This window comes from Pleurodeles waltl, chromosome 5 (genome assembly GCF_031143425.1).
Source record: "Pleurodeles waltl isolate 20211129_DDA chromosome 5, aPleWal1.hap1.20221129, whole genome shotgun sequence".
Taxonomy (NCBI): domain Eukaryota; kingdom Metazoa; phylum Chordata; class Amphibia; order Caudata; family Salamandridae; genus Pleurodeles; species Pleurodeles waltl.
In genome coordinates this window covers 1,704,677,142-1,704,821,320 of record NC_090444.1, presented here as the reverse complement: position 1 = coordinate 1,704,821,320, position 144,179 = coordinate 1,704,677,142, and positions in this window count along the sequence as shown.

The window sequence follows — 144,179 nt, the reverse complement described above, 5'->3', positions numbered from 1 at the left end:
CACGGCGGAAACAGAACACAGAAGGAAAACCACTCACCTCTCGACACTCAACGAAGAACCAAGACGCCATGGAGCCAGAGTTACAGGTCCTGCCCAGGCTGGTCTACCTCCTCATCTACCAGGAATACGAAAGGCGGCAGCGATCACGGGGAGTACTGCACCTAGTACACAGGGGAGGGTGGAGGAAAAAGAGAGTGACACACACACGCAACACCCCCACCCTCACCCCCAACACCATACACACAAACACATGCAACAACATTACATTTACACCCCATAACACCCTGGAAGAACACAAGGACAAAAGGAATTGAGTTAAATCAGTGATATATTAGAAATAGGCAGATATACGTAATGAATAGAAAACCAGTATTTACAAAAATATACAATATGTACATAAGGCCGTACATTGTTCCTTTCAAGTGTCTGTGGGACACTGGGCCAAAAATCATGGGCCAAGCCCACACTTGACTCCTGCCTCAATATGGAGAGAACACTGCAGGGGCATCAGGTCAAAAACACACAGGCACCTCAGGGGGACAGGGAAGGGGGGGGCACCTCAGCCGGAAAATGGAATAATGCCACAGCTCCTCGAGGGGGCTCCATGCCCATTGCTTGGTCCGGGGAAGTGCAGGGCCACAGTCTCTCAAGTGCGTGGTTTACCCACTGCTTGGTCCTGGGGAGTGCAAAGCCACAGTCTCTCAAGTGGGTGGTTTGCCCACTGCTTGGTCCTGGGGAGTGAAAAGCCACAGTCTCTCTAGTGGGTGGTCTGCCCACTGCTTGGTCCTTGGGAGTGCAAAGCCACAGTCTCTCTAGTGGGTGGTCTGCCCACTGCTTGGTCCTGGGGAGTGCAAAGCCACAGTCTCTCTAGTGGGTGGTCTGCCCACTGCTTGGTCTTGGGGAGTGCAAAGCCACAATCTCTCAAGTGTATGTTTTCTTCCACTGGTTCTGGAGGGGGCTTTGTTCCCAGTGTTCTTCATCCTGCCAATGATAGGGTGAGTGGATGCCTTTCTCCACTGGTTCTGGAGGGGGCTTTGTGCCCAGTCAGCTTCATCCTGCCAAGGATAGGGTGAGTGGAAGCCTTTCTCCACTGGTTCTGGAGGGGACTTTATGCCCAGTGTGCTTCATCCGGCCAAGGATCGGGTGAGTGGATGCCTTTCTCCACTGGCCTTGTGCCCAGTGAATCAACACGTGGGGTGTGGCAGTTCACAATTCCCTCACCTGGGTGTCTGAGGCACGACTTGCAGGAAACAGGTTGCATGATAGTCAATGGAGGCAGGGCTAGACTCCATCCTGCGGCGGCTAAGGCTGCAAACTGGTGGTAGTGCCAGTGCTTGTGGGGGTGCTGCCGGTATTGGTGGGAGGCTCCAGCCCTCCTACTGCAGCCTCGGACAGCTGCCCACTGGGGATGCTGCTGCTGGTAGTGGTCCTACTGTCAGCGGTGCAGGTGGCGGTGTTTGCGGCGGGCCTGCGGCGGTGCTAGCGGCGGTGCAGGTGGCGGTGCTGGTTGTGGTGCAGGTGCCGGTGCTGCCAGTGATAGAGGGAGGCTCCAGCCCTTCGCCTCGGGTGGCTACCCACTGGGGCTGCTGCTGCTGACAGTAGTGGTGCTAGCGGCAGTGCAGGTGGGGATGCTTGCCGCTGGGCTGCTGCCGGTGCTGGCGGTTGTGCTGGTGGGCACCAGGCCTTCACCTGCAGCCTCCGACGGCTGAAGTGCCTTGCCTGGTGTTTTCTGCCCCTTCCTCACCTTGGCAGATGGTGGTGTGACCTTGGGTCTGGCTGCTGGAGTTTTTGAGGAGGCCTTGCTGGGTGGTGTGTGCTCCTTGGCCTTGCTGCATGCTGTCCCCTTCTTCACCTTGGCAGGTGGCAGAATGTTTTTTTCCTTTGCGGGGGTTGCTGGCACACTGGCTGGCCTGACGGCAGCCCCCCTTGAGCCTCTGTGAGTTGCAGGTACCACAGCAGATGTCGACTTGGGGGCTGAGGTGCTGGCCTGGGTTCTGGACACCCTGGCCCGAGGGGAAGGACGGGGGCGAGGGGTAGGGAAGAGGTCAATGTTTGCCAGGAAAAGCTTCTTAGACACACTGGGGCGGAAAGAGGGAGAGGGGTTGGGAGTGGAGGAAGAGGGAGTGGTTGTAGGAGGTGTCTGTCTGCTGACTTTGGTGCAGGTGCATGAGCTGGATGCTGTTGTGAGGTGGATGGCTGTTGGGTGGGTGGGTGCTTGCGTTTGTGAACTTTGGGAGGAGGGGTCACAGACACACAGGGAGAGGACACAGGGGACGTGGGAATGGATGTGGGGGTGGTGACTGCTCGTGAGGGGTGTGTTGTGATGGGCGTGCTGGTGATGGAGGTAGTGGATGAGGATGTAGTGCATGAAGGTGTGAGTGGAGACGCTACTGGGAGGGGGGTGGACGAGGAGGAGGAGGGGGACACAGTGAAGGCAGTTGATGTTGGTGTGTCTGCATGGGGATGGTGCTTGTGTGAGTGCCTGTGGGATAAAGTGTGGTGCTTGTGTTTGCCTGAGCCACTTTTGGGTGTTGATTTGGGTGAATGCTGGTCTGAAGGTGTGCTTGGTATCGGCTGGGGTTGAGGGGATTGGATCTGGGTAGAATAAGTTGGAGGGGGGAGGCTTCAGACAGGTAAAAGGGCTGCCATCAGTGTTGAGGCCAGAGCCTGAAATGCTTTCTGTTGGGCCACCACGCTAGAGTGAATGTCCTCCAGGTATGCATTTCTTTGTTGCAAATGCCTCTCGACACCCTGGATGGTATTCAGTATGGTTGACTGCCCAACAGTGAGGGATCTCAGAAGGTCAAAAGCCTCCTCACTGAGGGCAGCAGGGCTGACTGGGGCAGGGCCTGAGGTGCCAGGGGCAAAGGAGATGCCCACCCTCCTGGGAGAGCGGGCACGGTAAACACGCTGAGGGGCTGCTGGGAGGGCGGTGCTTGTATGGGGGGTGGCAACTGCACCTGTTGTTAGGGTGGGCACATAGGTGTCCGCCACCACCAGGGAGCTTCCATTGGAGGAGTCGCTGTCTGTGGTCTCCCCTCCTGTCCCCGTCATTGTGCTCCCCTTGCCCTCCGTCCCACTGGTGCCCTCACAGTCAGTGGACTCGGCCTCCAGGCCCATGTGAGATGCAGCTCCCTCTGTCGCCGGTGCCTCTGCTCCTCCGACAGATGATGCTAATGCACACAAGGACAGGGTGACAAAACAAAAAGGGGGGGAGAGAAAGAGGATGCACTTGGTCAATGCCAGCAACAACACTACCATTGGCGTACACAGCCCACAGGGAGCAGCCCTATGCACTAGGCCATGCCCAACCATTTACTAAGATAGTCACCAGCCCATGGGATACAATGCCTACCTCCATTAGCTGCACACCTGAAACCCACAGGACCCTGCCCAGTAGTAGATGCCCACTAACACTATTGGGGTAGGAGTGCTTCAGAGCCTTCCCAAAAAGGGACCTACCCTTCCATATTTGCCCTGGCCTAGGGGCACCCTTATCCCACATCCCCCACCCAGGTAACTCGTAATGCGCACAAAGTCATGATTCGGAATCTGTGCTCACCCACTTGTGGCTGCTGTGATTCCTTCAAGCGCCCATCTAACTCCGGATAGGCCATCGCCAGGATGCGGAACATCAGGGTGGTCATGGTGCGACGGGCACCCCTTCCTGGTTGTGAGGCCAGCCCCAGCTGGGCCTCCGCCGTCTTCTTTTCCCAGTGGAGCAGATCCTCCCACCTTTTGAGGCAGTGGGTGCTCTGCCTGTCAAAGACCCCGGGGTTCGCACCTCCTTGGTGATGGCACACCAAATATCCTTTTTCTGGTGAGCGCTGACCTGCATGGAAAAGACAGTAGAAAAGTGAATTAGTCAACTGTCCGGACCGTCATAATCATGGCCCACCAGATCCCTCCCAACCCCTGATGCACATACACTGACCACCTTAGATGCAGCACTCTGGCCAGGACGCTTCTGCCCCCCCTACATGTGGCTTACACACACAGCACTCCATACATTCATGGCCCACTCATCATGCTCACAGTGTACTCACCTGACTGTCTAGAGGACCATAGAGTAACGTTTACTGGGGTAGGACACCATCCACCAGTTTCTCCAACTCCTCCACAGTGAAGGCAGGGGCCCTCTCCCCAGACACATGAGCCATTGTCGCTTCCAGACACAGCAGCACTTGCAGTATAGCTCCTCTCCTGTTGAAGGTCAGGTAGCAAGTGAGTGAACAGATAGAAAATGGCGGTCACGTCCGCGGCGGTGCGTACCGTCACCGGCGGCGTACATCGCCATTGGCTCCTGGAACCCATAAGGCCCAATGATAACCAATGCGAAGTTGCGCAGCGGTCTTGGGCCGCCTACCGCGACGGCGCACAACGCGAGCGGAATTACCTCATTCCCACTTGTCCCTCCTCACAGGTCAGGCAGCCACCATTTCAGAGGGGCACAGGGCATGGCACCTAACTGCGTCACAGCAGACATTGGCACAGCAACAGATTGTCATATTCACATACTGGTTCTGTAAAGCAAAATCATCATCATTAGTGCAATAGTGTGTGAATACGACCCTCTGCTCACCGTTGTCTTCCATAGGCTTTAACCGCTGAGGCTGAATATGAGATGGCGCATCCTCCGGTGTACAGACCTGTGGTGGACCTTGCAACAATGGAGGACAGACACATTTTCATAACCTACAGACTTGATCGTGCCACAATCCAAGAACTGTGTGCCCAATTGGAGCCAGACCTGATGTCAGCTATCCGCCAGCCACGGGTATCCCCCCCTCTCATGCAGGTCCTGTCAGTGCTCCATTTCCTGGCAAGTGGTTCCTTCCAGACAACAGTGGCCATGGCATCAGGGATGTCTCAGCCAATGTTTTCCAACGTGTTGACCAGAGTGTTGTCAGCCCTGCTGAAACACATGCGCAGCTACATCGTATTCCCCCATGTGGAGGATTTGGCCACAGCGAAAGCTGACTTTTATGCCCTAGGACATATCCCCAACATCATTGGTGCCATTGATGGTACACATGTGGCATTTGTCCTCCCCCCAGAGAAATTAACAAGTTTACAGGAATAGAAAAAGCTATCACTCTATGAATGTGCAGATGGTGTGTTTGGCGGACCAGTACATCTCCCATGTGAATGCCAAATATCCTGGCTCTGTGCATGACACCTTTATCTTGAGGAATAGCAGCATCCTGTATGTGATGGGCCAACTCCAGAGGCATCGGGTGTGGCTAATGGGTGAGCCCAAGGTCCCCACACAGTATGAGTAGGTGCCTGGGTATGGGGTTGTCCCTAAGAGTTAGTGTGTGCCTAACACACTCCCTCGATATTTGCAGGTGACTCTGGTTACCCCAACCTCTCATGGCTACTGACCCCAGTGAGGAATGCCAGGACAAGGGCAGAGGAACGTTACAATGAGGCACATGGGTGTACAAGGAGGATTATTGAAAGGACCTCAGCCTCCTGAAGGCCAGGTTCCGGTGCCTCCATCTGACAGGTGGATCCCTGTACTACTCACCCAAGAAGGTGTGTCAGATCATCGTTGCATGTTGCATGTTACACAACCTGGCCTTGAGACGCCAGGTGCCTTTTCTGCAGGAGGATGTGCCTGGAGATGGTCTTGTGGCAGTGGTGGAGCCTGTGGACAGTGAGGAAGAAGAGGCAGAGGAAGATGTTGACAACAGAAGCAATATAATTCAGCAGTACTTCCAGTGACACACAGGTAAGACACTGTAACTTCACTTTACTTTTCAGTTTTCTGTTGGACTTTGTACATGGCAGCCTGTTTGCCTAGGGTTATGGCCACTGACTGTACCCTTTCCACTCTGGCTCCTGTTATGTGTACTGCTGCCCACCAAAGGTCATTCCAAAGTATATTTCACTGTACATTTGACGTGCAATGCTTTAATAATGTTGAACTAATACATATTTGAATAATTTGACAGACTCCAGATTAGTATTTGTTCCAAGGGTTTTTATTTACGTGCTCATAAGTAGAGGGGGATGTGCAATGGGCTGGGCTGATGGTGGATGAAAGTCCAGGGTAGAGTCCAGTCTCTTGGTATCACAGGTGCTGTGCTGGTGTTTCCTGAGGGGGGAGGCTCTGTGGTGAGTTAGGGATGTGGCAGGGGATCCGACTGTCCAGAGATCCCGGATGGGCCAGGTTGGTCATCCTGATCCAGGTGTGCAGAGCTGCTGTCGTCACTGTGGGCCTCTTCGGGGGGGGACTGGATGTAGCTGGCACCTCCTCTCCGGTGACATTGAGTATGGGTCCTGTGGGATGTAAATGTAGTGTTAGTGTATCTACGTGTGCCATCTTGTGCATGGGTGTGTTTCCCTGTATGATTGTGATTTCCCTGTCAGCTTGGCCTTGTGTGAGTGTTGATTTTGTGGGCTGGGTGAGTCTCTCTACTGGGCATGCTGTGGTGATGGCTGTCCATGCAGGTCTGTGTTGGGGGCCATGCATTGGTGTTACATGCAGGGCTTAGTAGTGGGATGGGTGGGTTGTGGTGTTGGGGTATGGGTGAGGTGGTAGAGTGATGGGGTGAGGGTAGGGGTAGGAGTTTGTGATGGCATGCAGGTAAGGTGGGGGGGATAAAGTAGTAAAGATTTGACTTCCAAGAGTCCAGTCCTCCTGCTACTCCTACGAGGCCCTCGGGATGCATTATTGCCAAGACTTGCTCCTCCCATGTTGTTAGTTGTGGGGGATGATGTGGGGGTCCACCGCCAGTCCTCTGTACGGCTACCTGGTGTCTTGCAACCACGGAACGCACCTTCCCCCGTAGGTCATTCCACCTCTTCCTGAGTTCATCCCTTGTTCTTGGATGCTGTCCCACGGCGTTGACCCTGTCCACGATCCTCCGCCATAGCTCCATCTTCCTTGCAATGGACGTCTGCTGCACCTGTGATCCGAATAGCTGTGGCTCTACCCAGATGATTTCCTCCACCATGACCCTTTGCTCCTCTGAGAACCTGGGGTGTCTTTGGGGTGCAATGGATGTGGTGTGAGTGATATGTGTGAGGAGGTGTGGGGTGATGTGTGAGGTGATGTATTGGGGTGTATGCTGTGAGGTGCTTGGATGGTGTATGGGTGATGGTGTTCTGTGGCTCAGATTGAGTGGGTGCTCCTGGCTTCTGTCTCTCTCTGTTGGCGATCTTCTTTTTCGTTGAAAGGGTCGTGGGTAATGTGGGTGTGTGTTTTATAGTGGTGTGAGTGTGTGGGTGTGGTGTGTGTGTATGTATCAGGTGTGTCTTCTTTGAATTGTCCAATGTGGTGGTGTTTTGTAAATGTGTGTGTATTTTGAGCGGGCGGTGTGTACCGCCAATGGTTCACCATGGTTGAAAGACCGCCGCAGTGATTCGTGGGTCGTGATACTGTGGGCGTATTCCTGTTGGCGTAACGGTGTGGGTTTTGGTACCGCCAATTTATCTCTGACCTTTGGTCTGGGGGACTTGTGTGGGTGTCTGTATAGTGGCGGTTTTCTCAGTGTGGGTCATAATACCCATAGCGGAATACCGCCACGGTCACGGTATGTTGGTGGCCGTCAGCACGGCGGTAGGCGGCATTTACTGCCAGGGTTGTAATGAGGGCCTTAGTGTCCTTAAGCTTTGTATTTCTGCTCACTTTTCATGTTCATGACTGACTCATTCTGGGCACCTCCAGACTTCATATCAGCAGCTTGTCAATCAGCATGTTTCTCAGCTCTGGCAGCTATGAGAACTCGCTCCAGACTGAGAGCTTTTCACAGCATTCATTAGCTGAATGAATCTGACAGACATCCATCAATAATTCAGAGACATATGACTTCTTCATCATTGAATTCATTGAACCTCCAGTATGTGATAAGCGTATAAAGTCTCTCAACAAATTTATCAATTGTTTCAGAAAATTTCTGTTGTTCCTGACTGAAAATATGTCTTTTGTAATCAACGTTCGGCATTGGATTGAACTTTGGATTTAACATTTCTTTGATTTGACTGTATGTAGTTTCTTCAATTTGCGGCAGTTTATTTATTACCTCTTTTACTCCTTCACCAGCAAGATTTTTAAGGTATTTGGCAATTTTTCGGTTGTATGTTTCTTCCAGTGCATCAATGAAATCGTCAAACATTTCTATCTAGGCAGACCATCGGTCATTAATATTTTGCTTTTTGGAGGTATTGAAGGGAGGCAGTGGCTTTACGAATGTGGCAGCATCATAACTTGTGGAACTTTCTGCTGTTGAGAGCAGAACTTGCTCCGGCAGTGCGTACTGCTCACTCGTGCTGATACCTTTGTCAAGCACTAGGCACGTGCTACCACCTGAGTCGTCACTCCTGCTGTCTGTCTGTGAGGTGGTGTCACCTTCTTAACAGTGAGTAACAGCTTTGTGTCTTGCATTGTTCTTCACCCTTCTCGCTGCATATTATTTGTTTCCACTCACAGCATTCTCTTGCATCTGGCTTTCGCTGCTCATTGTATTTTCTATACCTAGTTGTTAGTGCCATTAGCGTTTCTCTGTTCCTGGTTGTTGCTGCCTTTAGTGTTTTTCTGTACTTGGTTGTCACTACCTTTAGTGTTGTCGTACTGTATGATTTATAGCACAGTGTTGTGTAGCGTCGCAGTACCTCTTTCAGTGCCTTTCTAGCAAGTTTCTGGCCAATGATTCGTGAACTTCTGAAAGAGGCTTTCGTTATCTTCAACAGCTCAAAACTGGCTGGAGTGGCTCTTTCTCCACTATATTCTTTTAAGATGAGAGCATCTGAGTGACCAGTGTCAGCAGGTGACATCAGAGCATTCCCCTGAAAGCTGCTTACGTGTTGAGGTGACCAATCCCCCTTTCAGGGCTATTTAGGGTCTCTCTCTTGGGTGGTTCTTGAGATTCAGATTGCAGGCTCCGGCAGGAATCTTCTGCATCCTTTACTTCACCTTCTCACCGAAGAAACTGCAACAAAAAAGCAAAGACGACTTCTGCAACATAGTATCTTCAGCTTCTGACAGCAATTGCAACTGTTTTCCAGTCGTTCATCCTCAGAGGACAGCCTGTCTTCAGCCTGCACCAGAAGAACAAAGGAATCTCCCTTGGAGTGAAGGAGTCACTCCCCTGCTTCAGCAGGCACCTCTCTTTATCGACAACCGGCTGCGTGGGTCCCCTCTCCTGACGAGTTCTGTGGATCCTTCATCACAGGTGGTAGACTGAAGTGGTCCTGATGTCCTACTGTCCAGCTTTGGTAGAGGTAAGAGCTTGCCTCCCCACACAAGACAGTACCCCTGTGCACCATGTGTTTTGCAGTTGCCAAGGCATGTTGGCATCCTTCCACAAAGTTCTTCATGCAACGTTCAGCTCCAGCCCCCAGAACTATATCCTGCGACACACATCTTCCTGAGTGGTTCTCTGGCGGCGTGGGATCTTTTGTTTTAGTGCTGCATGGGCCGCCTTTTGCAGCTTCTTTGTACCCTTGCTGTGGGACTCCTGTGTGTGTGCTGCCTGGCCTTCTCCCTGGACTCTTCTGTGCTTCTTGGACTTGGTCCCCTTCTTCCACAGGTCTTCAGGACCAGGAATCCACTGTTGGTGTCTTGTAGTCTCTTCTGGTTCTTGCATAATCTTCTTTCTCGTGTTCTTGTGTGTTCTAGGAAAGTTACTGTGATTTACTCCTGTTTTCCTGGGCTCTTGGGGATGGGGTTCTATTACTTGCCTTTGGTGTTTTCTAATACTCCAAGCGTCCCTCTACACACTACAATAGCCTAGGTGGGAAACTGACATTTGCATTCCACTTTTTTAGTATATGGTTTGTGCCCCCCCCAGGCCCATTTCTAATATATTGTGATTTTCACTATTTGCACTGTTTTCTAACCGTTGTTACACCTGATTTTGCAAACTAGTGTATATCATTTGTGTATTACTTACCTCCTAAGGGAGTATAGTCTCTATGATATTTTCTGGCATTTGTGTCACCAAAATAGAGTATTTTCTTTTATGTGTGTGAGTACTGTGTGACTATGGGTATTGCATGAGCTTTCCATGTCTCCTAGATAAGCCTTGGCTGCTCAGCTACAGCTACCCCTAGAGATCCTGGCTTCTAGACACTGCCTACATTTCACTAATAAGGGATAACTGGATCTGGTATAAGGTGTCAGTACCATAGGTACCCACTACAAACCAGGCCAGCCTCCTACAATACCTGTACCTGGTATAAGGGGATAACACCAGAGGTGCTCCCCACACACCAGGCCAGCTTCCTACACTTGTGGGCTCTCACTGGCCAAAACATGGGAGAGGCCACAGCATTACACTCTTGGTGTCTCCACCATTCATCTGGGTGTATGTGCTGAAGTCCTTGGGATAAAGCGTTTTAAATAAATGAGACTAGACTTGATTTAGCAATCTAGGTGACCAACCAGGTGCGCCTGCTCCAGAAAAGGGTGGATAGCACTTAAGAGTAGCTTGCTGTCAGGGGTAGCCGGGGCAGGGAGGGAGTGACACTGTGGGAAGGGATTGTCTAAGGTGACACTGGGGGGTGGGCAGGACCAAGGGCAGCAACACTAAATACAGAGAGAAAGCAAAGGATTCTGGTAAGACTAAACTACAGCAGTGAAGATTATTGTGTGGCTTGTGCTCCTGTCACTGATGCTTTTGCGTTGAGAAAACTCATGTTTCTAAATATCGCTCTCTACAATAAGACTCTCAGAGGCGTTCCCTCACAAAATCTCATAAGTATATTTAAGCTTCTTCTGTTGGGGTGTCCAGAAACAATAGTCTGCATTTTTACCAGCTCCTCCTTGCCCCAGTCTCCAGTGGCAAATTCTAGCAATACCACCTCACGTACGTAGAGGTAAAACGAACTAAGATTCCACAGAGACAGAGCAAAATCCTGAAGATTAATGCGCAGATTCCTTGCTTTCGAGGATCCCTTTGCAAGAATAAAGTTTTTAAGAAAATTCAAAGAAGGCTCTGCAATTAGAGGCTCCAAGCTCTTCCCTCATGAAAACTATATATACAATATTAACATCTGATTACAGATTCTGTAATTTGATTAATATCATTTCCACGTGCGACGGAGTAAATCTAAATCAGATAATTCAAAATCTCTGTGCTTCATGAAAGACTAAATTATACCTCTCCCTGGGCTGTGTTGCTTAGGATGAATATTTACCCAGTACTCTGAACTTTCAGAGAGACGACCAGGCCTGTAAGATACATCATGGCGCAAACAGGCTCACATTTTGGAATATATTTGTGGAGTGGCCCACTGCTTTCCAGTCGAACATTTTATCGATAGGCCTCGAAACTTAGGGCCTCATTACGACCCTGGCGGTCATCGACCGCCAGGTTGGAGGCCGGAGGTAGCACCGCCAACAGGCTGGCTGGCGGTGCTACATCAGGTATTCCGACCGCGGCTGTGAAGCCGCGGTCGCCCAGCCGGGTCCGGCGGTTTCCCACCGGATTTCCCCCGGCTGGGGGAATCCTCCATGGCGGCGCTGCATGCAGCGCCGCCATGGGGATTCCGACCCCCTTCCCGCCAGCCTGTTCCTGGATGCTGGCGGGAACGGGTGTCGTGGGGCCCCTGGGGGCCCCTGCACTGCCCATGCCACTGGCATGGGCAGTGCAGGGGCCCCCTAACAGGGCCCCATTAAGATTTTCAGTGTCTGAAAATCGCGACGGTGCAACTGCACCCGTCGCACCCCAGCAAATCCGCCGGCTCCATTCTGAGCCGGCTTCATCTTTGCTGGGGCTTTCCCGCTGGGCCGGCGGGCGATCTTTTGAAGATCACCCGCCGGCCCAGCGGGAAAGTTAGAATGGTCCCCGCTGTCATTTGACCGCGGGGTGGTGTTTGGGCGGTTTCCGCCCGGCGGGCGGCGCCCGCCGCCAGCCGGGGTCGGAATGACCCCCTTAGTTTGGCACCAGTGTATAATCTTTAACTCAAAAGAATGCCCCCCTCCAAAAATATTAAAAATACCAAGGGTCTCATTGTGAGTCCCTCAGTAGTCTTGATTCAGGCATGCATGTGAGTATGTACCCAATCCGAGAGTACAAATATGTGGTAATGCCACATTTTTTCCTCCAATTTAAATTTGCTACGTAAAACGGAGTTGAATTTTTCCAGGGACACTACCGGACATTCTGAGACTTGCAGCTCGAAATCAGGGATAAGTGTGAAATATTGCCACAATATCTCCCTGTTTGAAGTGCAAAAAGGGCAGGTTATACTGTGCCGAGTGAATATCATTCCCCGCCTTATTGAGTGCAGCATTACCACCCAAAATACTGGTCACTCAGTATGAAGGAAGCCATAGGTGTAGGCTTAGTTTTAGTTCCTTTCAGATCAAGCACATAGATTGATCTGTAGGCACATTGGATCTCGAATGTCAAGGGCCTGATTTTTTTGGGGGTATTGCAATTTTTTAAGGAGGAGCTAGGATTCGCCTTTAAATCCGCCCTATCAACACTTACCTGTAGGCCAGGCAAGGTATGGTTCAATCTGCTAGGCTGATTCTGTATGTCTTCATTTTCTGCGTTTGAAGATTCGAATAGTTTTGATCAGATAGCAGAAAGTTTGGATAACGTCGCAAAATTCTCTCAGTTCCCACAACCCTCTTCACATATTCCCTATACCGTTCCCCCTTCCGAATCTGGTGAGTCAGGAAGTCCTGTAAAGCAATCAAACAAGCAAACGGAAATAGACACGTAGGCAGACACAGATGAACATGGATGGATGGATGAGTGGGTGGGTGGATGGGGAGGCATAGAGAGATTCATAGCCGCACACACACGTACCGAGAGAAAAGACACAGGCAAACACACCGTAGACACACGTAGAAGCAGGTCGGCTTCTGGACAGAAAGACATAGATGGAAACACAGCCCGCAAGCCAGCCAGCCTGCAATGCGAATGTGCTGGAAAAGGTCACCTCGGAGGCGTCTAGCAGAAAGTTGTGTAACAGTTTTATATAACCACATAAATAAAATTTAATGGTTACGTTAGTTCGTAAATGTCAATATCGTGAACGAATATTTGTACCTTCGGGGTCTGTCAGGTTAAGGGGTGTCAGACGCCCTTTAGTCTCACAGGTCCCTAGGGTGCTAAAGAGTGGCTGATATTGGAGCCATATGTCAGCAGATCTTTAAAGCCTGTCATAAAGAAGTGAAAGGCTATGTTATGTCATGTTGAGTTATGTGTTCATCAAACACTTATTCAGCTGTAGCAGTAAAATCCCGCGGCAATAAAGGCTCGTGTGTACGAAGAGGGCAGTGTCAGCACAGAAATGAGAAAAATGACAATAGAAGGCAAGTGACATCTGTTACACCTTTAGAACATAGCAGTTTTATATGCATTGATGGGCATTCGAAATCAAATCAGTCACAATAGCATGCAAACAGCTAGAAAATATGTCGTGCAATATAATGTAATCTCAAAAACTGGCATGCAGCAGGAAATAACCTTATTGAGGAGGAGGAGGGAGAATTCTGTTTGGAGGGTCTGGAAACTGTTCATGTGGTCACCCTCCTAAACATCACCCAGCCGGGAGATGCCAATGTTGTCCCAGCCTCAAGGCATGCCACTCAGCCCAACCATCTGCCAAACTATAGTGAGGTCTCCAGCTTCATCCATCGCAGCGCTGCCCTCCAAGCCAGGAAGACAGATTTGGTGACCTCTGGAAGAGAATGAGTGACTGGGGCTCCATACAGCATACCTATGAGATTATCAAGGCGAATTATTGATAGTTCCATCCTAAAGGCTGGGTCTGCTCACCCGTCATTCAGCCAGTTGTTTATTACTAGGATGTGTTCCGACTGGTAGAACAAGCAGATGTTGGCCTTAGCTAGGCTTTCGTCGTAGGTGAAGCTTACGCATCTATCATAGGACATCTGTGGGGGTTTGTCGGCCCAAAGGAGTTTTCATGCCTGGAAGGCTAAAGCAGCAAACTAGAGGCTGGTGAAGGGGAACGGAAAGTTCTGTAGCACATACAGGAGTCATGGGAGGATCCTCATTTTATAGAGGGCCACACTGCCCAGTATATTGGGGTGAGTTTAGCCCACCTACTGAGATCAGCCTGAATTGTACTGGTGAGGGGTCAGAGGTTGAGACTTCACGCTATGTCCGACTCCCAGGTCATATGGGTTCCCTGGTACTGAAAGATAAGGCATTGTATTAGTAGGACAGGGTCCCGGTGCCTCCCCATACACATCAAGGATGGAGACGAGGTGGGGTCCAGTTTTGGCCATGCGGGCCATGAAGAGGAGGACTATGCCTGGGTGGAGTTCTTGGAGTTCCGCTCTGCGGAACTCCGCGAAGTGACCAAAAAACTCCACCGTGCTACGTGGACTTCTGCGAGCAGCTGAGTATGTTAGGTTGTGCCGTTCACGCTGATTTTTAGCACCGGGTGTTTGTCCCGTGCTGATAAAAATCAGCACAAATGGCACCATGTACAATGCAAGAGGGCGCTGCTTCTTTTCTACCGCTTGAGTAGATTTTCAGCTCGATCAGCAGCTTCCTCAACGTAAACGGAAGGTTTCTGAATGCGAGTGGTAGCGACCATCCGTGACCGCCCACGTAAAGAAATCTTGCTGGGAGTTGGTCTGGAGTAAGATTTTCCTCACTCGCTCTCGCCAACTTAATGTCGGTGAGCGCAAGCAAGAAAAAAAACTACGCTCCGCTCCACTACGCGGAGTTTTTTTAGAAACTCCGTGCTCTAAGCTGAGCGCGGAGTGGGAAAAACTCTGCGAGCAGAGCGGAGTTCACCACCCACCCCTAAGGAGGTCATCATCTGCATAAAGGGCTATCCTGTCTTCCAATTCCATCCTAAAGACGAATCCCCACACCTGAGCATCACAACATATCTAGACCACTAGGGACTCTATAGCCAAAGTGAAGAGGAGAGGGGACACCCCTGTCTGGTTCCCCCGATAAATGAGTCACCTGTACCTACGTCTTTTGCTCAGCGTAGAACGCTTGGGCATAGGTGCAGAACCTAGGCCCCATGCCCATCCTGGTCAGTACCTCATGCAGGATGTCCCAGTCCAGGGAATTGAAGGCCTTCTAGAGGTCGAGAAGTATCAATGTGGTAGTGCATTGCAACTTTTTGAATTGGGACAGGGCCAGGTGGACTCTGTGGATACAGTGCCTAGTTTTGTGTGGAGGGGGGATAAAGCCACACTGGTCCGGGTGTACCAGGCTGCCAAGGATGTGAAGGAGGCTCCAGAGCCATCAGTTTAGCATAAAGTTTAACCTCAATATTACTGAGGGAAATAGGCCAATACAAAGCACACTGGTTTGAGGGCTTGCTGGGTTTGAGCAAGACCACTTTGGTGGCCAAGTCTATTGTTGGTGGGGAAACTGCCTCGGTCAACCATCTCAAGGATCATGTTAAGGACAAGAGGCAGGATAAGATGTCACAGTTTACAGTAGTATTCCATGGGAAATCTGTCAGGACTGGGAGTTCTCCCAAGGTGGAGCTTTGCAATGGTGTCACCAAGCTCCTCCAGAGTCAGGGGTTGGTCAAGAACCTTCCGCTCTGTGAGGTCAGTGTGGGCATTGGGATACCCATGATCAGTGGATGATGGTCTTCTGTGAGGGTAAGGACTTCGTGGCATTTAGGGATTTGTAGTAGGCTGTGAATGCATTGGCCAAGGCAGGCCAGGTTGCGACTCGCGTGCCGTCTGGGCCAATGATATTGGGTTCGATCCTTAATGCCAATTCCCTTGTGTCAAGCCAGGAGGGAGCTTGCCTGACTTGTCCCCCCATTCACATGGTCTGCTGGCAGAGGCCTCCCAAAAACCTGTGAACCTCCCCTAAACATAGCTGTCGCAAGCCTGCTGTGTACTCAGCCAGACGGTGGCTCGGGAGTTCCGTCAGATTGCCCCTACCCTTCATTTTGAGTTGGGGATTTAAGTTTGCAGCTGTGCAATCTCGTTTATGTCTCACAGGTCTGTCCCCTTAGATGCAGGAGCGGGAATTACCATGCATGACAGCCTTACTGGCCCCCCCAGAGCACTTCTGGTGAATCAATCGTTACCTAGTTGGCATCGAGGAAGACCTCCAGGTCTGTTTCAAGGGCCCAGACAGTCTGCTCGTCACTGAGAAACCAGGTGTTGAGACTCCATGCTTGTCTCTTCCACTCCCCTCCGGTTCTTCCCATCTGAAAGACAACTTTGCATGGTCGGAGAGACCATGGACTAAGATGTGAGACCCCAGTGTGTGAAGGAGGTCTGTATCCGGTAGCAAAATGAGGTCTATATGGAAGAGGGAGCGTGCTCAGCCAAGGCATGTGTATAGTCACATGTAGTGGGATTCCAGACCTCCAGGCATCGCAGAGCCCGAGATCCAAGACCCAGCCAGCCAGGGTCCTACCATTCCTGGGCTCTGTCCTGGAAGACCTAAGGGAGTCTAGGGGACCCAAGATATTGTTCATATCACCCCCATCATGAGCCTACCGGCTGGGAGGACCAGATCAAGTCCCTAAGTGATGTCAGCCTGGAGTAGGAGAGCTGTGGGAGATCATGCATACTTAAGAGGTTGTGTAAGGAACCCTCTAGTAAGCCCTCCACCAACACAAATCTGCCTGAGGCATTGCAGGCCACACAATGTACTGCCAGTGGCAGGGGTTTATGGAGAACAATTGCCAGCCCCCTAGAGCCTCAGTGAAATACTGAGTGGAAAACTTTAGAAAACTGTATTTGGCTAGGAAGGAGCCATTGGCTCCCATTAGGTGTGCTTCCTGAAGCAATACCACCTGGGGTCCATTTCTACAGAGGAATTGCAGGACACCTACAGCCCCTGCTTAATACGATCCAACAGCCTGTTGATGTTCCATGTCATACCTGCAAATGCCGTCATGGCTGGTCGGGAGGGGTCAATGTATAATGAGTGTGCGGTACAGCGGGACTGTATCAGGGATGAGGTATCCCATTGCCTCTCACCATACAACGTGAACCCCAGTGGTTCTGTGGGGCATATAGTGCTGGGAAGTGCAGCTGCTGTGTGTAGTGCCAGTGGAAGTAACTATGAACAAAACATCACAGCAAGAAAACCAAAACCTGTTCCCCCAACTCCATCCTACCCTATTCTTTCCCCCAACAAAAGCATCTGTTGCCTAAACATTTCCCCATCACCTTTGTAGGTTGAGAAGGAAACTGTATTTCAAGTCTCCCTCCTGAGGTATGCTGCCTCTAAAAGTATGAAAAGGATAAATTGGTGCTGGTGTGCCTATGGAAAGCAATAACAGTAGGAGTCCACATATACCGAATACCTAGGTCAGTCATGGGCATCATCCGATAGGGATGAGGACAGTTTAGCAGGAGCATTCTCCAGTACAGGTGAGGCAGTGGTCCCCTCCCTGGCTGAAGTAGCAGATGCATCATGGCTATCGACTATAAAACATTTTGACAGATGGCCTGGTTTGATCCAGGATATGAGCTACCTTTCTGGGAAGGCCTTGAGGAACCAAATGAAGCAGAGGTTGCTCCTGCAGCTCCTATTTTCAGTGCCTCTGCCCTGGCGGTAAAGGCTGTGGATGCTGTGCTCAGATGGGTCACCTCTTTTTTTAGCTCAAGGACAGCGTTCTCCAGACTTGAGATGCTCCCCTCCACCTTAGAAACCCTCGCTGTCGTATTGTGAAGATTTTTGCGAAGGAGAGCCACATCCACCCGAACCTCCCCTATCTTAGACTTGTGTGCCATGCAAGAGTCCTGGACTCCCTGGAGGATGACCCTAGTGTCTACCCCACGCTGTGTTTGGGCAGTTTGGGCTCCTCCATTCCTAACTTTGTGTCTGCCCTTGGGGGCCGTGAATTCGACAATTTTCAATTAGGCTGCAGTCACTGGGGGTTTATCTTTCTTATGATGATGCTTAGGGCTCCAATATGTCAGACAGATGGCTCTCAGGCAGCCCCGGGGGCCCGAGCAACGTGGCGGAGGTCACACATCTGCCTTCCAGCCCCACACTAGGCAAGGTATGGGTGGCACGAGCAGCCAGGGTCCACAATGGCAGGTTCTACGGTGCAGTCTAGGGCCAATTGCACCATCTCCACTGTGCACTCCAGGACCTTCTTACCATAGCTACAAGCGGGCCCACAGTGCGCACTTTGTGTACTTTCAGTCGGGGCTCCAGCCGAACAGCACCACGTCAGCTGCTGCTTCCATACCCTGTCAGTGGCCCACCTTGGGGGGTCTTAAGCACCTGTTGGCCCTTGCAGTGATATTGAGCTGAAGTTGAGGAAGGGAGGGCCCACTTTGAGGCCATTGCCGTTACCCTCACAGCTACAGACAGCGTAAAAAAGGGGCCTTTATGCCCAATTCCAATGGAAGGGCACCCTGTTTAGGTCATTGTTCAGGACCAGGGAAGTGCTGTTGTACAGTGCTGCCTCCTTATGGCCTCCCTGCACATACTAGCTCCAGTGACAGTACAAAGGGTCGGAGTGGAGTGGGTGTGGAACGTGGATGAGGCTGCAGGGCTCTCCCAGCTGTTCCCCTCATGGCTGCTGTCAATTCAGAGGGGGAATCCCACCTCAGTACTGGGGCCTCAATAGGTATGTCATCTCTCAGGCAGTGAAAGCCGCCATGGTACAGGGCTGTCCTCCCACACATGGCCCCTCAGCCTGCAGGGGCTGCATAGTCAGGCCACGTGCTCACTTCTAGGGTAGCCACCCCATCCTCAACGTGTCATTGTCGCTGCAGGTTGCCTCTGCTACCCCGGCTTTAGGATGACCCCTGGAGCTCGGCTGGGGCAAGAATGACACAACAGCATCAGCAACAATAGTTGTAGGCCGGGCCTGAGAGGGAGTTCAAGGATGAGCGACCACCATCTTGGACATCCCAGCTTTGCCCCGGTATTAGTAATTTTTAATGTATATTTAATTATTAATTTTGTGCACATCTCTAAATTAGACAGACAATACCACCATGTTTCAGACTGTCATAAGTGCCAGTGTTGACAAGTGCTAGTGCTGAGCACTGGAAACCATTAACTCAAACTAAGCACTGCTTTTTAGAAGAACAATTAAAGCAAAATACGTTTGGCAACATTTAAGATGGTAGAAGCACAGTAAAACCTCCCTACTTTCTACCCTTATGATCAAATCCAATTTCCCCTAAGGATCTATGTTTGCTCATGTCACAACTTACTTACTGAGATACTTGCCATGAGGCACAGTGAAATGCAGGGTTTGTAAAACCCAATAGTTCTAGCTGTTTATTGATTGGTGAGCTTTTGTGGATTTGTGTGGGTGAATATGAAAGTGATTTAAGAGTTCAAAGGATGAGTGAATGGAAGCATAAGTGAAATTGATGGGCCAGGGTGGATGGAGGAATGGATGAATGGGTTAGCGTATGACTGGATGACTGATGAATAAGTGGATGGGACGAATGAATGCCGACAGACTGCTCTAACAAGCTGAAACCTCTCACATGATAAAGGATAATGTTAGAAAAATACCAAGAATTACCAATATAATGTCAGGGCACATGGTCTAATAATTGTGGGCACCACCATTCAAACAAAAGGCAACAATATATAAAGAATTGCCACCAGTTTGCGAATGCAAGCATTAAACCAGAAGTGGAAGCAATCATGCTAAGAGTGCCCAAAACAACCACCATCAAACCAGTGCATGATTAATGCAGGAGTGGGCACCATTGTGGCAAGAGCTGTCTTCTTTTTCCACATAGAAAGGAAAACTCACAGTTGGAATTGTCTACCAAAACAGAGTCCTTGAATATCAGCCCACCCAGAAGCCCATCAGCGATGAAAAAACTGGCAATCAGCAGCTGCCACTTCCCACACTTTTACTGTTGTAACCATTTCTACCAGAGATATGCCCTATTTGATCCTAAGTTCATCTCTTAGTGTTGCCTGCCCCCAGAGCATTGGGTGGCATCTTGCGTTGCTATGGCAGAAAGGTTAATGCTTGTAGCTCAAAGCTGATAGTCACATGGCTATGACACACGATTAGTTAACCTGGCCAACGCTGCATGATAGCCCTGTGCTAACTTTCTGGTCATGTGTGACTGGAGCAGACTTCCATCCTGAATCCACAACAATGACATTTTAAGACTGAGACATCAAGTTATCTTTATTCTTTAGCTGTTTCATAGAAACTATGAACTCTGAAGTTCTTTCAATGTAGTACACTTTCTGATTATCTTTTCTGAATACCTCAACAAAACAGGGATCTTGAATAGCTACATAATTGTCATGGTGTTCAATTCATGTGCTGTTCATATCCCCAAAAGAATAACTAGGTGCAAGGTTGCAAAGGTAAAGTGACCCCTTAAAATTTTTCCAGGCTTCCTTCATTTTCAAAGCATTGCCCTGTGTACTTATGTGAATATTCATAATGTTTGTCAAGTTGCACCACTGTGCCTTTATATATTTAAGTTCACTACTGTTAAAAATAAATATTGTAAAAGTGGCACATGTTGAAAAGAGCCACCATTCCATTCTTGCCGTTCTTCTGGTGCTACACCTGTATTAAAGGCGTGCCATCTCCAGGTGCACGTTTAGAATCTGCCCCTCCCTCTTCGTGCCATAGCAAACCTGTAGGCCATCTATATAAATCAAAGAGTGACGCCTCATGTTTGCTTGGCTTCAACTCCTTACCTTGGTATTTAGTTCCCCGATTCCAGCAGCGTCCTCTCCTGGGCTCCATCGTGACACAATCACCACTCCGGTCCAGTACAGTGTAAAAGGCCAGTTATTAGGACAGGGCTGCAAATAATTTCAAACAACTTTAACATTTAGCTAGCAGCTTCTCAGTTCTGCACCACCCCTTTTGTATCCCTGCCTTTAATTTTCCCTCCCCACCTTTAGCTCAGTTCACCCAGTTTCTACCTTCAATTCACCTATTGCCCATGCTCTCCTTCCATAACCCACCTCATTCGGGCATCCCACACCCTGTCATCATTCATCTGCGCTTCTTTCCCCCCGGAGGGGTGGACTGGCCCACATCTGACTCTCCACCCCCCTACAGCTAATGCCACCTCTCGCGCAACCTGACCTAAACTGGCAAACCATCACCCCCACGCACCATTCACAAATGAATGTTTCAAACTCCTGCAGTGCGAGAAGTGATCTGCCATAAGGAAGAAGCTGACCTTTCCCCTCTTCAATCATTTATACTCCCCACCCTAGACCCTCCTCTACCTCTCCCCATCTAACCTGTCCTTCTGATGCTTTCCGCGTCATAAAGAGTCCTGTGGAGAGACTAGGCTGTGCCTGTTGCTCTCCAGGGGGCCCTTCATCATGACATAATCACCACTTCAGTCCAGACAGTGTAAAAGCCCATTTATTAGGACAGGATTGCAAATAACTTTCAACATCTGAACAATTCTAACATTTAGCTTGCAGCTTCTCAATTCTGCCCCACACCTTTTGTATCCCCGCTTTTCACTTTTGTTCCCCAATTTTACCTCAGTTCACCCACTTTCCACCTTCCATTCACCTATTATCCATGCTTTCCTTCCATACCTTACCTCATTCAGGCATCCCACACTCTGTCATCCTTTACCTAAGGTTCTTCCCCCCGGGTGGACAGGTCCGCATCTGACTTGCCCTCCCCCATAGCTAATGTCACCCAATGAAACCCTGGAGGGCGTTTCACTGCCCCATCAGCGAACCCACTGCAACACTGCATCCTTCAGTAATTGCCCCTGTACCATACTTTCTCACCCCACAGCTCCCCCAGCATGTCTCACAATTCCACAATGTAATACGCATTTCCCATGTCGAAAGATGTACCACATCATCATGAAAGCGTACCACTTCCTCCTCAGTTATCCCCTCATGTGACAACACCTTGACATCTTGAGCCCAGCAAAATACCCTCATTGCCTGGTTCGGCTTCCTTCTAGCTCTGTCAATTGCCCCACACTTCATTGCTCCCTCCATTTGCTACGAGATACAAATTCAGTCCATACCAAACAAGTCCCCAACATTTTCTGCCAAATTAACACAAGATCCCATTGCAGGTGTTGCAGTAGGGTGAGCACCGATAGGTGTACCAGATCATTCTCCCCAGGTGAAGAACCATAGCATCAGGACATCCCCAATTCAGTATCACATACATTAACAAAGGCATCAAGTTTCCTCATCTCCTCCCACTTTTTCCCCACCACAGAACCCCATGGTGACTGCCAGGCAATCCAAACGAGTGCCCATAAATCTGCTTCTCTGCATACTTCGCTGCCCAATGGATAAAGGAGTGTCCCACCAGCCTTGTGACCACCTTGGACCTCTCAGGGCCACTCACACAGCCTGTGAAAAGAGACATAAATCAGTAGTGCACAGCAGCAGCCCTTACACTCCCCAAAGACCACCTGGCGAAACCCTTCATAACTCTTTTTCATTTGCGCACATATTTCTCACAGCACCTTCATCGCCACCTACAATCTGCTGAATGTGAGCAAAGTCCCAGCCCAAACGAGCAGCCTCAGTTCCTGCCCCAATCCTGAAAGAGTGGGCCGCGAAGTTGTCTGCCTTCCTCCCAGTTCTTCGCACTGCCATCCTCAAAACTGTCAACACCAGGGCAGTGCGCGCTCTATTGACGACTAGAATGCAAAAACCCAGCACTCTCAAAACAACGTAATTTATGCATTGTGCTGATATGTTGTTGTTTAACCTTTTGCATTGCAGAGTTTAATCCTGAAGACTTATTTTTAATGTGTTTACAAATACTGTTCATTTGCAATGTATTGCTGCAGGCTTTCAGAGTGTGTTAGGGTGTGGTCCCTTTCCAGGGCCTTCCAGAGACTTTCCCTGCAGCATGCCTGGGTGTGGTTGTGGGCTGGGCCAAGACTCTATAAAAGGGAGCCAGCCCAGCTCCAAGTGCTCACTATTCAGAGGCCCCGGTGCAGAGCAGCAGCTACTTCCTGAGCTCCTGTCCCGGTGGCCTATTTGATCTTCCAGACATCTGACTTTCATTCTTCATTTGGAGATCCTTGTTCTGGGCGGTAAGACGGTGGTTGGGCTGGCCTCCCGACGCCGTTATCGAGAACTCTCATGTTCTTGGGCCTAATTCTTTTATGATTTGACGGAGTACTTTGCACGTGTGAAATATGCGCTTGAGTGTTTGTGACATTTGCAGGGTGACTTGCGAATCGGCAAGACACGCGATTCGTTTCATGATAATTTAATCTTGTTATTCATTGCACGCTACCATTTCTTGACAGTTGCATGGTAGATGAAGAATCGGCAAGACGAGTGATTCGTTTTATGGTGTTTTAACTTTGTTATTCATTGCGCGCTACCATTTCTTGACATTTACATGGTGGCTTAAGAATCGGCAAAAGACGCGCGATTCGTTTAATTGTACTTTGATCTAGTTATTCATTGTGAGCTGTTATTTCTTGGCATTTACATCGTGGTTTACGAATCGGCAAGACGCGCGATTCGTTTAATGATGATTTGACTTTGATATTCATTGCGTACTACCATTTCTTGGCTTTTTACATGGTGACACTCGAATCGGCAAGACGCACGATTCTCTCCTCGAGTTTAATTCATGTTGTTTATTGTATGCCACTATTCTAAGATATTTATCATGTAATATTCAAGTTGACAAGTTATGTGATTTGTTTTTCCTGAATCCATATTGTGTTATTCATGGTGCACAATCCTTTTATGGTGTTTACTATATATATATATATATATAAATCTACAATATGCGCAATTTGTGTTGAAACATTTTAAGAGTACACAGAAGATCAGAGTTTCTAGATGCATTATTGTATGGTCCTAGTATGCATTCTCAAAAAAGGATTTATATGACTGGTTTAAAATTTAGTCAGAATGTTTTTCTGATTCTCATGTAAAGGAAAGTACTTGAATAAGAAAGTTTTCATTTAATCCATCTTGATTCCCTTACAGGTATTCGGCCATCTTGAAACTTAGTCATTTTAAACTTAATTCTTAGATTGTTCATGTTTTCAGAATGACTATGCTTAGAATCATAGTCTAGTATTGATTTCAGGAGATATAATTTTCATATTGTGTGTTCTAACCTTTTTCTTACTACAGGTCTCCTTCCCAGCTGCTTCCCTTCCTAATCCCCTCTTCCCCTCTTCCCCTCTTGAACTCTCTTAGCCTCTGTGATTTATCTATCAGAGTCTTGGAGCTGTTCAGTGGTGGACGTGTTGGGAACGTGCGCAGACCCTGAGGATCTGGTGACTCTGACAGAATAGTGAGCCCACAAATTATTATCCTCCTGGTTTGTGTATGTTCTCAGCATGGCCACGCTGGACGAGTTAGTCAAGGCTATCACCCAGCTCCAGGCAGAGGTGGTATCATCCAAAGAATTGACAACTAGCTTAGCTGAGAGAGTGAGTCAGTTGCAAGATAAGGTAGAGAAGAAGGAACAAAGTCCCACAGGTGTGTCCTGGCCAGGTACTTCTTCTCAGGCTTCTGGAAGGAATCCAACAAACATTTCCCTAAATGTTCCTTCCGCAATTCCTTTAGCTCCCCCAGAACGTTTCTCAGGTGACCCTTTGAAAGCGCAATCTTTCCTGGTTCAAGTGGGACTACACTTCACCTGCAGACCACATACTTTCCCCGATGCCCAGTCCAAAGTAGCTTTCTTGTTATCATATTTGGCTGGGGATGCAGCTACTTGGGCAATTCCTCTTGTGCGTAAAAATAGTCCCTTGTTGTACAACTGGAGAAATTTTGTTCGTGAGTTTGAGAGAGTTTTTGATCGTAGAACTGTAACACAGTCAGCAGATCATGAATTATTAGATTTACACCAAGGGAATCAAGACCTATTGTTGTATTTAGCCAATTTTAACCGGCTGGTTGCCGAGGCATCCTGGCCTGAAGAAAAACACCCAGGCTTGTTTTTCAAGGGACTCAAAGAGGAACTAAAAGATATCTTAGCGCAAATCGACCCACATCCTACAAACTGTCAAGAATTAATAAACCTTGTCTTGAGGCTTGATCATCGTTTAGCAGAACGTAAAGGAACGCGCAACAAGATTGAAAAATATTCATGGCGTGTTCATGATAACAGAGACTCAAGAACTCCGAAAGAGAGAACGCCGGAACCAATGGAAATTGGAACCATCAGAAGACCTTTGACCAAAGATGAAAAGGACCTACGCAGAAAAAATTGACAATGTCTTTATAGTGGGCGGAAGGGTTATTTTGCCAAAGATTGTCCAATCAAACCAAAGAACAAGCAAGGTCCAGTTCAGAAGGTAGCAGCCAATGCACCAGTCGAGTTGGAAAACTAAAACACCCAAGATGCAGAGAAGGGTTGCTCTTGGGTGTCACCGTGGAACCTTCACAATCTAGACATCTTAAACTGGAAATAAGAGTTCAGGTCAAGAAAAAGATCTATTTAAAAAAAGCTCCAGTCGATTCTGGGGCTACTGGGAACTTTGTTGATGTCCAATTGGTTCGTGCATGGGGGATCCCAAGTATTGAAAAGAAGACCCCAGGAATCATCCAGGCAGTCGATGGAAAACTCTTGACTGGAGGTCCAGTAACTCTTCAGACTATCCCCTTGTCGATGATTTGTGAAGATAAGGATCAAAGAAAGAAACATAAAGAGAAAATCATTCTTGATGTGATCCATGCTCCCCAATATGGGATAATCCTCGGCTTGCCATGGTTAACTCATCACAATCCAGAGATCAATTGGGCAGAACGAAAAATCGTGTTCTCATCTGCGCTATGTAACGAACAATGTCTCCAAAAGATTCAAGTACCAAAAGTTTGTAACTCTTACATAGCTACTGCTGCGGAGCAAGAAATTCAGCTGCCCAAACAGTATTCATCTTACAAAGATGTATTTGATGAGAAAGGAGCAGAGACTCTACCTCCTCATAGATCTTATGACTGTCAAATTGATCTAGCCCCAGGTGCGCTACTTCCCAACTGTCGTGTATATGCCCTGTCAGAACATGAAAATCAACATTTACGAAAATACCTAGATCAATTTTTGGAGAATGGCTTCATTCGCCCCTCTAAGTCTCCTGCAGCTTCGCCTTTGTTTTTTGTTCCAAAAGCTAATGGAGAACTTCTAACTTGCATCGACTATAGGGGTTTGAACAAAGTCACCATCAAGAATAAATATCCTTTACCCCTAATTCTGGTATTATTGGAACAAGTAAAGAGAGCAAAATCTACACAAAGCTTGACCTTCGAGGTGCTTATCATTTGGTCAGAATGAGAGAGGGTGACGAATGGAAAACAGCGTTCAAGACAAGATATGGCCTTTTTGAATACACTGTCATGCCTTTTGGTCTGTGTAATGCTCCAGCAGCATTTCAATTTTTCTTGAATGACGTTCTTAGAGAGTATCTCAACATATTTGCCATAGTCTACATCGATGACATTTTGATCTACTCTGACAATGAAAATGAACATGTCCAACATGTCAAGAAAATTCTTGCAGCCCTTCGAAAGCACCATTTATATTGCAAACTAACCAAGTGTGAGTTTCATGTTACCACAGTTGAGTTTTTAGGGGTTATTCTTACCCCTCAAGGTATGGTGATGGCAGAAAAGAAAGTAAAAGCCGTATCTGATTGGCCCACCCCAAAGACTGTTCGTGATGTGCAATGTTTCCTGGGGTTTGCAAATTTTTACCGGAGATTCATAAATCATTTCTCCCAGACAGTGGCTCCAATCACTAAGCTACTAAGAAAGAAAGAAAAGTTTGTATGGTCCCCAGAAGCTGATCAAGCCTTCTCGACTTTGAAGAAAGCTTTCTCCACTGCCCCAGTCTTGACTCATCCTGATGCGAATCGACCTTTCATAGTGGAAGCTGATGCTTCAGATGTAGCAATAGGAGCCGTCTTATCACAATGAAATAAAGACACTGGTCAACTTCATCCTGTAGCTTATATGTCTCGGAAGTTGAACGAAGCCGAACAGAACTATGTCATTGCTGAAAAAGAGCTTCTGGCGATTCGTGACGCCTTTAAAGAATGGAGACATCATTTGTTGGGTGCCAAATACACTGTCACAGTATATACTGATCATCGTAATCTTCATTTCATGAGTTCCGCCAGACTTTTGACCCCTCGGCAATTACGCTGGATGCTGTTTTTTGCCGAATTTGATTTTGTAGTAACCTTCCGGCCTGGTAAAGATAATCGCAAAGCTGACGCCTTGTCCCGTCAACAGTCTACCACGTTGCCTGCATTTCAAGCCTCCAGAGCTATCATTGCTCCTGACAAGGTTCTATGTATCATAAAAACTGAAGATTTCTTTGAAGAAATTCACAACTCTTTCACTGTTGAAAAATGGCAAACATGGGCCCAAGCAGATCCCAAAAGGTCAATCAAGCAAGGACTACCCTTTCATAATGCTCGTTTGTTCGTACCCACTACCAAACTTCGTAAGATAGTGTTTCATTGGTTGCATGTTATACCAACGGCAGGTCACCCAGGTACTCCTAAAACTCTTGAACTGATCCAACGCTATTTTTGGTGGCCTACCCTAACAAAAGATGTAAAAGCAATGGTAAACAACTGTGAAGTTTGTGCTCGCATTAAAACAAGTCATTCAAAACCAAAAGGGTTGTTACATCCACTTCCAACCCCAAGTCGTCCATGGGAGCACATTTCTTTAGACTTTATTACCGGTCTGCCAGTGGTTCAACAGCATTCAGTAATTCTGGTGGTAGTAGATAGTCTCACGAAATATGGACATTTCATTGCCTGTAAAAAATTGCCCACTTCTAGTGAACTGGCAACTATTTTACTGAACAGAGTGGTTCATTATCATGGACTGCCAAAAGTTATCCTCTCCGATCGGGGGTCGCAATTTGCCTCCAATTTCTGGAAGACATGGTGTAAAACACTCCAAGTGACATCTACGCTATCTACTAGTCAATATCCTCAAACAGATGGTCAAACGGAGAGACTAAATCAGACTTTGAAACAATACCTACGTACCTACGCTGAAAAGGCGCTTCATTCTTGGACATCTATGCTCTGGTTAGCTGAGTTAGCTTACAATAACTCATTCCACACTTCTATTGGCGTTACACCCTTTTTTGGTTTATTTGGCTATCACCCTGACACCTTGCCCATCACAATTCCTCAAGAAAATTCTCTTACTTCAGCTGTGTCAGAAACCATTCAGCATTTGCATCAAACCCAGAAACTGATTCAACAGCATTTAGAAAAAGCCAAGCAAAAATACAAAAGGCATTATGACAAGAAACATTGTGAGGGACCGCAATATCAACCAGGTGACAAAGTGTGGCTTTCCACAAAACATATAGATTTCAAGAAGAAGCACATGTTTAACCCCCAATTCATAGGTCCTTACACTGTCGTCCAGCAAATCAATCCGGTGACCTATAAACTACAATTGCCCAGATCCTTACGGATTCATCCAGTGTTCCACACTTCCCTCTTGAAGAAGGCAGTCCAAAAGGTCCACCCTCATCCAGCTCCTGTTCTAGTACAAGGGGAAGAAGAATACGAAGTTAAGAAAGTGTTGGATTCTAAACTGAGAGGGCATAATCTATGGTACTTAATCTCATGAAGGGTTATGGTCCTGTAAGTGACTCATGGGTTTTCGCATCTGATGTTCATGCTCCAGTACGTGTGAGACGCTTTCATTGTCTTAATCCAGGCAAACCAGGCCCTAGAGTGCGTCTGTCAACACCAGGGCAGTGCGCGCTCTATTGACAACTAGAATGCAAAAACCCAGTACTCTCAAAACAACATAATTTCTGCATTGTGCTAGTATTTTGTTGTTTAACCTTTAGCATTACAGAGTTTAATCCTGAAGACTTATTTTAATGTGTTTACAAATACTGTTCATTTGCAATGTATTGCTGCAGGCTTTCAGAGTGTGTTAGGGTGTGGTCGCTTTCCAGGGCCTTCCAGAGACTTTCCCTGCAGCATGCCTGGGTGTGGTTGTGGGCTGGGCCAAGACTCTATGAAAGGGAGCCAGCCCAGCTCCAAGTGCTCACTATTCAGATGTCCCGTTGCAGAGCAGCAGCTACTTCCTGAGCTCCTGTCCTGGTGGCCTATTTGATCTTCCAGACATCTGATTTTCATTCTTCATTTGGAGATCCTTGTTCTGGGCGGTAAGACAGTGGTTGGGCTGGCCTCCCGACGCCGTTATCGAGAACTCTCATGTTCTTGGGCCTAATTCTTTTATGATTTGACAGAGTACTTTGCGCATGTGAAATATGCGCTTGAGTGTTTGTGACATTTGCAGGGTGACTTGCGAATCGGCAAGACGCGCAATCCGTTTCATGATAATTTAATCTTGTTATTCATTGCACGCTACCATTTCTTGACAGTTGCATGGTGGCTTAAGAATCGGCAAGACGCGCAATTCGTTTTATGGTGTTTTAACTTTGTTATTCATTGCGCGCTACCATTTCTTGACATTTACATGGTGGCTTAAGAATCGGCAAAAGACGTGCGATTCGTTTCATTGTACTTTGATCTTGTTATTCATTGTGAGCTGTTATTTCTTGGCATTTACATCGTGGTTTACGAATCGCAAGACGCGCGATTCGTTTAATGATGATTTGACTTTGATATTCATTGCGGACTACCATTTCTTGGCTTTTTACATGGTGACACTCGAATCGGCAAGACGCACGATTCTCTCCTCGAGTTTAATTCATGTTGTTTATTGTATGCCACTATTCTAAGATATTTATCATGTAATATTCGAGTTGACAAGTTATGTGATTTGCTTTTCCTGAATCCATATTGTGTTATTCATGGTGCACAATCCTTTTATGGTGTTTACTATATATATATATTTATATATATAAATCTACAATATGCGCAATTTGTGTTGAAACATTTTAAGAGTACACAGAAGATCAGAGTTTCTAGATGCAATATTGTATGGTCCTAGTATGCATTCTCAAAAAAGGATTTATATGACTGGTTTAAAATTTAGTCAGAATGTTTTTCTGATTCTCATGTAAAGGAAAGTACTTGAATAAGAAAGTTTTCATTTAATCCATCTTGATTCCCTTACAGGTATTCGGCCATCTTGAATCTTAGTCATTTTAAACTTAATTCTTAGATTGTTCATGTTTTCAGAATGACTATGCTTAGAATCATAGTCTAGTATTGATTTCAGGAGATATAATTTTCATATTGTGTGTTCTAACCTTTTTCTTACTACAGGTCTCCTTCCCAGCTGCTTCCCTTCCTAATCCCCTCTTCCCCTCTTGAGCTCTCTTAGCCTCTGTGATTTATCTATCAGAGTCTTGGAGCTGTTCAGTGGTGGACGTGTTGGGAACGTGCGCAGACCCCGAGGATCTGGTGACTCTGACAAAAACTACCAACAACTGAAAGGTGATAAGCTTGTCCCCATAAGTGTTACAAAAAATTGCTTTGTTCGTGCCCAAAACCCTTTTTCTGAAGCTGCCCCACTCATGCACTGGGCATGCTTCTCCTGTCCCCCTTCATCAACCATACCCATTTCCCCTCCCCAGCTGGTCTGTCTTGGATCTCCTCAACCAGATGCCCAATTTCTCAGTTTCCAGTCCTGTATCCCCATACCTCACACCGACAGCCTTGCCCATTCCCAACAATTCAGGCACTCTAAACACCCCCAAATAACATCAATATCATACAAAGCCTGAAAAGCACCACCTCATAGTCATCCCTGCAACAGGCAGGCAGCACATGCAACCATTCTAATAGTAACTCACAGGTGATAGCTTCTCTCAAAACCCTATCGAATGATAAACCTGTTAACTTACTCGCTATTGTCGCAGATGACAAACCTTTGTGAATCAAAAACAGTACAAAATGAATCACTCTTGCCTTTATCACTCATTGATCCTCACTCCTCCAATCCTCCTTGTTCCCCTCAAAGGACTGAAATTCCAACCAGGCCAGACGATCACTCATCCGAGTGGAATCAGCTAAGGACTTCTCGACCGACCTAACAACAGTCATGCCCCCACTCCCAAATCTCTGCTGGAACAGCTGTCCTGTGTTTGTCTGCACCTGCAGAAATGCTGCCACTGTGAATGAGGCAGCGCATCGCTAAAGAATTGTTGACCCCTGGGATGCGTGTTGCCTTAAAAACGACATTCAGTCTGAGACTGATGAGCATGAAACATCGAAGCAGCCGCAGTGCCCTTAAATCCCTGTCCTTTTGCCTGTTCACCAGTTTGACCACTGTCATGGTATCCACATGTATCATTACCATCTGATTGGCCACTTCATTCCCCCAAACTGCAAGCACCACAAGCAATGAAAAAAACTCGAAGAAGACTATGCTTCGCCCATGCTCAACCATAGCTTAGTCCACACTTCCGCACACCACCTGCGATCCTGAAACAAACCAAAACCAGAAGCCCCCACCGCATCAGAAAAGATCTGTACACTGTGGTGATCATTATTAACATGGCAGGAAACACTGCACCGCCGGCAGAGGCGGTAACTACCGCCAACAGGCTGGCAGTCCAGACTGCCAAATAATGAAGCACATGAGAAACAGCCAGCGTGAAAACCACTCACCGCCAGCATAGGAGTGCCGACATCGACGGAAGAGGCCGCCGACAGGCCGACTGAAAAGGCCCCACCCGCCCAACAAATAAGGAAGCACAAGACCGTTGTCAGTTTCGGGACGGGAACCACCGCCCCGCAGTGCCTGGCGGAAACGAACCAAATAAAAGGAAACACTCACCGTAGACACACACAACACGTCGAAGCAGACATGGAGAGAGAATTGGAAATCATGCCAGTGCTGCTCCTTGCCATATACCTCCACAACCGTGACTGCTGACTAAGACGACGATGGTAAGTACCGCAACCTACAAACAAGGGAAGAAAGGGCACAGTTACACACCCTGCAACGCACTCCCAACCCCTCACACCATCACAAACCATACACACCAGAACAAGAGGTACTTACCCGACACAAGGCCAATACAACCTGCCCAAAGCACAAACATGTGCACACCCCCCCCCCCAATGAAACGATGAATCATGTCTCCAGAGTGTGCCAACAGCAACACTGGGCACAAAAACTTTAATGACGAAAAGAAAAATGCATTGTCCAAATAAGGCCATTGGCCAGTCCAACAGTAACAGGCTGAAGGGCCCAAATGGCCCGAACTTGACTCCCACATGTGCACATGGTACTCCACCATAATGGGACATCAATGGGGCAGCCAGGCACCTTAGGGAACAGGGGCAGGGGGTGGCGGGGGTGGAGACTTACGTCTGGGAGGGGGGTGCTTGGGCTTACGTTTGGGAGGTGGAGGGGGCTTGGGTTTGCTCTTGGATGGTGAGGGAGAGGGCTTGGACCTGGGGGTGGCAGATGGACCTGGGCCAGCACGGGGCTTCTTGCTCACTGGGGAAGGAGCACGGAAATGGGAAGGATGGACTGGGGTGGACTTCGACATGGAATGAGTGGACAGGGCAAGGAGGTGGGCACGTTTAGGGATTAGACGGGGCGGGCCAGTGGGTTCGAAAAGGTCAACACAGGACAGGAAAAGTTTTTTAGGGGCAGTTGGGTTGGACATGGAGGAAGGTGTGGGAGTGGAGGTAGAGGGAGTGCTAGTAACTGGTGTAGGTGTGCTGGACGTGAATGCAGGTGCTGTAAAGTATGCTGAGGTGTTGTGGATGTGTTTTGGGAGGAGGGGGGGTGGACACAGTGGGACAAGACAGGCTGGCAGTGTAAATGGATGTTTTCTGCAGGTCTTGTGAGTGTGCTGCATGTGTCAGTCAATGTCGTTGTGGTGAGTGCAGGTGTGGTGTCTGCGGTGCATGTCTGGATGTCTGATGTGGTGACTGCATGAATGGGGCCAGCAGCAGTGACTGAGGGTGCAGTGCTTGTGGGTGTGCATGTTGAGGTGAGAGGGAGGCGGGAGAGGTGGACACACTGGGTAAAGTGGATGTTGTCGTGTGCGTTTTTGTATGTTGGCTGTGTGTATGCCTGTGGTGGTAAGTGTGGTGCTAGTGTTTCTGTGTGTGCTTCTTGTGTGTTGAGGTGTGTGCATGGCTGTCTGAGTGTGTGCTTGGGATGGGTGAAGGGACTGGGGTGCTGGAAGGGGCAGAGGTGGTTGGAGGGGGGACGTAAAGACCAGGGACAGTGGCTGCCATCAAAGAGGAGGCCTGAGCCTGAAGAGATCTCTGTAGGCCAGACATGGCACCGTTATGCCTTCCAGGTATGCATTGCATTGCTGCGTCTGGGATGCTAGCCTCAGGATGCATCCACGATGGTTCTCTGCCCTACAGAGATAGTCCTCAGGAGTCAATAGCCTCCTCCGTGAGGGCAGCATGACTGACTGGGACAGGGGATGAGGTGCCTGGGGCGAAGGAGACGCCCACCCTTCTAGGTGAACAGGCAGGGGCAACTGGATGGGGAGCAACTGGGAGGCCGGTGATGGTATGGGGGTGGTGGAAGATGACACAGATTGGGTGGGCCCACTAGGGTCCGCCACCACCAGGGAGCTCCCATCGGAGGAGGTATCAGAGTCACTACCTCGAGTGGTAGTAGCCTCTCAGTGGTACTCCCCTCGCCCTTCAACCCATTGGTCCCCTTGGCGTCGGTAGACTCTGCCTCCTTGGAACCGTGGGCCGTTGCATCCCCACTTGCTGGTGCCACTGGTCCCTCACCAGATGATGCTGATGTACACTGACAACACAAGAGTACAGGGGTGGGGAGACAAAACATGAGAGATATCTGTAAATACCTGCATGGATGTACAAACTTGGTGCACACTCACTCCCACCCAGCTTACACACCTACACGCAGCACCTACAACTATAGTCATGCCTATGCCCCTGACTAGAGGCCACAACCCTAGCATATAACTCTTCTCCCACATGACACAAGGACCTGATGAACTGCAGGCCTGCCCCTAATCATCTCAGTGCCCATGGGGGCAGAACTGCTGGTAGACACCTGTCAGAGTTCCTGGCACTAGACAGCATACATACTATAGCACCCTCAGACATCCATCAAAGATGCATGAATAGTGGTGGTACTTACCCCCTTGTGGCTGCTGTGCAGCCTTCAAACGTCCATCCAATTCTGGATATGCCACTGCCAGAATGCAGCACATTAGGGGGGTCTCAGGGCCCGACGGGCACCCCTTCCTCATTGGGAGGACTTCCCTAGCTGGGCCTCGCAGGTCTTCCTGTCCCAGCGCTGCAGGTCCTCCCGGCCCAGCGCTGCAGGTCCTCCCACCGCTTCCTGCAGTGGTTGCTCCACTGGTTGTAGACCCCCAGGGTCCGCACCTCCCTGGCGATGGCCTGCCAGAGTGCCCTCTTCTGATGGACACTGACCTGTATGTGACACCCACAAAAGAAAAACAGAGTTCAGGATATGGCCATGTGATACCGCTGACTATACGTCCCCTATGGGACGGACGCTTCACAAGATCATTTCACCACCTCACTCATGGTACTTGCCACACAATCTACGCCTGTGCAGGTACATACCGACCACTCATGCATACAGGCAACCTCCACCATCACACACATCCATGCATGTCATCCGCCTACTCACCTGCACCTCTGGTCGCCCATATAACTTGGCATTCAGGGGTAGGACCCCGTCCACCAGCTTCTCCAGCTCCTCCGTGGTGAAGGCCGGGGCCCTTTCCCCTGTGACTGGTACCATTTGAGTAACCAGAGTCTTCCATGCAGGGGATCCGGGAGTCAAGAGAACTTACGGTGACACATGGTATACGCTCCGTGGCGGTGTGCACCGTCACTGCCAGCGGCGATCATGATAGGCCCAGGTTCCCCACTGACAACCATGTTAACCAATGAATGGGTGCACGGCGGTGGACACCGCCTTACGCCATAACAACAACTGCCAGCAGAATGAGGTCACTTCCACTCCTACATATCTGGATGGCAGGAGGCTGCCATTTTGCTAGCACGACGCACATATTTCATGGTCATGGGCCTCATTCAGGGCCGATGGACCCCAGCCCTTAGTTGCATGCCCACATGAGTGTTTGTTCCCCACAACAGTCCAGACGTATCACTTCATACATGTCCCTACAGTTGTACATCATACATCACTTTTGTGTGTAACCTACATATTGTACAGCAGTTATTCATACACAACATGTTTTGCATGTGTGTCCCTCACATGTGTTATCTCCTCCCCCTAGGTACAGACCCATGTGGCGAGGGAGGGCCCCATCTGTGTACAGACCTCTTGTTGATTTGGAAACCATGGTGGAACGTCACATCATTGTCACCTACAGACTCAATCTTACAACAATCCATGAGCTATGTGCATTACTGGTTCCTGTACTGAGACGGGGTAATCGGAATTAGCATGCCATCCCTACTGAAGTGCAAGTGCTCCCTGTCGAAATTCCTGGATGCATTTGTAGTACACCTGTAAAGTTTCCCCAAAGGGCTGAACTCCCTGCCATCATGTCTGACTTTTATGCCTTTGTTATCATTCCCCATGTGATAGGTGCCATTGATGGCACCCAAATAGCTCTCATCCCCCCAAGACTCAATGAACAGGTGTACGGAAACAGGAAGAAGCTCCACTCAATGAACATACAATTGGTATGTACTGCAGACCAGTACATATCACATGTGAATGCCATGTTTCCAGGATCAGTCCATGATTCATTTGTCCTGAGAAACAGCAGTGTACCACACATGATGGATCAACTACAAGGGGACAGAGGATGGCTCATAGGTGAGTATGTATGACACTGGATCAGTACATAGCTGACAACCAGGCTGTCTGCAAGTAATGGCAGTTTGTTACAATCCTGTTTCAAACACTTTTGCAGGTGATTCTGGCTACCCCAACATGCAGTGGCTCCTGACACCTGTGAGGAATCCCAGGACAGATGCAGAGAGGAATTACTATGAGGCCCATGGACGAACTAGGAGGGTGATTGAGCGCACTATAGGTCTCCTGAAGGTTAGATTCCGTTGCCTTCATCTCTCTGGGGGTTCCCTGTGCTATGGCCCTGAGAAGGTGTGTAGAATAGTGGTAGCCTGCTGCATACTGCACAGCGTGGCTGTGAGGAACGCTATCCCCCTACTAGAGAAAGAGGGTGCTGTATATCCAGACCTGCTTCCTCTGAGAGGGGAGGAGAGTGATGATGAGGATGATGAGGGTGAAGATGTCCACTCCAGGAACCTGCTGATCCAACTATACTTCCAGTGACTATAAGGTACTGTTCACTGATGATGTTGTTTGCACTACATAAAGTATGACTGACTTATTCACTATGGGGATGTGGGGTCTGTAGTCATTGACACCGTTACCTAAAGAATAAGGTGGCATGTGCCATGGAAACAAACACAGTGTACATTTATGTTTACTCCACACAATTTTGTGCATGGGGTGCCATTCCTGCAATGAAGGTCTGATTATGGAATTGACTGGCAAATGCATTCACATTTACAATTGATTCATCATTATGTCAGGGGACATACACATTGATGTACATGTGTTTTATTTGGTGCCATAAATTCATCGGTGCGCTTTACAGAAATAGGGAGTGGGCTATTGGTGGATGTCCATACTAGGTACATGGCCTCAGCGATTGGTGGCAGTGGGTATAGGTCCATCTGTCCCTTGCAAGTTGTTATGTTGCTATTGGCGGGTGAGGATGGTGGCACAGTGGCACACTTGGGAGACAGTCCATGTGAGAGTCACTTCTTAGTGGGGGCCTTGGTCTTGGCAGGTGTTCCTGTGCCATATCTGGGTCCGAGGGACCGTTTGAGTGTCTGGTGCTGAACTGCACGGGGAGGGGTGCTGGCCTCCTGTCTGTCATTTGCCAGTGCCACCAGTCCAATTTCTGTTGCTGATGGCTGGTCTGTGTCCTGGGCAGTGGTAGGGGCTCCCAGGTTTGTTGGGGTCTCAGGCTGAGTTAAGTAGTTGTGCTGCAGCACCCCTGCAATAGTAGCCATGGTTGCATTCAGTTGTTTCCACTGCTCCATGTTCTCTTGATGTTGGGCTATCTGCAGCCTTTGACTCTGTTCCCGGGTGGCCAGGATCTGGCCCATCCTGTCTTGTGTATGGTGGTATGCTCCCGGGACCTCAGAGATCACCTCCTGGGCTGCAGCATCCATCCTTTGGCCTCCCCCCTGGGCCACTGATACCCTCCCACTGGGCCTAGCCCCCTGTACATGTGTACCCCGCACAGGTCTGGCAGTACTACTCGCACTGGGGCCATCGTCATCCTGCCTGTTAGTAGGTGTAGACTTTGACCTCTGGACTTGTGTTCCACCATTCTGTGGCCTGGAGACACTGGTGTGGGGTCGTTTGGCCAGAGCTGTTGTTGGTGGCTGGGTGGTAGGGGTGTCAGTGTTGTCCTTGGTGGGGCTGCTGGAGGGTTACAGTCCAGGACTGTGTGACGGGCCAGGGTATTCCTCACTGTCCACACTTCCCTTTCCAGTGTCCTGAGTGGGGCCTCTGTCTCCATGTGGGGCGCTGGCACTCCTTGGCCTTTCTGTCAGGGTGGCATGGGTGGTGGTTCCTGTGGGGGGGAATGGACATGTATGTTACATGTACTAATTCGATTAAGAATGCACAGCTCTGCCCTATTTTGTGCTGTTTATTCTCCTGGTGGGCCATGCAGGGACCTATTGTGGGGTTCCCATTGCATTTTGCATGGGATGTGGCAGTGCCTTGTGGGTGGTGTAGTGCCATTGTGATTCCTTGCAGGAGTAGGGGGCTGTGCACAGAGGGAGGGATGTGGGCCTATTGGTGGGTTTGTGGGCATGCAGGTTGACTGTAGTGATTATGGCCTGGGTGGGGTAGTGGTCCTGGTGGTAGTTGGAGGGATCGGGTGGTGCATGCATTGCAGGTGTGGTGGATATGGGGTAATTGTAGATGACTTACCCGAGTCCATTCCTCCAGTGAGTCCAGTGAGGCCCTCAGGGTGCGGGATGGCCAGTACCTTTTCCTCCCAGTCGGTGTAGTCGGGGGGTGTAGGTGTGGGTCCTCCACCAGTCTTCTGGACCGCAATGTTATGCCTGGATGCCATCAACCTCACCTTCCCACGCAGGTCGTTCCACCTCTTGCGGATGTCATTTCTCGTGCGTGGATGGTTCCCACTGCGTTGACCTTGTTGACAATCGTCTGCCATAACTCCATCTTCCTGGCGATGGGTGTCTACTGGACCTGTGCCCCAAAGATTTGTGGCTCGACCTTGAGTATTTCGTCCACCATTGTTCTTAGCTCCCTTTCTGTGAAGTGTGGGTGCTTAGGGGTGCCATGGTGTGTGTTGTGGGTGGTGTGTTGTGTGGATATTGGTGAGAGTGCTGTTGTGTGGTTGGGTGTGTGACTTGTGTGATGTTGCGTTCTGTTTATGCATGTTGTGTTGTCAGTCTCAGTTGTCGTATTGGCAATGCAAAGGATTGTGGGGTGTGTACGTGAGTGTTTTATAGTATTGTGGATGTGTGTCCGGTGTGTGGGTTTCAAGCTTGCCAATGTGTGCATTTCTTGCTGTTGGGTCCACTTGCTGGCTGTGGCGGTCCGTACCGTCAATGGTTGTTCACCATCCACTATCCGCCGCGGCGATTTGTGCATCATTATTTGGAGGCCGGGGGATTAGTCTTCTTGGCGGTGGCCGGGTGAGGTGTGCAGCCTTTCTGCCATCAGGGGCCCTGGCGGTGGCTGGAGGTAGCAGATTCTTTGGAGGTTTCTGTTTTTGGCATCATTATATGGCGGGTTTCTGTTCACAGCGGGCAACAGTGCTTACTGCCATGTTCATAATGAGGACCTGTGTGTTCTTCACAGAAAACCATGGAGAACCTGTGGAAATTTGCAAGGAAAGCCTCCCAAATGTCCTGCCTCATGCCCATGGAAACACGTATGTGGTAACAATGCACCCGACATGGCTAGGCCCATTCTCCTGCAAAAAGTCCTTCCCTCTGCACCAGTCTGCATGCAAAATTCAGAAAGCTGTGTAGTTGTTGCAACTCTTTCGACTCAACCTTGTGGAAAACCAGCATTTGTCACATAAAAACCACAATCGCACCCACCTTGTCTACAGGCAGTCACACCACAAGAGCCACAGGGTCCAATTCGATGCCCAGGTATGTCACTACCCTGCTAGGACCCTCCGTCTTTTCAGAAGTCAAAGGAATTCCCAGCTCACCAGCCAGTTTCACAAAACATCTCAATGCCCTGCTGCATGCCCCAGAACCAGCCTTGCCCACAAACAGGAAATCAGCCACCTAATGAGACACTGTACGATGTTCACTCACCTTTGTGAAAACCCACTGCAGAAAGGTACTGAATACTTACAACAATGCAGTGGAGATGTCACAACCTATAGGAAGGACCTTGCCTACATATATGGCCCCATCCATTTGCAGGTCCATTAAGGAAAAGTCAGCTGGGTGAATCGGCAGTAACTGGAAAGTCACCTTGATGTCACACTTTGCCAGTTCCGATCCCCTACCACACCTACAAATTAGGTGCACGGCATCGTCCACTCAGGCACAAACCACCCGTGTGTCCTCAGGAGCAATTAAATCATTCACTGATGCCCCTCCAGCCAAGACAAGTAGTGTATGAGGCGAAACATCTCTTTCCTCTTCTTAGGCACAACACCCAGAGGTGAGATCATCAAATCATCCATAGAAAGGGCCCACAATCCTTCCTTCAATGACCTCCTTGCGCAACTTTTCTGTCACCTGGTGATTCCTTGTCTGACAGTAAATTGTCGACCCACTGCCTTACTCTTAGCCCTTGATATTCCACCCTGAACCCTTCTCTGAAACCCCACTCCAATCTCAATGCCATCTCTCTGTCAAGATATAGACTCAGCCAGATCAGCAACTTGTCAGGCTTAATTGGTTTAGGTGCCCTTTGGCCCAGCAGCGCTTTGAGCCCCTCGATCTGTAGATGCCCTCCATTGTTCTGCTGGACTAGCACTTTGGGCACTCGCTCTTAAATTTACAGGGGTGTCGCAAGCAGCAGCACTTATTAACTTTCCAGCAGGCTCCTGCTTTAGACACTAGGGGTTGCTGTGTGCTATCTGCCCCCGTCTGGGCGACGACGACATCCAGTGCATCCACAATACGGAATCTGCATCCTCCCAAGGTTTATCAGGATTCACAGTCACCCAGGCCCGGAACTCCTTGTCATAACTAAGCCATGCATAACCCCCAAAATGAATAAATGTATTTGTGCCTTCCGGGTGATGTCCATGGACTTGAACAGAGCGATAGCTCTATTCGGTATTTATCACAATAAATACTTGCATATATTAGGAACACAGATGTCCAATTCTTCATTGTGATGGGGACTAGGGACCTACACACTAGCTCCCACTCTTCCTCCTTGGACCCTTACTTAGCCTGTATGTCCTGGTGTAACAACTTAAACAGATCCACAAATTCATATTCTGGCTTTTGTTTTTTCAGAGACATGGGACCCGATCGGCATAGCCAGCCCCATGTAGAGGAGCCTTTTCTTGTACCCCCCCTTCTTTGTCCTCGACCTCCCTGCCCCCTTCAATTTTCTTTTCTACTGCTTGGGCATCTGCCCCCACATCCACCTTAGTCGTCTTGACCACCTGGCCTTGTCCCAGCACCTCTCTGGCACACTTTTGTGGCTCTACCTCCTCATTTATTGTCCCATCCCCCACTCCAACAGATTTGTACTGTACTTATCTCGTGTCATGCTGGGGGGGCTTCCCACACTGACCACCACTCCCTCTTACCTTTTGGCCCCTAGTCCGGTTCATCAGCCAACGTGCGGCCATGTCCACAATCTTCTTTGCGTTTTCCTGCTGTAGCTCCTTTGTCCTCACTGGATGTCAGCAAAAGATCAACTGAAGAGGGTGTTGGCCGCTGCTGTGCCCCTTGCCTCCTTTAACCATCTTGCTCACCTCTGCATCATGCACCTCCCCCTCTTCTCAATTATTGCTGCCATTGTCATAATCTAACACCACTTCATCATCTTCCTCCATCTTATGCATCACCTTTGCATTCTCATCAGCCAACTCGCCATGCTGTGTCTCCCTTCCATCCCCCATGACACCTGCCATTTGGTGCTCATGAGCACTCCCTCACCGTAGAGAAGGCTGCCGTTAGCCCCCCTAATTTTTTGGAACAACATCTCAGGGCCATCTTGCACTCCATTGGCTTCACCACATGTCCACCAATCTCACCTATTGGCTTTGATGCTCCTTTTGCCACCTGGCCTCCTGCTCCTCTCTGCCACACCCCTGCGGCACCCAATCAATCAATCAATCACATTTATAAAGCGCGCTACTCACCCGTAAGGGTCTCAAGGCGCTGGGGGGGGGGGAGTCAGTGCTCGAAGAGCCAGGTCTTGAGCTGCCTTCTGAAGTGGAGGTGGTCTTGTATGGCGCGAAGGTGGCTGGGAAGAGAGTTCCAGGTCTTCGCTGCTAGGTAAGAGAAGGACCTGCCTCCGGTGGTGGCTTTGCGAATGCGAGGTACGGCTGCCAGGGCTTGTCCGGTCGAGCGTAGGGTGCGAGGAGGAGTGTAGAAGGAGATGCGGTGGTTGATGAGTTTTGGTCCGAGGTTGTGCAGGGCTTTGTGTGCGTGGGTGAGGAGTCTGAAGGTGATCCTCTTGTTGACTGGGAGCCAGTGGAGTTTCTTCAGGTGTCCGGAGATGTGGTGGTGGCGGGGTATGTTCAGGATGAGTCGTGCGGCAGCGTTCTGGATTCGTTGAAGTTTCCTCTGCAGCTTGATGGTGATGCCGGCATACAGAGCGTTCCCATAGTCCAAGCGACTGGTGACGAGGGCGTGGGTGACGGTCTTCCTGGTGTCGGTGGGGATCCAGCGGAAGATCTTGCGGAGCATGCGGAGGGTGTTGAAGCATGCTGAGGTCACCGAGTTGACCTGTCTGGTCATGGAGAGGGAAGAGTCCAGGATGAAACCGAGGTTGCGTGCGTGGTCGGTGGGTTGGGGAGTGCTGCCTAGGGCGGGAGGCCACCAGGAGTCGTCCCAGACGGTAGGTGTAGGGCCGAGGATGAGGACCTCCGTCTTCTCTGTATTCAGTTTAAGCCGGCTGTCTGTCATCCAGTTCGCTACTTCCTTCATGCCTTCGTGTAGTCTGGTTCTTGCTGAGGTGGGGTTGTTGGTGAGGGATAGGATGAGCTGGGTTTCGTCTGCGTAGGATATGAGGTCGAGTCCGTGTTTGCGTGCGATGTTCGCCAGGGGGGTCATGTAGCTGTTGAAGAGGGTGGGGCTGAGGGAGGATCCCTGGGGGACGCCGCAGATGATCTCCGTAGCTGTGGATCTGAAGGGGGGGAGGCGGACTCTCTGAGTTCTTCCGGAGAGGAAGGAGGTGATCCATTCCAGGGCCTTGCCTCTGATGCCGGCGTTACTGAGGCGACGTATCAGGGTACGGTGGCAGACCGTGTCGAATGCTGCAGAGAGGTCCAGGAGTATGAGGGCCACGGTTTCTCCTTTGTCGGTCAGGGATCTGATGTCGTCCGTGGCTGCGATGAGGGCGGTCTCGGTGCTGTGGTTAGCTCTGAAGCCGAACTGTGAAGGGTCGAGTGAGTCGTTGGTTTCCAGGGCGGTGGTGAGTTGAGCGTTGACGATTTTCTCAATCACTTTGGCGGGGAACGGTAGGAGCGAGATGGGCCAGAAGTTTTTGAGTTCGGTGGGGTCTGCTGTTGGTTTCTTTAGGAGGGCGTTCAGTTCGGCTTGCTTCCAGTTCTCCGGGAAGGTGGCGGTGGAAAAAGATGTGTTGATGACGTCTCGGAGGTGGGGTGCGATGATGTTGTCGGCTTTGTTGAAGATGTGGTGCGGGCAGGGGTCGGATGGTGATCCTGAGTGGATGGAGTTCATGACGCGGGTGGTTTCCTCAGTGGAGGTTGGGTTCCAGGTGTGGATGGTGGTGTTGTCGGTGGCAGGTTCTGGTGGAGGGCTCGTGTTGGTTGTGGTGAAGCTGTTGTAGATGTCGGTGATCTTGTGGTGGAAGAAGGCTGCGAGGGAGTCGCAGAGGTCCTGTGAGGGAGGGATGGAGTTGTTTTCGGTGTCGGGGTTGGAGAGCTCTTTGACAATGCCAAATAGTTCCTTGCTGTTGTGGGTGTTGCTGTCTAGTCTGTTCTGGAAGGCTGATTTTCGTGCTGCGCGGAGGAGTTGGTGGTGTTTGCGGGTGGCGTTTTTGAGGGCAGACATGTTCTCGTCGGTCTGGTTGAGGCGCCAAGTCTTCTCGAGAGTGCGGCATTCTTTTTTGGAGTCCTTGAGGTCGGGGGTAAACCAGGAATTTTTCTTGTGGCTGTTTCTGTTTGCTTGGGTCTTCAGGGGGGCCAGGAGGTTGGCGCAGTCTGAGATCCAGCTCGTGAGGTTGTTGGCGGCTTCGTTGGGGTCTGTAGTGCTGGTGGGTGGGTTCTGAGAGAGGGTCGATGCGAGTTGTTCCGAGGAGATTCGGTTCCACTGTCTTCTTGGTGGTTGTTGGGCGTGGTGGTGTACGTTGGTCTTCTTGAAACTGAAGTGGACACAGCTGTGGTCTGTCCAGGGGAGTACGGTGGTGTGGCTGAAAGAGATGTGTTTGCTGGAGGAGAAGATGGGGTCGAGCGTGTGTCCGGCGTAGTGGGTGGGGGTGTTGACTAGTTGTTTCAGTCCCAGGTTGGCGAGGTTGTCCAATAAGGCGGTGGTGTTGTTGTCGGTGTGATTCTCCAGGTGGAAGTTGAGGTCCCCTAGGAGGATGTAATTGGTGGACGGGAGTGCGTGTGGCCTGATGAAGTCTGCGATGTCTTCGCTGAACTTTGTGCGTGGTCCTGGTGGTCTGTATATAAGGGTGCCTCTGAGGGTGGTCTTGGGGTCGCTGTTGATTGAGAAGTGGAGGTGCTCGGCGTCGGGCAGTGAGTTGTCGGTGTAGGTTGCGATGCGGATGGAGCTCTTGTGGGCGATGGCGATGCCTCCTCCGGTGCAGTTGGTGCGGTCTTTCCTGATGATTTTGTAGCCGTTGGGGATGGCTATGGCGATGTCGGGTGCCGAGGAGGGGTTCATCCAGGTCTCGGTGAGGAAGGCGATGTCCGGGTTTGTAGAGTCAATGAGGTTCCACAGTTCGATGGTGTGCCTGTGGACGGATCTGGTGTTGACCAGGATGCAGTCGAGGTTGTTTCCGGGCGAGTCGTTCCTGTTGGGTGTGGTGTGAGTTCGTAGGCAGGTGAAATGGCAGTTGTGGCAGGTGAAGGGTCCGTGGGTCCGCTTTGGGGTGGCGCGGCAGCAGCCCGGCGTGCGGCTGGGGTTGAGAGCGGTGAGGACGGTGGAGTTGTGGGTCAGGCGGGGGAGGTGGGGGTCGCGGGGGCCAGGGGTTGTGGCGCTAGGCGCGGTCCAGGCGCGGACGGGCGCAGACGGGCTTGCCTTAGGCGCGCCCGCCATTTAAGGGTAGACGGGGAGGAGGGTCAGCTGGGAGGCGGGAGGTGGGCGGGCGGGGGAAACTAGAGGCGGGAAAAGGAGCGGCGAGGAGGCCTGGAGGCCTGGGGAAAAGAAAAGGCGGCAAAAAATGGTGGCAAAAGAACGGCGAGAAGGCCTAGTAAAACTCTGAAAGGGAGGGGCTGAGAGTGAGGAAGAACGGCGGGAGGGGGCACACGGCACTCAGGGGCACTCAGGGGCACACGCACAGGATACACGGGAAAAAAGAGGATTCCAGTCAGTCTGTCAACACAAGCACTCGGGGTACACGGGTAAAGAAGGAGCACACTCACACACACTCACAGGAGGAGAGACGGTGAGGAGGGCAGTCGGGGACTGGTGGCGCTGCGTGAGCAGGGGAGCGACCTACCCGAGGGTCAGTGGTCGCTACCTCTGCCTCGCAGCGGCCGCCATTTAAGGGTAGCCGGGGAGGAGAGGTCAGCTGGGAGGCGGGAGGCGGGCGGGCGGGGGAAACTGGAGGCGGGAAAAGGAGCGGCGAGGAGGCCTGGAGGCCTGGGGAAAAGAAAAGGCGGCAAAAAAAGGCGGCAAAAGAACGGCGAGAAGGCCTAGTAAAACTCTAAAAGGGAGGGGCTGAGAGTGAGGAAGAACGGCGGGAGGGGGCACACGGCACTCAGGGGCACTCAGGGGCACTCAGGAGCACACGCACGGGATACACGGGAAAAAACAGGATTCCAGTCAGTCCGTCAACACAAGCACTCGGGGTACACGGGTAAAGAAGGAGCACACTCACACACACTCACAGGAGGAGAGACGGTGAGGAGGGCAGTCGGGGACTGGTGGCGCTGCGTGAGCAGGGGAGCGACCTACCCGAGGGTCAGTGGTCGCTACCTCTGCCTCGCAGCGGCCGCCATTTAAGGGTAGCCGGGGAGGAGGGGTCAGCTGGGAGGCAGGAGGCAGGCGGGCGGGGGAAACTGGAGGCGGGAAAAGGAGCGGCGAGGAGGCCTGGAGGCCTGGGGAAAAGAAAAGGCGGCAAAAAAAGGCGGCAAAAGAACGGCGAGAAGGCCTAGTAAAACTCTAAAAGGGAGGGGCTGAGAGTGAGGAAGAACGGCGGGAGGGGGCACACGGCACTCAGGGGCACTCAGGGGCACTCAGGGGCACACGCACGGGATACACGGGAAAAAAGAGGATTCCAGTCAGTCCGTCAACACAAGCACTCGGGGTACACGGGTAAAGAAGGAGCACACTCACACACACTCACAGGAGGAGAGACGGTGAGGAGGGCAGTCGGGGACTGGTGGCGCTGCGTGAGCAGGGGAGCGACCTACCCGAGGGTCAGTGGTCGCTACCTCTGCCTCGCAGCGGCCGCCATTTAAGGGTAGCCGGGGAGGAGGGGTCAGCTGGGAGGCGGGAGGCAGGCGGGCGGGGGAAACTGGAGGCGGGAAAAGGAGTGGCGAGGAGGCCTGGAGGCCTGGAGAAAAGAAAAGGCGGCAAAAAAAGGCGGCAAAAGAACGGCGAGAAGGCCTAGTAAAACTCTAAAAGGGAGGGGCTGAGAGTGAGGAAGAACGGCGGGAGGGGGCACACGGCACTCAGGGGCACTCAGGGGCACACGCACGGGATACACAGGAAAAAAGAGGATTCCAGTCAGTCCGTCAACACAAGCACTCGGGGTACACGGGTAAAGAAGGAGCACACTCACACACACTCACAGGAGGTGAGATCCAACAACCCCCTTCACCTGACTGTCCCACGGGTCCCCCCGCACGGGCCCTCCACACTATTCTTCCTCTTCATTTGCCTCTTGCAGCCTGAGGCACCTTCCCTTTCCTCACAACCAGTCCTCTGTTTCTGCGACCATCCTGCGTTGTTCCCGTATTCTGGCCTCAATATCCACTGTGGACCAATCGGTGCACATGACAAGCATCATACTGACAGTCACACTTTATAACTGTTACAGCATTGCGGGGGCAGATCATGGTGAACACTGTCAGCACCAGCAGGCCTCCATGTTTGCTTGTGCAGTTCATCCAGTCTCAGTGTTTTATTTGCAATCTGAGACTTGTTGTCCCTTTTAACCCATTATATCAGGACTACCAGTATCAGAATTTAAAGCTATGCTCTGGACTGGGTTAAAACCCGAAAGCTAACCTCTGGGAAACTTGAAAGCTTTATGCTATCATCCTTTATGAAGTACATGTTCTTCTATGAGAGCGTTCACTGTACTCCCCTTAAGTCCACAAATTGTAAGAAATAAGGAACCCCCAAACCCACATAATAATAATATTGCAAGCCACTTTAATGTTCTGTGCCTGTTTAAAGGCATTCAGACTGCTGCCTGGTGTCTATTTATGTTCATGGAACACCTCAGTGTCTTGCAATATACTTATAATGTACAATTGGGGGTAGTTTATTTCATAAAATGTTTTAGTAAATATAAGAAACTAACTGTAGCTAATGCTGCTGTTGGAGTGCAAACAATATTAAGAAAAATTGTGTTACTAAAGCGTAATGATATAACATGTGTTGAAACATTATACTGAAAACTTGTTTTTTGGAAAACATGACCACTTTGGTGCCAGCCATAATTTAGTTCGACAATAATAATAAATACCTGCCTAATGAAAATATATTTTGTTTATTCATAATTAAATGTACTGAAAACCAAATATTAATATGGACTGAAAGGATTAATAGTTTATGAAATATTTTATTCTTCAAGATTTAGCATTGGGTTTAAAAATGCTTTTAGAAATTTCTAGAGGCACTGTTTAAAATGTTGATGTTGCAAATAACGTTTCTCTAAGCATCCTGTGCCTGACTTGCTCACTGTGCGAAAGTTATGTTCTTATGTTGTAACAATTGTTTGTCTTCCTGGCTGAGATAGTGTGTACCCAGGAATAATAGTCTTCAGTGCTCATGTAGAACCTGCAACAATTGTATTCTACTGCAGAAACTGGTGACTACAGTGAGAGAAGATGAGCCAATCGTGAATGCAGAAAATGAAGAAAAGATACTTCTGAGAACGTGGAGTAAATGTAATTGGCTATGACCTAAACCACCCCCTGGACTAACCAATAGAGGCTTAGCTAGTTGCTTTCTAGGACTTTAATATAACACAATTAGGTAATGTAAGTTTAGTTATTCTTTTGTTATGCTAGAGAAATGGTGTGTTCCTGTTTTTAGCTCTTTGCTTATGATTCTGTCAATTCAGATGCATTAAGGCCAAACTTTACTGAACTGTTTCCCCATTCATAAAACTCATGCTGTACAATGAAGACCATGTGCTCAACTGATGAAGAGATCACTGCTTGCTGATCCATCTAGGAGAGGTATAACTAAATGTGCATTTGTCTTTCTTGCTGATTTTTATGTTTTCTCTTCTAGAAAACCCAACCGATATTTTTTGGTTAGTGCCATAGTCTAATGTTTTTCAAATTCATGTTTGTCTTCTTTTCTTTTTGCATGAAGCCCAAACATGCTTATCGAATTAAAGTAATACTAAGTATGTCACAATCTAAATTAAACTGTTTCATATAAATTATTGCAAACAATTCATCTGCGATAACTAAATGTATATTGTGTCTATCATTCATCTTGAACGTTTAATGATAAATATTATGTTTAGATTAAGATTCTTTCGAAGATTTGGTCAGCCTGTGTTATTCCTGTATGTTTATGAATTGGTCTTAGTTTTGATTTACATTGATCCTAGCATTGTTAATCTAAAGGGTAATAAGTGTTTGAACTTTACTAAACTGGTGTGGTGACTCATGGCCACATAGGTCATGGTGTGTTTAAATTACTGACTGCAATATTGAAGTCATGTTTATTGATTTGATCTTATTGATGTTGATTTTAGGATGGTATCTCACTCCTATCTGAGTCCAAAGATTTATGTCGACCTCTACGTGTCACCTTATAAATAAATTATCAAAAGAAATGTGAGGCTGGACATGCCCACACTGCCAGCGTAGATTTAGACTGACAAATCCTTATAGAAAGCAAGACATACAGGTCCATATTTATACTTTTTGATGCAAAACTGCGCTAACGCAGTTTTGCGTCAAAAAAATTAGCGCCGGCTAACGCCATTCTGAAGCGCCATGCGGGCGCCGTATTTATTCAATGACGTTAGCCGGCGTTAGCCGCCGGCGCTGCCTGGTGTGCGTGAAAAAAAACGACGTACACCAGGCAGCGCCGGCGTAGGGGGATATGGAGCTTGGGCGCCAAAAAATGGGGCAAGTCAGGCTGAGGCAAATTTTTCGCCTCAACCCGATTTGCGCCATTTTTTTTTACTCCCAACCCCCATTGAAATGACTCCTGTCTTAGCAAAGACAGGAGTCATGCCCCCTTGCCCAATGGCCATGCCCAGGGGACTTCTGTCCCCTGGGCATGGTCATTGGGCATAGTGGCATGTAGGGGGGCACAAATCAGGCCCCCCTATGCCACAAAAAAAAAAAAAAAAAAAACTTACCTGAACTTACCTTAATGTCCCTGGGATGGGTCCCTCCAGCCTTGGGTGGGCAAGGGTGGCAGGGGGTGTCCCTGGGGGCTTGGGAGGACACCTCTGGGCTCCTTCCGAGCCCACAGGTCCCTTAACGCCTGCCCTGACCAGGCGCTAAAAAACGGCGCAAAAGTGGGCGTACATCATTTTTTTTGACCCGCCCACTCCCGGGCGTGAATTTTGCCCGGGAGTGTAAATACGGCGCAAATGCCTCGGAGTCATTTTTTTAGACAGGAACGCCTACCTTGCATATCATTAACGCAAAGTAGGTGTCCACGCTAAAAAATGACGCAAACTCCATGGACTTTGGCGCTAGACGCGTCTAACGCCAAAGTATAAATATGGAGTTAGTTTTGCGTCGGAATTGCGTCAAAAAAAACGACTCAATTCCGGCGCAAACAGAGTATAAATATGCCCCACAGTTCATCACTGGTACTCACAAGTTCAACCTGTTTCTGCGAAGAGCCAATTAAAAAAGCAGGGGTGCCAATGAGGTCAAGCCAGAAAATATATAAGTTGCAGATAAATACTGGAAAAAATTTGACTTACACTCAAGGTTATTTTTAATCCTGTAGATGAACATTTGTGCAATAATTTACAATAACAATGTCAATCATACTGCAGGAAACAGTCACAATAATTAAAACAAAAAATATTTGGTAGATAACGTATCATTCCATGAGGAATAAAAGCTTGTCTGTAAAACATATTTACTAACAGTATAACTGATTACATTGTCTGCTTTTGGCGTTAAATTGATGAGGTTCTATTTGACTTACAAGTTTTAATTCTAGAATAATGTGCATCAAATACATTCCTCTTACATTCACTGATAAGACATGAAAGAAAGAGGTGGACCTATTTATTTGTGGTGTATTCAAAGACTAACATGAAGTGGAAATTTACAAGGTTTCTATGCTAGGAAATTAGTATCCAGTCATTCACAAGCTCATGGTGCACATGCACAAAATGTGAACGAGTCTCAAAGTATGAAGATGAAGGACAGGCCTAGTTAAATTACACTGACATGCATAAATTGCACATGGCTGCAAGAATGTAGATATAAAATTAACAAGTGATCCTTCGCTTGACAATCATTCTGATTTCTTAGGCCTGAAGAACCTTTTTTTCTGAGATGTGAAAAGACATACATCAAATTTTCAATCTAAATTTGAGTGCAACCCATTTGGCCATACATTCAATCTTAGAGGCAAATTCAAATATTAAAATGTTTTATAACAGGCTCAAAGTCAAACTTACATATATGATTCTCAAAAACATGCCATAAATGTAAAGGATCACCAAATGAGAATTAAAGCGACGCACAACATTGAGCTGGACTAACATATGGAAGACCAATATTTCAATAGCAACCGTACAGAAAATAAGGAAATGCGTAGGATGCTTTGAATTCAGGCCTAACCCTTTCACTGCCAGGCCTTTCCCCCCTCCTGTGCCAAACCTTTTTTTGGATATTTGGGGTAGTTCGCTCTTAGACCCTCATAACTTTTTGTCCACCGAAGCTATCCACTCCAAATTTGCTTCCTTTTTTCCAACATGCTGGGTATTCTAAAGGTACCCAGAGTTTGTGGATTCCCTTGGAGGAGACCAAGAAATTAGCCAAAATACAGCACAAAATTTGGTTTTTTGGGGGGAAAATGGGAAAAAAGTGCTGCAGAAGAAAGCATCTGTTTTTTTCCCTGCAAATGTCATTAACAAAGGGTTTGCAGTGCTGAAATCACCATCTTCCCAGCTTTCAGGAACAGGCAGACCTGAATCAGAAAACCACATTTTTCAACACAGTTTTGGTGTTTTACTGGGATACACCCGATTTTTACTATTTTTTGTGCTTTCAGCCTCCTTCCAGTTAGTGACAGAAATTGGTGTGACACCAATGATGGATCGCGGACAGCTAAACATTTCTGAAAAGTAGACAAAATTCTGAATTCAACAAGGGGTCATTTGTGTAGATCCTTTAGGGTTTTCCTATGGAAAGTAATAGTTGAAATTAAAAAATTTCTGTCTACGTTTTCATCTGTAACTTTTATCAGCTCTGGCAGATCTTTGAAAGTAATATACTGTTATATTGGGCCCTTTTGGTTGCGGGTTATATTGGGCCTGTAGGTTCATCAAGAACCCAAGGTACTCAGAGCCAATAAATGAGCTGCACCTTGCAATTTGTTTTCATTGTGCACCGGGTATACAGCAATTCCTTTGGTAAAATATAAAGAGTGAAAAATAGGTATCAAGGAAACCTATGTAGTTCAAAAATGGGCACAAGATAAGGAGTTTAGAAGCAGTAGTTATTTGCACATCTCTGAATTCGGGGGTCCCGATACTAGCATGTGAATTACAGGACATTTATCAAAATGATTTCTTTCTCACACACTGTCTTACATTTGGAAGGCAAAAATATTGAGAAAGACAATTGGCAATAACACTTGTTCTTCTATTCTGTGTTTCCCGATGTCTCCAGATAAAAATGGTACCTCACATGGGTGGGTCAGCCTAGTGCCCACAACAGGGAACGCCCCAAAACACAACATGGACACATCACATGTTTCCATTGAAAACTGAAATGTTTTTTGCATGCCTAGCTGTGTATAGCTATGAATTTTGGGGTGTAGCTCCACCAGCACTTAGGGAAATCTACCAAACCTGTACATTTTTGAAAACTAGACACCTAGAGAAAACTAGGATTGGGTGACTTGTGGGACTTTCACCAGGTTCTGTTACCTAGAATCCTTCATAAACCTCAGAATGTTTAAAAAAAATACTTTTTCCTCACATTTCGGTGATGGAAAGTCCTGGAATCTGAGGGGAGCCACAAACTTCCATCCACCCAGCATTTTCCTAAGTCTCCCGCTAAAAATGGTACCTCACTTGTGTGAGTAGGCCTAGCACCTGCGACAGGAAATGCCCCAAAACACAACGTGGACACATCACATTTGTCTAATGAAAACGGACGCGTTCTTTGCAAAGTGCCTAGCTGTGGATTTCGGCCTTTGCTCATCCGGCACCTAGGGAAACTTTGAAAACCTATACATTTCTGGAAACTAGACACCTAAAGAAATCCAGGATGGGGTGACTTGTAGGGCACTCACTTGGTTCTGTCACCCAGAATCCTTTGCAAACCTTCCTCACATTTTGGTAATGCAAAGTTCTGAAATCTGAGGGGAGCCACAAAATTCCTTCTACCCAGCATTTTCCCAAGCCTCCCAATAAAAATGGTAACTCACTTGTGAGAGTAGGCCTAGTGCCAGCGGCAGAGAAGAGCCCAAAACACAATATGGACACATCAAAAGTATCTATTACAAAACGACCTGTTTTTGCATGGGGGCACCTGCGTTTTTAGTCCTAGTCTCAGCGGCCATTAAGGGAAACCTACCAAACCTAGACATTTCTGAAAACTAGACACCCGAGGGAGTCTAGCAAGGTGTGACTTGCATGGATCCCTCAGCGTTTTCTTACCCAGAATTCCATGCAAACCTCAGATTTAGCTTAAAAAAATCAAATTTTCCTCACATTTCTGTGTGCACAGCCACAATTTTCCTACCACCCAGCGTTCCCCTCGGGTTCCAGGTGAAAGTGATATCTCACTTGTATAGGTGGGTCAAATGCCTGTGAAAGGGAAGGGCCAAAAACATGTCGAAATTGAGGGGGAACCAAAGTGGGTCCAAAAGAGCAGGTTTTTTCAAATGCTTTTAGGCTGGCAAGAGGGGCAGAAATTGTATCGGTATAGATGCTACATGGCTGGGTGGTGGGAATTTTGTGAATTCCTGCTGATTCCAGAAGGTTCCATCACAAAATGTAGGAACATTTCAAGCAATTTTGGAGGGCATTGTGGATAAGAAAATGGTGTGGGATGCATGTGAAGCACACCACCCTGGACTCACCCAGATGTTTAGATTTCAGATGTGTCTAGGTCTGGCAGGTTTTTCTAGGTACCAAAGTCTAAAAAGTGCAGCAACTTACCATTCAAAGTGGACAATATTGGGAGTTAGCCAAGCTCTCTTGGCCCATATGTAAAATCAAAACTCAAAATAGTCAAATGTCCTCTTGCTTGCCATTGGGATGAGATGCTTTAGTTTGCAGGGGGAGGGGGGGTGCTTAAAGACAGTTAACCCCTTCAGTTGGGGTGAGGAGCATAACCATGCCCATAGTGATTGGCAGCCCCCAACCCTTTTTTTTTAAATTCCCTGGCCTCTAGTGGGGTTTCCTCCCCGCCCTCGGGGCTGATTGGGGGTAATTACCCCATCTGCCTCCAGTGGGCAGAACAACCTTGTCCCTATTTATTTGGGGTTGGGGTATGGCCATACCCCCAACCTCTATTTAAAAAAAAAAAATCTTCCCTGGTGTTTAGTGGGCTTTCTGCCCCCTTAGGGGGAGATGGGTGTTATGAAAAAGAATTGGCTGATCTGCCCCCAAGGGGCTCAGATATGGCTAAACTGAATGACCCCCCCCCCCCAAAGGGAGCAGCCCCTGCTAATCAGTTTCTCCTTGGGATACTTCCAGCGCTTTGGGGCGACCACTGATGACTTCAGTGCGCAGGGCGCACTGATGTCATCAGATGTCACCTGAGGGGAGTCGTGGGTGGCAGCAGATGCTCTTCCGCTGCCAACTCTGCCCTACGGCCCACAGGGGGAGCACTAGTGCTCCACCCGCAAGTCACAGCTGGGACGTAATGTTTATGTCCGTGTCACAGCAGCGCTGTGCCATTGGATGTAACTGTTACATCCACGGCGCCAAAGGGGTTAAACTCTCCTGCCTAACAATTTAATCTAAATTGCTGTGTATTCTAATGTCTAAAAGAATTTCAGAGAAAAATGTCAGCCATACAGAAACCTCTGTAAAAGTTTTTAGAAGAGAGATGTGAGCAGCATAAAGCCATTTAATCTAATAAACGAAGAGAGGTAAATCCTCTAGATACACTCTAGTCCAGGGACAAAAGAATATGAGCCTGAAACAGACTGAACAACACTTTCAGTTTCGAATCTTGAAGGGGCTGACATCACAGTCAAAACTTTCCACTAGTACAACAGTGTTTCTAGATTGCACAATTGATTAGCATTTCATCCTATCAAGTTGCATCTGTACGACCTTGGTCTCACCGGTGTTCAGGAATTCAGAGAGGAGTTCAGTTGCCGTCATAGCACTACACCTTCTGTCCTTGGCAATATGTCTTCTCCCCCCTTAGGGGGAGATGGGTGTTATGAAAAAGAATTGGCTGATCTGCCCCCAAGGGGCTCAGATATGGCTAAACTGAATGACCCCCCCCCCCCCAAAGGGAGCAGCCCCTGCTAATCAGTTTCTCCTTGGGATACTTCCAGCGCTTTGGGGCGACCACTGATGACTTCAGTGCGCAGGGCGCACTGATGTCATCAGATGTCACCTGAGGGGAGTCGTGGGTGGCACGACTTTTTTTTTATCTAAAAGCAAACCATTACCTAGTAACAGGGACCATCGCACCTGAAGTTTAGCGAAGTATACAGTAAAACAGCTTCTTGGAGGTTTAAAACATAAAAAGAAACTTGGGGCTTTACTCAGGCCAAGCTAACACAGGCATAAATGCACATTTGATTTAGATGCATATACGCACATTTCTCAGCCATACAATGATTATAAAATGGTTATGAAAAACATTATTTCTAAAACATGCTAGCATAAACACACTACAATAATAATTGATAAATGTGGGTTAAATAATATGTTCGCAGAGAGTTACTTATATGTGCCCTCTCTTAATGTGAATCCCAGTGCACCACATTTCCATGAAAACCATTTCCATGGGTTACATAATTATACTGATTACTCCTTCTAATTTAATTCTGGAAAGTATAATGGCACAGCCAAGTTATGCTCTCTCACCCCCCTCTGATGATGTATTAAGTCATCAAAAACCTACTTTCTCTCAAATGAGTCTCTCTAAAGCCTTGCTGCCCTCAACAGCTTTTGTCTAGACTCTTCCAGGTGTTTCAAATCATCATATTATTCACACTGATTGTCTTCCATTTCAACCTCAGCTCTCTTCCTCTTCCTTCTCATCTGAATCTTCATTTTCTGGAAAATCTTGTATCCAGCCAACAGAACCTATGCCACTGTCACGATAATAATGGCTTCAAGATAAATCCTACAACTCCACTTACCAAGTTCACAAACCATCTGCCTATTACAGAAAATCAATCTTCAGTTGCTTCCCAGGCACCTGTCGCTTCTAGTTCTTTCAAATCTTTCGTCAGCCCTGCAATTTTCTGGATATACTGTTCCAAATCCTTACTTTTGTCTGGAATATAAGCACAACATTGCTGAACTGTCAGCATCTGGTAGACTCTGACTTCTTTTGTGAGCAATAAGTCCAACACAAGTCGATTTTGTAAAACCATTGACCTTATCACTACTATCTCTGTGCTCACAAGTAACAAAGAATTTGCAGTACTAGTAGGTAGCTTATCTAATATTGTAGACAACTTCCTAATTTTTAGTTAATTCAGGACCACCCCTACAGATGGGATCAATGCACCAAAGATATCTCCTACTATTTCTGCAGCACAAGCTCCTCTTTTCATTCTAGTTTTCATCTTCCACACAGGATTCTCAAGATGATCCGCATCTTTGGAAATAACACGTACCATGCCATCTTTTTGGTAACTTCAAATATGTATGCTGTCCACAAATAAAATACACTCCAGTAATTACAGGATCCTTTCCATCTAGAAAGAATTCACTCTTTCCTCTCATCATCAAAAACATGTTCACAATCTCTCTTCCCTATAAACCAGGGGTCTAAATAACTCTGATAAACATAATTAACCCCTGTTTTGCCAATCTAAAGTTTGACCTGGTGAATTCCCTTAAACCTGATGTTCAATTTCGTATTTGTTCCATCTGTGTTGAGTTCTAAGATCTTTATCTGTTTTTGGATCTGGATTCTAACTCTCTTCTTCTGTCTTCCACTATATTCAAAAATGTCTTCTCTATCTCAGACATGAACAGGTCAAATTGTGTCTGTGTGCATATGCAGGGTCTAAAGACTTTAAAGATGCAAAATGTTTTCCTGTTATCTCTGTTCCTTTAAAATAAGAATTCTTGTTTAGGTGTTTAAACAAAGGAATTTCTGGCATCACTAAATCATAGTTGGAAAATTAATATTAGAAAATGTCCTCATTGTAAAATATGCTCAATAAAAAACTGCACAAAATACCACACAATGCGTACAAAACATAGTAGTCCCTACCATTCATCATATTAAAATATTCATATAACAACTTAAACTACACGTTTGCTGAATCATTTTCTCTGGATTAATCTAAGTGTAATATTTTCTCATTTAACATATACAGTAGATATTATTCTCAGGCCTCAAGGTTCGCAGGGAAACACTAGGAGGTAACTCTTTCTCTACAGAAAACACTCCTTTCTAACATCACCACTAACAACACAAATAAATGAGCACTAAAGGACCTATTATGTACCCACACCTATGTTTCAGAATCAGATCTAGTATCAAGCAAATACAACAGCAGCAAAATATCTTTGTAAGTTTTTTCCAACGCAAACAGCAACAAGGTTTAGATGTTCAAATGTTCATCATCAGCATATGTAAAAAATGTTGTGGGACTTCCCAAGCTCTACTTCTGTTGTTCTAACTGACAACCCTTTTCTTCTTCTACTCGGGCCTAGCTATTTTCTTCAATTCCCTATCTCAATCAATATAAATGTCTTCGAAGTTTACACAAACCAAGTTCAAGAATGGAAATGAAAATTCAAAATGCAGCTCATCCACAAGTCAGTTCATGGAGGTTCAGCTGAACCTGTATGTTGACTCCAATATTCCCAAAACTCTGTTTCTGTTTCATTGGCGAAGTAGTTTCACTCAGCTGAATACCTATGACTAGGCACTCTTGTTCTTTTTAACCTTTTCACTGCAGCACCTTCACCACATCTTCACTCAAATCAGAATTTTCAGTCTCTTCAGGAATCATTTTTTTCACACGCTGTTTAGGCAAATTCACTTTAACTCTCTCTTGTCTTCTGGGCCATCGGTCTCCAGCTTCCACTTGCTTTCTTCCAGCATTTCATTGGGATCTGATTCTGATTTGGCCTTGTTCACCACAGAACAAGAGTTGATGACTTCTACGTCAGCTTCTGTTGTAGCTTGTTCGAGAGTTTCTTCACCAAGACCCAATAGCTGTGACTGAGGTCATGGCACTGTTCTTGATGCGGAGGAGCTGTGACTGCTCCAACCTGAGAATGCATTACATCAGCTAGTCTTTTGCAATAGTGGAGAACAATATTGTTAGACCTGTCCGCTCTTGGCATGGTTTTCCCTGTACTCTTTGCTTCTGACCTCCTGTTTTTGACCCTGTGCTAAATTTAATTTTTGTTGGCTTTAGGTCTTTAGGCACTTTACAACTGCTGACCAGTGCAAAAGTGCAAGTGGTCCCTGTGTAAATTGTATTGGTGATTGGTTTCTCAATGACTGGCACATTTGATTTACCAGTAAGTCCCTATTAAAGTGCACTATGTGTGCCCAGGGCCTGTAAATCGAATGCTACTAGTGGGCCTGCAGCCCTGATTGTGCCACCCGCATGAGTAGCTCTTTAAACATGTCTCAGACGTGCCATTGTAGTGTCTTTGTGGCAGGTTTTCAACTGCCAGGTCAACCTGGTGAGTGTACTCACTTGTCAGGCCCAAACCTTCCCTTTTACTACATGTAAATCACCCCTAAGGTAGGCCCATGACAGCCCTATGGGAAGGGTGCAGTGTATTTAAAAGGTAGGACATGTCTATCACATGTCCTGATACTGAAATACTGCTAAATTCGTTTTTCACTATTGCAAGGCCTATCCCTCCCATCAACTAAAATGGGGATTGCCTTGAATTATCCTTTATGTGTAATTTCTCAGGGGATAGAGATATGGAGTTTGGGGTCTCTGAACTCACAATTTAAAAATACATCTTTTGGTAAAGTTGGTTGTTAGATTGTAAGCTTGAAAATGCCACTTTTAGAAAGGGGGCATTTTCTTGCTTAACCATTCTGTGCCTCTCCTTGGCTGCTGAATCCATGTCTGGGTCAGACTGACAGCTGGGCTGTTTCTTAAGTCACTCTATAGAGTCACACAAAAGGAGCTGAGGTGTGTCCTGCATATCCTGATCGGTCTTCCTGGGTTAGAATGGAGGGAGGAGCTGACACTTGCACCTGAATAGGGCTGCGCCTGCCCCGACACAAAGCAGTATCCTACCCCTAGAGTGTGTCAGGAGCCAGGACAGGGAGAAGCAGGGTCTTGTGCACTAGAAAGACTTCCCTTTGTAGTTTTCCTACTTTAAGGGCAGAAATGAGCATAAGTATTGGACTGCTCACCCTACAACTTCTGAACACTTCTGGATTGAGGACATTCTGCCAGGAAGAAGAGGTGGATGCTGTAGGAGGAACTGCCACTCTGCCTGTTGCTTTGCAGTGCTGGCCTGCTGCTTGCTGCTTCTGTCCTGGGAGTGAAAAAAGTGGACTTTGCTTTCTACCTCCTACTTTCCAAGGTTCTCCAAGGGCTTAAACTGAGCTTGCCTCCTGTTGTGAAGTCTCAGGGCCATCAAAGACTTCTGCTGAGAGTCCTGACTTGCTAATTGGTGCCAAATCCAGTGGCCCTAAGAACTGGAAGCTGGTAACCTGAGTAAAAATCCATGCACCGAGGCGGTTGCAGCAGAAAAATCAATGCAGCACCTGCTCTGCGGCTGAAAAGTCGACACATCGCCTGCTTCAGCGTGGATCCATTGTTGCCATGCATCTGGCTTTTCCATGCATCATCCCTGGGTGTCATTTTTCTTCATCGATGTTGCTCCTCAACCCACACTCAATGGATTGCTAGTCTGGCGGGGAAAAAAATCCACGCATTGCCAGACATGCGGGGAAAGAATTGACACATCGCCAGCCTGGAGGGAAAAGAATCCACACATCGCCTGCGCAGTGTGAAAATAATCAAGGCATTACATGCTTTTCCTACCCATCACCTCCGTTGTGGTTCGCATCTTCCTTGTTTTTGACGCATCCAAGATACTATGGGGGTCATTACAACCCTGGCGGTCTTTGACCGCCAGGGTTGTTTTGGTGGATTTCACCACCAGCAGGCTGGTGGTGAAATCCTTGGTATTACAACCGCGGCGGAAGCGCCGCGGTCGCACCGCCGGGATCGGCGGTTTCCCGCAACTTTAGTCCCGGTGGGAGTAATCCTCCAGGACAGCGCTGCTTGCAGCGCTGCCCAGGGGATTACGAGTCCCCCTCCTGCCAGCCTTTTCATGGCGGTTTGCACCGCCATGAAAAGGCCGGCGGAAAGGGGAGTCACGGGGCCCCCTGCCACGACCCCTGCAGCTTTTCACGGTCTGCTATGCAGACAGTGAAAAGCACGACGGGTGCAACTGCACCCGTCACACAGCAGCAACACCGCTCCTGTGTTGCGGCCCAGCGGGGATCTCATAATGGCCGTGGCGCGAGTGCGGCTGCATTGGCGGCCGCCTGGCGGTCAGACCTTGGCGGGCGGCGATACAACTACTGATTTTTCAGGATTCAAACTCTTTTAAACCTTTAAAAAATGATATCTCTAATTGTGTATGTTGGATTTTTATCATTTTGGTCTTGTTTTACCCAGACTAATAGTGGCTATTGTACTGAACTGGTTTTGAGTAATTTTGTGTTTTTTTCACTGGGTCACTGGGTGTGTGTACAAATACTTTACAAATTGCCTCTGAGATAACCTGACTGCTTGTGCAAAGCTACCAAGGGGCTGAGCAGGGGTTATTTTAGCTGTGTGGCTCCCTTACCCTGAGTAAAGTAAGGGTCCCTACTTGAACAGGGTGTAAACTGACTGCCAACTTCTAACACATATCATCTGTAATGCTCACAAGTGCATTCGCAGGAGTCACCGGCAATCTCATCGTCCTCTCCATAATGATTTAGTGGAGGGATAGTTCATTCTTTCAATCAGGTACACACATAAGACTTATCAACATAAGATGCAGTGCATCAGGCCATTTCAAAGATGTCAAAGTGCACACTTTCGCCAACCTGAATATCAGCGTGCCATTCACCTGCTCCACCAGACCTGAAGCCTCAAGTCTATAGCTGCAATGTAACCTCTGTTCCATTTGCAATGCTGCACACAACATTCTCAGGACTTCATTTTTAAAAAGAGTTCTGCGATCTTATTCTAAAGAAGTCGGAAAAGCAAATCATGTAATGAGTTCCCTCAACAATAGTTTAGTTACAGCGATACTATCAATCCTTCTGGTTGGTTATGCCTCAACCCAATGGGAAAAGATACACACCTCGACCAAAATGTACCTCAACCCATTACACATAGACATTTCTATGACGTTTAACTGCATCCTGTTAAAAGGTGCTCCTGACCTTCCTACGTGACTCAGTGTAGCTGCAGTTCTCTTCCAAACATTGTTCTGTTGACACACAGTGCACAGTGCACCAGTTTCAGCCATCAATCTGAATTTAGGATTGAACCAAGTCTGTCTGGACAACCTCACCATATGGTCCCTGCCAACATGAGCTGGACAATGGAAATGTTTAGCTATAGGAGGTAACAGACTATTTGGCAACACTGATCTTCCATCCATTGAAAGCCAAATGTCATCATCTCTTTTTACACAACCTTCTCTGACCCAACCCTGCTGCAGCTCCTCAGACACTTCCTCTTGAAGCCTCTTTACCTCATTCAAGGTATCAGCTTTTGTCAACAACAGGTTGAAATTAGTCTTATCCATTCCCTCATTCATGACTTCACCATTAAATGTACAAACATAATGAGCACAAAACTTTGCAACCTCATAGGCATAGGTATTGCCCAAAGTCACATGATCTGTACCTCTACGATGTGCCCAACACTTCACCACTGCATCGTGCTCAGGTAATTTTGATGTGTTGAGAAGGTTTTTCACTTGCTCGCCATTCCAAATCAGAGATCCAGAGGACGTCATGAACCCCCACTGGGAGCACAGTTGTCCGAAGTCATGAATGACACCAAAGCAGTACTGACTATCAGTAAGGATTGCCAACTTCAATTGATCAGAGGCACAGTATGCTCTATTAAGAGTAACCAGCTCAGCCTCTTGGGCAGAGAACAACTCGAAAAAGAGAACAAACAGCACAGGCTGCTCTCAGACATCCTCCACTGTCCTGTGAACATTAACCATCCACATAAAGCACAAAATCAGATTCAGGAAATGGTTAATCTTGTATATCTGGTCCCGGTTTGGTGCATACCTCAGTAACATAGAGACAATCATAGTTCTCTTCATAGTCATCATTACTTCCTTGACCCAATATTGACAATAGTGTGGAAGGATTAAAAACACTGTTTGACAGTCACAATTTCTGCAGCCAGAATAACCTGCTCTTACTTAGTGAGCCAGCTGCCTGTGAGGTGTTGGGTTCTGGTCCTAGTCAACAACAGTTAAACAGATTGTGGTACATATACAGCTAATGGATGACCCATAATAATATTTTCATCACTCTCTATACTTCTGCTGACTGTAGCGGTGCTGAAGCTGGGGGATTTAACATGGCAGAAAAATAAGCCAGAGGTCTCTTAGCATTTCCATGTGTTTGAGTCAGAACTGAGAGAACAAAACCCTTCCTCTCACTGCAGAAAAGTGTAAAAGATTTGTTATGATCAGGCACCCCTAGAGCGGGGGCACGACAGAGGTATTCTCTCAGCTCTAGGAATACAATGAAACAACCGTTATCCCATGATACCGGATTTGACACATCCTTCTGTGCCATCCTCTGAAAAAAGTTTACCACTGGGGAAAAGTAGGGTATCGACTGTCTACAGTAGCCCACAATTCTCAAAAACATCCTTACTCCTCACTGTACAGCAGGTGGATTAATTTTCAGAATGGCTGAGATTCTCTCATATGACACCTTTCTCGCTCCCTTCCCAATGTAGTGTCCAATATATTGGACCTCCTCTTGACAATATTTCAATTTTCCTGGGGATACTTTATGTTCATTCTCAGCCAGGTGGTTAAGCAGTGCAAAAGTATCCAGTCAGCACGCTTCCTCAGGTCCAACACCACCAAATCGATGATGTATTAGATCAGAACTGAGCTACAAGGAATAACCAAAGATTCCAGATTTTCTTTAGAATCTGGTTAAAAATAGGAAGCCTCTCAGTATACCCTTCTGGGACTAGGCACAATGCCAAAACCCTGTTTCCAAACTAAAATGCGAAGAGGAAGTGACTATCCTCCTGCAATGATATCGAAAAGATAGCCTAGCACAAATCAGTGACAGTGAATCACTCAGCCTCACATGAAATTTGAAACAATATCACAGCTGGATTCGGTACCACGGAGGAATAAGGAACAACAATGTGTTTTTTTTTTTTAAGATGCTGTACAATTCTATATTTACCATTTGCTTTCTAAATTCCCTGTTGCTTCATCAATTCACCTACAGGAGTTATCCCAGTAATTGTTTGAGGGGTCAAATTGTATGTGGCATTCCCAGGAATTTAGCATTTGGTTTAACAGAGATGTGGACAGGCTCAACACCTTTGATCAGTCCAATATCCTTTCCCAAAAAAGCCTACACTTCATATTTGACAGGTTCTCTCACATCTGAGGGTAAGTCATCAACTGTCAGTAGAGTCAACAAGGTACAGCGTGATTCAATCCTGGTTAATTTAAAGACAACATCCACATCTTGTGTTTGTATTTCAATTCCAGCAGGCATATAAAAAAATGACACCATTTAATTTGGAAAGCAAATCTCTTCCCAAGAGATCCACTGGGCTGGAGTCGCATATTATAAATATGTGTTTATTCTCAAAAGACCCTGTTGAAAAGTGGATTATTGGTAAGGGCACTTAGCAAAAGGCCACTAACCTCCACATAGGTCCAGTTAGGTCTCAATAAATTAAACCCAGCTCAATCCTTGGTAGTTTGGCAATGAGTGACAAGGCTTAACTTAGGAGACAAGTGTGTAGAGCATTTAAAAATCACAAAACAGTAAATAAGTAAAACACAAACCACAATAAACATCCAACACCAATCTATAAAAATAGATTATATTTTTATCTTTGAAATGACACCAAAACGATTACAATCGGATAATGGGAATCGGAGATATGAATTTTTAAAGAATTTATGTTTTCTAGTTCATAGAAACAACTAGCGCTCAAAGGGTTAAAAAAGTTCACACTGGCAAGGGACAAAGTCCAGAATTCAGGCCACCCAGGAGGTCACACTGTTGCAGTTACTTTCAGAAGAGTTTCTTGATTCAGGAAAGTGGTCCACACCCCCAGCCAAGGGTTCAGAGGCTCTGGTTTGCCTCTTAGGGTCTGGGACTACAACTCCCACAATGCACCTCTTCTACTGTTGCTCCAAATGTCTCCAAACATCTGGATCGTCTTCCAGAGGTCCTTTTTGGGTCATTGAAGTGTCCACAACTTGATCCAAGGTTCAAGAAGCTCTGAGTTGGGACTACAATTCCCAGAATGCACATAGTCAGAATCCTCAAATGGCCACTGGGCGCTGATCAGCTGGGCTCTGCTTGCAGGACTTGATGCAGGGGACTCTGGTTAGCTATTTTTCACCTGTAGCAAACAGGGAGTCCCTCCTTGAACCAGTTAAAGCCAGGCAAAGTCCTTCTTGTGGTGGAGCCCAAGTGTGCAGCTGGTGCAGTCCCTCTGAGTGCAGTGTCCAGCTGCAGGTCAGGAGTCCAGCAGGGCAGTCCTTCTTCTTCTGATGCTCTTCCTTGTAGGGATCTGGTAGGCATCTGAGGTGTGGGTGCAGCTCTGCCATATTTATTGTTGCTCCTGGGTGAAAAACAGGGGGGTCCTAGTTCTCCAATCAGATGCAGGGTCATTCCCTCTGTGATGACCACTTCCTGGGAAGTGTGGCAAACATCAATCCCAGGGAGCAACATTCTTCAAAAATCCATCATGACTGAAACTGATTTTTAGAGGTTACATCTGGCTGAGCCCACCCACTAGTGTGGCTAAAAATCCTAAACACACCCCTCTCCTGCCCTCTCCTAATCTAATCAAGAGGGCACCTAATTTTCTTGGGTTGCAGGATGTGAGGGAGGTGCTGGGTTGCTCCAAATGTCCTTCCCTGCCTTTGAAGACCATTTTGGTAGCCCTCCCCCCTTCCTGCTTTCCCATCTGCTGAGGTAGTTCTCCTCCCGCAAGAACATTCTTTGTGTTCAGCCCAAGCCACTTCACACCTCATCAGGGCAGCCTGGCCAGGCTGCCGGAAGCTAGTCAATCAGAGAAGGGCACTACAGAGCTGGAGTTGGCAACTTTTTAGGTGGAGTTTTAAACTCTTTACCTGGACTAGTTATATTAACTCCAACAATTGCAAGTTGTGGGATTTATTATAACAATTAATTCTCTGGCTCTGGGACTGGTTAGCAGTACCCAGGGCACCATCAGGAAAACACCAGCAAAAAGTGAAAAATGGGGGCAAAAGGTTAGGGGGCCTTTGCATTCAGGCCTTTTTTCTCCCAGACCCTATTTTCACTGTGATCTGGGCATTTTCTTTAGTTGCCATCTGTTTATTCTCCACACCAACAACTTGGACTGTTTTTCCCAAGAGGAGTAGGTTCGGAAACTCTACTGTTCTCAGAGTGGAACTGGTAGCACCAGTATTGACCAAGAATGATACGGACAGCCATCCACTCACTATCTATGAATGGTCCACTTTGGTTTACCTCTAAGGCTGCGCCAAGTATTCAGTCTTCCTCCCCTTTCAGACACCATCAGGGTGACTGACCGGAGCCATCTCTCTCATATGATTCAACAAGGGAGATGGCTGGAAAGAGTTATTATCTTCTGTCACATTAGCGTGTGTTCTCAAACCCTGATTCAAATTTTGTCGAGGCACTACAGCATTTTGCTGTGATTTGTGGGGTGTGCATTATGGGATCCTACGGCAGGTTAAAAGTCTGACTCCTAGGTCTTTGTGCACCTTGCATCTGAGAGGGATTATTATTTTAAGAGGGTACACATCCTACATTTTGAGCCTGATTAGCTGAATTTAAACAACTTTCACACTTCCAGTGCCTCAGCTTATTGCAAATGTGACAAGGGGTTGACTTTTTTAAACTGTTTAAATCCATTCCTGTACTTGGGTCAATAGGGACTCTTCGCTTATATACACCCTGCATTGTACCTACATTGTTTACAGCTGGGGGCATATGGCAAGTTCTCTGAGCTGCCTTCATCTGAACAACCATTAACTTTTCCTTTAACTGTTCCTGTTTCATCTCAGTCTCATCATTGTAGTACTTGTTGTACTGCAAAATTTCCTCAACTGACTTATCCTGCTAACAAATTAAATGCTGATGGACATTCATTCTGATTTTTAGCCTTAATCCTGGACACAAAATGCCCCATATCTTTAGCCTCTAACGCAGTGATCCTCAAAGTATGGCCCGGGGGCCGCATGCGGCCCTCCTGACCTTTATTTGCAGCCCCCTAGTCAACAGCAGCACTGGACTACTTTTTACTCTACTCAGCACTAAGATTTAAAAAAAATTTAATTAAACAGGTTAGCGTTTATTTACAAGTTAATTGAAGTAAAGCAAAGGATGTAACTAGGTTGTCGTGTACCACTTAACTTTAGGAACACTTTCGTTTTTAAAGGCATCTTGCAGAAAAAGTGTACAACTATGATAATGTCTCCTCTGAATTCAAAATGTGTACTTCGTTAACATGCAGAACAGTTTTGCCTTTGCAATTCAGATTATATCAGTGAATTGAGAAGTTTTTGAAGTGATAGTTTTTGTAACATGAATTTAGAAACATTCATTCTTCCCCCACCCTAGTGAACTAAGAGATGAGTCACTTGTTATGTGACCCTTTGGGTTCCCATCATCCATGAACAACATTATAGTTTATCAAATCAAACACAGGAGAAAGTTTCATACAGCATGGGTCCTGAAGTCCCATATTTCGAAGTCCTCTTATATGCGATAATGGAGGGAAAGTGGAATAAAACAATTGCCTAGGATTACACAATTTGGTTAAGTGGGGAACACAGGATTTTTCTCAAGTTTTATGGTTTCACATTGTACAATTTAGCTACTAAATGAATAAACTTTGCCTCCTCTGGGCCCATCTTACCTCCAACACACTCTCTGACCCGCCCCCCCAACCACGACCACCACCCTGTTGGTATTAATGCTGCCCTCAGTTACATCACAGACCGAACCTTTTGCCCCTGGGAAAATATTTGTGAGTACCCATGCTCTAAAGTATCCATACCACTGTGCTGCTTAAAAGCTTGTGGTAATCTCTCATAATAAGCATGAATTGACTCCTGTCTTTTGTGTCGTTCTGTCAATTATCTTTTTCCAAAATGTCATGACCTGCTGATACTTTGTTATTATATTTCTATTTCATTCCGCCACAGGCCATTGGACAGCTATCTTACATTGCGCAAATAACATATTACATATCTTTTGAACTATCTGTACCATTGTACCGGTTTCTCTTTTAATTTCGGAAAATCATTGGTAAATGATGCAAGATCACTTCTGCTCCATGGTAAATGCACATAACCACCATCAGGCTCTTCTCTAAAAGGAAAGGTTGTAACCCCACTTCTCCTGTTCCAGCAGGCAGTTCTCCCAAAGGTTTATTTACCTCTCTCTTTTTCACCCATTTAGTTTGCCACTGATCTAGTTCGTTCCATTTCCTGATACTATGGATTAATTTCTTAATTTAAGTTTTAATTCCTTGGATTCTCATATTACTAATGTCCTTTTACTGAAACACACTGGATAACATATTTTTAAAGCTTTGGTTTTATTCAAATCCACTTCATATTTGTCAGCGAACTTTACCAACTTATCATAGACTTGTCCTGCTCATCTAGTAATATCCCTGCACATGAATGTGAGTTCATCCTCCTGGTAAGTTTCTAATCAATCCAGTCCAATATTTCCAACAGTCATTGCATCCACTTCTGCAGTAAGATTCATCATGTCTATTTTTTCTTTCAGGGATGATTGTATTGTTACCTGACTCACCTCTGTACTCACACTTTCTCTAGATGAAGTACCTTCATTAAAAGCTTTCACACAATCATCTATCTCCTTTGCACTAAATGTTAGTCACTACAGTACAGAATTGTAGGGCCCTATGCTAGTTCCTTATGCAAGGGTTCAATGATTTAGAGGTTGTTCCCACACAGCAGTGACATGAGTAGCCATTTTCTTATAAGTACCTATAGACGTACATCCTGATATATTCAGTGTCATATCTGCGCTTGCTCCACATGGGATACTAGTATGTGTCGGAATCAGAGGGACAAACTGCCTAACATCTGAACTATTTGGAACACCTATCTGTCCTCCAACAGGACTTGGCACAGTCAAATTATAAGTATTGTTTCTGGACCCTTCTGATTTATACATAAAAACTACTGGGACATTTAGAGCATCAACAGTACTCAAAGTAGGATTAACTCGAACACACTCTCTCAGACCCTCACTCATTGATTCATAAGGCACGTTAGCTGGGGTGGTCTCGACAGGACTAGGAGTCACCTTGCCTGGGGCTGTAGCAAAAATAATCAGTCCACCAGCACCATCACTGCTGTCTCCACCTGCATCCATGACTTCATTAAATGGAGTTGGACGTTCTGACAATAATCCATCCAAGAAACTATTTCCCGATTCGCTATCACTAGCCTCATTTGTGTCATCTGGTCCTTTTGATTGTTTCTCTTTCAATTTCTTGTCCTTTTTCTTAACACTTTATCCTTCTGCATTTTAATTTACCATGGCTGGATACAGCTTAACTCCTTCTATCATATCTGTTCTCCATCTTTTCTTCTACACATCCCACCTAGCATCCACATAGGTATATATAGCTTTCCGAGCTCTACTCTGGTATTTCTCCTTCTCTCTAGTATGAGCAGCACACTCCTAAGCATTAAGTGCTTCATATTGCGCAGGTCTCTGAGGTGGTTTTATTTCATGCAACACTCTCCTCAAATTTTCAATAATTCTCAAATTAAATGTGACCTATCGTGGGAATCTCAGTGGACCTTCTTTTTCTGTGATCTTGTGCCATTGACCAAGCTAAACATGTGTGAAGCCCTACGTTAATTGCCATATAATGACCTGGGGTATCTTCGGGAGGTACCACTTCGCCCTTCCTCATTGGAATATGAACCTCTCCTCTATACAAATCCGTCATGAATTTAAAACATATAGGCCTTCATCACAACCCTGGCAGTTGGTGATAAAGTGGCCGTAATACCACCAAAAGTCCGGCGGTAGCTACCGCCAAATTCTGACAATGGTGGAAAGATCTCCGAAAGACAGCCTAAGTACCACACCGAACGCCAGGGTGGAAACAACAGGGAACAACGGCGGTAGCCACCTACAGCCAGGCGGAAGTCAAAGTTCTGCCCACTATATTATGACGGTAAACCAATGAGGCCAATACCCTCTAACCCTTATGACCAGGGTAATAAATATGTTTGCATTAGAGGTCAGTGCAAGGGGGAAAGTATGTATTACTTTGATCAGCATTTATATGAAGTAATACATTTCTTTTGATATCCCATTTATGGTACACAGAGAATTTCTTAAGTCTTTTGCATCCCGCGGAAGTCTAGGTTACTTTCCCCCTTGCACTGACCTCTAATGCAAACACACTATATTATGACAACACAAGCCGCCACCTTTTCTGGGGTGGTACCAACACAATCAAAAGCCTGGTGGAAACAGCTCAGAAGTGAAAGGACTCACCATTGGAGACCCAGGGAAGAACCACGCCACCATGGAACCTGAACTGCATCTATTTCCGATGATATTCTACGTTCTGCTCCACCACGAACACCAACGCGAAGACGACGAGAGTGAGTACAGCCGCCGAGCACACAAGGGAGAGTAAAGGAAAAGGAGAGTGACACACACACGCACCACACACACCCCACACACACCCCACACACACACCAGACACACAACCAGATACACAAGAAAACAAGTTAATCCCCCTAAATCGGCTGAATAATGCAAGGACAACACAAATTTACTAAAGTGATTGTAATAAGATCAGCACATTATAAAAATAGTTAACCCAATGTAACAGATATCTACAAATGTACAGAAAAAGGGACACTGCCCAGTCCTCAGTTCGCGTGGGCACATGGCCACAGGGAAAAGTCAGAGGCCCCACTTGTCACCTGTATTAGTACGGAGAGAACACTGTAGGGGTAGCAGTTGGCAAATAGGCAGGTACCCCATGGCGAGGGGGGCACCTCAGCTGGGACTGGAAACAAGACCACTGGTTCTGTAGGGGGCAACACGCCCTGTGCTTGGTCCTGGGGAGTGATAGGCCACAGTCTCTCAAGTGGGAGTCTTGCCCACTGGTTCTGGAGGGTGCATCATGCCCATTACTCTGTCCTGGGGAGTGCAAGGCCATAGTCTCTGTAGTGGGTGTCTTCCCAACTGGTTCTGGAGGGGGCTACATGCCCTGTACTTGGCCCTGGGTAGTGATAGGTCACAGTCTCTCAAGTGGGAGTCTTCCCCACTGGTTCTGGAGGGGGCATCATGCCCATTACTCTGTCCTGGGGAGTGCAAGGCCATAGTCTCTGTAGTGGGTGTCTTCCCCACTGGTTCTGGAGGGGGCTACATGCCCTGTACTTGGCCCTGGGTGGTGATAGGTCACAGTCTCTCAAGTGGGTGACTTGCCCACTGGTTCTGGAGGGGGCAACATGCCCTGTGCTTGGTCCTAGGGAGTGATAGGCCACAGTCTCTGTAGTGGGTGTCTTCTCCACTGGTTCCGGAGGGTGCAACATGCCCTGTGCTTGGTCCTGGGGAGTGATAGGCCACATTCTCTCAAGTGGGTGACTTGCCCACTGGTTCTGGAGGGGGGCAACATGCCCATTACTCTGTTCTGGGGAGTGATAGGCCACAATCTCTCAAGTGGGTGACTTGCCCACTGGTTCTGGTAGGGCAACATGCCTTGTGCCTGGTCCTGGGGAGTGCAAGACCACAGTCTCTCAAGTAGGTGTCTTGACCTCTGGTTCTGGAGTGGACAGGCTGCACAGCAGCCCATGGAGGCAGGATTGCGTCCGCCGGCGGTGACGGATGCACTGTGGTGGTGCTGGTGGTGGTGAGAGGCTCCTGCACAGGCCCTGCACCCTCGGATGGCTGCACTGTGGTGGTGCTGGTGGTGGTGGGAGGCTCCTGCACAGGCCCTGCACCCTCGTATGGCTGCACTGTGGTGGTGCTGGTGGTGGTGGTTGGAGGCTCCTGCACAGCCCCTGCATCCTCGGATGGCTGCACAACCACAGATGGTGGTGGGGGCTTCTTGCCTCTGGTGCAGGCTCCTTGCCCTTCTTGCCTGCTGGTGCAGGCGCCTTGCCCATTTTGCCTGCTGGTGGGCTAGTGCAGGCACCTTCCCCTTCAGTATATGCGGCCGGGAATCCTTTCCACCACAAGTAGGTGCGGATGGAACTGGGCCCGTGGACTGTCTGGCTGAGATGCTTGGCTGGGTTCATGATACCCTGCCCATACATGCAGGCCTGGGGTAGGAGTAGGGAAGAGGTAAATGGTGGAAAGGAAAAGTTTCTTAGGGACATTGGGGCAGGAAGACGGGAGAAGGAATGGGAGCGGAGGATGATGGAGTGGTTGTTGGAGGTGTTTGTCTGCTGGATTTGGGTGCAGGTGCATGGGCTGTATGCTGTTGTGAGGCGGATGGCTGTTGAGTGCTTGCGTTTGTGTACTTTAGGAGGGGGACAGAAACAGTGGGAGAGGACACAGGGGATGTGTGCATGGCTGTTGTGGAGGTGTCTGCCAGTGAGGTGTGTATTCTGCTTGGTGTGGTGATGATGCTGGTAGTGGAAATTGATGTCGTGCATGCAGGTGTGAGTGTGGATGTAACTGGGTGGGAGGTTGATGAGGAGGAGGAGGGGGACACAGTGGAAATAGTGGATGTTGTTATGTGTGCAACTGGATGGTGTTTGTGTGAGTGTCTGTGGGATGAAGTGTGGTACTTGTGTTTGCCTGTGACACTTTTGGGTGTTGTCCTGTGTGCATGCTTGTCTGGCTGTGTGCTTGGGATGGGGTCGGGTTGAGGAGAATGGGGTTGGGAACTGGTAGTTGGAGGGGGGATGGTAGAAACAGGGACAATGGCTACCATCAGAGAGGAGGCCAGAGCCTGGATCGATCTCTGTTGGGTCACCAATCCAGTGTGCGTGCCCTCCAGGAATGCATTAGATTGTTGCATCTGGGCTGCCAGCCCCTGGATGGCATTCACAATGGTTGACTGCCCTACAGAGATGGATCTCAGGAGGTCATTAGCCTCTCACTCAGGGCAGCAGGGCTAACTGGGGCAGGGCCTGAGGTGCCTGGGGCGAAGGAGATGCCCACCATCCTGGGTGATTGGGCATGGGCAACTCGATGAGGGGCTGCTGGGAGGGCAGTGCTGGTACTGGGGGTGGCGGCTGCACCTGTAGCTGGGGTGGTCACAGAAGTGCCCGCCAGCACCATGGAGCTTCCATCGGAGAAGGTATCTGTGTCTGAATTGTCCCCTCCAGTCTCCGCCATGGTGCTCCCCTCGCCCTCCATCCCACTGGTGCCCTCAGCGTCGGTGGACTCTGCCTCCTGGGTCCTGTGGGATGCAGCTCCCTCCGTCGCTGGTGCCTCTGCTCCTCCACCAGATGATGCTAATGCACATAAGGACAGGATGACAAAACAAGAAAGTGGGGCAACTGCAGCACCCCTGGGACCCACACAGCCCTGACCAGTAGTGGATGCTTACAAGCTAGGTAGGCAGGATTATCCCTTCAGAACCCTAGCCACCAGAGGACCTACGCTGCTATGTCAGGACTGGCCTAGAGGCACCCACTAACATACATCCACCACCCGGATACCACCGCACCAGCCATAAGTTGTAATGATAGCTACTGTACTCACCCCCTTGTGGCTGCTGTGATGCCCTCAAGTGCCCATCCAGCTCTGGATAGGCCACCGCCAGTATGGAGGCCATCAGGGGGGTCAGGGTTCGACAGGCACCCCTTCCTCGTTGGGAGGCCATCCCCAGCTGGGCCTCTGCCTTCTTCCACGCTCAGCGTCTCAGGTCCTCCCACCGTTTCCGACAGTCGGTGCTCTGCCTGCCACAGACCCCCAGGGTCCACACGTTCTTTGAAATGGCACGCAATATACCCTTCTTTTGATGGGCGCTGACCTGCAGAGGCAATCCACACAGGAAAACACCATTAGACAAACAGTCCTGCCAGCTGTACATATGGCCCACCATACCCGTTTCCATCACCATTGACACACACATAGCCCAGCACACAACGCGTACACCGTAAAGAGGACATCCACCCACCCCCCTTATATGAGGCCTTCACACACACAACTCCATGCATTCATGCCACATGCATTGTGCCCACAGTGTACTCACCTGTTGGTCTGGGGGCCCATACATCAGTCCGTACTGGGGTAGGACCCCATCCACCAGTCTCTCCAACTCCTCTGAAGTGAAGGCTAGGGACCTTTACCCGGTCACACGGGCCATGGTAGGTTCCAGATGCAGGTCACAGCAGCAAAAGCAATGCAGGTCTTCTCCTATGGAAGGTCAGGTAGCAAGTGAGGAATCAGATAGAAAATAGCGGTCACGTCCACGGCAGTGCATACTGTCACCGCCGACGTAGATCACCATTAGCCACTGTAACCCATAGGGCACAATATTAACCAATGAGGAGTTGCACGTCGGTTCCCGACCGCCTCCCGCCACGGCGCACAGCGTCAGCTGGATTAACTCACTTCCACCTGTCCCACCACACAGGACAGGTGGACACCATTTCATTGCAGGGCAGCCCTATGGATTCATGCTGCGACACAGGAGAAATAGGCACATACTGGACAAGTCACACTGACCCATTACAAGTTCACAGACTCCAAACTCCTGTTGTGGCTCCAATGTTCAGTTTGTGACAGCCTCCTCACTCTTTTGTCCCATAGATACCTACTGGTGTGGATGAATAGGAGATGGAAACATAGACCCCTGGCAGACATGGCAACACTGGAGGACAGGCACATTATCTTCACCTATAGACTTGACAGGGCCACAATCACAGAGCTGTGTGCCCAATTGGAGCCTGACCTGATATTTGCTATCCATCACCCCACTGGGATCCCTCCTCTTGTGCAAGTGCTATCTGTACTCCATTTCCTGGCAAACTGGTTCTTTCCAAGTGAGAGTGGGCTTGGCAGCAGGACTGTCACAGCCACTGTTCTCAAACGTGCTGACAAGAGTGTTTTCTGCCCTGATAAAACACATGTGCAGCTACATTGTTTTCCCCCAGGTTGAGGATTTGGCCACAGTGAAGGCCGAGTTTAATGCAATGGGACAAATCTCCAACATATTTGGGGCGATTGATGGAACACATATTGCATTTGTCCCCCCCGTCAGAATGAACAGGTGTTCAGGAATCGTAAGAGTTTCCACTCCATGAATGTTCAGAGGGTGTGCTTTGCAGACCAGTACATCTCCCACGTCAATGCTAAGTATCCTGCGTCGGTGCATGATGCCTTTGTCCTGAGGAATGGCAGCATCCCAAACGTGATGGCCCAGCTGCAGAGGCACAGGGTGTGGCTAATAGGTGAGCCCTGGTTCCCACCCAGTATACATTGGTGTATGTGTATGGTGTGGGCCATATAGTAAAGTGTGTGGCTAAATGTTGTCCCTCAATATTTGCAGGTGACTCTGGTTACCCAAACGTATCATGGCTGCTGACCCCTATGAGGAATGCCAGGACAAGGGCAGAAGAACGTTATAATGAGGCACATGGGCGAACCAGAAGGATCATTGAATGGACCTTTGGCCTCCTGAAGGCCAGGTTCCGGTGCCTCCATCTGACAGGTGGATCCCTGTCTACTCACCCAAGAAGGTCTGCCAGATAGTAGTGCATGCTGCATGTTGCACAACTGACCCTCTGACGCAATGTCCCTTTTCTGCAGGAGGAAGAGACTGGAGATGCCCGTGTGGAAGCAGTGGACCCTGTGGACAGTGAGGATGAGGAGGCAGAGGATGAGGACAACAGAACATCAGTTATACGACAATACTTTCAATGACACACAGGTAGGACAGTGTAACTTTACATTTCAATTACTTTGGTTGTAATCTGTGTGGCAATGGCATGATGATATTTCCCACTTCTATGCCCACTTACTGTTCCCTTTGGCAATTCATTTTGCAGATGTTGGTGAAATGACATATACTCATGGTGTGATCACTACAGCCAGCTACAGGTCATTAGTCTGTGCTCATTCTATGTACAGTTAATTTGCAATGTTTGTACCTGTTTCAAAGAATACACATAGAATACATATTTGATATACATGACATACTCCAAATGGATCTTTTTTCAAAGGGTCTTTATTGAAGTGCTAACATATAGGGGAAAAGTGCAATAGGATGGGGTGATGATGGAGGAAAGTCCAGGTTATTGTTCCAGTCTGTTTGTAGCACAGGTGCATTGTCCAAAGGGACAAAGGAAGGGGAGCAATGGCAGTCCAAGGTGGACAGGGTGACTGAGTGGGACACAAGGGTGACAATCAGGAGAGTCTCATTTCCTGGCAGGGGTCTTGGCAAGTGTCTCTGGCTTCTGTCTGGATTGCAGGGAACATTTGCGGGGTGGTTCACCTTCTGCAATGGGAGGGGTGCTGGTGGCCTGTAAGTCCTGTGGTGGGGCCTCCTGGCTACTAGCGGCAGTGGAAGTGGAAGGCTGTTCAGATGTCTGGCTAGGGGCAGGGGCCCGCTGATGTGAGACTGCCTCCCTCATAATGTTGGCCATGTCTGCCAGCACACCTGCTATGGAAATCAGGGTGTTTTTGATGGCCTGCAAGTCCTGCCTGATCCCTTGATACTGTGCCTCCAGCAGCCGCCTCTTCTCCTGCACGTTGTCCAGGATCTGGCCCATCGTGTCCTGGGAATGTTGATAGGCTCCCAGGATCTTGGAGAGTGCCTCCTGGAGAGTCGGTTCCCTGGGCCTGTCCTCCCCCTTGTGTACAGCAGTCCTCCCAGTTTCCCTGTTGGCCTGTGCCTCTGTCCCCTGAACCGTGTGCCCACTGCCACTGACCACATTTCCCTGATTGTCTTGGGGGTGAGGTGTGGCCTTGGGTCCCTGTAGACACACTGCTGATTGAGGTGTCCTGGGGACAGAGGTGTGGGTACGCTGGGTTGGGTGCTGTGGTGTTGTTTCCAGATGGGGGAGGCTCTGTGGTGGTGTGTGACTGGGCTTGGGCAACCAGCTGTCCAGTGGTCCCTGATGGGCCAGGTAGATTGTCCAGATCCTGAAGACCAGAGTTACTGTCATCACTGTGGGCCTCTTCTGTTGGGGGATTCGATAGTGTTGTAACCTCCTCTCCGCTGACATTGGCCGGGGTACCTGTGGGGATGTAAATGATGTGTTATGGTTTATGTGTCTGGCATATTGTATATCTATGGCTTCCCCTCTATGGTTGGATTTGCCCTGCCAGCTTTCACTTGTGTATGTTAGTGTATGGTGGGATTGTTAGTTCTCTATGGTGTGCATGCTTTAGTGATGAGTGTCCATGCAGGGATGTGAGGGGTGTCCATGCATTGGTACAGCATGCAGGGCTGGGCATTGTGATAAGTGAGATGTGATGGTGGAGTGTGTGGGATGTGGTGGAGTGATGGGAGTGAGGGTGATGGTGTGTGATGGCATGCAGGTATGGGGGGTGATAATTGTTGAAAGTTGACTTACCAGAGTCCAGTCCTCCTCCGTCTCTGGCCAGGCCCTAAGGATGCAGTATTGCCAAGACTTGCTCCTCCCATATTGTGAGTTGTGGGGGAGGAGGTGGAGGTCCACTGCCAGTCCTCTGGATAGCGAGCTGGTGTCTTGCTGCTATGGAACTTACCTTCCCCCGCAGGTCATTCCACCTCTTCCTGATGTCATCCCTAGATATAGGGTGCTGTCCCACGGCATTGACCCTGTCCACGATTCTCTGCCAAAGCTCCATCTTCCTGACTATTGATATCTACTGCACCTGTGCTCCAAATAGCTGTGGCTCTACCCTGACAATTTCCTCCACCATGACCCTTAGCTCCTCCTCTGTGAAACAGGGCGTCTTTGTGGTGCCATGGGTGTCATGTGTGGTGTGTTGGTGAGGGTGTGTTGGGAAATGTGTTGGGGTGTGTGATGTGGAGTGCGTGAGTGGTGTATAGGTGTGAGTAGTGTGTGGCACTAGTTGTGTCAGTGGTCTTGGTGTCTGTCTGGTGGCAATGCTTTTTAGTCGTAAGGGGTTGTGAGTGTGTGTTTTATAGTGGTGTGGGTGTGATGTGTGTATGGGTGTCAGGTGTGTGTTGTTTGAATTGTCCAATGTAGTGTTGTTTTGTATGTGGGTGTCCATTGTGAGCGTGGCGATATGTACCGCCAATGGTTTACCACCGTTGAATGTCCGCCGTGGTGATTTGTGGGTCATAATGTGATGGGCGTTCTTATGTTGGAGTAACGGTGTGGTTTTTGGGACCGCCAGTTTATCACTGACCTTTGGACTGGCGGATTTGTGTCTGTAGCTGAATTCTGTCGGATTGTTGTGTGTGTGTCAGAATATGGTGAACGGATATCTGCCGCGGCGGCTCTAAGTTGGCGGCCGTCAGCGTGGCGGTAAGTGGGATTTACCGCCAATGTCATAATGAGGGCCATAAGTTTCCCAATTTAATATCAATAATCACCACAAACTTGTTTTTATTCAAAACAATGCCTTATGCACAATCCCTTGTTCCAAAACACCCACCAATTGCAGCTCAACTTCTTATGACATTTTCAACCAATACCAGTCTGGCACCACACCAACCAACCCCTACCAGCATGGCACATGGTCAGCTTCATTCCTTGCAGCTATACCCCTCCTTTACAATCGGCACGAACACTCTTTCCACAATATCACACACATAGAACAAATAATGCAATGATTTTGTTCTCCCCCTCTAGAGAATCAGTAATTCTCAATCCAAAAAGAAAGTTTCCAGACACTTCAAATGAGACCTCGACCTGCAGGGTATCATCCAGATCAGAATAGATTCACTCTGTGCATTAAGATGCACTATACCAATCGCCTCGCATCCACACAAAGTAAATCCCTATCTCAACTGTGCCGTTGACGACTTCTCACTATAAACACAACCACTTAGCAGACACTTTTACATAATGTCTTCTACACCTTTTAATACTATCCCAGGATCTTAGGCCACGTCAGACCCAATTATCTCTTCAACTTCTTCTAAATCACCACACTCACACAACATACAAAACATCTCTACAATATATCAACCAATCCCACAATCACTGCAAACTATTATGAACTGCTACAGTCCACAACACTATTGATACTCACACCTCTGCTGCCAACATGACTCACCAGATTTCTTCAATTTCGCCGACCGTCCAACTCTAGACATGGGCATTATGGATTTGGTTCTGGGACTAACTACTCTAGAACATAATTCCAGTTCTACTCACTTAGGAAAGAGAACCATCCTTGTTGCTAACATCTGATCCTGCGTTTGACACTAGTTCTGATTTCTTGGGCCCGATGAGTTAAGAGAGGTGAAGGGACATACATCACATTTTCAATCTAAATTTGAGTGCAACCCATTTGGCCATACATTCAATATCAGAGATGAATTCAACTTTTAAAAGGTTTTCTTGCAGACGCAAAGTCAAACTTACATATATGAGTCTGAAAAGCATGCCATAAATGTAAAGAATCACCAAAGGAGAATTAAAGCAATGCACAACATTGAACTTGATCAACATAGAGAAGACCAATATTTTAATAGAAACAAAACAGAAAATAACAAAAAGTGCAGGATGCTCTGAATTCAGGCTTAAGCTCTCCTGCCTAACCATTTATTCTAAATTCCTGTTTATTATATTGTCTAAAAGAATTTCAGAGAAAAATGTCAGCACTACAGAAACATCTGTAAATGTTCTGAAAAGAGAGATGTGAGCAACATAAAGCCACTTATTGTAATAAAAGGAGAGGTGTCTGTAACTCTTGTAGATTAGCTCGAGTAAAGGGGCAAAAGAATCTTACTCTGCAACTGCCTAAAAACACTTTATATCTCGAATCTTCGAAGGGCTGACATCACAGCCAAAACTTTCCACTAGAACAACAGTGTTATAGATTGGACAATTAATTAGCATTTTCAAAATGTCAAGTTGCATCTGTACAACCTTGATTCACTCCTGTGTTCAGGAATTTAGAGGGGAGTTCCGTTGCCCTCTTCACTACTCCTTCCGTCCTTGACAATACATCTTCTCAGGTCCCCTTATCTAACAGCAACAATGGGTTTCTTCATCACCTCGTAGCTGGTACCATCTATCTGCAGCTTAGAGAAACATACAGCAAAATAAGCTTCTCTTGAAGGTTTAAAACAGAAAGAAATGTGGGCCTTCACTCCAGCCAAGATAACACAGGCATAAATGCACATTTGATTTAAATGAGTACACATACTTTTCTCATACATACAATAATTATAAAATGGTTATGAAAAATATTATTTCTAAAACATGCTAGCATAGACACACTACAATAATAAGTAATAAATGTGGGTTACATAATCTATTCGCAGAGAGTTACTTGTGAGTGCACTTCACTAATATGAATCCCAGTGCACCACGTTTACATGAAACCATTTACATAGGTTATTTACGTTTACTGATTACTCATTCTAATTTCATTCTGCAAAGCATAAAGCACAGCCAAGTTATGCTCTCTCACAAGTACAGAAACAAAACCTTATTTGCATGTGCAAAATGGGAGCATTCTTAAAGTGGCAATGTTAATGATAATAAACACCCATAAAGCTGCAAAGTCCACAGAGTTGTTTTGGTGATTCATAAAACCAGAGAACGTTATCTCTTCATTTGCACCTTGTTCAACACTTGTCCCTTTTAATTTGATTTATTTACTAATTATTATTTATAATGTGCAAAAAGTGTCAAGCTCACCAAATGCGCCGAACTGGTGAGGTCCTTCGATAGAGTGTCCCATACCTTCACTCATGCCACCTTTAGTGATCTGGCACCAAATCTTGGGTGCAATTTAGAAATGATAACTTTGAGAGTGTTCATGTATTGTAGGATTTTAGCAGATAGTGGAACCTGAAGAGGCGTGGTGCAAATCAGTTGTTGACAGTGCACCACCCTCAGCAAAATTCATAGAGTCCAATATAAGTCAATTTTATATCTTCTCTTTATTCTTCTTATCTTTCTTTACAATAACCCAGACATCACAGTAAAAAAACAGCCACAGCCAACGCGTTTCGTCCATAAAAGGACTTCTTCAGGGCTGCAATACAATACATATAAATTACTACAAACATACATATACATATATATATTAACATAAATATATTTACATGAAACACTTAAAACAGGACACTTATATATATACAATAGTCCCTAACGAGAGTTCACTTAGGACAAAACCCAAAACAAGGAGATAATAATCGAAAATAAGAGGAAAAAAAGAAATAGAAAAAACAAGGCGAGAAAGAGGGCAAAAGGAGACACCAACAGCCCAAGTGTAGCTGTATATAAAAATCGTATGTGCAAAACAATCCTCAATTTAAACACAAAAAGGAGATACAAGGACAGAACATTGTTTAAAAATATATACATATATTTTTCAATCATCCACACCCACTGGTGCAAGACTATAAACATATCAGATTACTCAAAATTGTGCACACCCAAATAATCCAACCATAAGTACAAGAGAACATGAAACATACTATATCTATATTTATAAGTGTCCTGTTTTAAGTGTTTCATGTAAATATATTGATAATTTAAGAGCTGAGTTGGGGATTGAAGAAAATGTGCTGGTTAACAGTGGATTAAACCCCAGTTCCAAATTCATACCCTCTAAGACACATCAGAATATTGATATTTTTTTAACTAGAGTTACCGAGGATTTTCATAAATTTTGGGGAAAACCGACTAAGTCAAGGTTTAAAAATTGTAATCTCACCTGGAAAGAGAGAACAGCTAACAGACTCTGAAATCTGAAATGTTGTTGTTATGAACAAGAGTGATTATATTAAGGAGATTGATAGACAACTTTCAGATCTCTCTTGTTATGAACGGATTTTATATAATCCTATGAAAACGATGTGCGAATTTATTAACATGCGCCTGATGGAGTGGAGCGAAAGTTGCGTAATCACTAATGAAGAATACAATTATCTTCTGTTAAAGGATCCAAGATACCCATGTATATACATTCTGCCTAAAATACATAAAGGTGGGGATTTCCCCACTGGTAGACCAATTATAGCTGGTATCTCTTCCACTACTGAGAGACTATCTGAATATGTGGACATATTTTTACAGACTTTTGTATGTAACTTACCGGCATATATTCAAGACAGCAAGGACATATTGAACAAATTTGATGATTTCATATGGTCAGAAGATTTAATGTTTGTAACCATGGATGTGACTAGCCTGTATACATGTATACGCAAAGATTTTGGTGTCAGAGCTATTGAATCTTTTTTACAAACTAGAACTGCGGATCATTGGGATCATAACAACATGATTATTGAAATGATTGATATTATTTTGTCAAAAAAATATTTCTTACATGATGGCCAGTGGTTCCACCAGATCCAGGGCACTGCGATGGGCTCCAGGTTTGCTCCATCTTATGCTTGCCTTTTCATGGGTTAGTATGAGTGGGAGCATGCCTGGGGTAGATATGCCTCCACCTGGACAGATTCAATTGTCTTCTGGGGGAGATATATAGATGACATTATAATGTTATGGAAGGGGACAGTTGACCAACTGTTATTATATCACACCTTTCACAATGACAATCCTTACAATGTCCAATTGAGTATCCAATATAGTAGGGAAAGAATATATTTTTGGGATATTCATTTTTATGTAGAAAACAATAAGATACACAGAACAATGTTCAGAAAAAAGACAGCATGTCATAGCATTCTACATGCGAAAAGTGCCCATCCGAAGTTGGTTGTTGACAATATTCCCTTTGGTGAAATGGTACGCATAAGGAGAAATTATAGCACGAGGAACATATTTGTTACCCACATTAATAATGCTAAGCATCGATTTAGGAATTGTGGCTACAATGAGGATATCTTGGTGAGATTTGAAAAACAGATTGAACAGGTGTTGAGAAGTGATACATTGCAGTTAAAACCTGCTAAAAATGAAAAAAGACTTGGTAGAATTGAAACCAGATCTGCTCAATTGGCCTTTGTGGCTCAATATTCCGTAATAAGCAATGATGTTTATAAGATCCTTAAGCGACACTGGCATCTACTTACTGAGGTGCCTGGGATTGAACATGAAGTTTCTAAAGTTCCCAAGGTTACTTACCGGAGAGGTAGGACATTGATGGACAGTTTATATCCCAGTTACATTACTACCAATAAAATGTTATCGACAGAATTGAAGGGATTTTTTATCTGTCATGAATGCATTATATGTAGATTAGGACTTGATAAGATGTCAAGTTTTTCTTATAATACTGCAAGAAAATATGAAATTAGACACTTTATAAACTGCAAGACCAAATTTGTGGTCTATGTGATGGGTTGCTCATGTAATATGATTTATGTGGGCAGCACAATCAGATCCTTGAAATTTCAGATACAGGAACATGTCCGAGCAATAAGAAATAGGGATGTGAAGTACCCAATGACATTTCATATGTTAGAACATCATCCCAATAGTGGTGATGTATGGTTTCATGGAATTGACCATGTACTGCCTGACTTGAGAGGAGGGAATAGAGAGCTGTCCCTACGTCTTGAGGAAGCTACTTGGATATGTCGTTTATGGTCTGTGGAGATGGGGCACAATACTGATGAGGAATTCCACTACTTTTTGTAGGCCACTGCTTAGGACTGGTGGTTATGGGATTTATTAACGATATGGATTTCACTATCCCTGGCAGGCTATGGTCCCAGGTTAATCTCTGGTACTTGTAAAATAATCCCAAGGAGGATGACACCCAAAGAGGAAGCCATTAATATTGAACAATAACTAATGTGTTATAGGATTTTGGTCCTTAGTATTATCACCATTACTTATTTTTGGAATGGTTGGTGAAAACACAGTAGTCCGTTTTAAAGATGGCTGCCACCCGTAATACTCTTGAGCTTCACATATTGGCCTCAATTCGATTGTATTGCAGTTTGGGGATAACTGCTGTTTAGTATTTTGAATTTGTACCTATGTCTTTGACATTTGCAACATATAAGTATGGTTTAGATCTATTTTATGAACAACAAGGTATATTGTTTCTCGTTAATAGAAATTGCTTTGCACCAGTATTGACTGCCGTATTTATGCCTCGTCATGTTTGCCTGATCAAGCTTTTTGTGATCGGTTGCTAATGGACATAATGGCCTGTCCTAAGTTGGTTGGTTTATTGTGGCTTAATGTTGTTAATAAATCTAGTGGCTCATTTCAAGATGGCTGCCACTTTTACACTGTTACAGTGGGGACGAAGGATGCTCCTTGCTCGCCCGGCGAATTGTGGGTAATTGATGGGCGGAAGCTTTAAATCCAGCCAAATTTGTGTAGTCTGGTTTTTCCCTCACACTGCTCGGGCAAGAGTGAGGAATGGGTCGACCACATTGCCGTCCATGTTAGGACGCATGGTATGGACTAATAATTGTTTACCAATTGCTATGTTTGAAGCTTGTCCGTCCTGTATAGTGTTGAACTGGGGGGTGTGAATGTCAATTCTATCTGAACTCGCGCCCTTGTACGCTTTTCAGACTTCCAAGGCAAGATTATGAATTATACGGTAAATTGTTGGTCGTGGATAGAAGTCTTCTTTGCACAAGCACCTATTGCCGCATTTATGCTTCGAGATAGTTTCCTATCGTGTTATTTTCGATTGGTTGCTATTAGTTGGGCAACTGGGGAGCGGTATCCTTAAATTTAACCAAACTTGCATAGTCGGGGTTTTATTTACATTCCCGATGCAGGAGCAGGAAATGGATTTTCCAAATAGGATGAGATTATAAGCATAATGAGATCTTGGCACTTTTGCGTGTGGGGTGCGATTTTTTGGGCTATTTGTAGGATTTGCTTTTAGGGTGGCTATCTTAAATGTTTAGGGATGTCTGTTTATATATTTTTTTTATAGCATTTGACTGGTTGTATTGATACCAGTGGGTTGAGGTAAACATATAAACCTCATTCCAAAATCTATTATGTGCTGTTAATTGGTGCCTTCATTTTTCATATAAAATTGCTATTTGGATTATACAGGTTGCATTTTAAGATATGATGTAACTGTTTATTCCTAATTAGGTTGTGATATGCAATGCACTGGATGTTCTGTTCGCAATATGAATAAGAATATGAATACTTAACATACACTGAATTTATGGACATGTTTCATTTTTTCTTGTATTTATGGTTGGATTATTTGGGTGTGCACAATTTTGAGTAATCTGATATGTTTATAGTCTTGCACCAGTGGGTGTGGATGATTGAAACATATATATATATTTTTTAAACAATGTTTTGTCCTTGTATCTCCTTTTTTGTGTTTAAATTGAGGATTGGTTTTGCACATATTATTTTTATATACGGCTACACTTGGGCTGTTGGTGTCTCCTTTTGCCCTCTTTCTCGCTTGTTTTTTTCTATTTCTTTTTTTCCTCTTATTTTCTATCATTTTCTCCTTGTTTTTGGTTTTGTCCTAAGTGAACTCTCATTAGGGACTATTGTGTATATATTTATGTGTCCTGTTTTAAGTGTTTCATGTAAATATATTTATGTTATTATATATATTTATATGTATATTTTTAGTAATTTATATGTATTGCATTGCAACCCTGAAGAAGTCCTTTTATGGACGAAACGTGTTGGCTGTGGCTGTTTTTTACTGTGATGTCTGGGTTATTGTAAAGAAAGATAAGAAGAGTAAAGAGAAGATATAAAATGGACTTTTATTGGACTCTATGCATTTTGCTGAGGGTGGTGCACTGTCAACAATTGATTTGTACATTTCCTCCTGTAGGATTGCACCTAGGCAGCAGGTGTTTGAATGTGTGCACACATTTTTTCTATACTGAGCGTCTTAATATTAAATAGGGGATAGTGGTTAGGTGCATGGAGCTATAGCCCGCTGCCTTCTGTTAGATAATTTAGGCCTGGTAAGTAGTTGAGAGGTTTCGCATTCGTTGTTTTCCAAAGAAGGTAGAGGAGTCTGAGTTGTATCTGGTGCTCTATGATTGGCCTGGAGACATTTATGCTCTGAAGGAGGATATAATCTTCCTACATCATTTCAACGATGATGTGGATGGCTCTGTTTTGTGCCTGTTAGCATTTCTAAATAGCGTTGGTGCAGAGATGTATCTCTATAGCCATACAGTATTGAAGTCTGGACATTACAACTGCCCGTGCTAGCAGTGTGCTGTGTTGGATGCTCAGTAGGGGACACATCTTTGATTGAGCCTGCTGGTGAATGATGGCTGATTTGACAGTGAACATTGAAAGATAGCTCGAAAGGACTCTAATATTTTACAAGGCATGGCTTAGAGTGTGAGGGGGCCCCGTCTGAAACAAGGATCCCAGGAGGACTCCATGCACCACAGGGGCTACGGGGCCCTCGTTACGCCACTGGTAATGATCACTGATGAGCATTGGTCCTTTTAACTCTGCTGCTTCTGTTGGGCAGGAAGGGTCTGAACCAGACTTACACTTGTCTTATCGAATTTTACCCTGTTTTCCTGGTGGTTCAGAAGCATTTCATGGTCCACAAAGTCCAATAGGATAAGTGGAACGGGCCACCATTTATCTCTTACATGCAGAGCTTTTGCCCTGATGCCTGTTGAACGTACAACATTCCTCATGTGCACATGTGGACATTCTTCTTTATTTTAATGAATTCTCTTAGCAAAGTAACATTTTCACTCAGTGACATAAGGCAAACTGATATTGTCCTACCTGCAGAGTGTGATACAGGGTCCGTGAGTAGCCAATATCACACAAACATTCATAAGCTTTGGGCCGAATGGGGGCCCCAAGAAGGTTTGGGACTGGGGCCTTTATTAAGTCTGTGGTTTCACCGATCCCCCGTACTGCCGTGGCAGCAGGGTGTTTTAAAATATTTTTCCCATTCTAGTTGTCGGGGGACATGATTTCATGATTAAGATTCATAAGCATAGCTGGAGGCAAACCACAGCACTTGATTCATTCACAAAAGAATTATGTGCAGGTTACACCTTGGGTTGTTCAGCATTCTGCGCATCATCTGTTCTTTTTGCATTTGTCTGGTCGAGTGGGAAAGGTATACCCAGATGTGGGTCCGATGTCACTGGATTCAAGGTAGCCTGGCTGAGGAGGGTTAATACCCCAAAACTGGCCTCAGGATGGTTGTTTCTGGTCCATGGTGGGCCTCGCCTGGCAGTTTGAGCTGGACTGCTCCCATGGGGAGCAGGGTCAAGACTGATTTGCATATGGCTGCGTCCAAACTGGAATCACATGGTGAGCAAAACAACAATGGATTTAGGCCCAGATCTGTGACTGGATGTTTGACAGTGTTCAGCATTCCCTCCATCATCTGTTTACTTTAGCATTCACCCCATGGGTTGTCTGAGATACCTTTTTGCAGAGGTCCCGCTGAAATGGATTTGTTGCTGAAGCAAAGCTCTGGACTGGGGGGTAGAGGCAGAACCTTTTTCTTCAGCCCAGCGGGGTCACACTTTCGGCAGATTGGCTTGGCAGGTGTGTCCTGGTCCTTTGAAGGTCTTGATGTCCAAATAGTTTTTAAATCTCAGGTTTGCAAGAATGGTAGAAGAAGTCAAACTAGTCACAGCAAGTTCCAAGGGGTAGCCCTGCCCACCTTTGCAGCAGCTCCTGTGTGCTCTACAGCAGACAATCCCACAGTACCCCTCACTCACAAACTCCAAGGAGGAGTAACCCTTCACTCCTTATCAGAGCCTGTGTGCCCACCTGGAGGTGTGGCCACAATAATGACCATCCCCTCTGCTGTGGCTACTCCATACCCGCTGAGGGGCAGCTTTCCCCCCACTGGGTTGGTGCCTGCTGGACTGGAACGACAAAGGGAGGATTCTGATCAGGTATCATCTGACATCTGCTTGTGATATAGGAGACTCCTATGAAGTAAATTAAGTTTCTGGTCACATCCCAATTGGTCTTCCAGCCAAAGGAACAAGCACACCTCGTGTAGGAAATGGGTTACTTTTTGAGGGGGGTTAAACCCTGCTCAAGCAGCAACCACATTGTATGTCAGGGTGAAACACAAGCAAACATCAAATTAACCTATGCTCAACCCTCTGGTACTTTGGCACAAAAGCATTCAGGCTTACCTTAGAGGCAATGTGTAAAGTACTTATACATCACACAAGCAGTAACAAGGTGAAAACAAAACACAAGAAAACTCCCACACCAGTTTAGAAAAATAGAGTAAAATGTCATTAAATTATGTGAAACAAAAATCTAATTAGTAGAACCAGAGATATTCAATTTTGAATATGTAGGTAAAAATAGTGCTTAAAAGCACAAAGTGGCAAATGTGGTAACCTGATCACTCCATACCAGGACAAAGTCACAGGTGCAGGATGACCATGATGGCGGGTAGGCCAGATACAGTGACCAAGTTAGACCTGCTGAACAAAATATCTTAATTCATGGTTGCGGAGTGTTGCGAGATCCCTCACCAAGGATGCATCACACAGCAGTGGTTCTGATTAGCTGTGGACTGCAATAGGAGGTCCTGCTTTGAGGATGCATTGCCCAGCAGCGATTCTAGGGAGCTGCAAGGCTGCAATGCGAGGTTGTGTGATGAGGAAGCGTCGGGCAGCAGCAGTTCCGAAGAACTGTGGGGTCCTGCATCGGGGATGTGTCATGCAGCAGTAGCTCCGAGGTGGGACTGCAAGGAGATGCATCACCCTACTTTGGGTCTGCCGAAAAGACCACAGCTGGGCTGGCAGAGCACCTTCAGGCCCACTTCCAAGGGTCCATGACTGTGGAGGCAGCCCTTGGGGGATAAGTCCCAGAGTAGGCAGAGTCTAGGTACAGGGTTCAAGGTGGTTGGAGCCTTTTTTGTCCCTGAGGCTCTGATCAGGAGGTCAGCTAGTTAGCCCTTAGAGTCACTCTGATGCCCTTGGTTCAAGATGCAGGTTTAATCCTTCTCTCTCAGGCATCAGGGCAGCAGAGTAGCAGGGCAGCAGATTAACTGTCCTTCCTGCAGCAGATTAGCACATCATTCCTTCTTCTGAGTGTTCCAAAGGTTCCTATGTGTCCTGTTGATTTGGATCTGAGGGACCACTAATTATTCTTGGAGCCAGCTTTGAAGTGGGAGAAGCTTCTAGAGGGTTCCAGCCCAGAAGTATTTGGAATTTCCTGCCTCCCTTCCATGGTCCCAGGCTGCCTGGTGACACAAAACACTAGTGTGAAACCCTTTGTGAGTGTGCTGAGGCAGGCCTTGTGATGTTTAAGTGTGGTAGGTGTCTCCTTCTCCTCCACTATCACGTCAGCGATGGCCCATCCTGCCAACATCTCTTCCCCCTTTGCCTAACTGCTTGGGAGAAACACACAAAGACCAATTGCCACCTACACTTAGTCATGTGACCCAGGATACAGGCTGCAGGCACCAAATAGTTGGGACAAGAAAATGCAAACTTTCTAAAAGTTGCATTTTTATAAATGTGACTGAAAATCTGACTTTATCATTTAAAAGGGTTAGACACCAAACTTGACATTCCTTCCTGCTCCCAATTGAAAGCTATTACTTATTGAATGTCATAAGGTAACACAAATGTTATCCTATGGGAGAGGCAGGCCTTGTAGTAATGAGAAATGAATTTAAGAGTTTTCACTACCAGGACATGTAAAAGGTTAAAGTACATGTCAAGCTTTTGAAATATATTGTACCCTGCCCTCTGGGCTGCTTAGGGCCCACCATTTGGTGACTTATATGTATTGAATAGGAAGATTTAGGCTTGGCAAAAGGGTTATTTTGCCAGGTTGAAATGGCAGTTTAGACCTGCACATACAGGCTTCAGTGGCTAACCTGAGACATGTTTAAACAGGGCTACTTAAGTGGGTGTCACAATCAGTGCTGAAGGACACTTGTAACATTTAATTTACAGGTCCTGGGGACATGAAGCACCATTTTACTAGGGACTTATAAGTAAATGTAATATGCCAATTGGGTGTAAGGCCATTGTACCATGTTTAAACAAGAGTAGCAGTTGTAAAGTGCACAGAGCCCTAAGACCAACTAGAATGAATGCAGTAACACTGGAGGAGTGAAGACAAAACCACACCAAGGATATCAGGTTTCAACAGGTACTATAAAAGCATGTTAGAATTTTGGGGGAAGAGTAGCAGTTTTCATTGATTTGTTACATGTTTCCACTAATTTGGGAGCCACAAGTTCCTTAGCCAAGGCCAGGATCTGAGGGGGACAAGGATCATTATATGAACCTGATAAATGAAATCATCTGAGAAGTATGTGTTTCTATATTCAGAGCAGGGAATTCAGTCAAACACAAGCTAACGTTGGATACTCCAGCCAAGTCTCCACATACGGTGATACAACTGATGATGTCTGATGGCTGTGCACTGTCTTATGCTTGAGGTCAAGCCAGTTATTCAGTTCATCAAGGATACCTCTGGATAAGTATTAGCTAGTGGGCACAGTAGTGCCAAAATATGATCTTCTCCAGGATGTTTCAGGTTTCTTGAGTAGTTGGTAATTTCATAGTACTTGGCAAGTTCGCTCTATGAAGGTATGAATACTGTTCCCTAATTGTTACTAAAGGACATGAAGTGTGCTTAAGATTTCCAGCACTTTCTGAGCACTACCACAATGCAAAAACGAACTGAAAGGTATTAGTTCATTACACAATAACTTTGAATGCACCATGGTAGTCTATTTAAACATTGCCAAATTGTGAAATTTTGACAATAAAAGTGTCAGATTGCATCAGTAGTTTAGCAGGTGGGCATAACAAAGTATACTTGGCAATACGGTGTGCACCCAGAATCCACATGCTTAAATATTGTTGAGTTGTCTGAGCCATCTGGACGAGTGCTTTGGTTCCCTGTAATAAATAACAATAGGTTTTGGAACTATAATGGCACCTTCACCATCACTAACGGATAAAAGCCTGAGACCTGTATAACAAGCTTGCTGTACTAACTGAGTAGTTACAGATTGTAAAACCAACATTGGCAAAGCCAATGGGACTCGTCTTTGGGAACTATGGCTTTGCTAGCTGGTTTGAGCTATGCTGTGCAGCATGGCTAAAGAAAAAAACAATTAAATATGTGCTATATTGCAGCAGCAGCCATAGTGGTGGTGTCATTTTTAGGAGTGTGCACCACACATGAATGTGCCTACGAAATGTGCAGGGTCTTCTTTCTTTTTATTTACTGACCTAAGTTGGATTGGTGAATAAAGAAAAAAGGTAGTGCCAAACCGTGCTTTTTCCAAAAAGTGGGTGGAGGTAAGCAACAAGGAGGGTGGGGATGGAAGCAAAATGATAGATGCTGGTGAGAGAGAAAGATCACAGAGGGCTAGGTTGGAAGCAAGACACAGGGCAGCAAGAGAAGTGCACGAGACTGGCGAAAGAGAACAATGTGGAGTGTGGCAGAACAGAAGCACATGAGTGAGAGAGAGTGCAATGAGGAATGGAAAGAGGCACAATGGCAAGAAAGCAATGTGGGGGAGAAGCACACAAGGGCAAGCACAACACAAATGGGGGTGGAGGAGATGTACATGGGGAAGAGAAACATGGAGTGCAGTGGAAAGGTAAAAATATGTACTTGACGGTGATGGCTAGAAAACACATGCACTCTTATGGAGTGCTTAACCATAAAGAAACAAGCATCGCCAAAGCCAATAGGTCTCACCTATCAATGAGCTATTGGCTTGTCAATTTGTTTTAGACATGTATCACAGCAGCCCGAGCTGCTGTGCAACATGGCATGAAGTCAAGAAAAAAAGCACCAGGACGTGACCAGAACATGTAATAGTACTTTTTAAAGTCACACTGCACAGCACCCTGCACAGATGTGCAAAATATTTAAAAAGTGTGGGGTTGGCGAGGCACAGGGGAGGTGGGGAGGAAAAGCTGCAATGAGAGAGGGGAAAAGCAATATGACGAAAGTAGCCTCAGATGGGAGCAGTTACATGGAAAAGTGATGGGTGAAAGGGGAAATAAGAAATAGTATCTCAATCACAGTGTGAGCAGCTGATGGACACTAATTAAGTTCACCAAATCTGTGCTTGGTTTATGCTCCACAGAAAGGACTGGAAGTGATGCTTGGACTGCGCTAGCCAATTTGGGGCATCAAAGAGGAGTGACACTGAAGCCAACAAATGAAAAGCAATGGAGGTGCTCAAAGTCCTTTATTGTAAAAAATAACGACTCACAAGCAAGAGCACATAGAGCACTTGCGTGTTGCAGTCTTGCTCTAAAAGAAGTGACTGAAAAATTAGCAGTGGAAGGACACAAGCAATGAGGCAATGCTCTAGTGGAGGGACTAACACAAGAAGAGGAAGGAAAGCCCAGACAACTAGTCTTTGAAGCAGGATTGTATGTGTTTGTAGGTTTCTTTATTAAAATCATGACATGTAATGCAATAAACACTACATGTTCTTATTCCCACTGCACAGCAATTAAAATGTAGAAAGCAATCACATTTGAAGTTTATACAAATGTGATTTTGCCCTGTGATCGCTTACCCTAGGTTTCACAGCAGCATCCTACCAGAGAGTTCCTTCTCAATGTACACACAGTGATTTCCATAAATAGACATGCTGCTAGATAGCAGTAGAAAACATGTTAAGGTTTCTTAATCTTTGATATGACTCAGCTTTAATCGATATATAGATGAATAGTTTCAGGCATCAACAAGTAATTCAAGAGTAAACAAAAGTGATTGTAGGATATAACTTTCCATGTAAACAGCAATCAAGTATTGAATTGAAAATGGTTCTTAAAAATGAAGAGCTTCTACAGGAATTGAGACCTATGTTTATTAAGAGGGTGGTGGTGAGCGTGATAGTGGTGAGGATGGTGAGGGTGGTGGTGATGAGGTAGTGTGGTAAGGCTGTTGGAGATGGTGGTGTTAAGGGTGGTAGTGAGAGTTGTGGTAGTGTGATAGTGGTAGGTAGTGGTAGTAGGGTGGTGGTGATAGTTAGAATGGTGGTGGTTAGGGTAGGCTGGTGGTGCCTAAGATAGGGTGATGGGTAGGGTAGCGGTGGGTTCGATGGTGGTGGTTAGGTTCAGGTTGTGGTGGGTAGGGAAGTAGTTTTGATGATGGCAGTTAGGGTGGTGGGTAGGATGGTAGTATGGTGGTGGTGATGAAGTGGTGTTGGGGAGGGTGGTAGTGGTAGTGTGTGGTAGATTTTGTTGGTGGATAGGGAGGTGGTTTTGGTGGAGTTAGGGTGGTGGGTAGGATGGTAGCAGCAGTGAAGGTGGTGCTGGGTACATGGTGGTTAGGTTGGTTGTGTCAGAGTGGTTGTGGTGAGGGTGGTAGTGGTTGAGGTTGCGTGGAGGTTAAGGTGTGGTAGTTAGGGTAGGCGGTGGTGGTTACAGTCAGTAGGGTGGTGGTGGGTAGGACAGGGTGGTGGTGGTAGGGGTGGCTGGGTGGTGGTTGAAGAGTTGAGGGGAGTGGTGGAAGTTTGGTTGTGGTATGGGTGGTCAGGTGGTTGCAATTGTAGGGTGGTGACACACATACGGATGTGCACAAGGAGACAAGCAACAACAAGGACAACAGGGAAAGAAAAAGAAAAACAAGTACCTTATTCTCAGCACAAGCAATGGAAGGATACTTATTAAAAAGAAGCAATCTGTACTTGGTTCATGCTCCATGGAAGGGAAAAATGAACAAAGGTAGAGTTAAACTGGATACTCTGACCAATCATGAGCCAGCAAATAGGAGTGATAATGAAGTCAATGAATAGTAAGCAATTAGTGAGCTCCAAGCCCTTTTTAGTAAACAAAACCTGTTCTACGCAACAGCGCATGCGCTGCCTCCGGGAGACCTAAATTTGAATTGAAAGTCACAGGATTCTGAAGTATTAAAGTGAGAAAACTGAACGTTGACAGCACCATAATTCTTTGGAAAAAGAGGGCTAGCGGTTGAGCAAGATAAAGGACATAAGTAAATATGTTAAAGTGTGCTGCTAGAGTCTACGCCACTGAAAATCTCAGTCATATCATCTGACTGTATTTTTAGTTCGAAGGGGAAGAGGCAGGTGGGAAAACTGAAATGAAGTGAAATGTAGAACTAAGGGAAGATGCTTGAAAATTGATTGACTGTGTGAGAGTGCATTTTTTTAACTGCCTTTATCACATTTTTAGACATGTCCACAGCTCAAAACAATATTTTCAGCTGTCATGACTGCCTTTCACATCTTCAGTGAGGGGGCCCATCCACATTTGCAGGTCATTCATACTAAACCACCTGTGTAGTATGAATGGCCAACTGATGTTACATGAAGCAAACAAACTGTTTTGCTCAGATTACAGATTATAGAGGTGTTCCTTCAATATACAAAGCCCAGTCTCTAATTTGCCATTAGGTAATCATATCTTGAAGGTGAGTAAATGCACTTGGATGGTGCTGTTTTTTCCAGCACTAGTAGTTAAACTGAAGGCACACCCACCAGTTACTTTTTTCAGTGTTCACTTGTTACTCAACTGACAACTGCAAAAGGATTATATTAAGTGCTGCTGTCCTACCCCCATCACCCCTGCCATACCAAAATAAGCAATTACATCTCGCTTTTCTGTCCCTCCCCAAGATGTCCCAACATATGGGCATCCTCATCAAAAGACAGGCGAAGACAAGCCCATTACCTGTTGGAGACAGGAAGATTTTATGGCCAAAAAGCTTTCCTTGACGTAAACGACTAGCATGTAATACACCCCAAACAAATCGTGTCCTGTACTCACACTCAACACCAAGACCACTCAATCACACAATCACATCATCCCTATCCAACAAACACTACTATTATGCACATTCCATTCATTGCCACAGACGCATACACAGCCCACTTGCTTTACAAAACATCCATTTTTTACCCATCAGCACACAATTTCCAGACTTTCATGCTTCGAGCATAGATGATTTCATCACACAACACTATCTAGACACATAATTCTAGCTTATATCCTGCTTCTCAGGCAGACCTTTGTTCCCATCACTGAAAAAAACACCAGCTCACACAAAAGAGGAAGAAGACGCACCATCGTACACAAGTCTACCAGGCCCTGAATTCTCACTGACTTTGTGACAGGAATGTCTCGTGCATGGTGTTTGTTGGTCCAGGCCCTTTCTGTAGGGCCATCTCGAAACAGTTTGTCTTCCTCCTCCCCATTTTTCTGACCTCGTTTTTGTTAGCTTCAAGACTCTGGGTACTTTACCACTGCTAATCACTGCTAAAGTGCATGTGCTCTCTGCTTAAAACATGATAACATTGGTTTTGGCATATTTAACTTACATTACATCCCTAGCAAAGTGCACTACATGTGCCCCGGGCCTGTTCATTAAATCTTACAAGTGGGTCTGCAGTACTGATGGTGCCACCCACTTTAGTAGCCCTTTAAACATGACTCAGGCCTGCCATTGCAGAGCCTGTGTGTGCAGTTTTAAACTGCCAAGCCAACCTGGCTAGGTAACCCTGTTGCCAGGCACAAACCTTCCTTTTTAATACACATGTCACCTCTATGGTAGGCCCCTAACAGCCCCAAAGTAGAGTGCAGTGCGCTTGAAAAGTTGGACAGGTACTTTCAGGTTTTACCTGTCCAGTTAGAGCCAAACTCTTAAATTAATTTTTCACTATTGCAAGGCCTGTCTCTTCCAAAGGTTAACTTTGGGATTGCCTTATTACCTTTTCTAAGTGAAATTTCCAATTGGGAAGAGATGGTACCCCAAGTTTGGTGTCTCTGGACTCACAATTTAAAATCACAACTTGTGGCAAAGTCGGATTTTGAGTTGCAAGTCTGAAAATACCACTTTTAGAAGGCTGGCATTTTCTTACTTTAATCATTCTGTACCTCAGCCTATCTCTAAATACACATCTGGGTGGGTGACAGCTGGGCTCTTGTGTATTCCCGCCAGGATAGCCACACAGATAGGGAGACTACATGTGACTGATTGGCCATCTGCATGTTGATGGCCCATCCTGGGCAGCATGGGAGCTGACACACCTAAATAGACTGGGTCCTGAGTCCTCACAAAGGGCTGCATAACCCCCTGTAGTGTATCTGGAGCCAGGGAAGGAAGGGCAGGGACTTTGTGCACTTCAAAAGCCTCTCTTGAAGTCTTCCCTACTTCAAAGGCACAACTAGGTGTAAGAACTGGACCCAACCACCACCAAATCAGTACACTTCTGGACATGAAGATACTCTGCCAGGAAAAAGAGCTGCGCTGTTGCTACAAGGACTATCAGTCTGCTGGACTCTGGCTTTGATATGCTGACCTGCTGCCCTTTTGCCTGAAAGTGAGAAGGACTACACCTGCATATCTACATACCAGAACCAAGGTGAACCATGGTGACTCCAAAGGCTTGCTGGCTTGCTTCCTTTTCTTCTCTCTAGTCCTAGGCCATTGGAAGTGGTTTTTGGTACCTGAAAATCAAGCTGTTGGGCTTGTCGCACCAGAACTGAGCAGCTCGTGCCAGAAGCCCAGTTTCTAACAGCGTTGCAAGTGTGCATTCCTACCCTGAGTATCTGCTGAACTTTTGACTCCTAGGCCCCAAAGCACCCAACAACCAAGCATTTGTGCCGAGATCTGCATTAGCTATATGTAGTACAAGACAAGAAACAGGTCTGTGGTCTGGCGGGGCACTTAATGCATGTCTTCCATGGAATGTGAGATTACTTTATTTTTGCAGGATTATGTGACCTTAGCAATGGTCTTATATTTAGCTTTCTGTGTCTTTTAAGAGTCATCTTATATCATGCATTTGTTCATTTGCCTAATTTGCTTAGACCACAGAAGGCATTATTGATTTTAAATAGCTGATGCATTTATTTTCATTATTGTACAATAATGTGCATTAAATACATAGCATTTATTGTATGTTTTGATAGTATGCATCTAGTTCATATTGATGTATTCAATTCATTTGACTAGGTGTGCTTAGGATAAAACAGAAAAGCTTAAGATTTCACTTGATTGTGCAAGAGAATTCTCATGTTGTTTTGATCAACTTTTATCATGAGCATGAGATCTACCTTTCTCAAAATAAACTCATGGAATGGTACCTAATAGCTGTTAACAGCCCTCTTGGAGAGAGAGCTGGGGTTAGCTTCAAATGTCCTAACAAACACACTGCCACATAATGCTGAAGTACATTATATGACAAGCAGGGCACAGGACAGGGGCTTAAGGTGCAGTGGAAAGGGAGAGGAATGTGGGGGTACTAAGTGAGAGAAAACACATTATTTTATTAAATAACCAACATATTTGAAGTCTTTGTAAACAGAGAGAGGGAAAGACTGTGTGCATTTTTGTCCATGTGTACAAATTCCTGGTGAAACCCGGCAGACGACTCATTTATACCCTGACTGAAAACACTTGTACCCTACTATTTATCGGGAAATACATTTATTAGGGGGGTGTAACAACCCAAACACCCCTCCTGAAGCTATGCCCCTGACCATCTAAGACTGTTTGGCTCAGAATATATTTTCCAATGGAGACATAACTTAAACCTAAAACCCTGCAAACTAGACAAACATAGATGAAGTACAAGCATGACTGTGTGTTTATTCCGTTAAAATACTGACCCTCATTATTGTAATTCTTTTGATACTTTAATACTAGGCATTTAGAGATTCTATATAATATGTTGCCAATTTTTTAGATATTTACATTTCTTGTTTATGCTGACACTATGATTTTATCGATTTTGGCAATCATTTTGTTTAATTTATTCTTCAATACAATAGGCTTAAATTACAGTCTTTAAAACTAGCTCTCTGGATGTCTTCTGTGTGCACAATTGTACTAAACATCTACCAGAACTCACAATTATAATAAGTAAACAATAGCTAATGGTTTCTGGCTTTGCTGCATACCCAATTTGATATAGGTATATTGGGTCATAACCTGTATGTTCCTTCAGCCCAGAATTGGTAATTTGGCCCATACCTCCATTTGTCAAAGATCCACAGAGGTTCTTGTCTTCAGAGGACGTATGCTTTGCCTGGCAATGTTCTCAGAACTCTGAGTGTCATTTGGGAACCCAAGAATGGACTTATCCGCGGATCAGTTCAGTGACCTTCTTCCCTCCTTTCTACCCAAGATCTCTGAGAGACGGGTTTGGGGGATAGAGGCCAAGATGAGCCATTACCCAGATCACTTGTTGTATCCCACCTTTCTGATTCCTGGGATCTTTGGACCTTGATTGACGATATGTAGAGTGAGTGCACAGGTAAGTTTGGTTGCCATCTTCTGAACTTGGTTGGGGATTTCTTCTCTTGAAACAAAAGGCAGTAGCCACACAATAGAGTTATTTCCCAGCATACCTGTAGGCACAAAATTGGCTGCATCTTCAGAGAGTCTCATGACTCAGATTGAAGCTTTCGGCATGGAAGTTAATGAGCTAGTGCAGGGGTCTCCAACCTTTTATGTAAAAAGAGCTACTTATGTTCAATGAAAATCATCCCGAGCTACTAATATTGTTAGATTTGTAATTGTGACCACATCGGAAAAAATTACAATAGGTTCCACCAAATGCAAGATTACCAGCAGTGATCACCTCACTTCATCAGGTATGGTAGCCAGCAATAATGTAAAAAATGGTATTGTCAAGGTCTAATACCTCTACATGGGTAATACATTACAGCCATAGCTGCAATGCACCTTGCACCAAGGTAATGATATTAGGCATAATTCTCCCCAATGCCACATGATTTATCACTTAAATGACAGTTTAAATATATTTTGGAAATTCAACAGTTTTTTTTTTCTCCAAAAATCAATTAATGAGATCTGACAATAGACACATTTTCTTCTTGTTTACAATTTTGGTATAAACATAATACTTAATCTAAGCACAAACGTCTTAAGTAGTAGGCTGGGCTGCTCACAGGAGAGCTACTTACAGGCAACTTGAGAGCTACCAGTAGCTCATGAGCTACTGGTTGGAGATGCCTGAGCTAGAGACTCCAGAGACGTTTGCTAGTGACATCGTGTAGGCATCAACAAAGTGAGTTAAGAGCCTATGGCCATCAGTTCACATGTCTGCAAAAGGTGTTGAATAAGGCAACCCCTGTAATACACTAAAAGGTTCATTTGAATATTTCAGAATTCAGTGTGCAGCTACCAAGTTGATGTATGACAACAGAGGAGAGCTATTTACCATACTGTTAGAGCTGTGCCTTAGGCCTGAAGTCTAACCATGTATTTTCTTTTATTTTCTTTACAGGAACGTTCTTGGGAACTTTGGCCTGCATCTAAATCATGCCTCTGATACTGAAGTTTTTTTTCCTGATGAATCCCCAAGAGGCAGGAGAAGCTGGGAGCACTAGTGTGCATGCCCCTTAGTGTAGGATACATTGAGGTCATCTGATGCCCACAGTGAGCCCATGTTTGGGTAGAGGTGGTAGCAAACTGGAGCAGGAGATTACATTATCTTACTTATGTAGTAGTCTCCTTGGATGAAGCAACTGGGATATCACTACACATCATCTGTTGTGCTTCAACATGGATCAAAAACTTTTGTGCCTTGTTACATCCTGGAGGTGTGGGAGTAGAAGCGCTCTTGACGTCTGTACTTGAGTACTTTATTCAGTTTTACAAGCTTTATACTTGTGTGTTTGTTTGAAACTGAACCTGAATTAAAGGTGTGCCACTTTAGTGGAACCTAATTTTGTGGGAACTGGAATCAGGAGGGGTTGAAGAGGTAATGTTCTAATTACAAATATTCATTGTTCCTCCTACATAGGAGCTGGGAATGGAATCCTCTTTTTTAGATCTGGCGTTAACAACGACATTTTGATTTTATGAAACATCTATTTATAATGTACTTATAGGGGCTTTCAGCCAGCTCTGCCCAGTATAGCATACAAAATGGGGAAATTAATCAGCCCGATACAGCCATTGGCATTCTGTCCTTTCACAAGGAGCACATCCATGCAAAAAGTGGTTCTCTTAGGTGCCAGGAACTACAATTGCAATGTGTGCATTGTGAGACGAAAACGTATTCTTGCTTTTAGCCAAAAATAATTCTTAGATTGATTAGGGGCCGGCGACTTGTCTAAAAATAAGGATTTGAATAAACAATGACAAAACAAGCACTGACAAAGACCTATTGGCTTTGACAATGTTTTTTTCTGCCGGCTCTGGGTGGGGCGCAGTGGGCTCATATTGGAGGAAAGAAAAAACTTAGTAACGCGGTGCCCGTAAGGAGGACAGACTTCATGCCTTCGCGTTCAAGTACTGGGGAATGGTTTGAGAATGTGAGTAAGGGCTTCCTATTAATGCAGTCTACAGCCTAAAAATGTTGCTATTGACGAGTCAAAGGCTTAACTAGAATGAAGAAATGAACAGAAGTCTCATTGTGGTAAATGAGATCATTAGCGCAACTCTTGTGAGATGTTTAAAACAAATCAGAAGGAAAGAGATTGGGCAGTCATTTGTGTGCGTCCATTTGAAGTATCTCTTCTGAACGCCCCATTTATCTTCGCGAAAAACAAGATTCCTGTACAAAAACATTTATTTTAGGATGAAATCACGCTTGTGGAAACAGGGAGCATCCTGGTGAATAATCAGGTTCCCTGAAAAGCGACAGAGAGATTTCAGTCCTTTTAAAGACTCGAAACTACTAATTCCTACATCATGCAGAACCAAGTTAGAATGTGCAAGAGGTAACTGTGGTATTGAATTAAAAATACAATTATGAACATTTTGCATCAGAAAATTCATTTAGGTTGTTCCGTTAGGTTTGAACGCCATTTTTAAAATTAGTATACGTTTTTTGGAAATAAGGTGCCTGCATTGCTTGTCGTCTACTAAAATGTGTATTACAAACACACATAAAATGAGCAAGCACTTGCAAAGTCCAAAGTCTATGCCTCTGCTACCGAGCCCTGACCTATTTGCTTTGCCAATCGTGTGTTTTTGGCTCCAGATGCCGCTTGTGATGGACTTTACAAAAGAAATAAGAAGCTCCAATGTTCGTTAAGCAATATGACTAGTTCTGACTTACAACTTGATTGGTGGGTGTATGTGAGAGAGAGAGAGAGAGAGAGAGAGAGAGAGAATGTATGTATGAGTATGGTATTGCGGATGGATGAGTAGATCAATGCATACATGAATCAATAGGTGGATGAATGTGTGCATGAGGTGAAGGCTGGGTGAAAGAAGGCATGCCTGATGACTCACTGAATGTATAAATCAATGAATATGCACTTTCTGGTGAAAGCCAGTACTACTGGCTTTGACAATGCCTGTTTGGATTCCAGGGCACTGTTTAATCTTATCCCCAAACTTGTTGCCTTCCTCCTCCTATTCTTTCTGACCCTTTTTGCTGACGCTATGACTCTGGTCACTTTATCACTGCAGATCAGTACAAAAGTGCATGTGCTCTCCCTTGTAAACTTGGTATGATTGGCTTATACCAGAGTGGCACATTTAATTTTCCTGTAAGTCCCTTGTTCAGTGGTATCCCTATACCCAGGGCCTGTAAATTAATTGCTACTGGTGGGCCTGCAGCGCAGCTTGCGCCACCCACAGAAGTAGCCTTTCAAACCTGTCTCAGGCCTGCTAGCGCAGGACCTGCATGCACAGTTTACTGCCACAGGGACCTCCCATCTAAATTTACTTGCCAGGCCTGGAACTCCCCTTTTACTACATATAAGTGACCCCTAAGGTAGGCCCTAGCTAGCCCTATGGGCAGCGTGCTATGAATGTAAAAGGCAGGACATGTGCCTAGTTGTGTGGCCTGTCCTGGTAGTGACAAACAGCCTATTTCGTTTCTCATTGCTGTGAGTGCTGCCTTCTCATAGGATTGCATTGGAAATGCCCTACCCTATATTTGGGTGGTATTGTCTGCTCCATAAGGGGTTACGTAGGCATTTTTGGTATGGTTGTAATGGTAGTGAGAAAGGCTGCTTACTGGTGTAGGTGTTTTTTAATTACCATTATAGAAATGCCACTTCTAGAAAGTAAGCATTTCTCTGTGTTCATAAGTCTGGTGTTTTTCAGCTTGACTCCAATCCACGTCTGGGGCAGAGTGACAGCTGGGCTTTGTGCATAATATTCAGACAGCCTGTACACAGCGAGGGTGGAGGTGTCACAAGAGTGCATCTGCAAATTGAATGGTCTTCCTGGGCTGGAAGAAGGAGAGGTGGGGCACACCTGCATTTGTAAAGGCTGTGCGCCGGCCTCACACAAAGCACTTGTTTACCCCCCACTGATGTCTGATGTCTGGTGCCTGTGCTGGAGGACAGAGGGGACACTCCTAGAACCAGTTTGAACTGTTTGGATCCCCTTCTCCCTCTTTTGTGGAGACTGCCCAAAATGAGTATAAGTACAGGGGGCTTTCCCCCACATTTTAGAGACACTAATGGACAGTACTGGGCATAGAATCCTGCTAGAGGGACTCGCCAGGAACCGCCTTGGACTGCTGCTGTTGTGCTTACCTGTGACCTGCTGGGTTACTAGGAGAAACTGCCTTTGCCTGTAGACCTTTGTGCTGGCCTGTTTGTTAGGCCCTACCGCCCTGTGCTCCCTTTCGCTATCTCCAGGGGCTGGGTGCTGTGGCACCTGCTCCCTGCATCTTGGCTGCTTTAAGTGCAAAGGAGAGCGCTCTCTGTCTGCCTTTTTGAGAGCATGTGAAGTTCTCCTCGAGGACTGGTGCGCGGCACCTGGAAAGTGCCCCCGTATCACGGTGGATGAGCCTCCCCCTCCCTGATGCTGGGATGTTGGAGAGGAGCCCACTGGCAGCCTCGTACCCAGCACAGACAAAGTGTGCTCTTTCTCGTGCCCCGGGTCAAGGAACGCTTTCAGGAGTGGCCCCAGGGGCACAAGCAGGGAACTCTTATGGTATGTCACCACTGCGACTCGGGAAGCTGAATAGAGCTGCTCAGAAGCCTCAGAGGGCTCGGGACGTGCTCCCTAGACGACAGGAGAAGCAGAGGGAGCCGAGTCGCCTCCTAAACCTAGCAGCACCGCAGCTTTGTGGGCGACTGTCGCACCATCCTTATCTTCCCCTCCCTAGTGGGGAGACACTGGGGTCATTACACATGGAGAGAGGAAGAGGGAGGAGGGGGGATAAATATGGAGGAACACTTCGTACTTAGCTCCCTATAATTCAAAATACACACGAAAGTACGGGGTTCTCTAAAAGAGGACGTCGCGGATATTAGCGTAGCCCTGGGTTGTATGTATTCCTATTTGGAAGGGTAAAGTCAGTGGAATGTCAGTTGGAAATTGCCGAGTGCATATTCGGAGAGGAACAACGGGGGGTGGGAAAAAAGGGGATTTCCTTTTTCGGACTAGGTGGTCTCACACACTATATAGTGTCATGCTTCATCATTTGACCACCTAGACCCACCCAGGTAGGACAGTGCCACCTGGGCGGACTCAACCTCACTGTTAAAGGAACAGGAGGGAGTGCGTAAATAAACTTGTTTCTGGAAAGATCGGGATCCAGCTAATCTACTGAAAAGACTAAAAACACCTAAGCAGACACCTATGAAGAGCAACAAATTTAATGGTGGTGTCTGACTGGTGTAGTTAAAAAGGGGGGTTGGGACACCTCTGTGAGGACAAGGACTCACAGGGTCACCTAACTAATTACTAGCCAACATGTTTCTGCCCTCAGGAGTGAGCCAATGAAGGTCTCGGGGCATTCGTCATGAATGCATCCCCTTGACACGTGTGTAATTGGTTGGTTTTGCAGTGCTGTGTGCCACCAGTGTACTAATTATTGGTTTTTCCCCCATAGGCCGCCTCAAGGTAACTCCTTGGGTAAGGTAGATCATTCATTTTCCATTTTTTCACTCTTTGATTTCCCCATAGAGTATTTTCCTCCAACGTGAGACGTAGGGATCCTAGGCCCTGACGAATGCCCCGAGACCTTCATTGGCTCACTCCTGAGGGCAGAAACATGTTGGCTAGTAATTAGTTAGGTGACCCTGTGAGTCCTTGTCCTCACAGAGGTGTCCCAACCCCCCTTTTTAACTACACCAGACAGACACCACCATTAAATTTGTTGCTCTTCATAGGTGTCTGCTTAGGTGTTTTTAGTCTTTTCAGTAGATTAGCTGGATCCCGATCTTTCCAGAAACAAGTTTATTTACGCACTCCCTCCTGTTCCTTTAACAGTGAGGTTGAGTCCGCCCAGGTGGCACTGTCCTACCTGGGTGGGTCTAGGTGGTCAAATGATGAAGCATGACACTATATAGTGTGTGAGACCACCTAGTCCGTAAAAGGAAATCCCCTTTTTTCCCACCCCCCGTTGTTCCTCTCCGAATATGCACTCGGCAATTTCCAACTGACATTCCACTGACTTTACCCTTCCAAATAGGAATACATACAACCCAGGGCTACGCTAATATCCGCGACGTCCTCTTTTAGAGAACCCCGTACTTTCGTGTGTATTTTGAATTATAGGGAGCTAAGTACGAAGTGTTCCTCCATATTTATCCCCCCTCCTCCCTCTTCCTCTCTCCATGTGTAATGATAGTTGAGCAGCGGCTAGCTGCGAGAGTCCCCCCTCTAGTGAGTAATTATTGCTCCTTTGTCCAGGACCACACACCAACACTAAGGTTGTTTGTTTGTTTTCTTCCCTTTTTTTCCCCTCTCTCCCTACTGCCTCATACTGGTGTTCTTTCTTCCCCAGTATGGCAGAAGGACTCTCCTTCAGTGATGAGGATCTGACAGCCATTCTGTCGGCCCCCTCACTTCTTGGTGATACTACCCTCTCCAAGAGTCTATCCCAGTTGGGCGACTGGGACACACTAGTAGAACTAAAACGATCTCATGTCAAAACTATTCTCCACGGGGCCGTTCTGACTGAATACCTCCGGAGCAATACAGCACCAAACGGATTGTTGGTCACCAATGCCCCACGTATATTCCTTGAAGATCTAGAATTCAGAAAGGATTGGGCTTTGATAGCATGGAAGTGTACCAGAGATTGGCTCATCCTGATCATAAAAACAGCGACAAGGTTATCCGAGGCACTTCTAATTCAGATAAAAACGAGTGAGAATAACCTAAAATCAGGGATGAGCATTCTCTCCTTTAAAAAGAAACTAGAGGAGGTAAACAAAAATATGAACGAGCATAAGGAATATCTCACTCAGCGAAAGATTTCTAAATTCCAAAAAGATCTCGATCGGTTCTCCCACGAGAAGATATACCCTTACACCAAATCGGATTATGTAGCGAAAACTAACAACATATCCGACACTTCATCTGGTGGTAACACCAGTTCAGATAATGATAGTTCATCATCAGATAATATGCGGCAACGTCGTGGACGACGTGGGCAACGCCGGGGAAGGTGGAATCACCCACCTATGCTACCCCACTGCCCACCATACCATAATCAACAATGGGGTTGGCCTTCCCAATATGGACTCCCACCTCAATACCAGGCGCCCTTTTTCCAACACCCTGCACAATGGTCTTTTCCTGAGCCACCGCAGCCTTTTTTAGACAGAGGCAACGGGAGGGGAAAAGGAACAAGGAAAGAGGTACATTGGAGGCCAAGAGAGGACACCCCAGAGAATATTGCACAAAGGGAACCCCTCCCAGGGACAAGCAAAACACTATAACGAGCCTGACGGATAATCAAACAGATAATATTATCAATCTGAGTAACCGGGTTCTGAGTGAAATTGAAACTAAGGCACTAAACAAGGGCTTAAACTTTGTGCCCACGCCCAAAATTGACTTATTTAAAACCCGAACAGAACTAGCGGGTTTGTTCCGAAAAATACGCTTGAAAACGTTCTTTTTGGGTAAACATTACGAGGCTTCAGAAAAAAACACTGGCCTACGCCCCAAGTCCACTTTCTGCCCAACCACGGGACAGATGCCCCCCGAGGTCCTGGCTTTTGAGAAATCAGTATCCCTAAAGGTCAACGCACTTACTGGGACCACCACAAAAACATACCATAATATGAGTACGGCCGAGCTTTCAGCTCTGAAAGGCCTAACATCTGACCCCATGATAATCATTAAACCAGCAGACAAAGGGGGAGCAACGGTAATTTCTCCACTTAAAATGTATAGAGATGAGTGCGAACGTCTGTTGGGTAATACCCACCATTATAAACGCTTATCTCGAGACCCCACACCTGATATTCAAGACAAAATTTCCTTTTTCGTGATGAAAGGCATGGAGAACGACTGGATTACTCGACATGAGGCAGACTTCCTGATACAGGCTAACCCTAGGATTCCCTATTTTTATATTCTCCCAAAAATGCATAAAGGGAAAATTCCCCCACCAGGGAGACCTATTGTATCCGGGATCGGATCGGTTCTAGAACCCCTGTCTCAATTTGTGGATTTCTTCCTTCAGCCATTGGTCAGAAGAATTCCTACGTACCTAAAAGACACGACGGATGTGTTAGTCTTATTAGACTCTGTGGCTTTTGACACAACTAGAGAACTGTTGATCACCCTGGATGTAGAATCCCTGTACACCAACATTCCCTAGGAGGCCACTCTGCAGGTCATTAGCGACCTTTTGGAAGCCAATAGAGGAGAGTCACGTACACCCCCTGACTTCATACTTGACTTGGCACATTTGGCTCTCACAAGGAACTATTTCAAGTTTGAGGATAACTTTTTCTTGCAAATACAGGGTACATCTATGGGCAGCACTTTCGCACCTAGCTTGGCATGTCTCTATGTTGATCACTTTGAGAGACAGGTAGTCAACCACGATGACAACCCGTTTTTCCAGCAGATAAAACTCTGGAAACGATATATAGATGACATTCTATTGGTCTGGACAGGAACTAGAGATGAGGCGATGAATTTTGTAAATTGGTTAAATACAGCTAACCCTTTCCTGAACTTCACCATGACCATAGGTGAAAATCAACTAGCATTTCTTGATCTATCAATCTATGAAAGCAATGGGGCTCTAGCCACAGAGGTCTATTATAAACCCACAGATCGAAATAACCTGCTCCAATTCCAAAGCTTCCACCCAAGGTCCCTGAGGGAGAATCTCCCTGTTGGTCAATTTTTACGTCTGCGACGGAATTGTTCCACCCTCACAGACTACCGCAAACACGCTGAGAAATTGGTTAGTAAGCTGCAAACCAAGGATTATCCCACACATCTTGTGAAGAGAGCATACAAAAGAGCGGGGAATAATAATAGGGATCAACTACTACAACCACGCACTAGGACGTCTGACACTGAACAAATTGTGTGTGTGACTACCTTTAACCCACTATCCAATAAGATTCAGAAAATCATCAAAGATGAGTGGAAAATCCTTATATCTGGGGGTTTACCTTTTCAGCAGCCACTACATGCGTTTAAAAGAGCCACAAACATACGGGACATGGTTGTCCACACAAGACCCAAAGAAAAAAACAATTCCCTAACGACACAAACCACACTATGGGGCCTCCCACCACCAAGAGGACCCTACCCATGTGGTAACTGCAGTGTCTGCTGTTTCACTAAAAAATCAACCACAATAGACCTAGACCTTAAGACTCCATGGGCTCAAAGATCCCTAACCAACTGTAACAGCAAAAACGTGATATATTTGATTAGATGCCCCTGTAACCTTAAATACGTGGGAATGACATCTAGAACATAGGAGTACGATCCGTTGTAAACGAGAGGCTACTAAATTGACTAACCACTTCCTTCTGGAAAAACATTCGGCAGATGACTTAAACTGGACGGTAATTGAGCAACTACCTCCATCGTCCTCCAATATGACACAGAGATTGCTCCAGACCGAACAACGTTGGGTCTGGAGATTACCCACGGACACCAATGGTCTTAATGATGAGATCCCCTGGTTCACACTCAATAAATGATTTCTCTTACTAATTTATGAGTCCTCCCTTCCGTCCGCTTCTGCTCTATCTTTTTCTTTTCCCCCCCCCTCCCCTTTGTACTGTCCCCACCCCCTACCCTGATTCTTTACGGGACTTTGCCCCGGGACCACTCTGTTCTCTTACCCCCTACTTTGTTTCTATCCCCCTCACTACCTTGCCCCCCCCCCCTGTCCGTTTTGTTCCCTCTTCTCCCTCCTCCCTTTCTTCTGTCCCCCCCTTTTTTTCCTTTCCCCCCCCCTCCTTCCTTTTCTTCATCCTTTCCTTCTTCTTTTTTCTTTTTTTCTTTTTTTTCTTTCTTGGCCCTTTTGGCCACGGGACCGCTGGGAACTACATTTCCCAGCGACCACTGGAAACGCGAGGCTTCCGCTGGTGGCGCTCGGGCAGGAATCTTCCGGCTCGGGCTCCACCCTTGCACTCGCTCGCATTCATGCCGGCGCCCCGGCTTAGCTGGGGCGCCCGCGGGTGCGGTTAAGCACATCGAGGCCATCAACGTTAAGAGGCCCGCCCCAGCACTCGATCACATTCATGCCGGCGCCCCGGCTTTGCCGGTGCGCCCGCCATTACGGCAATCATATCGAGGCTAGCAACGCAACGTGGCCCGCGGCGGTGATTAACTTCAATTGAACTCCAATTAACGCGCTAACAGGGCGCACCTGGAATATCTTACAGCCATAAATAGACCGTTCTCCCTCAGCCACTTGTCTCAACCGGTCCAAGGAGAGGACGAAATAGGCGCACGGCGAGCGTCCCCTTTGATGTAGTGAGTGGCATACCGGATCACAGGCAGCACAGATAAGCCCTTATTGCTTTTAATCTTACTTTTCATGTTTATTGTCTATAGCCACTTCGGTTTCTCTTAACCAGTAATTTTCCTACCAGCAATAGTGGGAACTTGCTCCCCCCCTAATGCTCCCTCTGTATCTATTCTGCCTACTTCTGTTCCTCTCCTCACTTCGTCTGTATGTTCATCTCTTTCCCTTAGTGTGTGACTATAAGGGGACACTCCCCCTCCTGGATACCAGAGGCTAACAGCCTCTAAGAAAAGGGTAAGAACTATAATTCCCTGCAGTGATAGGACTGTCCACTTGTGTAGATATACCCACTCAGTCACTCCACGCATGTATTTTACCTTTTTGAACATATGTGTTTCGTGCATGAATGCATCCCCTTGACACATGTGTAATTGGTTGGTTTTGCAGTGCTGTGTGCCACCAGTGTGCTAATTATTGGTTTTTCCCCCATAGGCCGCCTCAAGGTAACTCCTTGGGTAAGGTAGATCATTCATTTTCCATTTTTTCACTCTTTGATTTCCCCATAGAGTATTTTCCTCCAACGTGAGACGTAGGGATCCTAGGCCCTGACGAATGCCCCGAGACCTTCATTGGCTCACTCCTGAGGGCAGAAACATGTTGGCTAGTAATTAGTTAGGTGACCCTGTGAGTCCTTGTCCTCACAGAGGTGTCCGAACCCCCCTTTTTAACTACACCAGTCAGACACCACCATTAAATTTGTTGCTCTTCATAGGTGTCTGCTTAGGTGTTTTTAGTCTTTTCAGTAGATTAGCTGGATCCCGATCTTTCCAGAAACAAGTTTATTTACGCACTCCCTCCTGTTCCTTTAACAGTGAGGTTGAGTCCGCCCAGGTGGCACTGTCCTACCTGGGTGGGTCTAGGTGGTCAAATGATGAAGCATGACACTATATAGTGTGTGAGACCACCTAGTCCGTAAAAGGAAATCCCCTTTTTTCCCACCCCCCGTTGTTCCTCTCCGAATATGCACTCGGCAATTTCCAACTGACATTCCACTGACTTTACCCTTCCAAATAGGAATACATACAACCCAGGGCTACGCTAATATCCGCGACGTCCTCTTTTAGAGAACCCCGTACTTTCGTGTGTATTTTGAGACACTGGGGTCGCCAGGCCCCACAAGATTGGAGCGTGTGGACCGAGACAGGTCTTCCACTGGAACAACAAGTGGGCCCGACCCCCTGGGGCAGGACCCTTCATTTTGGGCGGCATAGGTGGCAGACCGGGGTGCCCCCAGGATTCCTAAATTTCCGCATGTTCTCCATTTGGAGCACCGGAGCTCCTAGCGTGGGACTCATGCGTTCCGGACTGCCGAAATTACCATAAGAGGAGTGCAGGAGCTCCTAGGCGACTTTGGTGAGTTTCTTGCTCCCTGTGATCCCATAAGAAAAGTGCGGCTGCACTTTCATATTGTATGAGCCGTACATTCACTTCTGTGTATTGTAGGAGGTGATCTTATGCCTTATGCCATACAGAAATGTTCGCAGGTTAAGTGCTGGGGACAGCGATGACTCACCATTTGGGGTATGTTTTACTCTATGTGCATTCCTGATGATGTCTTGGTTTTACCATGATATATGCATTGTGGTGAAAGCAATGTTTTCCTGACTACTACTTATGTTGCAGAATACCCAGTAACCTCTGTGTTCTATGTGACTACTGCTGGCTTTTGCAGAGTACTAGTAACTGTGTGATGTTCTGACAACTGGTTGTGTAGCAGGGTATTACTGACATGGTGTGTTTGGTCTAATGATATTGTGTACAATACAGTTTATTTTTATATAACTTGGTGTTGTGTTTACTTGCTGGTGGGGATAGTACATCACATGTGTTGTGTGTGTTGTGCAAACGCTTTACACATTGCCTCTGGGATAAGCCTGACTGCTCGTGCCAAGTTACCAGGGGGGTGAAAAGGGTTTATCTTGGGTGTGTAACTCTCTCCCCCTGACTAGAGTGTGTGGTTTCTGCCTGGCTTAGGTGCATACCCTAGCCAACCAGAAACCCCATTTCTAAAAATCACCATGTTTTCAGATCTTTAAAACAGAGAGTGTGTATTTTTGTCTGACTGAGTATTTAAAAATCTCTGGTGAAATCCGGCAGACACCATACCTTACCTGACTTAAAGCTCTGGTACACAACTATTTATTAAATAACAGATTTATTAAGAGGGGGGTAACACCTCAAGCCCCTCCACCAAAGCTATTCCCCTGATAGTGGGGAGTTCCAGGGCCTTCCAGTTATGGGCAAATGACAACTTGGTCACTAAGAGATGTTGGAACATAAGTTGACCAGACGGAGTCGACCGTAGGTATAGCCCTTCATTGTTCACTTCTTCCAGCAAGGAGGATTCATTAGAATCAATAAATTGGTTATTTCTTTAACACACCTCAGTCCATCCATCCAGAACCCCTGGACATGATTGCACGTCTACCACAAGTGGAGGTATGTTGCGATATCTCCACAACCCCTCCAGCAGAGTTCAGAACACTCATACATTGCTTTCAGAAATAGTGGTGTCAGGTATCACTTGGGCATAAAGATACTTTTCCTTATACTTTGTTACAGAGGGAAACTTTGCCAGTCATCTCCAAATCATTAACCAAAATCATTTTGGATATTCATCATTTCCTAAGAAATGCTAGAGTAGGTAGAGGTGAGTATGCTCCAAGGTTATATAGAGCTTTCCTTAAACATGCTTCCAATTTACTTCGGCCTCTCCTTCCTCCTGCCTTCACTGTGGTTGGACATGCCAAGGACAGTTGTTGTGCAAGTCTAGTGCCCTCAGTTGAAAGTCCTTAGCACACTGATCCCTACTGGTGAAAGCTCCTCTTTCATATAACATACCCAGAGCTAGGCAATCAATGCAACCACAAATGTTTATAAAATGAGTTGAAAAGGAGTCTGAACCTAGGGATTTTTTTGTAAGGGATTTATTAGCATATCTTACTTCATCTTAATAGGCTCTTCCAAACCTTCCAGAAAATCTTGTGAATCCTATGTATTCGAAAACCTTCAAGATTTTCCTCCTGTAGCGTAGGGTCACAGACCTCGCAACAATATATGTCTGTGTACCACACTAATGCATCCTGATACAATGTCGTAAGTGTCTTGTTGGTTATCTCAATGGCTTCAATATCGTTTCTAGCCGACTTTTGCTATAATTTGTAAGCCTGAAATATGCAAAAAATGTTAGAAATGGAATGTTTGAATTAATCTCTGTCACTGGTAATTACTCAGGCTGCAGCCCAGTTCATCCTTATTTTGCACATCATGCCACCTCAATTTGGATCCATCCATATTCAAATCAGTCATGACCCTCCTCCAACAGAGGAGCCCAGACGGACTACCAGACAGGTATTTCCCATAAGACAGCGAGTTTGTCAGCTGTATCACCCATTTTCACAAATCATTTGCTCAATGCTTTGTAGATTATGGGCTGCATCTATGGTTAGCTTTGCTTCTGGCTCATCCCTTACTTGACAAAGATTTCTCTAAGTTGATCCTCTTATGCTCCCATTCCAATCTCTGTATCTAATTCATGTTTTCTTGTTTTGGCTGTTGTCATGTATGTGGTTGTGTGCTTGATGAACTACCTCCCCCCCCACCACTGCTGTAGCTGTGTTCCATATCACTGTCCAGGACCTTCCCTCTGTCTCATTTGTTTTCAAGTAGTTCTTTATGGACGGTGAATGCTTGATCTACGTACTGGAAAATATCAAGAAGTAATAGATTCTCAAGTTAGACCTATGAACATTAGGGTAGAAAGTGTAGTGCCCCTTGCCCTGATGTGTGGACCCCCAAATGTCTATCTAACTTAAGTCAGCTTTTCCCCCTACCAGCGAGGGAGGGAGAGTCATGGTTTGCCACTGCTGGGAGGATCTGTCGCTACTAGGATCTAGAGCCACATTATAGTTGCCTCACATTAGCAAATTCCTTTTTGCAAAATTGATTTTTATTATTGGAAAATAGCAGTTGGTAAAATATGTTTGTCTTGTTGGGGCATAAACTGACACTATTGGGTATCAATGTTGTTGTTAAGCTTCAAAAATGCTACTGGTTGATATGTATATGGGTTCAATAGAGTTAGTAGTGTCCCTATTTAGCAAGTAATTTTATGTCTGGGGTGGCAGGTGGGGCACTATCCACAGCCCCTAGTACAGTTTTATCAGAGATGAAAGCGTACTGTTCAACGAGTTTCCCATAAATCATCTACTTTTCTTACAATGACTTGGTTTGACTTCAAACATTTCCAATAAACAATACATCTAAACAAGTAACTGCAACAGGCTGTGAAGGTCATAACACCTCTCAGGTTAAGGGTGAGGAAAACAGATTATCGATTACAAACAAAATACAAATAGGATCAATCTTACCCAATATGCTGGGGCCTAAAAGGCTTTCTGGGCCTAAAAGAACCCCAGCCTAGCTATCAATATCCATTAAATCGAGTCCTGTGATGTGTGGTCCTTATTACTTTTAGTTCAGGGTTGTCTTAGCAGCTCTCATTGTGTTTCCTGCTATAGCTGTAGTCTGTGGTGCTGATAGGCTTCCATCTCATTGAGATCATTCAAGGGAGGTCCAAGTTTGATTCGCTGGCATGGGGTGTTTCTCAGCAGTTTTTGTTCCTCATCTTTCTTTTCTCCCTTCTAGATTGTTGCTTCTAATGGTCTTAGTTCATTGGGGTAGTCCACCATTTTTCCTGATCCAGGATTAAGTTAAGGAGTTTAATGGCTTTGTTTCTAGTTGTATCTGACATGATGTTTACATTGACCATGAACTGTAACCTGAAGGAATAGCCCAGTTTGTATGGAATTTATTTACCCTTCAGATTGTGAGTAGCTACCTTGAGTGATCATCGTTTCATCAATGTAAGCGCCAACACATCCTGAAACAAGGAAATCTTGGAGCTACTAAATACTTTTGGATGAAGCTTCCAGCCCTCTTTTAGAATGTCTTTCTTGACCTCGAACAAAAATAAATGTGTGTCAGCATATCAGCCATCAAGGAGGGTTCTGAACAGTCTATGCACATATTTGTGCTTGTCCTGCTTCTGCGCTGTTTCTGGTATCCCTCTGATGCTTAATTTGTTCCAAAAGGATTGATTTTTCCTCTTGTAAATCTTGTCCAGCAGAGCCTGGTGTTGTTTTTCCAGTTCCTTTACTGTGTTCTGAAAGGTATCTCTTTTGTGAGCTCCCTTAGCTGTCGCCCCTCCTGTTGATCATTTCTATGCTCAAGTTTCTGGATTGAGTGGCCCAGATCTGTCAATGTTTTAGTAAAGTCTTGTCATAATGATGTAATTTCCTTTTTTAAATCCTCAATTAGCAGATGGTTGTTAGACCTGAACTTCCCTGGGGTGGTCTTCCACAAACAATTTGCCTTTACCCTCCTGTGTTGCTAAATTTGTTTTTGTTGGCTTTAGCTCTCTGTGCACTTTACCAGTGCTAACCAGTGCTAAAGTGCTTGTGCGAAAATTGGCTTACACCTAATTAGCACATTTAATTTACTTGTATGTCCCCAGTAAATGGTACTCCATGCTTGCAGGGCCAGTAAATTAAATGCTACTAGTGGGCCTGCAACACTCATTGTGCCACCCACTAAAATAGCATTTTAAAACATGCCTCAGGTCTGCCACTACAGGCTGTAGTGACGTTTTAAGCTGCCATTTCAGCCTGGCAAAATAAACCTTTTGCCAGGCATAAACCTTCAATTCTAATATCTATGTCACCTCCAAATCAGGCCCTAAAAGTCATTGTGCAGTGTAATTTAAAAAATAGGGCATGTGGTTTTCAGATTTACATGTCGTAGAAATAAAAAGCTCCTAAATTAATTTTTCCACTGTTGTGAGGCCTATCTCTCCCATTGACTAACAGTGGGTTACCTTATTACATTCAAAAAGTGATAACCTTTGATGGGGAGCAGGTAGAATTATGGTGTGTATGCATTTACATTCAATTGAATTGTAATCTAAAACCTCTTTAATGGCAAAGTCATATTTTGAGTCACAATTCTGATAACACCACTTTTAGAAAGTTAGCGTTTTCTTATCTTAACTATTTGTGCCTTCTACCAGTGTCCTCGGTCATATGACTGAGAATGGCGTTTGTGTATTCCTCCCAGACATTTACACAAAAGCTGGGGGCTGAGCTATTCCCTGTCCCACTCACACTTCAAAGGGCTTGCCTCCCTGCCAGCATACACATAGAAACCTGACTCCAGTCTTTTGTTAGCCAAAGTTTTTGGGAGCCTTGACAGAGGAAGGCAAGAACATTCCAGAACCAGATGTGGAGGTAGTATAGGGATTTCTCCACTTCAAGGGCTGGTACCAGGTATAAATATTGGACCTCCAGAGCTACTCTTCAGTACACCCCTGGACCTGTGGATTCTACCAGAGAAGGACAGCCTTGCCCTCCAGAGGACTGACCTGCTGGTACCAGAGAACTGCCCTGGTGCTTGAAGTTGGCCCTGCTGTCTGAAATGGAAGACAGGACCTGCTTCCTACATCCACAGTTAACCTGAGTGACTCCAAAGGTCAGTTGGCTGACCTTCCTTCTGAGCTACAGGGACACAACAAGCTCCAGAGGCCTCCCTGCAACTGCCCAACTGACCTGCTGCATTGGATCTGCCTGGACCTCCAACTTGACCTGCCTGAGCCCTGATGGCCTCTATTGGAGTGAGTTCCTGATCCCGAAGAGATACCGCCTAGGTTATGACCCTTGGCTGGCATCAGTTGAGCTTCTCCTCTGAGGTAAGGTAAAATCCGGACGTTTTAGGCTCTTTGTGACCTGTTTGTGCCTGCCCATGACGACCGCCAATGGGAACATCCGTTGAACCCGACTCGCCACGCTACAGCGACCACTGGCAATGAGATCCGCACTTCGAGTAACATGAAACAGTAGCCCAAGGTGACCTCCGACACAAAGCTTCAGCAATAACCGGATGACCATCTGCAACTCCAGGTCTACTCTGGATGCTACAGCGATGATCCTCGAGGTCTCCCTGAGCCTCAAGGCCTCTTCCACTGGAACTCTTCATGCCAAACTTAAAAGATGGTTATTTTTTCAGCTGGATTAACCTGGCTCCTTTTTTCGGCCTGAGTTCCATTGTGGTCGGCCTGAATTTGTGACTCTCCTCTGGTCTAGCACAGCCAGATGACTGCAAGTGGTACTTTTTAGGTGCTATACAAACTTAAAGCAACACTTTAGAATTGCATATCTCTCATTCTACCGATTCATTCTGGTCTCATTTTATTCATTAAAATTTACTCTATTATTCTAAATTAGTTTGGGATTTTTCTTGTGCGTAATTTCACTTTCTTATTGTTTGTGTGCTATATACTTTACATTTTACCTCTAAGTTAAGCATGACTGCTTCGGTGCTTAGCTACCAGCTTGTTAAGCACAGGTTAATTTAGTGACTTTTGTGGTTCAACCTGACAGGAACTGTGGATGTTGGCTGAGTGGGCCTTCCACCCCTCAACCAATAAGCCAATTTATTACTGTGGGTATTCACTTTTATGGCTAGGGCTTTTATTTCCCCCCGGGACAGTATTTATAGTAGGTTTGCAGAAGTTAGTGAATCTTTAATACTGGGCATCTTCACTGATTGCCTCTGGATGCCAAGCACCTCCTTTATGTTTATTGATTTCTCAGCTTTTGGTTTTGCAGGTCACATAGTCTCTCAATGGGCTAATCTGCCAATCTAACTTTGTGCCTTTGATATGAGTTGATATGGACTAGTTAAGCACTTCTGATCCAATGCACCCCAATGGATTGTTGTAGCCTGGTTACGTGAGGCGAGGGGAAAGGACATGTATCCTGCATTTCTTACTTTTTAGGGAATGTACTGGGACTTTCTCGTTTCGATGGTGGGGTCTTTTGGCCACTTGCCCAGGACTCCTTAGACTCCTTAGCCTGCTACCCTAGGTGTGATCTCCTCTAGCTGGGGGCCCAAACTCCCCCATCACATCCCTTTTCTTATAACTGCCCTGGGACTTTAGAGCACATTCATCCAGCATGCAGATGAAAAGAAGATCAGCTTCCTGTCTCCGTGGCCCTCCTAGCCACAAGGCACTGGTGAAGTAGACACGGGGCCACCCACCAACCGCACTGATGCTCTGCTGGGCCTGCTTGGACCAGCCTCATCTGTGGCCTAGCAGTAAACTCAGGCTTTTCTCACCTTATGTGAGGGTGAGCAGGGGATTGGCTCAGCAGACACTTGGGGGTCAATCATTCAGCACTTCTTTTCTTGCACAGGAAGCCGAGCAACTTTGACAACTCATCTCTGTAGGTTAGGCACCATCTTGTTTGTTGCTTCGGGGTTCTCCACCTCTAGTTGTTTTCAGACCCGAGTCCTTTATTTCGAGGGTTAGCAAATGTTCTTTCAGTTCTTCTGGAGTGAATCCATTTTAGTTTCCCACTGGGACACAGGAGTTAGCTTAGCCTTTAGCTTGCAGGCCTGTTGCCCCTGTCACTTAGTGACTTTTTAACTACTTAGAATGCTCTATTTTATTCCATTTATTTTATTATTTCTTTTAGCTTGCTGCCACTGCTTACATTTATAAGAAATGCTTTGATTTTCTTTATCAGTGCCATTCTAAGAAGGCATCATTATCGGTGTCATTATTGAGTGATACACGTAGGTATTATCATCATGTCCCTTACTCACATGTGATAGGAACATCATGCGCACTTGTTAGGGATTGTTTATGCAATTGCCGACACAAGTCTACAACATTATTAGTTGTTTAGGAACATACCTGTGCCAGGGATCCTACATCATATGTATAAATACACCTCACACAGATAAGATCATTAGAGGGGTTCCTTCCAGATGCTTTTTATGCTGCACGTCACCTTGCTGCAGAACTCAGACTTTGTGTAACCACAGAATCTGACCTAGAGACCTCATTCCAAGGTAAAGAGGCTGGGGGGGCACTTCTCATGAACATGGTACTGGCAGATCAGGTTTATCCCACCTAGCTCTTGTTAGGGTAGAGATTAGGTTTTCTTGGTTAGGAATTTTATATCTCATGTTTATTGGTGATGGTGGGGGTTTTCATATTCACAACTCTCATCTTCACAATTCTGCTTTTATTACAGTTGATTATTCTAAACATTGCTGCACATGACTTTTATTGTAGATTGCAGTCTTTTCAATAAATGTATTGAAAACTCTCCTGCATCTCCTTCATTGCCTATATGTGTATGAGACTTATTGCTAACAAGAGAAAAGGGTAACTTCCGTTCCACCACAAATTCCCTGAGAGGTCTCATTTAGAGATCATGTGCAAAGCTGCCAGAAATCTCCTTTACTGTCTGAGTTTTGGTGAGGTACTGCTTGTGAGCCGGAAAGGTTGGGCTGACAGCTGCGACTTGTTGTAGGCTTTGTCAGTTGTCTACAAACAAAAGTGGTGTCACCCCTAAACCTGCAGTCTCGTTACGGAGCGAGAGTCCAAGTACGACAATTCCACTGCCTCATTTGCCTAGGATTTATTTCATTCTGCACAGGACTAAAATTTGCTTCTGTTAAGCCTGGGAATTAGTTCCTGCTGCTAGGAGCTCAGTGAGGACATGGCTACAAGAGTCCTCGTTGTGGTCACTCCCCCCCAACCTCTTTGTTGTGCAACATGTTGATTCAAGTTTGTGCAAAATCTAGCTGAATGTGATGCAAAAACACAGATGGAAACATTAAAAAAACAAATGTGATACTTTGAATGAAGAACTTTAGTGCAAATTTAGGCTACCAGAACAATTTCTGTGTATACATGATTATATGGACTGTCAAACAGACCAACATTCAATTGCTTTATATACGACACTCATACGTGGTCCACATAGCAAAAAGATTTGTTTATGTATGAAAAATATTGGTTGTGCCCTTCTGAGCACTCTACTGGTTCCCACAGGTTGTATTAGTTTACAAGCACCTTAGTGGTATACAAGAACACTGGTTTGAGTAATCATTATGCTGGCTACCATGTAGGTAAGCTACGGGTACTCAAATCAGGTTCTTTGTTGAGCATGACAAAGCATATGGTTTAAGGTGTGCAGTTTTTAAACACAACATACTGGTTTATGTTCCCAATATACCAGTTTACATCAACAGCATACTGCTGTATATGTTTAATTCATTGGTGTATGTAAAGTAAATACTGGTCTATGTGTAATCCAATGGGTTGCATGTACAATATTCTGGTTTGAAGGCATCCTGTATTTGTTTGCCTTCATAATAAAAATTTTCATAGGCATAATACAATGCTTTCCATACATCGTCTAGTAAATTTCATGGGTAAAGCACTAGTCCTCTAGTCTAATGTAATAGGAAAAATACATAATATATTGTTTTTCTCCTATATTGTGCTGATTGTTCTCCTAACACACTGTTTGATATCAATTTGTGAGATTAAAACAAGGATCTCAATGTTTATATTTAGATTAGTATATACACTACTTTTTGTCACTCTTTGAACTGGTTTATTCATGTGAAATATTCAAACAATAATGCAGCCTATTGGTTTGAAAGGATTACATGGGGGTTTGCATTCATAATGTACTGGTAGAGTTGAATAACTGCATGGTTTGTATACATAATATATTGCTTCACACATGTTGCACACAGGTTTGTGCATATGATATATTAGTTGTGATGTACAATTTATTGGTTTATAAGCATTACATGCTGGTTTTCATGTATGCCATACAGGTCCACATGCATAAATGTCTGGGTTGCTTGAATGCCCTACTGAGTCACATGTGTAGTATAGTGGTTGACACACATTATTCTATGGGACATACTAATAATATGTCGGTTCATTCTTGTAATGTTTTGGTTTCTGTATGTAATTTATTGGTTAACAAGTTCAACTATTGGTTTTGAAGCATTACATGCTGATTTGATGCATGATGTACTGGTCTCTGTCTGTAAGCTATTTGTTTGCTTGTTTACCTTATTAGTTTGCATGTGCAAATACTGGTAAGCATGTATCATTGTATGGTTCACCTGAATAAAACCTTGATTTGTAAGCACTATGGGGGGCATTCCGACCACGGGAGCACCGCCAACAGGCTGGCGGTGCTCCCACGAGCATTCTGACCGCGGCGGTTCAGCCGCGGTCAGAAGCGGAAAGTCGGTGGTCTCCCGCCGACTTCCCGCTGCTCGGGGGAATCCTCCATGGCGGCGGAGCGCGCTCCGCCGCCATGGGGATTCTGACACCCCCTACCGCCATCCTGTTCCTGGCGGGTCTCCCGCCAGGAACAGGATGGCGGTAGGGGGTGCCGCGGGGCCCCTGGGGGCCCCTGCAGTGCCCATGCCAATGGCATGGGCACTGCAGGGGCCCCATAAGAGGGCCCCACTGTGTATTTCAGTGTCTGCAATGCAGACACTGAAATACGCGACGGGTGCAAACTGCACCCGTCGCACCCCTGCAACTACGCCGGCTCAATTCTGAGCCGGCGTCCTCGTTGCAGGGGCATTTCCTCTGGGCCGGCGGGCGCTCTTTTGGAGAGCGCCCGCCGGCCCAGAGGAAATGTCTGAATGGCCGCCGCGGTCTTTTGACCGCGGTGTGGTCATTTAGCGGCGGTACCTTGGCGGACGGCCTCCGCCGTCCGCCAAGGTCATAATCACCCCCTATATCTGTGTTTGTATAAACAGTATACTATTTTCTAAACATTACACAACAATTCATATGCACAATATAAATGAATATATTTGTGGTAAGCCCTCTGCATGCCGTTTGATTTTATTTGTTGTAGGAAACTACTGATTTTTGCATGATCTTCCCCAATGTTCCTGGACTGATGGTAATGTTTTTTTTTATCTGTGCATGTGCTCTGACACCTAAAACATGTAGAAATTATCTATACTTCTAATTGTCATACTTAACTTAGCTGTAGGTCCTTAGTATATGGTACAAAGAGTACTCGAAGCCTGTAAGTTAAATGTAAGTAGAGGACTGCAGCACAAATCGCACCAATGCTAAAATGAAAATGCAAAACATGACTGCAGGACTGTCACCAGTAACCTAGCTGTGCAGGTTTAGACTATACATTTGTCCTGTCAATATTACCCCTTTTGACAGGCGTAAGCCTCCTTTTAAATATTAAATTCACCTAAAATATGCCTAATGACCCATAATGCAGGCTGTATGGTATTTGAAGGTAGGACATGTAAAGGTTTAACGTAAAACATGTTCTTACAGTGACAAGGCCCCAAAAGCTATTTTCACTGCAGGAAGGTAGCTATTACATAGGAAAAGATTGGGAGGTAATGTTAAAATTAAATAAAGGTAACTCCGACCCAGGAACCAGATAAAAAGTTTATCTTTGGAACTTTTGCAAATGTTTATCACAAGTAGAATCCAATAGCAAAAACAGACTTGTGCTAAATATTTTGCAAAAGGTACTTTGAAAATGTCTAGGCCCGGTGCTGAACTCTGCTCCGCCAGCTGAGTTTTCGGAATTCTGGAACTTCCTGCTACTCTGAGTAGCATGGAGTTTCCGAATTCCACCATCCGGCGCGGAGCGGTTTGCTTTTGACACTCGCTCGCACCATGATACTCTCGGGCTGCTAGCAAGTGCATTTCATCTCGCTGCTTCCAGCCACACATGAGACTTCGCAATGAAGCATGCTGCTTCCAACCATGCGTGCAAGACTTCTCATTCTCTCGTGCTGCTTCTGGCCACAATGGCAGCCAAAACAGTGCTGTAAACACATCTGGACTAGATTTTCTTCTTGATATGCATCTAAATCTATCCATAAAGAGGTCGTGGGGTGGAGTTTCTTCTCCAATGGACCCTTCAAGTTGTTTTTTAGTGTGAGGAGCCTTTTTTTCAAACAGAAAGCAAGTGCTCCAGAGACTTCAGCTTCCTGTTCCTTTCTAGAAAGTTCTTTCCAGTGCTTTGTCCATCTCCGGTCCCTTTTTACTTGGATTTCGAGGTGGAAAAATCACTCTCTTTGTCTCCTGGATATACCTTTGGATTTAATTTAAGGGCTTTATTTTTGTGAAATCACACAATTAAGTGAAAAACTATTGAATAAGGGTTGTTGTTTGTTTGCTTGGGCATGTACCAATATGTCTTTGTACTTTAATTTGATTTTTAAACTTTATGATAGTGGGTGGCCTGGAGAGTAAGTAGGGGCCTAGTTATTATTTATTTGGGATTTCATTGATTTTTCATGTTTTGTAAATGAAAATTATTGCACTGCTCAGTACCTTTTCAACATGTTTGTAACATTTGCAATATTATTTTACTATGAGGCCTAGATTTCCAAAGGGCCATCTAACCAGTATGCCCAGTACTTGTAGTCATCATTGCATGAAATAAATGTTTCAGTGGTATATGTTTTTATAACTTCATTTATGGCAAGGATGGCATTAAATTACATTTAAAATGTTGGCTATTTAATTATGTTTGCAAAACGTGTATATGTTGTGGGGTAACATTTGATGGCACAGGAGAATGTGTGTTGTGAAATTGTTATAGCTCAGTTAATTTTTGTGTTTTATATTGCTGAATTACTGTTAGTGTTTTCTTCAGTGCTGCCATCATGCCTCCTTGTGGCCAGTGTGTGTGTGCTTGTCATTGTGCACCATTTGTCTTTGTTCTCCATGCCGTGTGGTCAGGAGCCATTTTGTGTAGTCTGGCCCGTATTTATACTTTTTTTGCGCCGTATTTGCGTTGTTTTTTGACGCAAAAATGGCGCAAACTTGCAAAATACCATTGTATTTTGTAGGTTTGCGCCATTTTGCATCAAAAAGCGGCGCAAATGCGGCGCTAAAAAAAGTATAAATACGGGCCTCTATGTCCATGGGCTTGCATGTGTTCTTTGTTCTCCACGACTCCTTGTTCATAGTTTTTGTTTGACTATGTGGCTGGCAGCAAATTTGTGAATCCAGCCAGTGTGTCTTTGCAATAGGCTTGCATGTTTTCTTTGTTCCCCATGCCTCCTTGTTGTTTGACCATGTGACTGGTGGCCATTTTGTGCATCTAGCCAGTGTCTTTTTGCCATAGGCTGCATGTGTTCTTTGTTCCCCATGACTCCTTGTTGATGTTGTTTGACCATGTGGCTGGTGGCCATTTTGTGCATCCAGCCAGTGTGTCTTTGCCATAGGCTTGCATGTGTTCTTTGTTCTCCTTGCTCCTTGTTGTTGTTTGACCACATAGCCAGCAGACATTTTGTGCATCCAGCCAGTGTCTTTTTGCCATAGGATTGCATGTGTTCTTTGTTCCTCGTGCCTCCTTGCTCCTTGTTGTTGTTTGGCCATGTGGCTGATGGCTATTGTGTGCATCTAGCTAGTGTGCCTTTGACATGGGCTTGCATGGATTGATGCGATACCAGTGTAATAGTGATATGCTTGGTGATCATTGTACTATATGTATACTAAAAGAATATGATTCTGATGAACATTGCTTATATTATTTCCTTCCTTATTTTATGTCCTTTCCTCACAATAGTTTTTTTCTTCTTGTCCTCCCAAACAAACATTGGCAATTATTGATCATTTGTTCAATTTGAGTTTATATTTCAATTTTTTATTTTTATTTTTAAATTTTTTGTTTTTGATTTTTTTTAATTTTCAAGTTTTTTATTCTTTCAATTTATTTAATTCTGCATTTTACCTTGATCCATGCATCCATCTACCAGAGACACACAGCCACACTACAACATTCGGTTTCCTTAGGTGTATAATAATACCATTTACTTCTGGACACCCTGGCTGTGGTGGTACTGCAGACATATCAGCAGGATAATTCTTTTTTTTCATGATTATTCTATTTCCCCTGAACCATCTTGCCGCCTTAGGTTTTTAAGAATTATTCCATGTACCCATGCACCTCTCTCTCCAACTACCACAGGTGTCTCCTTTAAAACAGATGGAGATAAAGCAAAAAGATATATTTGTGTGGTTTGACTTTACAATTTTCGATTAAATTGATATTTATTACATAAGTAATCAACCACACTAATATTGCATTTGTCTGTACTATTTCAACCTGCAACAATGCCATGTTTCACTAACTACATGTTTTTCTTACTTGCTTGCTTTTAGGTGCACAAGAGAAGAGACATCACATCACCCGCAGTACTGCCAAAGAGAAGGCCTGTACAGTGCTTTCAGTCCTCCAATCTCTCTGCTTGTGCGGCTTAGTGTCACTGCCAACTGAGAGCTTTAGGATAGTCCCAAAGAAGGTTGCTCCCAAAAAAGTGGTCAGTGAGAAGAAGCAGCTTTCCACCAGTGGCGTCCCAATTGCAACTTTTTTGGGGAGACCCGTGCCTGCCACACTGGCCCCCAGGGAGAAACCTATGAGCAGCATTCCCACATCAACAGCACCAACCCAACCTAAGCCCAAAACCATGTCTGTTAGTGAGTCAGCCACTACAATCAAGCAAAGCTGATGAGCAGTGATGCTGAATTATCCCTTTCTCAAAGTAGTACCCAATTGATTCAGGAAACAGAGCAAATTAGGCAGCAGCCGCAGCTAGCAATAGTAGATCTTTCCAAAGCTGGAGCAGAACAGGAGGCCGCGTTTTCTGCCGAGCAACAACTTCCTCTTTTAGAATCAATGGTTTCTAGATCTCCAACAAGAAAAAGGAAGGGTACTACTCCATCATGTTCTCCAAGCACCACTTCTGATGACTATGACAGGGACATGGAGTGGACTCCGGCAGAGTCCAAGACACACCAGGAGAGGCAAGGGAAAAGGAAAGTTCCAGAAAGCCCTATAATCATGGAAGGGGATGATGTGGAGGATGACAATGACAAACCAGTCATTGTGGAACCTGGCACAGAGGAATCCAGAATTACTCCTCTGTGCCACCTGCTAAGAGGAATGTGGCACAGGTAGCACTGCCAGTTCCCATATTTGTAAGGCCCCAGCTGAGACCTCCACCAACACCTACCTCAGTAGAAGCATGCACTGCAGAGAGACAATCAACACACTCACCTACCTTCAGTTCTTCTTCAGGCATTGACCCACTAAGAAGGTTCTCCTCCCCGGGGACTTTTTCATGCTTGGAAAACAGGAGGAGAACATTGCAATATGCTCCAATTGCCAAGTGAATGTTCGTCAAGGTAAGCCTGGTCCACATTATGGTACTGGAGGCCAGACAACCCAAATGAAAAAAAAATCACGCAATCCGGTGGGAGGAGCACCTTAAAAAAATGCTGAACATGGTCACGGTGGTGAAGGTGAGGAAAGCAAAAAAAACATCAGCTATAACTGGTCAATTTATGGTGAAAGGTGAGGCATAAGAGGGTGACATCCTCACACAAAGCAGCCCTGTCCCCAGCAGTGCGCCAGACTCACCCACCTCAGCGACCTCACAATGGCACAGGAAGACTCACAATCAGATGGAGACACCACGGCATAAAGTGACTGCACCACAATGAACATTGAGTCTACTACCACTTACTTCTTGAAAGTCACCTGTGTCAGTGGCCCAAGAAAAGAAGAAAATCCAGGCTACTATTACAAGCATGTTCAGACAGAAGGGGCCATACGACCGCAACCACCCAATGGCACGTTTGTGCGATAGGAAGCTGGCAAAAATGTTAGCGCTGGCTTCCTCCCTTTTTCTTTAATGGAAGGAGTGGGATTTTCAGAATTTGTGGCAGCCATCTGTCCAAAATGGAAGGTTTCAAGTCGGACCTATTTTGCCAGAGTTGCTGTTTCAGCGCTACATCACGATGTGCTGCAATTGGTTAGACAAGCTTTGCAGCAAGAAGTGAAGTACTAAGAGGTGACTGAATGAGTGAAGGGAAACACATCTTGTGTGTTTGGTTTGCAGTGCATTGAACATTTTGCAAATGTTGCATTAACTTAAGCAGACGCACCATTCACAGCTAACACTGCAATCATGAATTGAACCATACTGCACTTCTGTCCTGGGTGGCAAAATTTCATTGGCAGGGAGGGGGTTGAAGATTGATGATGGGTCGGATACATATCTGCCTTGCCTAACAAATATGGTGAGTCAAGGGATTAGAACAAAAATTCTAATACTTCCCACTTTGAACCAAAGCTTTGATAACCATAAAACAAAGTAAGCAAAGTAGTAGTTGAGCAGCATGCCCCTCTCCAGACGATCTCCTTTGTTTATTCATCTAAGCAATTATTCAGTCATCGTTTAATTCTTCCTACTATATTCACCTATAGCCACCATGATTTAAGCTTTACTTTCTCTCATCCAGTCTTTCATCAAAGTTTCTAATCCATTATATATACATTCAGTATCCACCCTTTCTCTCAATCATCCTTTCACTCATCCTTTGATGCATCTACCCAATACTCAGTCATGCATCCTTTCACCCACCCACGTATCCTTTCCTTTCACTCATTTCACCCATCCTTTCTTTTAACCCTTCCATCATTTATAGTGTACATTATGGCACTCATTACGAGTTTGGTGGTTTTCGGGCAAGACTGCCGTGCGAAAGCTCGCCCCCATACTGGCAGCGGTGGCGGTATAGCGACCGCTGGAATACGAGTCACAAAACACAAACCACTAAAATACTGACACAAAAACAACACCACCAGGCCAACCCACGATGAAAGAGTGACTGATCAATCGCCGGCCCCGCCACACCAACACCATTCCGACCGTCATATTATGAATCAACCTCCAGCACAGTGGAACATGCACGACAGACACCGTAGGCGGTTCGCACCACGGCAGAACAAAAAGGCACAGTGGAAAGTAGCTAACACCACATTGGCTAGTTCAAATATCCCACACCTGATAACCATATACACACCATGCACACCTGGCCACACCACCATATACCTCCCCCAACAAGCTGTTGCGACAAATACGAGCAGTCACAGCCACACTCGAGACTAAGCACACCCCAAACACAGCAGATAAATATCACACAGCACACATTGCACAAATCAATACCGCAGCTCACCAGCACACACAGCCAAACATCACCACATCAAGACACACTCCGTACTTCACCCGACACACAGAACACATACCCACCCCACAACATGTCACGGCAGAAGCACCCACGGTTCACCAATAATAAGTTGCAGGTCATGGTGGACTAGATCATCAGAGTAGAGCCACAGCTCATGGGAGTTGAGGTACAACAAACGCCAAAAAGACTGAGTTATGGAAGAGGATCGTCGACAGGGTCAACACAGTCGGCACATACCCACCCACAAGGGAGGAAATCAGAAAGAGGTGGAACTACCTCAGGGGGAAGGCCCTTTCCATGGCGTCCAAGCAGAGGATAGCCTGTAATAAGATGGGCAGTGGGCCCCCACCTCCTCCCCTCTAGCTGACAACCTGGGAGGAGAAGGTCCTGGACATCATGTTTCCCGAGGGCCTGACTGGCATCAGCAGTGGGCTCGACACTGGTAAGTCAGCAACATCCCCCAAGCACCAACCACCCATGCCCAGCATGCCTCCCCACCACTCTCTAACCCACTGCAATGCACTCCACTGACCCCATCCCAAACACCCCATGCCCCTCCTCTGCATGCCACACCACCCCACTCCCACCATCCCTACTCACACACCCCGAATTCAACGGATGTCAACCACAATGTGAAGAACCACAGCTCCCACAATCCAATTCAAACCAATGTCTGCAGTGCAGCAGCTGTCATTGCTATCACTGGGAAGCAAGTCGAGCTACTGCATGCATCACAACAGGGACACAACAACAACAGTCACACAACTAACATCTACCGTATCCATCCACAGGTACCCCTGCCACACACCCTGCAGAGGATGCCAGGCTCAGACAGCCCTCCCCAGGATAAAGGCCCCACTGGATGTCTGGATGAGGATGATTTGCCTGGGCCATCTGGGGCCACTGGGCAGTCCACCAATGACACACCCACATTGGACACACTGGAAGACCCTACCCATGTGGCAACAACACCACAACTAGACCCTGAACCCCAAACCTGTGCCCCAGGGACCTATCAATCAGAGGTGTGCCCTGTAGTACAGCGGCCAGTGTCAAGGGCACCCACCCCAGACAATGAAAACCCTGCTGCCACTGGGAGTGGGCACACTGTGCCAGGGGGCCAGGGGTAGTGGGAGGGGAACCGTGACCCAAGGGTCAGGACAGCAACACCAACTGACTGCCCAGGAAGGCATCAATCAAGTCCTGGAAGTATACCAGCACACCCAGGACACAGTGGCCCAGATCCTCGCCACCGTGCAGGAGACCCAGCGGCTGCAGGGGCAATACCATCAGGAGGCCATGCAATAGTGGCAGGCCCCCACAATACCACCATGGCCTCTATTGTAGGGGTGCTCAAGGACCTGACCACTGTCATGCGTGAGTCCACCACCCACCAGCAGGTCCCTACCACTGGCCACATCCCATCAGAGCCCTCCATGTCAGCGGTAGCCAGTGGCATGGAGGCCCTGCCACAGGTCACACAGGACACCAGCATCCCTACCCCTGTAGCTGAAGAACCTCTACGCAAGCAAAGACATCCAAGTAGACATCCAGCCGGACCACGACCACCGCCAGGAAGTGACCCTCTCCTGAATATTTTCCCTTGTGTGTGACACCTTGTCAACTGTCCACTCCCATATCTCCATCTACCCATTGCCAGCAGACTGTACCTGGACTACCTACAGCTGGCCTTACCATTCTGATGATCTCTGCCGCCATGACCCCACTCATCATCCCTTACACTTGTACATCACAAATAAACGACAATTGAGCACAGTTCATGCCTACATACATGAGCATGTATGGAACTGCCAATAAGTGTACAAGTGACAATCCATTGCTCAGCATATTAATAGGAGGGTGACAGCGGGGGGAGCAAAATGCCCGGGGTCGATCGTGGAGCTGGCAGTTACTGGACATATGTGTCAATGGAGGCAACAGCCCAGGCAGGGAGCCGAGAACACCACAACATTGTCCTGAAAGGAGAGCAAGACAGGACAACAATCACTGTAGGAGTCACAGATGACAACTCCACAAAATGCAATGTAGGAACAGGTATCCAGGGCAGATATGCCAGGCAGGTCCACAACCATATGGCCAGTACCAACACACATACACAACACATACCAACCCAATGGTCCCACCCCAACAACACCCAGCGCCAGACCTGACCCCATTCCCACTGCCACCAACAACAATGTTGCATTGCCACCCAGTGTCGACTCCCAGGATGGATGCTGCTCAGATGCAACAACCCTGTGCGGCACACACAAAGAACTTGAACTGGCACATCCCACATACACATTGATGGCACTAGTGCACCAGCACAACACCTGCCTGACCATAGGCCTGACCTGTACACTGTGACTACCTCAGTCATGGGCACATGTGACACCACCCGAACCCACCCAGAGTCAGAGCTGCAACCAATACCATCAGAGGTCACAGACAACAGGTGGTATCAGAGACAAGGCAGACAGTTGTAGAGGACACATACCACACAGTTTGCACATACCTGCATCTCAGCCGAATTAATGTCTAATCAGCCCCACCCTGGAGTCTGCTGCATCCTCCTCATCCTCCTCTTCATCACTCTTCTCATGTCCCTTTCATCAGCAACTGGCACAGTTACCCCCTCCTCTGCATCCAGCAATGGGATGTGACGCCTCAGGGCCAGATTGTGCAGCATGCCACAATGATCTGGCACACCTTCTGTGGGTTGTAGAGCAGGGCACACACGGAGACATGCAAACACTGGAACCTGGCCTTCAGCAGGCCGAAGCATCTCTCAATGACGCATCTGGTATGACCATGGGCCTCAGTGTTACAGTCCTCTGCAGCTGAGTTTGGACGCCTCACAGTTGTCAGGAGCCAGGGCAGGTTAGGATAGCCAGAATCACCTGTTTCCATAGAGGGAAGAGGCATGTCAAGACTGAGAGGGCAATAGGGCAGCGACACAAGGGTGCAGTGTGCTGAGGGGCACACATTTGCGGGGGTATATACCGATGAGCCAGGCCTGGTCCCTCTGGAGTGGTGACATAATGTGTGGGATGCTGCTTTTCCACAGGATGTAGGAATCATGCACAGATCCTGGGTACTTGGCCATCACCTGGGAGATGTCCTGGTCTGCGAGACAAGCCACCTGCACATTGACTGAATGAAAGTTTTTGCGATTTCTCTACACCTGTTCATTACTCCTGTGTGGCACCAGGGCAATGTGGGTGCCATCAACAGCCCCAGTGATGTGGGACGTGTGTCACAGCATAAAACACAGCCTTGAGAGTGGGCAAATATGCACATCAGGGGAACCGGATGTAGCTGGCAAAATGTTTTATCAGGGCACATAGTACATCCCTCAGGACGTTGCTGAACATGGGCTGTGACATCCCACTTGTGAAGCCCACTGTGACTTGGAAGGAGCCTGAGACAAGATAGTGGAGGACTGACAACACCTGCACTGTGGGAGGGATGGCATTGGGATTGCAGGCAACAGATCCGGCTCCAACGGGGCCACGAGTTCCATTATGGTCACATGGTTCAGGCGATAGGAATGGACGATGTGACACTCCTCCACGGTGGTCTACTAGGGGCCTGTACACCGGTGCATTCCTCATCCTCAACCTTGCATAGTACCTGGGAACAGGGGAGAGGTGGTAACATGCTGTGCAGTATAGACATATGATGCACTAAATTTCACACATATCACACATTCTAAATGTCAAATGGTTGCCGCCTGTCTGCATGCATGGGATAGGTGGAAGTGAGATCATCCTGCCGGCGTAACACGTCAAGGCGGTAGGCAGTCACGACCGCCGTGCTACTCACTATTCGCTCACATTGTTGCCAATGGGAGGCAGGAGCCAATGGTGATCGCCGCCTGCAGTGACGGTGATGTCCGTGGCCACCGTGACCGCCATTTCATGTGCTCATGCTCATTGACTCCTGAGCCTTGTGCAGTGAAGGCCTCCACTGTGTGTGCTGCTGTGTACTAACTCTGGTAGCCAAGACGCTGCGTCCTGCAGGAAACAGGTCCCGAGCCTTCACCCAGGAAGAGTTGGAGAGTTGGAGCGGCTTGTGGACAGGGTCCTGCCCCTGTGTGGACAGTTGTATGAGGCACCAGAGAAGCAGGTGCGTCCATTGTCATAGTCCTGTATGTGAGTTGTGCGCATGGGGATGGGGGCCTTGGTAGGTGGCAGTGTGAATGGAGCATGGACATAGGTGAGGGGCAGAGGGCTACGTAGGCTGACGACGTGTGGGTGTGGAAGTTTGATGTGTGCTGTCCACTACTTTCCCAGGAATGCCACCCTACATGACTGTGTTCTTCTGTCTGTGTCACCCATGCAGGTCAGCCCCCATCAGAAGAAGGGAATTTGGCGTGTCCTCGCCAAGCAAGTGCAGACCCTGGGGGTACATGACCAGTGGAGTACCCACTGCAGAAAGCGGTGGAAGGACCTGAGATGCTGCGCCCGGAAGACTGTGGAGGCCCAGCTGGGGACGTTCTTCCACCGAGGGAGGGGTGCCTGTCGGACACTGACCCCCCTAATGGCCCGCATATTTGCAATGGCCTACCCTGAGGTGGATGGGCACTTGAGGGCAACACAGCAGCCACATGGGGGTAAGTACTCACTCTCACTTGTGACATGTGTTGACATGGTGGCTTTGGGTGGGCACCATTAGGTAGCTGTACCATTGATGCTATGTACTCTGATGTCCACTTTGGGTTGTGTCCATCTGGGCAGGATTGACATCACAGGTGTAAGGAATGCCATGCAGTCAGTGGTAGCGGGGCAGACTCCTTCAATGAGAAACTGTGTGGCCACCTACTTGATAGATCTGCTTGCCAGCACATGGCAACTGGATATTAAGAGCTGGGGTGTCAGGGCATTGTGATTGACCCTGGCCAACCACTGTGCCAGGGGTGTATCCATGACCTCAATCAGCTGGCAGGCACTGCATGTATGGTGGGGTGGGTGCACCAAGTGGTGACAGTGCTTCTTGACAATAGCCAAGAGGCTCTGCCAACTGGCCGTGCAGGATCCTGTTGGGTGTCCAGTCCTTTGCATGCTTGTCTCAATGGCCATGGGTAGCATGCAGGTACTGGACAGGTGTGGCGGGTATAACACTCCTTATGTAGATGTTTGCATCAGTCAGACCATCAGCGGTTGACATGTGCATTCTTGTGGTTTCCGCCATGGTGTTCCCAAGTTGAAGGATGTTTAGAGGTGGCCAAAAGGTATCATGGCATGGCATCAAATGCAGCTATACTACCTTTGTGACTTGTGCTGGCATTGACTGAGTGTACCCTCTCTCTACCTCCCTGTTCTCCTCTGTCTTTGTGTGCATCAGCATCATCTGGCGAAGAAGAAGGGGCAATGGTGAGTGGGGAAGCTGCAGCCCATGAGACCCAGGAGGCTGACACTAGCGGAGCCGAGGGGACCAGTGGACGGAGGGCGAGGGGAGTGCCACGGGGAAACTGGATTGACCACTACATCTTCAGATTCCTCCTCCGATGGCGGGTAACTGGCAGTGGCAGACCCATCTGGGACCACCCCAGCACCATCCTTGTCCACCACTCCCCTTGCCTGCACCACCCTCCCTGTAGCTCCCAACCCAGTTGCCCGTGCCCGCTCACCCAAGAGGGTGGGCATCTCCTTTGCTACAGGCACCTCTGTCCCTGTCCCACTCAGCCCTGCCACCCTTGTTAGCGCTTCTGACCTTAATAAGTAAACTTACAAGGGGACGTGAATAGGCTGATGAACCTTTGGATTTTCAATTACGATGATCCCACCATAACCCCCATACATGCAGATCAATAATCAATAATCCATAAACAATATCAATAATCAACAATATACAATTACATTAATAGTCAATAGAGTCAGTAATTGTCACACACCATGACCTTACAGTCATGAATAACCACACCTTTTAGTAAAGGTTAGAATATTTATTTCCCTAAATTAACAATGCTAAATTCATGTAAATGAATCTCAAAATCAAATGATACACCTATAGAAACAACACTGGCTGTCCAAATCTACAGAAGAACAACACTCTAATCAAAGCTTGAACTATTACACATTCTAAGGTTACTGTGAAAATTTATAACACAAACAATTTCCCAAATGATATCACATTCATTTAGATTCAGCAGAGAAATCCATCAAACATTATTCCCTATTAGCAGAGTAAGGAAAGCTAAACTAACACCAGATAAGCATCTGCATGTTTGGCGTCATGCAAAACAATTTAGTAACACAAATTTGGAAAACAACTATGGCTCTATCAAAACAGTGCGATTGGTACCTAGAAAGAAAAAGCAACTATGCACCGCATTCACATGGGTACAATAACATCGCTCCTCAATTGGGTCGGCAAGCTAAGATAGTCTTTGTCATCAGGACATCAGTTCGGTCAGCAAGGCATCAGGATTCAGCATCAAAGTACAGAAAATGCAAAGTCTTTAAGCAATAAAGTTAAGCATTTCACTTGTCAAGACGCACAAGAAAATATTGACCTTTCGGCTAGCAAGAAAATGGGCAATGGGCAAAATGCTTGTTTCTTCTCAGTGCAGTCTTGTTAAGTTAAATTCCCTAAAACTAGTTCCCAAGAACCTACTGGGCAAGGGATTGCATGCTCACACTTTGTCCAATAAAACTAAAACTTCAAATCTATTAATTCTACCACTATTCCGTTCACATGTCGCTGATTGGTTTTTCCTGCAATATCCTCATCATCCAGCTCGTCAGTTAACAATATTGTTGCAGCCTCTACCCCAGTCAGTGTCTCTTTTGTTCTCCTCCTGAGAAAGTCAGTCTCACACACATTACACACATAATGTTACATTTAGCAAGAACAGCATCTTCTAGCAGTCGGGTCTCATGAGAAAACTTTCCAGCTACGAACACATTTACACAATCCAATGGAAAATCACAATTTAACTCTCTAGGACAGCCATTTTATTAGACGTTAAGAAATACAGCTTGACATGAGGCCTGGCAACTAGGCCAAGACCCTCGCTAAGTTAAGGCCTGCAATTAATAAAGCTAATACATAATGCATAACCCTTATTATGACATATTAATACATTAATCAAACATATGCTCAACATTTCATATTAATACCATTAATAAGTACACTTCTTGAACATTGTCAGCCACTCATTGTGATCACATTTTCAAATGCGTGCATTATTTTTCTATGTTAGTATGTTTTCTACACAAATCCATTACTCAGAATACATGGACACCTATTAATAATTTTTATTATAACACCTGTGCTAGCACCCTCAATGAGGAGGCTTTTGACCTCCTGAGGTCCATCTCTGTGGGGCCAACAACTATTGTGAATGCCATCCAGGGGCTGGCATCCCAGATGCAACAGTGCAATTCATTCCTGGAAGGCATTCACAGTGCCTTGTCTGGCCTACAGAGATCGTTTCAGGCTCTGGCCTCCTCCTTGATGGCAGCCAGTGTCCCTTCTTCTTATGTCCCCCCTCCAGCTACCTGTTCCCAATCCCACATCCCTCTCCCCTCACCCATCCAAGGTACACCTACTAACCCACATGCATTCACATCAACAGACACGGTACACAAGGACAAACAAAAGCACCACAGACGCCACCACCACCATGCACACACTCAACACACACATGCAGACATGTCAGCATCCACACCCCGCACCGACTCCCCAACCACCTCCCCCTCACAGTCGACACAACACTCACACCTGCAGTCAGCATCACATCAGTCACTGTTCCTGCCACATGTGCCTTCACTGCCACAGTCACCACATCTTCTGACCCCCATTCATGCACCCGTACACCACTGGCACAGACACCACAAATATCAACACTCCCACATGCAGCACATCCACCCTACCTGCAGACACCGCCCCAACATACACTCACATATCCCCCTGCCATCTCCCTGCATCTCCTCCCCACCTCCTCCCAGTACATCTCAACGCACACACTCACCCACCCAACAGTCCCCCAGAACACACATTTCATCCACCCATGCACTTGCACCCATGGCACATCCACGTACATACCTCACAACCATACCCACTCCCTTCACTCTCAAACGTCTTTCCAGTGACCTCCGATGTGTTCCCCAAAAATGTTTCGTCCATGATTTTTCCCTGTTCCCCATTACTGACCAAGTCCCTGTTCCCCCAAGTGCCCTGCTATCCTTCCTCTGCCCCAGCCTTCCGCATCCCAGTCTGTCACTGTCCCTTCCCCTCCACCACCTGCCACTTCCGTCCCTGTCATGTCCACTCTCCTGCTGCCAAATCCAAGCCCAAGCCCACTCCCTCCTCTTCCCAGGCCAAGCCCACTCCTTCCACTTCCAATGCCAAGTCCAAACCCACCCCCTTGCTTGCCCACCCATCCAAGGGCAAGCCCAACCCCCCATGCTAAGCCCCTCAATCCAAGGGCAAGCCCAGGGACCCCCATCTAAGGGCACCCCTAAAGGGCAACCCTCCCGGCCCAGACGGAAGGACCCCCCTCCAAGCCAAAGGATCCCCCCACCTCCCTTCACCCCTGAGGTGCCTGCATTCCCCATTGATGCCCCTGCCATGTGGAGGCCTGCACTTTGCAGTCAGGAGTCAAGTTGGGGCGTCATCTTGTGCCTAATGTGCTCGGGGCACTATGGATTTTGGACTATTATTTGTTATTGCACATTTTTTCAATATATGGTATTCATGCGACATGGTGTCATTGTTAGATACCTAGTCCTGGCTTTCATTCACCATGTATATGTGGTGGTTGTGGGTATTGGTGTGTGTGTGTTGGTTTGTATGTTTGTTTGCGTGTGTGTGTGGGCATGGCTTCTTGTGTCATGTGTGTTATTACTAACGTTGTTCTCTCCAGTGTGTGCTAGGCTGGTGTACTTACGGTTGGTGTTGTGGTCGCCATCGCTGGTCTGGGAGTGGCAGGGACAGGTAGAGGATTGGAAGGAGTTGCAATTTGCGTGCCATTGCGCCTACGATCGTGCCTGTGTTCCTGAAGGTAGGTGTTCCCATTATATTGTTTGTTTCCACAATGCTTTTGGTGGCGGTGGTTCTGCCCGGAAATCCTGGTGGTGTGCAACCTCATAATATGTTCGTGGGATGCTGCCTGACCGCCAGGCTGAAGATGGCTGCTGCCTGGCACGCCAGCCCTTCCGCTGTGGCGAGCCGAACGGTGACTTAGCTGTACTCTCCAGGCACCTTTCCAGGACTTTTAATATGGCGGTCTTCACTGCCAGGTTCGCCAACTCTACCACAGCGGTATGCTGATCGCCAAACTTGTAAGGGCCAATATGAGCTTTATCTGAGTTTCAAATAGAAGAGACCATAACGCAACCACCACTGCAGCTGGTAAAGAAGGGGGTTAATGATCACAAGTCACAATGACGCCCTTGTGGCTAGTGAGTATAAAAGTAATTATCAAGAAGCAAGCAATGTGACTTACCACAAGCCATACCTGCTGCTGCTTCTCCCCCTATAACCGACTCTCCTCCTGCAGTGGCATTTGAGCTGGCAGCACTGATGGTCCACGTGACTAGATAATAACAGTATAAATTTTTTCTAGATACCAGATAGACCTCCCCTTCATTTTTTTAATAAAAAAATATAACCGCAATACATCACTACAGTTTGGTAAGGACTGCAGTATCTTCTGTCAAAAATATCACTCACAGTAATTTGTTGGTTCACAATGTTACAAAAGCCAGGTGGTCAAGCCAACCAAAAACCTTTCATAATGGAGGGGCAGAACTATAGCCTAAGATGATGATGACTCTGAATCATTGAAGCACAAAGAAGGGGTGGAATAATAATGATCAATGAAAGACATATGGGGCCTGATTATGACCTTGGCGGATCGGATACTCCATCACAAACGTGACTGATATCCCGCCCGCTGTATTACAGGTTCTATGATATCCTATGTAACTTGTAAAATGCGGGCAGGGTATCTGTCACGTTTGTGACGGAATAGCCCATCCACCAAGGTCGTAATCAGGCCCATGGTGTTGGTTGGCAAATGCAATAGGATCTCATACTTTCCAGTCATGCTGCACTGTCATGGTAACTGCTGGTATATTGTATAAATGAATTACACAGCGCAACACTGGGGGGCTGGGGGGGTGGTCCATGACCATGGCAAATCTCTAGTTAATTGTTAGAGCATTAGCATGAAACATAAAGCCTTCTCAACAAACATACATGGTGAATTTTGTTTATAATACTAGCTTACTCAGGACTGTAATCTTCAACAGTAGGCAGTAAAGTATCAAAAACCTGTTCTTAGTTTACACAATATATAGGGTAGAGGGCAAGACAAACAAAGCAGAATAAACTACTAGTACAGACCAGAAAAAGTCAGCTACCAAAATAAAACCCATGAAATAAGGGAAAAAAAAGATAAATCAGGGATAGCAGGAATTAAACAAAAAATGGATAGGGAAATTGGAAAAAAGGAGACAGTATAAAAAAAATAAACAAGGCGAAATTTAAAGGAGTAAATGATAGTGGGCAGAGGTAAAATTTAGGGAAATAATATTGACAAATATTAGGACTTGCTGGGATGAGCAGAGCCCTCAGCAGTAGTGCTGGTTGTCGGCACCTCCTCCCCAGCTCTGCCCAGACCCGCCTCCGTGATGACCCACTCCTTGCCCTTGGGTTCCGATGTAAGAAATAAAAAAGATAAAACAATAGATTAGTGGTACAGTTAATCTCTACAAAATTATTATAACAGGCCAACTCAGTAACATTGTACTTATCTAAATCAGATCGCCTATGGAGTATCGACTATCATTGAGTTGGCCATTCTAATCCTAAAATCCATATTCCAAATTTGCCTAACAAAACCTACATTTTGAATTAATGTACTGCAATGGCAAATCTTTGATTCTATTCTCATTTCACAACCCCCTTGATGGACCAACTCAATCTCCCTTTTTTGCGATGCATAGATGCATACTAGTACTACACATCAATGTGAAATTGCTTGGGACTGTACGAGCTACATAGAGAAAGTCACACAGAACGCTAACTCACTGATATCACTAATTCACTATGGTGACAGGGGGACAGAGGAGTCTGCAATGGCTTTTTAAATAATCAGCCAAAGCAAGCGCTGAAGAATACGATTAGGTAGCGGCAAGCACCTGCCTAGCTCAAACTGGATCACATAATAATATTCTTAATGTAAACTAAATCTAACTTACCTAGTAGGAGAGCAGCTGTCCTTAGAACCGTTTTTAAGTGACCACAGAGGGAGGGTTGCTCATTTTCCTACGTTGGGCACAGGAGCTTTGCACAAGGGAGGAACATTTTTGCCACCTCAATTTTAGGTAGAGGTGGGCACTGTGGAATTGTTTATATAGACGCACAGGAACTACTGTGAAATTGGATAGTCTTACCCCTGGGAACTTCCCCTATTGATTAGAAAGTGACAAGGAGTAACCCCTACCTACAGGCTTAAATGGGGCACCACGGGGCACACTCTTCAGAACACTACTGGACCTGTGGAAGAAAGAAGGACTGCACCTCCTCTTGTGATCTGTAGGGAGAATCCCAAGGGCTGGACCTGCTCCTACGTGTAGGTATGGCAAAGGAGTGGAGTCAAAAGTTGCAAGAAGCCATCTTTTCTGAAAGAGCCCACCTGACCAGTTTCAATGGGCCTGACGTTGCCCCTGCGTACAGCTTTTGTAGGGTGAGTCCTGACCCCTCAGTACTGTTCCTTAAGACCCAGAACCCTTGGCCGTGTCAGAGTGTACTTCTGCCATCTCTAAAAGCTGTGTCTTAGAAACTTTTTCCAAGTTTTTTGCCTGGATAAGTGACAGAAGACCAGGACATACCTGCCAGCCAATCCACTGAGGGTGCACCACCACAGGGATTGGGTTTCCTGCAGCACCTGCTATGTTATTCAGCGAGACCAACATCAAAGCTGCATCCAATGACGTGGTACCCTTTGCTAGCTTCAGCCTGTAGCCTTTCTCCACTGAGGGAACCCAAAGCTCCAGGGAAGCAGCTAAGACCGACTTCCTATGATTTCTCCTAACCTTCACTAACTGATACCCGACGTCAAAGCCATTTCTGGCATGAATCATGAACTTTTTCCACTTGAAGCCTTCCTGCCGTTGATGGTGACTACATCAGGACAATGTCCTCCTGCAAACTATCTCCACCGAGCCCTGCCTTCGCTTCATTCTGCCCCCTTCAATGTTGAGGAACCAATCTACAACCCGCTGACATCTACAACTCTTTCTAAGAAAATAATGTAACTCCCACTGGGTTGAACCTGGTCCTCGTATCCAATCTGCACTCCATCACAGTTTCATTGCAGTCAGTAAATACTTACCCTTGACCCGTCAAGCCCAACAAGATGCTTTTTGGAACTATTTTCATTTAAAATGTTAAAAAATTAATATTTCCATTTCCTCTTCTTTGATTTTTGTTCTTTTTAGGCATGATTAAAATTAGGAAGGCTGGCCATGGGATGTGGTTCACTGAGTTGACACACCCGTGCTTGTCCATTCACGGGAATGAAACGTCACTGGTGACATTTTTGCCCACACGAAGCTGACAAGCTAATTTATCAATCCATCTTGAAACCCTGCCAGTTATTGTGGTGTGGTGCAACACCCTGCCCTGGGCAGGGTACGAGGCTCTTCCTGTTTGCTGCCACTGCCGGCCTGCAGGGACTGGGCCTCCAAAGGGGGGATTACAGCAGCTGTTTAGCCCACAGGAGTCCCAACTCCACCCCGGTCCAACACCACCTTGGCCCAGTTAGGGAAGGTGGCCCTGCCCATTGCCTGAAGCTCTGGCTTTTCAGGCAAAAGCCATGGCCTCACCCACCTCTCTCATGCGGGAATACAGGAGCTGTTAGCTCGCAGGAACCCCAGACTCCTCCGTGGTCTGCTGCCACCTAGGTAGGGAAGGTGGCCCTGCTTCACCCACCTTTCACAGAGTATTACAGGAATTGTTCAGCCCACAAAAGCCCCAGAGTCCTCCTGAGTCCATAGCCACCCTGATGATGTAGGGAAGAGGGTCCTGCCCGGTATCAGGAGCTCTGGCTTCCCAGGTGAAAGTCATGGCTTCACCTGCCTCTTATAGGGGATTACAAGAACTGTACAGCCCACAGGAGCCCCAAAATCCTCCCTTGTCTTAATCCTCCCTGGCCCGAGTAGGGAAGGTGACCTTACCGGTGCCTTGAGCCCTGGCTGCCCAGGCAAAAGCCATGGCTTTGTCCCCCTTGCATGGTGGATTACAGGAGCTGTTCGGCTCAGAGGTGCCCCAGATTCCTCTCCGGTCCAACGCCACCCTGTCCCAGAATAGGCCTGGGCCTTCACGTTAGGTCCCATCTCTGGTACACACCCCAGAAGGGCACAAGGGTCCTCCCCAGTCTGCAGCCACAATGTGCTGGGTAGGGTCTGTCACCCCCAGTCTGTCGGCTAAAGATACACTGGATTGGTGCATTTCACCTTCCTGGTTCCTGAACCTGGGGAACTATGGAGCACAAAGTGGCGGCTCACAGAACACGGGGATGACACAAGTCAGAGTTAGCTGCTTTATTTAGCCTGCTGGTCATCTGGTCAGCCAGGCACCGATCTGTCATCTGGTCGGCCAGCCACCGGCTGGTCATTTGATCACCCAAGATGGCTACCAGGTAACCCAGCCCAACCTGGTGACTGGAGTGTCCAGGCAGGAGCCAATGATGAGGCCAGCACTCAGGAGGCCTCTTCCTTGAGCCACCAACTGGCTTCTTGGTTCCATGATGCTCTGCTGGTTCAGGGTCCAGCCATCTGATCACCCTCCTGGCCTGCGAGGACTTGTGCCTCCATTCCTGCACCCAGCAGTGCAGGGCAGGATGGGAGGCCCCAGTGCTGCACTGCACGTTTTAGTGACAGCCTCCTACAGGCCCGCACCCCATCAGATTCTAGATTATCTGGATACAAATGTCCTGTGCAAAGTAAGGTATTATTTTCATATAATTAACAAATATTGATATGATCTGTACAAATGATGTGTACGCAATTATGAGAAATCTAGCCTAAATTCACAAACACACATCTAATTATCAACATATGTCTATAAATATATTCATTATGTCAACTAAATTAACACACACAACTATTGTAATAATAAATCAAGGAAATCAACATTTACTATGTCTAATGTTATGATTCAACTGCTAACATAACTATAATAGAATTTAAGTGTCGAACAAACAAATACTAGAAGAAAACATTGTTGTGTAATACAGTGTAAATTAGAGTGTTAGAAATGGGGTCTCTGGTTGGCAGTCAGTTTCCACTCTGTCCAAGCAGGGACCCTCACTTTAGTCAGGGTAAGGGAGTTACACTCCTCGGTCAACCTCTGCTCACCCCCTTGTTAGCTTAGCATAAGCAGTCAGGCTTATCTAAGAGGCAATGTGTAAAGTATTTGTACCAACACACACACAGTAATACAGTGAAAACACCACAAAAGGACTCAACACCAGTTTAGAAAAATAGCCAATAGTTATCTGATTAAAAAAGACCAAAACAACAAAAATCCAACATACATAAGCAAAGTTATGAATTTTTAAATTAAAAAGGGTCTTAATCAATTGAAATCAATGGATGCGTTGGTTTTACACACAGTACCTTGTATGCTTCAGAAATAAAGCTGCACGGGTGAGGGTGCATCGGAAAAGTAAGCTATGCTTCCATTCTTCTCCGGTCGGGAAGGCGATGCATTGTTTTTCTATCTCCCGCAGAAGAGCGATGGGTTGATTTCTGGATGGGCAGTCTCGGATCCATGCAGGTTCACTGTGGTTTTGCCACCCAGCGATGACACATGGGAAATCTTGACGCACAATGGTGAAGAGCCGTGCTGTGTGGGTAATGCTTTCATTTCGGCAGCCGCAAGTGAGTGTTGCGTCAATTTTCCAACTGCGATGCAGGTGGTGCGTTGATTTTTCAGCTGCAAGGCAGGTGCTGCGTTGATTTTTCCCCCGCTCGGCTCCAGTGGGTGGATTGCAGCCTTGGATCCACTCACTTCTCCTTTCAAAGGCCCACGGATTGGATAGGGCACTCCTTGGCAGGGTAGGAGTTTCAGCAAAAGATTCCAGGTGCTGGCAGAGGAAGTCTTTGATGGCCCTAAGACTTCACAACAGGGGGCAAGCTCAGTCCAAGTCCTTGGACACATTGGAAAGCACAGCAAAGTCCAGTCTTTGTCCTCTCCAAGGCAGAAGCAGCAACTGCAGGCCAACCCAGCAAAGCCAACTCACAGGCAAAGGAACAGTACTCCTCCTGCAGCTCTTCAGCTCTTCTTGGCAAGGCTTCCTCTTGATCCAGAAGTAATCTAAAAGTCTGGGGTTTTGGGTCCACCACTTATACCCATTCCTGCCTTTGAAGTAGGCAGTCTTCAAAGGAAAGTCGCTGTTGATGACAAAATCCTTCCTTGCCAGGCCTGGCCCCAGACACACACCAGGGGGTTGGAGACTGCATTGAGTGAGGACAGGCACAGCCCTTTCAGGTGCAAGTTCCAACTCCTCCCTACCCAATCTAACCCAGGAGACTCATCAGAAAATGCAGAACACTCCTCAGCTCCCTTTGTGTCACTGTCTAGAGGGAAATCACAAACAGCCCAACTGTCAGTCTGACCCAGACGTGGATTCCACAGGCAGGTAGAGGCACAGAATGGTTAAGCAAGAAAATGCCCACGTTCCAAAATTGTAATTTTCAAATTGATAATCCAAAAAACAACTTTACCAAAAGATGCATTTTTAAATTGTGATTTCAGAGACCCCATCCATTTCTCTATCTGCCCCCAATGGGAAAATGCACTTAAAGGATATTTAAAGGCAGTCCCCATTTTAACCTATGGGAGAGATAGGCCTTGCAAATGAGAAAACAGAATTTGGTAGTATTTCTCTATCAGGATATGTAAAACATACCAGTACATGTCCTATCTTTTAAATACACTGCATCCTGTCCATGGGGATACCTAGGGCTTACCTTAGGGCAGCCTTACATGTAGTGAAAGGGAAGGTTTGGGCCTGGCAAGGGGGTACACTTGCCAGGTCGAATTGGCAGTACAGGACTGCACACAGACACTGGAGTGACTGGTCTGAGACATGTTTACAGGGCTACTCATGTGGGTGGCACAATCAGCACTAATAGCACCTGCACTTTAGCACTAGTCAGTAGTGCTAAAGTGCCCAGAGTACCAAAACCAGCAAAAACGAAGCCCAACACACAGTCAAAAACACAGGAAGCAGAGGCAAACAGACATGAGAAACCACCCCAAGGATTTCAGATTCAACATAGAATATTAAATTAATCAATTAATTGTCCATTGTTAGAAATGGGGTATTTGGTTGGCAGTCAGGTTACCCCCTGTCCAAGCAAGGACCCTCACTCTAGTCAGGGTAAGTCACACACAATCAAAATTATACTGTGCCCACCCTCTGGTAGTTTGGCACTGAGCAGTCAGGCTTAACTTAGAAGGCAATGGATAAAGTATTTGTGCAATAAATCATGCAATAACACAGTATAACACCACAAAAATACTCAAAACAGTGTTTACAAAAATATATAATATTTATCTGGTTAAATGCAGGTCAAAACAATCAAGATTTGATAAATAGATTGAGATATCACTTTTAGAAAATGATATAAAAGAGTATTTAGGGCCATATGTATGAACACATTTTCCCATTGACACAGAATGGGAAAAACCCTTTGATACATCTGGCCCTTAGTCTTTAAAAAGCAAGAAGTCTCTCTTTCAAGCACAAAGTACCTGGTTGCGTTCCAATTCTCTGCAAGGGACCACAGAGGAGGATATGTGTAGAAAACAGGAAGGTGTGTATCGGTTTCTCTGGGCGCACACAGACGATGCATCGATAATTTTCCACACGGGGAAGGCTTTAAGTCAATTTCCAGCGTGCTGACCTGGATCCTCTTCGGGTTGCGAGGTATTCACACGCCCCGGGGACGATGCAGAGAAATCCTGGGCAAGCAGGAGCTGCATTGATCCGGTGGGCGATGCTGGGAAATTTCTGTTGCACAGCAGGCGCTGCGTCGATTCTTCTTGCAGGAAGTCAGGCTGCATCATACCAGCTCGGCTATGCGTCGATCCAGTGGGCTGTGCGTCGCAGTTCCGGTCGCAACACTGCACTGCATCGATCTCCACTTTGGGAGCCGGGCTGCGTCGTTCCAGTTCGGTGTGCAGTGATTTTCTCACCGCAAGGCAGGCTGTGCGTCATTTCTGGCAGTCTGTGTGTTGAATTTTCGCGGCACAATGAGTTCTTTGCAGGAGGAAGTCTTTTTGGCCTGAGACTTCAAGGACCAGGAGGCAAGCTCTATCCATGCCTTTGGACAGAACTTCTCAGCAGAGCCAGAGGGAAGCAAGGCAGCAAGGCAACAGCAGGGAAGAAGTCCTTAGCAGTAAAGCAGTCAGGTGAGTCCTTTGGGCAGCCAGGCAGTTCCTCTTGTCAGGTTGCAGGGTCTAGTTCAGAGTTTCTTCACCAGTGGTATCTTGTCCACAAGTGTATGAGTTGGTAGGGTCAGAGGCCCTATTTAAATACCCAAATGTGCCTTTGAAGTGGGGGAGACTTCAAAGAGTGGCGTAGAAGTGCACCAGGTCCCCTTTCAGTTCCATCCTGTCTGCCAAGGTCCCAGTAGGGGGTTTGGCAGTCCATTTTGTGAGGGCAGGCCGCTGTCCTTTCAAATGTAAGTGTCAGGCCCTCCACCCTCCCAGTCCAGGAAGACCCATTCAGTATGCGGATGTGTGCAGGTGTGGCTGAGCATCCTGTGTTTGGGGTTGTCTGAGTGAAATGCACAAGGGAGCTGTCAAGCAACCTAGCCAGACGTGGATTGTAAGGCACAGAATGATTTAAACGCAGAGAAATCCTCACTTTCTAAAAGTGGCATTTCTAAAATAGTAATATTAAATCCAACTTCAACAGTCAGCAGGATTTTGTATTACCATTCTGGCCATACTAAATATGACCTTGTTACTCCTTTCAGATCAGAATCTACCACTCAAACAGTATATGAGGGTAGCCCTAATGTTAGCCTATGAAAGGAGCAGGCCTCGCAGCAGTGTAACATGAATTTGGGAGTTTTACACTACCAGGACATATAAACTACACAGGCCTTTTACCTACATAGCACCCTGCCCTATGGTATAGCTAGGGGTGACATATGTAGAAAAAGGGGACTTTAAGGCTTTCAAGCACTTTTAAATGCCAAGTCGAAGTGGCAGTGAATCTGCACACATAGGCTTTGCAATGGCAGGCCTGAGGCATTGTTAAGGGGCTACTTATATGGGTGGCACAATCAGTGCTGCAGGTCCACTAGTAGCATTTAATCTACAGGCCCTGGGCACATGTAGTTCACTTTACTGGGGACTTACAAGTATATTAAATAAGCCATTGGGTATGAACCAAAGTCACCATGTTTTAAGGGAGAGAGCATATGCACTTTAGCACTGGTTAGCAGTCCTAAAACTAGCAAAAACAGTGTCCAAAATGTGGAGGGAGGCCAAATGAGCTGAAATCCTACACTAAAACCATGAAATTTTACAGTGGAATAGTTGTGAGATTTTTGATTTCTTGTGATAAATTCTGGTAGTAGTTTACTTTACTTTCAAATGCTTGTTCAAGGGAATGTTTTGAGTTTTCATATCAGATGGAAACTTCAATTTCCACTGCAGTATCATCTTTGATGAACACTACATCAGGTTTCCTTAATTCCCCTTGACTACTTTTGATATGAGATTCCCTTTATGTCATCCAACCACATCTTTTCGCTCTGCCAATGAGAAGTTATAGGAGTTTATTGTGCCTTTTTATTCTTATGTCCTTTGTTTTATGACGTTTACCTGATACATGAGCAATTGTTTCGCACACCTATTTACAGTATTTGCAATTTGCTAACTTTCAACCTCTTCCTCTGTAGATGGTTTCCCTGGTGTATAAGTCATTCACTTTCCGAATCAGTGCAGCTATATATTGGTTTTCCTTCAATTTCATGTGTTTACTAATACAGTAATTTGAAGTTGGATTATTTTCTAGATATTTATTAGTTTTTTCTTGTACAGGGAGATTTTTCCATTTCTCAGATTCTTCTTTTTCCAGTTATATAATGTTAACAATTGCTGATCATAGCTTAGGAATCTACTGTCCAATGTGTTTAGTTTGTGAATTTTTATGATAGTATCAGCTTTATTGCTTATTATATCCACTGCATACATGTACAAGTGTGCAATGTAATGATCTGGATTTTCTCTGAAATATAATAGATTGTTGATTTTGTTGATTGTTAATATACACAGCTTTGGTATACTTAGGCCCCCATGTGATCTTTTTGAATAAAGGAGATCATCACAGGTGTATGCAGGTAAGTGGAGTATGTTTTTGACATATTTCTTCATTGTCTGCTCTAACGTGGTGAAAGTCTTTGCTTCTGAGGCCTGCCATTTCTAGTTTAAAACACAGTTTAGGAACCAGGTATTGACATATTATTTCAGCTTTTTGTGTGGGCTTGAGTGGTAAACTATCAGGTTTCTGAACCTATCCTGTTTGTACTTTATTTATTTTGCTGTTTTT